This window comes from Amblyomma mixtum, chromosome 10, assembly GCF_055824585.1.
Source record: "Amblyomma mixtum isolate Tamu chromosome 10, ASM5582458v1, whole genome shotgun sequence".
Lineage (NCBI taxonomy): Eukaryota > Metazoa > Arthropoda > Arachnida > Ixodida > Ixodidae > Amblyomma > Amblyomma mixtum.
The window spans coordinates 48562408-48706586 of record NC_143021.1 but is presented as its reverse complement, the minus strand read 5'-3'; the positions used below and the strand labels follow the sequence as shown (position 1 = coordinate 48706586).

The 144179-nt window shown below is 49.3% G+C and overlaps 1 pseudogene; it reads right to left on the bottom strand.

The window, feature by feature from the left end:
- Positions 1 to 67162: 67162 nt before the first annotated feature.
- LOC149325727 (uncharacterized) lies at positions 67163 to 114220 on the bottom strand (annotated as a pseudogene).
- Between the last annotated feature and the right edge of the window lie 29959 nt (positions 114221 to 144179).

The following is a 144179-nucleotide window of genomic DNA, read 5'->3' as shown; positions in this document are numbered from 1 at the left end:
GGTACTCGCGACTTTTATGTCAGCAGTCGCGCGCCGCGGTTGCTTCGGTGGCCCACCACCGCCCCATTTCGAACCCAGATGTGTGCGCCTTGCATGTGATGCAGGGGCGACGGGGAAAGTGTCGTCACACGTCTCGTCAGTGTTCGGCGAGAACGGATGGGAGAGCTCTGAACGGCGCGATATACAGCGCATGCTTTGGAATATCTTCCCGGAACTGTTTTCCCACGAGCATTCTGGTGCAGGCCGCGAATATGCAGAGCGCGTGGCTCGTTTCGCCCTCGATCTCCCGCGGCTAGACGACGAGGAAGCGCAATCAACCATGCACCCAATCACAAGCAGCGAAGTGTGGGAAGTTGTGCGCAGGATGAACTCTGGCGCATCTCCGGGAACCGACAGCATCCCAGTAGAATTCTGCAGAGTGGTTTGGTCCCACATCCAACATGCTCTTGTAGCGACTTTGAAAGCTGTTTTCAAAGGAGAGTTTATCCCGCGCTCTTTTGGCCGCGGTCGTATAACGCTGCTCCCAAAATCCGGTGCGGACAGGCGCAGTCCTTCAGGCTGGCGACCTATTACGCTGATTAACGTAGGTTATAAGATCCTTGCAGCCCTGTTTGTCGCTCGAGTCAATGGCTTTCTTCCGAAGCTAATGAGCTCCCACCAATTTTGCTCCGTTCCGGGGCAAAGTATCTTCGCGCCGTTGAGCCTTATTCGTGACCTGATTGCTTACACCAACAACCGCGATGGTAGCGGTGTTATAGTCAGCGTGGACCAAGAGAAGGCGGTTGATCGCCTAGAACACGCCTATCTGTTCGAAGTGCCCACGTGTTATAACTTCCCCGCTGGCTTGATCACATTGTTAGGACAGCTATACGCGACGACCACGGCGGACTTCTTGCTTAACGGCGTTGCCACGCCGAGCTTTCCCGTCGCGCGGGGTGTAAGGCAGGGCTGCCCGTTCTGTTCGCCCTCGCGATAGACCCACTGCTGCGACGCGTGCAGTGCTCCGCTAAGATACGCGGACTGCCGCTGCCGGGCACCACGCACGTCAAAGTCGTTGCCTATGCAGATGACGTCACCGTGCTGCTATGCGATACAGACAGCCTCCTGGGTTTCTCGCGCGAGTAAGCTGAGTACGCCTTCCTCCCTGGCGGCAAGTTGAACTCTAATAAAAGTCAGGCGCTGTGTTTGGGACGCCCCGTTGACTCGTTGCCGGGGGGCCTTGCCCTCACCGAGCACGTCACCATTCTTGGCATGACTTTCAGGGCGGGCGGCGTTTCTCCGCGCACGTGGCAGCAGATTGTGAGCACCGTGCATCAGCAAGTGGCCGCGGTATCAGCGTCTCCCTTGCCGTCGGCGGAGAGGGCGTACTTTGTGAAGAATGTCCTGTGCTCTAAACTCTGGTTTGTGGCACGTGTGGCACTCTTCGTGAGCTTAATACATTGCTTTTCAGCTGGTTTTGGGAAGGCAGGACAAAGCTCGTCGCACGTACCCGCCTTCGCCTCGCCCGCGAGAACGGAGGCTGGAGTATGCCGTGTCCAGTTACCTTTTGCCGGGTGCTGTGCGTCAAATGAACAGCACAACTTGTGGACCAGTTGGACTATGTGGGGCGGCCTTTACTGCTCTACTGGCTCGGAAGTAGGCGGCGGGTCCTGGTACCACGCGGTCTCGGGAACAACGCCCCAACGACGCTAACTCCTCTTGCCTTCTACGCCGCCTCGGCACGCATGTATACGCAGTTCCAAGAGATGTTTCCAGATGGGGCTTGGCGCGACATGACTGCACCCAGGCTGTGTGAGGCCCTTTGTTTCTCCGAGTTACCGCTAGACATTCGCCAGACGTGCGCGCCCCACCCGGAGTGGGTGGACGTCCATTCTAGCAATCTACCGCACGTGGTGAGGGATTTCCGGTGGCGCGTCGAGTGGGGCGTCCTCCCCACCAAAGAGATGCCACACCCTCCTGGGGTGTGGTTCCAGACTCGCGCTGCGTAAACTGTGGCCAGGTTGAGTCACAAACGCATGTTCTTGAAGAGTGTGTTGTGGCTAGGACAATCCGTCGTTAGGCTTCGAGCGCTTTTTCCATCCCTGTGTCGCGCGAAGGGAAACCACGCGGGGAGTTCGAGCGACTCTTGATGCGCTCCATCGGCCTGATCCTTTGGCAGACGTATCCGTACTCTCGCGGCAACCCCGTCGGTTCATGTTCGCGATGCTAGCGCGTCTCTCGGCGCTTTTATGGGGCTACCCAGATAGCCAACTCTTTACCCTTGGTGAGCAAAGCTTCCTCCGCAGGTGGTCGACCCGCCACATCCAACTCAGATAGGGTACCCAGGCACTAGTGGTGGCATACCAATCTATGCGTTTGCCACACTTCAGGCGACTTTTCTCTCAGCTGCCCACCCACAGTGTGTGTTGGAAATTTAGGCCTGTACTGCTAATTTTGTTTTGCTTGCGAATTCGCAGGCCCACGTCTCTGATTATACATGTGCGCCCAAAGGACCACTGACTGCACAGTATTAAACATGCTGTGTGGCCGGAGCTCCCGCGGGAGTTTATTTCATTTCGTTTCCCTTCATTTCAGTTTGTATCAATGACGTTCATAGAAAGTGATTGCATATATTTGTAAATTCTAATTTCTAGACTTTTTCCTCTTGTGCCACACTGCCTCAGCACGACCCGTGTCCTCTGTCCCCTGGACTCATATATGAGCCTTTGTAAGCTGCGTATTTCGTTTTTTCAATAAATTTTCTTCAAAGCCTCGTGTGCAGTACTGTTCCATGCTCTCTATCTGATGGATGTGTAAGGCTAGAGTATATGTATGTATATATACACACACGTGTTTGTGTGTCAGTGCATATGTGTGGAGCACTACGTCACAGGGGTGACGGCTTCACGTTAACGAGAAATCGCAGCAATAAATATGAATATACCACCGAAAATTGCATTGGTAGTCGGTCCATCTGGCGCAATACAAATGTATTCCCAGGCTATTTTGCTTTTTTACTCCAGCCAAGATTCAGAATGGTGTGTTGATTCACCCCCGTAATTTCAACATGAATTCAACATGAACGCAATGCAGAAATTTCATTGAGAATGCTCAACTCTAGCACGGTGGCCACTTTTACAATGAGTTTCAACTGGGCCTCAATAATTCACCAGCACTAGCCCATCCTGGTCACAACAAAAATTCAACATGGCGTGTTGAGTGTGCTCATGAGAACTTCAACACTGTCTCAAGAAGCATTTTTGTAAGGGTCCCGCAAGCGCGTATTCAAACAACGTCCAGATTGGCCAATATACACTCTTCCACAACTGAGGGGTATCTCATAGACGATTCCAACATTGCAACCAACATATCGGAATTGGTGCTTCCTTAGGCATCCCTTATTTCTCTGCTCACCATTAACTCTAGGGCATAGGCTCTTCAGCTTGCAGGGCGCTGAAAGAACAACTGGAATGTCGTATTTGTTGACCACTTTTTTAAAGTTGTGGGCCACACGGTGAGAGTATGGCATCCCTTGAGGCCTTTTCATACTTGCCCTTTCGTTCCCTTTCTTATCTGCTGCATCCACCGCTGATTTCCTCTTAGATTTTTGCAACATTGTCTCAGTCACAGCAGTTAAAAGGGTTAAAGGAAAGCCCGCTGACATCAGCCTCGTAATCTGTGAATCGAAGCTTTCCTGAACAGCATGCCAACATGACTTATTAATAGCTTGTAGTAAGCACTTGGTTGCAACAGCCCTTTTTATCGTCTCGGACTGAGCAGAATCATATGGCAAAATTTCTTCTTGGACACTAGGCTTATAGCACCAGCAAACTAAGCCATCTCGAAGAGAGATCTGAGGGTCCAGGAACTGCAACTTGTTATCCTTCGGAACCACACGCGTAAAATTTAACCCTCTTCCAAAGTGTTTGAAGCTGTTTAAAACTTCCGCCACATTGTCGTGGTAGGTCGAGGAGTCACTTTTGCTTAAAATCACCAGGAAATTTTCGAGATATCTAAACACTTTGGTTACTCTGTTCCGGTAGAACAGGTCATCTAAAACTCTGTCAATGGAAGAGAGGAAAATCCGGCACAAGACAGGCGCCACACACGATCCGATACATATGCCACTTTTTTGCACATATGATCCGCCTTCAAAAGCAACAATCGTCGAGCTGAGATAAAAATCTAAAAGGGACAGAAAGCTTTCAACACATATGCAGGTGGCGTTTTGAAAAGTTACCACCCCATTCTGTTCAATACACTCTAGAACCGAAGTAAACAGTTCTTAGTGGGGGATAGAATAGAATAAATCTTCCACATCGATCGAAAACATGCTGCCAAAGGTACGTTTTTACATAAAACATATTACATCACGAGAGTTTCTAGTTTCAAACGGATTTTTAACATGCAGTGTATTCAGGTTCTTTAAGAGATACCTGCTAAACATTAATTGCCACGTGTCGCGTTCACTCACAATACTGCGAAAGGCACTTCTAATTTATGAGTTTTTGCAGTGAAAAAAATTTTCAGGCTGGTTTCACTGCAATCAGCTATACTTTTTGCAAGCTTGCACAGTTCCATTTTGATACAAAGGGAAACTGCAGCTGCCTTTACCTTGCTGGGTTTTTGTCTCGTGAGAACGAAGTTCTTGCTGACAGCTTGGGAGGCTTTTATGTTGTACATTCCTGAGGTAAGCACCACAAAACCACCCTCTTTATCACTCTACAGTAGGCGTAGGGAATTAGACTTGAAATAGTCCACCACATAGCGCATGGAATCTTTACGGGTGACTGCTTTCTTAGAAACCGTCCTTGAGAGGCTGTCCCCACCGTCGAGAAGGCATCTTTCCTGGTCTTCCAAAGGCGTTTTAGATGCCATACTTCTGTTCATAGCGAGAAGTTGTGGTCCGCTGGTTCTTGGCTCCAAACTGTACTTTGGTCCTTTCTCAACGAGTCGTCTTACTTCTTCCGAGATGTGAGCTCCAGGAAGCGTCTTCAGCACTCCCTTTTCCTCCGAATTCTTTTGGCGCCTTGGTACATGGTGTAAAGTGCACTGCCACCAGAATTGCGTCGTCTGGCAAGCAAGCTTTCTGAACGAAAGCAACTTCGCTTCTGCAATCCTCTGCGGAAAGTTGGAGAAACATGCGACGCGTAGCAGGTCATAGTACAGTTTCACCTGTCGCCACAGCTCAGATCGTAAGATCCGGCACAGCCGCTCTGCATGACGAACCGAAGGTAGTACGTTTCAGCACCACACAGCCAACTCAAAAGGAATTACCCCTTTCCTAATGCAGTACGCCAGACGTCTTGCACGGCACGTTGTCCAGGCAATGTGGGTGATCGAAAGAGATCCTTGTAGAGGAAATGAAGAAAAGGAGTAAGAAGGGCCCACTGTACGAGAAATGAAGTTCAGTAGCACGTTCTGCGGGGCGAGTTGGTTCATCTTGGTAAAGTAAAAGCTTTTATCGCAAAACGACTGAGAAAGGACGGGTACAGAACACAGACACAAGGGAGCGCTACTCTCAACTAAATTTATTGTCAGAGGAAACATTTTATACACTGGTTCCAGTACACAATCTGCTCACCTTTCCAAAGACTGCGCACATGCACACACGCCAAGTGTGCGCATGTGGGCCAAGTGTGAGCCATCACCTTAGGATGAGGAGACGCCGAACATTTTCTGGTAGGTAAACATCCCCCCGTATGCAGTGTATTCGAAGGTATCGCTCTTTTTTTTGGCAGCCACGTCCGCAGGATGAGGCATGTTTGCCAGACGAATTCTGCCGTGTTGTCGAGGACTCGAATGCATTCTTTCCAGGCCTGGTTCGACGACTTGCTTGAGCACGCCCGTAGGAATAGGGCGTCCAAGTAGAGAGAAGGTTGTCGCTGCCATTCCGACCTCAAAAGGTTCAGTACCCGGCTCCCATGGCGGAACGAGGGATCAAACCGGCCGCATGTAGCCAGGACGTCCGGGGTAGGATCGTGTGACGGATACAAAAGGATTGGGTACGGGACCGGCAAAACGCATTAGCGGCCTGACAGCAGATGAAACTTGGGTCAGAGGTGAAACAATTATTAGAGCCCGAAGAACATGTATCGGATCTTCAGTCAGTGGCGCATGCATGCACACTAACCACCGGCAAAGCTCTGGGTGTGCACCCAGTGTGCTATAGAAACACTCGCTGAAAAAAGCCGTTCGTTCACTGGTTAGAGCGAAACAAAACTGCGCGAAGACGACGGGACAAAAGAAAGGCACGAATACACACACACAAAGCGCAGTTTTGTCCTGTCGTCTTCGCGCTGTTTTGTTTCGCTCTAACCATGAACCGACTAGCCCAACATCACTGTTTGGCTGCGTCCACGTTTCACTTCGGCCAGTTGTGAAACGATAAATGGTGTCAAAAGTGGGATGATCCTCAAGCCTGCTGTTCGCGGGTTCTACTCGTACTGCTCACCCGCGGACGGACAACGCGAAGCAGCTTTGCAGCAGCATGGAAAGCATCAAGCCACTGATCCTGTCCGAAAACGCTGGAAGAAGTTGGAAGCTCTTCCACCAAAGGTCTTCTTGGACGCAACGTCACCTGAAAAACCAAGGACTCAAGCATCGAAAACGGCGCTCTTGGTCAGCGTAGCAGGCGATAGATAGAGATTTACAACTTTCCTAGAGATAGAGATTTACAACAAGGCAAACAGGAGAACAAGGTGGTTGTCACCAAGTTGCAAAAATACTTCACCGAGCAGGAAAACAAAGTGCACGAAAGGTATGCGTTTCGTACACGCGTGCAGCAGCCGGCAGAACCTTTCGAGCCATTTTTGCGAGAGGTGAAGAAACAGGCGAGGTTCTGCAATTTCGGGGCCCTAACTGACGACATTGGTCGGGACAAGGTGGTTTCCGGCACAAACTCGCCCAAGCTACGAGAGAAAATGCCTAGAGAAAAGAATTTATCGCTCGAAAGGGCTCTGGCCTTATGCAAAAGAGGTGAAACCGCGCTCGTAAAAATGATATTTTCACGTTGTAGTGACGGCAGTCAAGCGTTCAAGAAGACACCAAGACGACTTGGAAACGAAGCTCTTTATTTGGGCTGATTGCGCCCGCAAAAGAACTAACAGCACGGCAGCGGCGTCAGCAACAAATGTGCTCGTCAGTCGTCTAAGTACGAATATCCGCCGCTGGCTGCATCGCTCAATTTAAAGCCGTCAAGGACACTTAGAGATAACAGGTCCAAATCAACTACAGTAATCTGCAAAAACGTAGATGCAGTTCTTTATTCCTGTGATCAATCGAGATTAGTCTGGTCGCTTGTGGCTTCACGAACAAAAATTATAACGCCCCGTTCCTGCGGCCTTGAGCGCGAACTAACACTACAGTGATGCGTGGCATTACCCCCCCAAGAAGCATCGCCTCGATGCTTTGAAATAGAAATAAACACGGAGAATGCAAACATCGAGTCCTTTACCATTCATAATAAGGTTTCAGGCGTACGACATGTACTACTTCTTTGCGTGTGCGTCGTCACTGCGATGTTGTGCCGTCGGGGATGACTTCATTGTCTAGGTCATCGATGCGGCGGAGAACCCTGTACGGGCCAAAGTAGCGTTGCAGCAACTTTTCGCTCAATCCACAGCGGCGAATTGGCGTCCATGTCCAAATACGATCACCTGGCTTGTAATGCGTCTCTCGTCGGCGCCGATTGTAGCGTCGGGCGTCGTTATGCTGCTGGTCTTCAGTGCGAAGCCGCGCAAGTCTTCGGGCTTCCTCGGCGCGATAAAGGTAGGCGGCGACGTCGAGGTTGTCTTCGTGTGAAACGTGAGGCAGCATATCGCCGAGTGTTGTCGTGGGCTTCCTGCCGTACACAAGCTGGAATGGGGTAGACCTGGTTGTCTCTGGACGGCAGTGTTATAGGCGAAGATCACGTAGGGCAGAATGGTGTCCCACGTCTTGTGTTCGGCGTCGATGTAAATGGAGAGAATATCTGCGATGGTTTTGTTCAGACGCTCTGTGAGTGCGTTGGTTTGCGGATGATATACAGTTGTCCTGCTATGCCTTTCTGACGGTAGATTACCATTGCTTGCGTCAGGTCTGCTGTAAACACCGTTCCTCTGTATGTGATGAGCCCTTCGGGGGCGCCGTGTCACTGGATAATTTGTTCGACGAAAAATTTCGGGTCTTCTGTCGCGGTACCACCAGGCAGCGCTTTTGCTTCGGCCTAGCGAGTCATGTAGTCGGTGGCCACGATGATCCACTTGTTATCAGATGATGAAGTCGGTAAGAGGCCGAGGAGGTTCATTCCTATTTGCTGAAAGGACTTAACTGGAGGTGGTGTGGGGTTCAGGAGTCCGGCTGGTCTAATTGGAGGCGTTTTGCGTCGCTGACACTTATGGCATGTTTTCACGTAATGGGGAAAGCAGGCAGCTAACCGCGGCCAGTAGTACGAAGACTGCAATAATACGTGGCAATATGGCCGAAGACAAAGGAAGAGACCGAAGCCGACTCAGTAACTTCAAAAAAAGGGTACCAGCCAGCAACGTGCACCCGTTGCGGCCGGACACATCCGCGAAGGCCGCCGCGGTGGCTCATTGGTTATGGTGCTGGCTGCTGACCCGAAAGACGCGGGTTCGATCCCGGCCGCGGCGGCTGGAATTTCTTTGGAGGAGAAATTCTAGAGGCCCGTGTACTGTGCGATGTCAGTGCACGTTAAAGAACCCCAGGTGGTCGAAATTTCCGGAGCCCTCCACTACGGCGTCTCTCATAGCCTTAGTCGCTTTGGGACGTTAAACCCCATAAACCAACATCCGCGAAGGCGCTACCCGGCACACGGAAAAACTTGTCGTTCGTGCAACGGGCCAAACCATTTAGCCTCGTCTTGCAGAGGGAGACCTAATGCTGGTGAGGTACAGAAATACGGTAAGAACGATTTTGAAGTTTTAGATGTGGCGGTCGATAGCATTCCGATTCACCACGACAGGCTTGTGGAATCCACTCTTGGAGGAAAGAACGTCACATTCAAAGTTGACACCGGATCCCAAGAGAACCTCGTCCCGTTATCAGTCAATCGAAAGTTAAATGTCACTGCGCTTCGGTCAGTCGGAGCAGCCCTTCCCTAGTGCAGTGGTGGCATTATCATCATCATCATCATTTATTTGACCCTTAAAGGCCCCTGGGGGGTATTACATAAAGGGGGGGGGGGGTAGTACATTCAACATGACTCACATTGGTGGGGAAAAAGAATAAAAAAAGAACAAACAAGAAAACACATACACAACAAAACCATAAAGAGAAATAAAGTCACAAAAGGGAAATGAAACAATTTATAAAGCAAGATAACACATCAGACGTTCTTTAAACCTTACTGGATAGCATTCAATGACAACCGATTCTGGAAGCCGATTCCAGTCTTGAATAGCGGCTGGCAAAAAAGATTTGTTAAAGCCATTAGTTGATCCGTGTAAACGTTGGATGCTCATGGAGTTGAATAAACGGGATGACGTGCGCGCAGGAGGGACTAGAAGGGACTCGTGTAGGTTAGGAAAATTGTGATATAATTTGTGCAATAAACATAAGCGAGAAACTTTGCGTCTAAGGGCTAGTGGGCTGATAGCGATGGATGACTTGATAGCGGTAATGCTGTGGTGAAAATCGTAGTCTGAAGTAATGAAGCGTGCCGCACGATTCTGAATGGATTCAATGGTGTTAATTAAGTAAGCTTGGTGAGGAGACCAAATTGCTGATGCGTACTCAAGTTTAGTGCGAATGAAAGTCTCGTATGCTAGTTTACGGATTGACTGCGGAGACAGTGAAAGTGACCTTAAAAAACCCATTTTAAGGCGAAAGCCTTTAATGCCTCATCGTTGTAAGCAGCAGTTGCCGACAGAAAATGTCACGCTTTTCAATTGGTCGAAACGGCCATGACGTCACAGTGCGCGAATTTCAAACCGGCCAATTGTACTTTGCCTCGTAACCATGCAACCAATTGAAGGGATCGTATAGTGATGCTCCAAGTAAGTGAGACAGAGCTTAGTTAATCGCTTAATTACCGAATTAGTGTAATTAACTTCTCTACTCAGGCCATATAAATAAATAAAAAAGAGTAGGAAATTGGTCGAGCTCGGGAATCGAACCCCGGTCTTCGGCGTGCGAGACGAGCATGCTATCCATTCCGCCATGCCAGCTCGATGGTTTGGAATGAACAAAGGCGCGTGTAGTGAATACGGTGTCAACAAGGGGAAGCTTTGGGCCAGTCCTCTTCTCGATCTTCAGTCCTGTCAAGTTTGCGGTTATTCCTCCTCCCCAACATGAATACGGTGTCTTCGTTCACTCTCATCCTCCTCCCTTCCCTTCCGGAGAGGTTTAGGTGTCCACCGAGATATGAGAGACAGATACATTTCCTTTCCTCAAAAACCAATTTACCGATGAGCCAGGCGTAGAACCGAATGGGCAATGGCGTTCTATGGACTCCCTGGCAGCGTTCCAAGATGCTGTCGCGTTCCACTCTTAGAGGCGAAGCTTAACATCTTAACCACACATTAGTGACCACACTTTAGGTAAAACAAGTGCCCCCCTGAATTTTGACGGGTGTTCACCGAGATATGTGAGACAGTTACTGCGTAATTTCGTTTCCTCAAATACAATTTTCATTTCCTTCATTACGGGCCCTCTCTGTCTTCTTTCACTCCCACTTCCTCCCTTCCTCTACGGTGCGGTTCAGGTGTCCACCGAGATGACAGAGTATTACTGCGCCATTTCCTTTCCTCAATAAGCGTTGCGTTAAAAGGGCAAGGCATCGCGCCGAACGGGTGGTGGCGTTCCGTGGACTCCCTGGCAGCGCTACAACACGCTGTCGCGTTCCACTCCTAAAGGCGAAGCTTAAACGTCATTAATTAGCAGTTAATTAGTATTCAGGCACAAATCAGCAATTAACCATGAATTAGTGATTTGTCGTCACTTAGTAATCAGTACTCAATTACATGTGACGCCACCAGTGCCACAGAAGCAGCGAAAGTGGTTCGGAAAGCGCTTTCGCCTCTACGCACTTTAGACAGTCAAAGTGCCCCTGAACTTTTTTTGATGTATCAGCAACGAGTTGAGTAATGTGTTTTTCCCACGTCAGTTTGCTGCTGATTGTGACACCTACGTACTTATACGATTCAACCTGCGAAAGGATAGTTGATTGAAGAGAATAAGGATACGTAATATTGGAATGCTTGCGTAAAATTTGCATAAATTTGCATTTAGGGATGTTCAGCTCCATCAACCATTCGGAACACCAATTATCTATTTTTTGTAAGTCATTTTGTAGGATAATACTGCGGAACCTTCTCGATGCCCGTCGTCATTCGCATTCAAAAGGTGCCGAGTTATTCGGGGTAAAAAAAGAACCACGAGGCTATTCTTGGATTGGATGGCAGCGAGCCTTTTGGTCTAGTTTAGCGGAATATCGACGCTGTAGCCACAACCACTTCTGAGGAGCACTTCTCGCACTTGTTTCATGGAACTGGACGCCTCCGGCGGGAATACAAGATTGTGCTTCGCGAGGATGCTACGCCCATCGTCCAGCAGGCTCGAAGAGTGCCCCTGCCTCTCCAGAAGCCACTTCGTGCAGAGCTGGACCGAATGGAACGAGAGGGCATAATTCACAAAATCCCGACGGACTGGGTAAGTCCACACGTCATGATGCGTAAAAAGACGGCAAGCTAAGAGTATGCCTTGACCCGAGAAAAATCAATGAGAGTCAGAGCACTACCAGATGCCAAGGTGAGAGGATAGGTAGAGCTCACAGGCGCAAACTTTTTCTTGCGTTTCGACGGCAATGCCCGTTTCCATCAACTTCCCCTGGATGAGACTTATCCAAAATATGTACTTACTTTCTTTTTTTCTTTCTTTCTTTCTTTCTTTCTTTCTTTCTTTCTTTCTTTCTTTCTTTCTTTCTTTCTTTCTTTCTTTCTTTCTTTCTTTCTTTCTTTCTTTCTGTCTTTCTTTCTTTCTTTCTTTCTTTCTCTCTTTCTTTCTTTCTTTCTTTCTTTCTTTCTTTCTTACTTTCTCTCTTTCTTTTTTTCTTTCGTTCTTTCTTTCTTTCTTCCTTTCTTCCTTTCTTTCTTTCTTTCTTTCTTTTCATTTCATTTCATTTCATTTTAATACCTTAAAGACCCACTGGGGGTATTACATAAGGGGTGGGTACATACAGTCACATGAACAAGTGTTATGTTGAAAAATGGTTGGTAACAGCTTCGGCGAATGTGGATGGGCATGAGATGGTAGCGATGTCATTGGAGAGGTCGTTCCAGTCTACAGAAACACGGTGAAAAAAAGAAGCGGCACAGGTAACAGTACGGGCACGGGGGCGAAACACTTGGAAAGGATGACGAATGTGGTGGGATATGCCGGCTGGCGGGGCAATGTAGGGAGCGCAGCGCAGAGAACTATGAAAAAATTTATGGTATAGGCAGAGGCTAGAAATACGACGACGAAGTGAAAGGGGCGCTAAACTGGATTCCGCTTTTAAAGATGTTACACTGATATCGTACGAATAGGAGGAATGAATGAATCTGGCTGCTCTGTTTTGAAGTGACTCGAGTGCATTGATAAGGTAAACTTGATGAGGGTTCCAAACTGGCGATGCGTAATCTAACTTTGACCTGACAAGAGATTTATATGCTAGTAATTTTACCTGTTGTGGGGCGTGGCGAAGATGACGTCGTAAGAATCCGAGAGTTTTATTAGCCGAGGAAATGACGTTAGTAACGTGTGTAGCCCATGATAAGTTGTTACACAGCGTGACGCCTAGGTATTTGTATGATGAAACGGACTGCAGGTGAACGTTAGCGACTACATATGGGAAATCAAGCGGGTTACGGCGGCGGTGGAAGGACAAACGTTTACATTTATGAGGGTTCAGTTCCATTAGCCAACGGTCGCACCATTCCTGTATGCGGTTTAGGTCATCTTGAAGGTATGTTGGGTCGGAGGCGTTAGTAACTGTGCGATAAACAACGCAGTCGTCAGCAAACATGCGAATATTAGAGCACACATTGGTCGGTAAGTCATTAATATAAATTAGGAATAGAAGCGGGCCTAGTACAGAACCTTGAGGGACTCCTGATGTTACTGGTAGCGGATTGGAATTTTGAGTGTTAACAACGACAAACTGTGAGCGATTAGTCAGGAATTCTATCCATTTTACTATGTCGGGGGACAAGTTCAAACTGGAAAGTTTTAGGATTAAGCGTTTATGAGGTACCTTGTCGAATGCTTTTGCAAAATCCAGGAAAATGGCGTCGGTCTGTAGGTTAGAATCGAGATTAGCATGTAAATCATGAATGAATAGGGCTAGCTGCGTTTCACAAGAAAAACCTTTCCGAAAACCGTGTTGAGACGAATGGAAAAAATTGTTCGAGTCGAGGAAGTTTATGATATGAGTATAGATGACGTGTTCCATTAGTTTGCAGGGTACGCTAGTAAGGGAAATGGGTCGGTAATTTAACGGCGAATCTTTGTTACCTGATTTGTAGACTGGAACGACCTTTCCAGTTTTCCAATCGTCCGGTAGTTGTCCTGTTGAGAGTGACTGGGTAAAAAGTAAGCATAAGAACTCGGCACAAATATCACTAGTGTTCGTTAGGAGTTTCGAGTTAATATTGTCTACACCAGATGAAGATGAGATTTTCATGTTTCTAATTAAGGACGCAATACCCAGTGAGGAAAATGCGACAACCGGCATAGCATGCTCAAAGAGTAAATTAGATGTATGAAGTTGCGTTTCGGTTTCATTAGTAAAGACGGATGAGAACGCTGCGTTGAATAAAGTAGCGCACTCAGAGTCGGTCATAGCCGCGCCTGATTCGTCTTTGAGGGTAATCGCGTGTTCATGATGAGGGTTAACGGCTTGCCAGAACTTCCTGGGGTTATCGCTGAGCATATTAGGAAGGTCTTGATGAAAAAAGTTGTGCTTGGCGTCATGGATAGCAGTTTGATAGGATTTTTCCGCAGCGCGGTACTTCGCCCATGCGCTTTGCGTTCCATGGGCTCTTGCTGAGCGGAACAGGCGCTTCTTTTTATTTTCCAACCTTTTAAGACTTTTAGTAAACCATGGTTTGTGTGGATTAGCGTGGAAAGTTATTTGGGGAATGAATTCATTGACTAGGGCATCAAGTTTATTCTTAAATGCTAGCCAGTTCTCATGAATACTTCGTGAATGAAAACTTGAGGAAAAACTTACGAAAAACGCTGTCAGTTCGGCATTCATTATATCATAATTACCTTTGTTGTAAAGGCGGATTGTTTTATTGTATTTTGGGCGCCTAATTGCTTTAAGGTCGATGTTGACATGCATAGTTTTGTGATCACTAATCTCAGGGAGGTACGTAATGGGCTGAACGCTATCTGGGCAATTAGTCAGTAATAGGTCTAAAATGTTCGCACAGTTTTGTGTTACGCGCGTAGGTTTGGATATTACTTGAGTAAGGTTAAAATTGTAGCAGAAATCTAGAAATTCCCTTTCTTCGCCATTATTAGTTGTCGGTGCGGGCTGGTGCTGCCAATGAATATTAGGAAAATTAAAGTCGCCAAAGAGGAAGATGTGTGCGTTAGGGTGCTTCGTGATAAGTTTACTTACGGAATTATTAAGCTGACAGGAAAAATCACGAGAGTTATGTGGAGCCCTATAACAGACACCGACTAAAATCGTGTGTGGTACAGCGTGGCAGTGGAGCCATAAGATTTCCAGGTCGGACGAGTCGTCAATTATCGACATTGATAACTGCCGGCTCACCGCTATCAGTACTCCCCCTCCTCGTGAGTCCTGGCGGTCTTTCCGAAAGACTTGGAAGTCTGGCAAGTCAGTTAGTACTTCGCTGTCTGTGATGGCACCGTTCAACCAGGTTTCGGTTAGTATCAGTAGATTGCTGCTAGATGACAAGACAATATTGGAAATAAGTTCGCGCTTGGAAAGGAAACTACGTATGTTGGTGAACACAGCGCACAGGGGAACATTTTTGGGGCGGGTTTTTAGTTGTTTGCGAAGAGATGATTGCTAATCTGATTGTGGTGTAGCGATTGTTATTTCTTTCACAGTTTGCGAGATCTCATCAAAAACGTAGCGCCTGGGACCGATATGCAAGGTTTTGTAGCGTAGGGCAAATTTGTCGGAATTAGCTTTAGCAAAGGTGACTAGCTGTTTGCGGACGCTACGAACTCTGTGGGAGAAGTCTTCGCCGACACTGAATTTCGTTCTTTTAAATTTGCGGCCTTTCTTCCTTTCTTTCTTTCTTTCTCTCTTTCTATCTATCTTTCTTTCTTTCTTTCTTTCTCTCTTTCTTTCTTTCTTTCTTTCTTTCTTTCTTTCTTTCTTTCTTTCTTTCTTTCTTTCTTTCTTCCCTTCTTTCTCTCTTTCCTTCTTTCTTTCATTCTTTCTTTCTTTCTTTCTTCCTTTCTTTCTTTCCTTCTTTATTTCTTTCTTCCTTTCCTTCTTTCTTTCTATCTTTCTTTCTTTCTCTTCCTTTCTTTCTTTCTCTCTTTCTTTCTTTCTCTCCTTCTTTCTTTCTCTCTTTCTTTCTTCCTTTCTTTGCTTCTTTCTTTCTTTCCTTGCTTCTTTTTTTCTTTCTTTCTTTCCTTCTTTTTTCCATCTTTCTTTGCTTCTTTTTTCTTCCTTTCTTTGCTTCTTACTTTCTTTCTTTCCTTCTTTGTTTCTTTCCTTCTTTGTTTCTTTCCTTCTTACTTTCTTCCTTTCCTTCTTTGTTTCTTTCCTTCTTTCTTCCTTTTTTATTTGACGAAACAAACTCATCACTACCCACTCCGCCTACTGTAGCACTACAAACAATGCCACCCCTTGACATCACAGTGCAAGGCATAACTAACCATATTGAGAGAATAAAACTTTCATCAGCTGCTGGAGTGGACGAAATCAACTCCAAAATACTGAAAAACACAAAACACATTTCAGCCATATATCTTTCATTATTGTATTCGCAATCGCTTTCATCAGGAATGCTACCGGACGACTGGAAGGTTGGGAGGGTCATTCCGGTCCACAAATCAGGTCTAAAGGACTCTCCACTGAATTACCGCCCCATCTCCTTAACCAGCGTGCCTCGCAAAATCATGGAACATGTCATCTATTCCCATGTCATAAACTTCCTAGATTCTAACAACTTTTTTCATCCAGCTCAGCACGGGTTTCGTAAGGGACTCTCCTGCGAGGCCCAATTGGCAATCTTCACTTTCGATCTGCATGCTAACCTCGACCGTAACCTACAGGCCGATGCATTATTTTTAGATTTCGCGAATGCTTTTGACAAGGTACCACACCAACGCCTATTACTTAAACTATCATTTTTAAATTTGCACTCTAATATTGCCGCGTATCATTGTAGTGACCGCGCAAGGCCGCAAGAAAAGCGAGTTATCGTTTTTGTTCGTGACGCGAGAAGCGCCCGGACTAATCTCGATTGATCAGCGCCATGAAGAGCTGCATCTACGTGTTTCTAGATTAGTCTAGATGATCTCGGCCTGTTATCTCGATGTTTCCTAGCGGGCTTTAAATTCAACGATGCTACAAGCAGCGGGCATTCGTAGTTCGACGACCGACGAGCACGTTTGTTGCTGCCCGAGCTCGTCCAGACCCAGCGAAGTTTTTTTTCGGCGCTGGCTTCCTGAGAAGTTTCATCGACAAGTGCAGGCGGGCCCCGGATCCACTGCGACCCGGAGGTTCCGCAACCAGCCTCCCCCGCCCAGGCGCCGTGCCTTTGCCGGTGCTCGGGCAAACTGCGTGAAGTTCGTGCAAGCAGCAGCCCAGCCGGCCACCCGTGACGTCATGGGAGGCCCGGGACCTGCTGCCCCTCCCGTGTTCCGTGCGCCGCCCCCAAAGGCGCACTGTTTTTCATTTACAGTTACTTCCGACGCGACAGCTGACGACATCGTCGACGGCATCGAGTTGGTTGTCGGCCCGAAAGGGCTAGAGAGCCTCCAGCACCATGGAGGCATGAAGTTCTGCGTCGCCATGGCCTCGGCTGCGGCGGCGGAGAAGATGCTTGTGGAAGGCGCCTTCAACGTGAACGGCACTTCCGTCCCAGTAGCCTGCGTGGGTCCTGCCGTGGTCCACGTGACGGCTTTTCGTGTGCCGCTGTTCGTGGGAGACGCGGCGCTGGCAGCGGCACTGAGCTCCTACGGCAAGGTGCTTGACATCACCCATCCCGTCCTCAAGGGCCGTCGTCACGTCGGCAACGGGACGCGCGTGGTCCGGATCGAGATGAAGCAGGCGGTGCCGAACTTCTTGACCGTCCAGGGCCACCGCGTCATGTTTGACTACCGAGGCCTCCGGAAGGTGTGTTCCCGCTGCGGGCAGGACGGCCACATCGGCGCGGCGTGTCGAACGCCGCGGTGCGCTCGCTGCGAGGTGTTCGGCCACGACACGGCCGGATGCGGAGCGGCTTGCAGGCGCTGCGGTGGAAGCCACGCCACAGCGGACTGCCTGCGACCACGGTCCTATGCGGCGGCCGCCGCCTCGAGAAAGGAACCGAGCAAGGACAACGTGGTCGCAGAAACGCGGAGCACACCAACTGTCCGGACGCCTGTTGCCGACGCGGACCCTACGACCAGCAGCCCGAGGGAGCCCGAGCCCACCCCCGCGACGGAGGTGCCCGTGAAGGAGCAGCTCGAGGGGACGCCTTCAAACGAGGTGGAGCCGTTCCGTGCTGTTTTCTCGGAACCCTTGCCGCCGCTACCCCGCACAGGTTCCTTCAACACCGAGAGCAGCAGCGGCGATGAGTCGAGCGTGGCGTCGGGCGACCTGGTGGACGTACCGGACAAAGTCACGCCGCTTCGCCTGACAGGCAACTTGACGTGCGGCCAGGTGTCAGGAACGACGACTCCTGGAGGTGCGGACGACGCGCGCTTCCCGTCACCAGCCAGCCACACCCTCCCATCGGCGACCCTGGCGTCGGCATCGGCTTCAGCTGCGAGCGTCGCCAAGACAACGCAGCAACCGGTGAGCGAGGCCACAAGCGCCGACGGCCCCGAAAACATGGACTTTTCCCGACCAGACTTCAAACGTGCCCACCCCCAATCATCGGAATCCGAAGGGACTGTTAACGAACGTTCTAGCAAAAAAGTGCCGCGCGCGCCAAGCGCCGCCCATGGCAGCGCTCTTTAGGTTGTATGCTATGCCGTCGGTGCTCTTGGCAGTCATGGCGGTTGTGCATCTCCTCTCCCTGAATGTTCGGGGATTTCAATCCGTAGACAGACAGAGAGAGGTGATGCACTTTGCCAGGGCTAGGGGCGTCGACATCCTGTTTTTACAGGAATGCAACTTCCGTACTTCACTTGATGTGCTGAATTTCACCACCCGGTTTTCTGTTCTTGCTTATTTTTCGTTGACTGATTTTCATATGTGCGGTGTTGGTGTCGTTTTTGTAAACCCCTGCCTGCGCGCGGGTGCTCATTGCACTTTCGGGCTGGACGGCCGCACTCTTGCGGTCGACTTCACACTAAACCAGCGGCGGGTACGTGCGTTGGTTGTATATGCGCCAGCACGGCGGACTAGTAGTTCTGATTTTTTTGAGCGCCTCGACTCATTCCTCCTTGATCCCTACCCCACTTTCATCGTCGGTGACTTCAATTGTGTACTTAACATCGACCGTGACGTCCGCGGACAGGGTCACGGTCGCCGTTATTGCGGTGCCCCCGCGCTCCGCGATCTCGTGACTCAGTTCCGCTTGTCTGACGCGTGGGTGCAGCTGCACGGGGATGCCTTTGGAGCGACGTTTGAGAGAGCACAGTCAGCGAGTCGGATAGACAAATTCTATTTTCCACCAGAGCTCGCTTCTTTTGTCGTTAGCTGCGAAGTTCTCGCGTTCCCTGCAGGCACGCCGGTGATTTCCGATCACCACCCCTTGTCAGTCAGGCTCGACTTTGGTGAGGACACCCCACGTACTGTTACGTGGCGCATGGACACGAGCCTACTGGCGGACCCGGAAAGCGTGGCGTCGCTGCGTACGGCGTTGGCAGCATCGTGCAAGAGCTTCGTTGCGACTGATTCATGGGACACACTCAAGGCTCGTTGGCAGGCAACTCTGGTGGCGGCCGGTCAAGACCGCAGACGCCGGGTAACTCATGCACTGAATGACACCCTCAAGCGCATCCGTATAGTGCAAAGGGGAGCACCCTTAACCTTTGCCATGAGCGATTACCTGAGTCTACTTAAAGCACGTTACCACGTGTTGCTCTGCCAGTCATCACGGGCAGCTAGTCGTGCACACCAGCTCGGGCGGCCGATATCAGACCCGGCTGTGCTACGACACGTACGCGCAGGCACGGCAGAGGAATTCGCTCCCGCTACTGTGCCTTTCGTGACACTCCCAGACGGCACCCAAAGCAAAACCACGGCCGATATCTGCACGATCTTCGCAAGGCACTTTTCGAACCTGTTCTCTACGGACAGTTGGCTACATCTTCAAGATGGTTATGACGGGCTTCTACAAAGCTTTTTTGGAAACTTGCCACGAGTAGCTGAAGAGCTGCATGAAAACCTTTGCGCACCAGCCACAAGCCAAGAGCTGCACGCCATCCTGCAGAGTATGAATGCAGCCTCTGCCCCCGGTCCAGACGGCATTCCAACAAGTTTTTATTCAAACTTTTTTTACGAGATCCAAGGAGCGCTCCTGAAGATGGTCAACGGCTTCCTCGCGGATGGGTTACGTCCAAACTCTTTCCGCGAATGTCGCATCATACTCATTCCGAAAGCGGGCGGTGACCCCTCCGACCCGCAAGCATGGCGGCCCATAAGCCTCTTAAACGCAGATTACAAAATAGTCACATCTTTACTGAACACAAGAATGCGGACGATCCTACCTCACCTACCACTGGGCTCAAACCAGCAGCGTCCCTGACCGCTCTGTGTTTGATGCATTGGCACTCACTAGAGACCTGTTCACATTTGCCAGCAGGACGGGCTTCAGCGGGTGCTTTGTTTCACTAGACCAGGCGAAAGCATTCGATCGGGTGGAACACTCGTATCTGTTCGGAGTCCTTGAAGCCTTCGGATTCCCTCCGCAAATTGTCAGCAGGCTGCGCTTACTTTACGCAGATCTGAATGCTCGTCTCTCCGTAAACGGCCACCAGAGCGCTCCCTTCTCAGTCACCAGGGGCATAAGGCAAGGATGCCCTCTCTCCCCAACATTCTTCGTGTTGTGCCTGGATCCACTCATCCGGCGCATTAACGACAGCCCATCCATACGCGGCTTCCCTCTACCTGACCAGGGCCAAATCAAGGTATCGGCCTACGCCGATGACGTGTCGCTTTTCCTCAAGGACGAGGATAGCTACGCCGCTTTTTCGCGGCTGTTTCTCGAGTACAGCGAGATATCGGGGGCCCTATTGAACAGGTGAAAAAGCAAGGCACTAAGGTTTGGCACCTTCACACCGAACCTTGCGGGCGAGGTGGAGTGGGTGCAGGGAGTGAAAGTCCTGGGAGTAGTATTCCTCGCCAGCGGAGAAGTAGCCCGCGAAACCTGGACTAACCTCCGCACGAACGCTGAGAAACGCCTCTCGGTGGCGTCAACTTTCCGCCTTTCAATGGCAGAGCGCTGCTATATAGTTAAGTCCACAATCCTAGCCGCATGTTTTTTTGTCGCCCGCGTCGCAAACCCACCGCGCACGTTTGCGCGCAGGCTAACCTCAGCCTGTGGCTCTTTCGTTTGGGCGGGCAAAACCGAACTTGTGTCACGAATGTTCATGCGCCTTCCATCGTACATGGGTGGGTTTGGTATACCTTGTATCCGCACCATGTGCAATGTGCTCGCCTTGCGAGGAGTACGAGATCTTGTACGCAACCCAGACTATCCCGGGAGAACACTCCTCACATATTTTCTGGGTACAGCGCGTAACGTGTTTTTTTCACAACACGTGGTTGGCCCTACAGCCGAGCAGCCGCCGGCATTTTTCGTTAATGTGCGTCGCACACTGACGTCGTTGACTGCCAGCGTGCCCGATCTGGATGTTGATGAAACCCCACCCTCCAGAATGTGTGAAGCACTAACGGTCGCTGCGCTGACCCGCGAACAACTCCAGAAAACGAGACGGGCACGCTGGCGCCAACTGACCTCAGCTACCCTTCCTGCAGATGTCAGGGACTTCGGCTGGCTGCGAGGCTGGCGGGTCCTGCCCACAAGAGACCGCCTTGCGGCGTGGGGCGTGGCGCCCTCCGCCCGATGCCCGCAGTGCGGTCTGCTTGAAACTTTGCAGCACGCAATGTTTGAGTGTGTAGTTGCGCGCACCTTTTGGACATTAGTGTCACGCATGTTTTTAACCCGCCTGGAAGCGCGCACTAGTTCTCCCGAAGTGTTTCAAAATATGCTCTTGTGTGTCGGCATGTTCGTTTTGTGGCGGCAGCGTGGAGTGGCATCCTTAAATGGGCGTCCGCAAAGAACAATGTTCCCAATGTTGCAGCGCCTGCGCACGCGCCTCTTTGAACAAGCATGCATGGACGCTCTGTCAATGAGCGAGGCTGAGTTCTTGCGCAAATGGTCGACATACTTTATCGTCCTGCGCGGCGGTCGAGTATCGGCATTTTTACTGCATTACTGACGTGCTCAGTGCTGCGTCACTGCGCATGTGCTTGACTGATCAGAGAATTAAGTTCATCTGTTTTGTTTTGTGTTTTCTATGTTAAAACAGAAAAAATAAACTTCTCTTTCTACGCCGCCGCCGTAAGCAACCCGCCGTGGGTGGGTTTGGTATACCTTGTATACGCACCATGTGCAATGTGCTCGCCTTGCGAGGAGTACGAGATCTTGTACGCAACCCAGACTATCCCGGGAGAACACTCCTCACATATTTTCTGGGTACAGCGCGTAACGTGTTTTTTTCACAACACGTGGTTGGCCCTACAGCCGAGCAGCCGCCGGCATTTTTCGTTAATGTGCGTCGCACACTGACGTCGTTGACTGCCAGCGTTCCCGATCTGGATGTTGATGAAACCCCGCCCTCCAGAATGTGTGAAGCACTAACGGTCGCTGCGCTGACCCGCGAACAACTCCAGAAAACTAGACGGGCACGCTGGCGCCAACTGACCTCAGCTACGCTTCCTGCAGATGTCAGGGACTTCGGCTGGCTGCGAGGCTGGCGGGTCCTGCCCACAAGAGACCGCCTTGCGGCGTGGGGCGTGGCGCCCTCCGCCCGATGCCCGCAGTGCGGTCTGCTTGAAACTTTGCAGCACGCAATGTTTGAGTGTGTAGTTGCGCGCACCTTTTGGACATTAGTGTCACGCATGTTTTTAACCCGCCTGGAAGCGCGCACTAGTTCTCCCGAAGTGTTTCAAAATATGCTCTTGTGTGTCGGCATGTTTGTTTTGTGGCGGCAGCGTGGAGTGGCATCCTTAAATGGGCGTCCGCAAAGAACAATGTTCCCAATGTTGCAGCGCCTGCGCACGCGCCTCTTTGAACAAGCATGCATGGACGCTCTGTCAATGAGCGAGGCTGAGTTCTTCGCCAAATGGTCGACATACTTTATCGTCCTGCGCGGCGGTCGAGTATCGGCATTTTTACTGCATTACTGACGTGCTCAGTGCTGCGTCACTGCGCATGTGCTTGACTGATCAGAGAATTATGTTCATCTGTTTTGTTTTGTATTTTCTATGTTAAAACAGAAAAAAATAAACTTCTCTTTCTACGCCGCCGCCGAGTGATTCAGTTCTTTTGCGGGCGCAAGTCAGTCCAAAGAAAGAGCTTCGTTTCCAAGTCTTGTTGGTGTATTCCTGACCGCTGGACTGCTGTCACTACAACGTGACATCTGGTGGAGGTGCTGGGTACCCTTCTATGTACCGACATCCCCAGCAAGTCGCGACGCCAGCCCTCTGAGCCATTCACCGGAGGACCTGACTCCAGTACACCGCGCAAGCCGACGAGTGCTAGGCGACGCACCTGAGTTCCGGACTCGGCCGGACCCTACCCGAAAGCGAAAGCAAGTAGCATCTTCCACCATGAGCTTGCCCCAGACGACCACTCCAATCATTCTTCAGCAGCCCCAGGTGCCACCAACCTTCGACGCTTCGCCTGGCGCCGACCCCGAAGAATGGCTGGAGCAATTCGACCGTGTAACTGTCTTTAACAACTGGGACGATGCCACGAAATTTAGGTACGTCTTCTTCGCCCTGGAGGGACCAGCAAGAGTCTGGTTCGAGAACGAGGAAGCCAGCCTTGCCGACTGGGAAACCTGCAAGGAGCAGCTTCTGAAGACCTTCACAAACGTCGTGCGAAAGGAGAGAGCGCAGCAGCTGCTACAGTCTCGCATACAACACCCGAACGAGACCGTTGCAGTGTATACTGACAAGATGAAGCATCTCCTCCGGCGTGCCGACATGAACATGAAGGAAGAAGAGAAGGTGAAGTTGCTTATGCGAGGAGTGAAAGAGCAACTGTTTGCCGGCCTCGTCCGCAACCCACTGAAAACCATCGCGGAATTCTTAGAAGAGGCATCCACGATGGAAAAAACTCTTGATGCCCCAGCCCGCCAGCAACGCTTTTTGTCAGCAAGGTGCCTGAACACCGCTGACAACGATAACTTGCGGGAGGTTATGCGGCAAGTTGTACGAGAAGAGCTCCGACGATTGCTGCCAACGGGAACGCAGCCGAAGCTTTCATCGCTCACTGACGTCGTCTGAAACGAGGTTCAACAGGCCTTGGGTGTGACACCGACACCCTCTTCCCCTCTGCAGCCCCCGGCCATGACTTACGCCGCAGCTGTGCGCTGTCCTGCACCTCGACGACGGGACCCAAGCCCCTATCACCCTCAGCCAGCTGCGTTGGACCGCCGCCCTCTCGCCCCAACCCGCCCGTCATACGAGCGTCGCACACAGCCGAGGAAATCCGACGAGTGGAGAACTCCCGACCAGCGCCGCCCACTATGCTTCCACTGTGGAGAAGCCGGTCACGTCCTCCGGCACTGCCCATAGAAAAGACTGGGCATTCGAGGGTTCTCTTACGACGCTCCATGACCCCGACCCGGCCAGCGACCATCCGAAATCGAGGAGTTTTTGCGTCGTGAAGGATGCTCATCGCCGAGTCGCCTATAGCCAAGGCGACTTTCCCCTTCGCCATCTTCACCGCGCTTTGTATCTCCTAGCCGAGGTTACGCGATGCGTCGACGCTCCCCCAGCCCCCGAAGGTTAAAGTGAACAAAGCAGCCTCTGGAGGTGAGGTTGCTTCTGAGCGCAAGAACAAAGATCCTCCATCGACGAAAATGCAAGACCATGACTCAATTACGACGACAACACCGACGACGACGACGACGCGGCCAGACTTGAGCCTTATACCACCGCCCAGAGAAGTAACGTCGGAGTACGCCCACCGCAGTCTCACTGCCCGACGAAGCCTAGATCGTACACCGAAGACAACGTGCAATACAAAAACGCGAACAAGTGACCTTGAAGTTATGGTCGACCGTCACGCGGTTACTGCCCTGGTGGACACCGAAGCTGACTACTCTGTCATGAGTGGGCCACTGGCAATCCGACTCAGAAAAGTAACAACTTGGGATGGCCCGCTGGCCCGCTGGTCCGCTGATTACGCCGTCAGGACGCTGCACCGCGAGAGCTAGTGTAAGTGGGAGAACCTATGCTACAACCTTCCTGGCCCTACAGCAATAGTCGCGAGACGTGATTTTGGGAATGGACTTCCTGAATGAACATCGGGCGATCATCGACCTTCGATCTAAGTCCATCAAGCTTTCCACGGACAAAGCCATACCTGCTGCGGCGAGCGCAACTCATCACGTTGCCTTAAACGTCCTCGACGAAGCATTGAGCGTGCCACCCCGATCGAGTGTCCTTGCCGGCATAGGTACTAGAGACATCGAAACTGCCGAAGGCGTCATCGAGGGGAACACCCAGCTACTCCTGGATCGAGGACTGGGCGTCGCAAGCGGAGTCGCCCAAATCCGAAGTGGCCAAGCCCAGGTGTTGCTAACCAACTTCACCAAAGAATACCGGCATCTAAGCAAAGGTACGACGATCGCTTTCCTCGACGAGCTGGCAGACATCAGGGACATATTTTTCCTGCCCGACCAACCCGTAGAACCATCTGACCAAGGCCATCAACCAACGTTTGATATCAACCCAGCATTAGCACTGAGCAGACAAGACCAAATACGCAGTCTTCTTCTAAAGTACAGCGATTGCTTCTCATCAGCATTGAGTGTGCGACGAACCTGGCTTCCCAAGCACCGCATTGTCACAGACGAACACACCCGACCACTGCGACAGAGCCCCTACCGCGTATCACCGCTAGAACGCCAAGATATCCGCAAGCAAGTTGAGGAAATGCTTCGTGACGATGTCATCCAGCCGTCGAGGAGCCCCTGGGCAGCACCAGTCGTCCTAGTCAAAAAGAAAGACGGCACCCTTCGCTTTTGCGTCGATTACCGCCGCCTGAACAGCATTACGAAGAAGGATGTCTACCCCCTGCCTCGCATCGACGACACATGGGATCGACTATGCAAAGCTAAGTACTTCTCATCGATGGAGCTGAAGAGCGGCTACTGGCAAATTGAAGTCGACGAAAGAGATCGCGAGAAGTCTGCGTTCATTACAGCAGACGGACTCTTCGAGTTCAAGGTGGTGCCATTCGACCTCTGCTCTGCCCCAGCGACGTTCCAGCGAGTAATGGATACGGTGCTCGCAGGCTTGAAGGGGCAGATTTGTCTAGTCTACTTAGATGACGTTGTTGTCTTCTCCTCAATCTTTGAAGACCATCTCAGAAGTCTTCGGATAGTCCTGGAAACAATCAAGTCTTCAGGACTAACACTGAAACCAGAGAAGTGCCACTTCGCCTACCAGGAGCTGCTGTTCCTTGGTCACATCGTAAGCAAGGATGGAGTTCGCGAGACCCTCAGAAGACGGCTGTGATCGCAGAGTTTCCACAGCCTAATGACAAGAAAGTTATACGCAGGTTCCTTGGACTGTGCGCTTATTACCGACGATTCGTCAAGGACTTTTCGCGCATCGCTGAACCTTTGACCCAACTTACCAAGGCTGACGTACCCTTTAAATGGGAAACGCCGCAAGAGGAAGCTTTCAAAGAGCTGAAGCGCCGCTTACAGTCCCCTCCTGTGTTCGCGCACATTGATGAAAACGCCGAAACTGAAATTCATACCGATGCAAACAGTGTGGGCTTAAGAGCGGTTCTCGTTCAGAAGATTGGTAGAAAAGAGAGTTATCGCGTACGCTAGCCGTTCGCTGTCGAAAGCCGAGGCCAACTATTCGACCACCGAGAAAGAATGTCTCGCCATTATTTGGGCCACGTCGAAATTTCGCCCCTACTTGTACGGACGACCATTCAAGGTAGTGAGCGATCACCATGCTGTGTGCTGGCTAGCCAATTTGAAAGATCCCTCCGGCCGCCTCGCTCGTTGGAGCCTGCGCCTTCAAGAATTCGACATAACTGTAGTCTACAAATCTGGCCGCAAGCATTCCGATGCAGACTGCTTGTCGCGAGCCCCCGTCGACACAGCACCGGGAGAGGAAGACGGCGACGCTTCCTTAGGACCGGTAAGCGCCAAAAGTTTCGCGCAGCAGCAGTGCTGGGATCCTGAGTAGCAAAGCCTAGTTGATTATCTGAAAGGCAAGACCGCATCGCCTCCCCGAGGGTTCAAGCGCCAACTGTCGTCCTTCGTCTTTCCCAACAACGTCCTCCTGAAGAAGAACTTCGCTCCCAACGGGGCAGTGCATCTTCTTGTGGTGCCCAAAAATCTCAGGCAAGAAATTATCCAGGCATGCCATGATGAGCCAACTGCAGGGCATCTCCGGATTGCTCGCACGTTGCACCGCATCCAAGAGAAGTACTATTGGCCGCGGCTAGCTGCCGACGTTTCCCATTACGTGAAAACGTGCCGTGAGTGTCAGCGACGCAAAACGTCTCCGACTAGGCCAGCCGGACTCCTGAACCCCATATCACCGCCAACTAAGCCCTTTCAGCAAATAGGGATGGACCTCCTCGGCCCCTTTCCAAATTCATCATCAGGTAACAAGTGGATCATCGTGGCCACCGACTAGATGACCCGCTACGCCGAAGCAAAAGCGTTGCCTAGTGGTACCGCAACAGAAGTCGCTAAAATTTGTGTAAAACAAAGTCTCCTGCGGCACGGCAGTGCTCATCACAGACAGAGGAACGGCATTTACAGCGGAGCTGACGCAAGCCATTTTAAACTACAGCCAGAGAAGCCATAGGAGGACAACTGCCTATCATCCGCAAACCAACGGACTCACAGAACGTCTGAACAAAACCATCGCAGACATGCTCTCCATGTACATCGACGCCGAACACAAGACGTGGGACACCATTCTGCCCTACGTGATCTTCGCCTATAACACTGCCGTCCAGAGACAACCAGGTCTACCCCATTCCAGCTTGTATACGGCAGGAAGCCCACGACAACACTCGGCGATATGCTGCCTCACGTTTCGGACGAAGACAATCTCGACATTGCCGCCTACCTTCATCGCGCCGAGGAAGCCCGAAGACTTGCCCGGCTTCGCATTGAAGACCAGTAGCATAACGACGCCCGACGCTACAATCTGCGCCGTGGAGACACGCATTACAAGCCGGGTTATCGTGTTTGGATATGGACGCCAATTCGCCGTCGTGGATTGAGTGAAAAGTTGCTTCGACGCTACTTTGGCCCGTACAGGGTTCTCCGTCGCGAGAGAAAGAAAGGAATTTTAATGAGGGAAAGGTGGAGAGTTCGGCCGGTGGTAACATCGGCCGACCTCGGTCGCATCGGTGACCTCGACTATGAAGTCATCCCCGACGGCACGACAGCATCTCAGCGACGACGCACACGCCCGTAAGTCGTACATGGTGGTAACATCGGCCGACCTCGGTCGCATCGGTGACCTCGACTATGAAGTCATCCCCGACGGCACGACAGCATCTCAGCGACGACGCACACGCCCGGAAGTCGTACATGTCATACGCCTTAAACTGTATTATGAACGCTGAAGGACTCGAAGTTTGCATTTTCCGTGTTTATTTTCATTTTAAAGCATCGAGACGATGCTTTTTTGAGAGGTGGGTAATGCCGCGTATCGTTGTAGTGTCCGCGCAAGGCCGCAGGAAAAGGGTGTTATCGTTTTTGTTCGTGACGCGAGAAGCGCCCGTACTAATCTCGATTGTTCACAGCCATGAAGAGCTGCATCTACGGGTTTCTAGATTAGTCTAGATGATCTCGGCCTGTTATCTCGAAGTTTCGTAGCCGGCTTTAAATTCAACGACGCTACGAGCAGCGGGCATTCGTAGTTCGACGACCGCCGAGTACGCTTGTTGCTGCCCGAGCTCGTCCAGACCCAGCGAAGTATTTTCGGCGCTGGCTTGCTGAGAAGTTTTGACAAGTGCAGGCGGGCCTCGGATCCAGTGCGACCCCGAGGTTCCGCAAACAGCCTCCCAGCCCAGGCGCCGTGCCTTTGCCGGTGCTCGGGAAACTTCGAGACCATCAAGCAGCAGCCCAGTCGGCCACCCGTGACGTCATGGGAGGCCCGGGACCTGCTGCCCCCCCGGTGTTCCGTGCGCCGCCCCCAAAGGCGCACTGTTTCCAGTTCGAAGTTACTTCCGACGCGACGGCTGACGACATCGTCGACGGCATCGAGTTGGTTGTCGGCCCGAAAGGGCTAGAGAGCCTCCAACACCATGGAGGCATGAAGTTCTGCGTCGCCATGGCCTCGGCTGCGGCGGCAGAGAAGATGCTAGTGGAAGGCGCCTTCAACGTGAATGGCACTTCCGTCCCAGTAGCCTGCGTGGGTCCTGCCGTGGTCCACGTGACGGCTTTTCGTGTGCCGCTGTTCGTGGGAGACGCGGCGCTGGCGGCGGCACTGAGCTCATACGGCAAGGTGCTTGACATCACCCACCCCGTCCTCAAGGGCCGTCTTCACGTCGGCAACGGGACGCGCGTGGTCCGGATCGAGATGAAGCAGGCGGTGCCGAACTTCTTGACCGTCCAGGGCCACCGCGTCATGTTCGACTACCGAGGCGTCCGGAAGGTGTGTTCCCGCTGCGGGCAGGACGGCCACATCGGCGCGGCGTGTCGAACGCCGCGGTGCGCTCGCTGCGAGGTGTTCTCGCTGCGAGGTGTTCGGCCACGACACGGCCGGATGCGGAGCGGCTTGCAGGCGCTGCGGTGGAAGCCACGCCACAGCGGACTGCCTGCGGTCACGGTCCTATGCGGCGGCCGCCGCCTCGAGGAAGGAACCGAGTAAGGACAACGTGGCCGCAGAAACGCGGAGCCCTCCAACCGTCCGGACGCCTGTTGCCGACGCGGACCCTACGACCAGCAGCCCGAGGGAGCCCGAGCCCACCCCCGCGACGGAGGTGCCCGTGAAGGAGCAGCTCGAGGGGACGCCTTCAAACGAGGTGGAGCCGTTCGGTGCTGTTTTCGCGGAACCCTTACCGCCGCTAACCCGCACAGCTTCCTTCAACACCGAGAGCAGCAGCGGCGATGAGTCGAGCGTGGCGTCGGGCGACCTGGTGGACGTACCGGACAAAGTCACGCCGCTTCGCCTGACAGGCGACTTGACGTGCGGCCATGTGTCAGGACCGACGACTCCTGGAGGTGCGGACGACGAGCGCTTCCCGTCACCAGCCAGCCACACGCTCCCATCGGCGACCCTGGCGTCGGCATCCGCTTCAGCTGCGAGCGTCGCCAAGACCACGCAGCAACCGGTGAGCGAGGCCACAAGCGCCGACGACCCCGAAAACATGGACTTTTCCCGACCAGACTTCAAACGTGCCCACCCCCAATCATCGGAGTCTGAAGGGACAGTTAACGAACGTTGTAGTAAAAAAGTGCCGCGCGCGTCAAGCGCCGCCCATGGCAGCGCTCTTTAGGTTGTATGTTATGCCGTCGGTGCTCTTGGCAGTCATGGCGGTTGTGCATCTCCTCTCCCTGAATGTTCGGGGATTTCTATCCGTAGACAGACATAGAGAGGTGATGCACTTTGCCAGGGCTAGGGGCGTCGACATCCTGTTTTTACAGGAATGCAACTTCCGTACTTCACTTGATGTGCTGAATTTCACCACCCGGTTTTCTGTTTTTGCTTATTTTTCGTTGACTGATTTTCATATGTGCGGTGTTGGAGTCGTTTTTGTAAACCCCTGCCGGCGCGCGGGTGCTCATTGGACTTTCGGGCTGGACGGCCGCACTCTTGCGGTCGTCTTCACACTAAACCAGCGGCGGGTACGTGCGTTGGTTGTATATGCGCCAGCACGGCAGACTAGTAGTTCAGATTTTTCTGAGCGCCTCGACTCATTCCTCCTTGATCCCTACCCCACTTTCATCGTCGGTGACTTCAATTGTGTACTTAACATCGACCGTGACATCCGCGGACAGGGTCACGGTCGCCGTTATTGCAGTGCCCCCGCGCTCCGCGATCTCGTGACTCAGTTCCGCTCGTCTGACGCGTGGGTGCAGCTTCACGGGATGCCTTTGGAGCGACGTGGGAGAGAGCACAGCCAGCGAGTCGGATAGACAAATTCTATTTTCCACCAGCGCTCGCTTCTTTTGTCGTCAGCTGCGAAGTTCTCGCGTTCCCTGCAGGCACGCCGGTGATTTCCGATCACCACCCCTTGTCAGTCAGGCTCGACTTTGGTGAGGACACGCCACGTACTGTTACGTGGCGCATGGACACGAGCCTACTGGCGGACCCGGAAAGCATGGCGTCACTGCGTACGGCGTTGGCCGCATGGTGCAAGAGCTTCGTTGCGACTGATTCATGGGACACACTCAAGGCTCGTTGGCAGGCAACTCTGGTGGCAGCCGGTCAAGACCGCAGACGGCGGGTAACTCATGCACTGAATGACACCCTCAAGCGCATCCGTATAGTGCAAAGGGGAGCACCCTTAACCTTTGCCATGAGCGATTACCTGAGCCTACTTAAATCACGTTACCACGTGTTGCTCTGCCAGTCATCACGGGCAGCTAGTCGCGCACACCAGCTCGGGCGGCCTATATCAGACCCGGCTGTGCTACGACACGTACGCGCAGGCACGGCAGAGGAATTCGCTCTCGCTACTGTGCCTTTCGTGACACTCCCAGACGGCACCCAAAGCAAAACCGCGTCCGATATCTGCACGATCTTTGCAAGTCACTTCTCGAACCTGTTCTCTACGGACAGTTGGCTAAATCTTCAAGATGGTTATGACGGGCTTCTACAAAGCTTTTTTGGAAACTTGCCACGAGTAGCTGAAGAGCTGCACGAATACCTTTGCGCACCAGCCACAAGCCAAGAGCTGCACGCCATCCTGCAGAGTATGAATGCAGCCTCTGACCCCGGTCCAGACGGCATTCCAACAAGTTTTTTTTCAACGTTTTTTTACCAGATCCAAGGAGCACTGCTGAAAATGGTCAACGGCTTTCTCGCGGATGGGTTACGTCCGAACTCTTTCCGCGAATGTCGCATCATACTCATTCCGAAAGCGGGCGGTGACCCCTCCGACCCGCAAGCATGGCGGCCCATAAGCCTCCTAAACGCCGACTATAAAATCGTCGCATCTTTACTAAACAAAAGAATGCGGTCGATTCTGCCTCACCTAATTCACCGGGCTCAAACCAGCAGCGTGCCTGACCGCTCTGTGTTTTCTGCACTGACACTCACAAGAGACCTGTTCACATTTGCCAGCAGGGCGCGCTTCAGCGGGTGCTTTGTTTCGCTTGATCAGGCGAAAGCATTCGATCGAGTGGAACACTCGTATCTGTTCGGAGTCCTCGAAGCCTTCGGATTCCCACTGCAAATTGTCAGCAGGCTGCGCTTACTTTACGCAGACCTGAATGCTTGTCTCTCCGTAAACGGCCACCAGAGCGCTCCCTCCTCAGTCACGCGGGGCATAAGGCAAGGATGCCCTCTCTCCCCAACGTTCTTCGTGTTATGCCTGGATCCACTGATCCGGGGCATTAACAACAGCCCTTCCATACGCGGCTTCCCTCTGCCTGGCCAGGGTCAAATCAAGGTTTCAGCCTACGCCGACGACGTGTCGCTTTTCCTCAAGGACGAGGATAGCTACGCCGCTTTTTCGCGGCTGTTTCTCGAGTACAGCGAGATATCGGGGGCCCTATTGAACAGGGGAAAGCAAGGCACTAAGGTTTGGCACCTTCACACCGAACCTTGCGGGCGAGGTGGAGTGGGTGCAGGGAGTGAAAGTCCTGGGAGTAGTATTCCTCGCCAGCGGAGAAGTAGCCCGCGAAACCTGGACTAACCTCCGCACGAAGGCTGAGAAACGCCTCTCGGTGGCGTCAACTTTCCGCCTTTCAATGGCAGAGCGCTGCTATATTGTCACGGCTAGACAGTCGGGACGGCCAGGACACGCTTTGCTGTGAAGCACCAGGCAGCAGCGGACTCCCGAGGGCACCACACAGAAGAGACGACGAAGAAGAAGACACCGCCCGCCACCATGGCTAAGACTAGCCAGAATAGCGGTCAAGGCAGTTCGGCCGGAAGACGGTGCCACGAGAGTGCCCAAGATTGTGGCAATATAGTTAAGTCTACAATCCTAGCCGCATGTTTTTTTGTCGCCCGCGTCGCAAACCCACCGCGCACGTTTGGTCGCAGGCTAACCTCGGCCTGTGGCTCTTTCGTTTGGACGGGCAAAACCGAACTTGTGTCACGAATGTTCATGCGCCTTCCATCGTACATGGGTGGGTTTGGTATACCTTGTATCCGCACCATGTGCAATGTGCTCGCCTTGCGAGGAGTACGATATCTTGTACGCAACCCAGACTATCCCGGGAGAACACTCCTCACATACTTTCTGGGTACAGCGCGTAACGTGTTTTTTACACAACACGTGGTTGGCCCTACAGCCGAGCAGCCCCCGGCATTTTTCGTTAACGTGCGTCGCACACTGGCGTCGTTGACTGCCAGCGCGCCCGATCTGGATGTTGATGAAACCCCGCCCTCCAGGATGTGTGAAGCACTAACGGTCGCTGAGCTGACCCGCGAACAACTCCAGAAAACGAGACGGGCACGCTGGCGCCAACTGACCTCAGCTGCGCTTCCTGCAGATGTCAGGGACTTCGGTTGGCTGCGGGGCTGGCGGGTCCTGCCCACAAGAGACCGCCTTGCGGAGTGGGACGTGGCGCCCTCCGCCCGATGCCCGCAATGCGGTCTCTTAAAAACATTGCGGCACGCTATGTTCGACTGTGTAGTGGCGCGCACCTTTTGGGTACTAGTGTCACGAATGTTCGTAACCCGCCTCGAAGCGCGCTCTAGTTCACGCGAACTGTTTACAAATATGCTCTTGTGTGCCGGCATGTTCGTTTTGTGGCGGCAGCGTGGAGCGGCTTCCTTAAATGGGCGTCCGCAAAGAGCAATGTTTCCAATGTTGCAGCGCCTCCGCGCGCGCCTCTTTGAGCAAGCATGCGTGGACGTACTGACAATGAGTGAGGCTGAGTTCTTGCGCAAATGGTCGACATGCTTTATCGTCCTGAGCGGCGGTCGAGTGTCGGCATTCTTACTGCCTTACTGACGGGCTCAGTGCTGCGTCACTGCGCATGTGGTTGACTAATCAGAGCATTGAGTTCAGCAGTTTTGCTTTGTATTTTTTTGTTGACATTAGAAAAAAATAAACTTCTCTTTCTACGCCCGAGCTCGTCCAGAACCAGCGAAGTTTTTTCGGCGCTGGCTTCCTGATAAGTTTCAACGATAAGTGCAGGCGGGCTCCGGATCCACTGCGACCCGGAGGTACCGCAACCAGCCTCCCTGCCCAGGCACCGTGCCTTTGCAGGTGCTCGGGCAAACTGCGTGAAGGTTTGTGCAAGCAGCAGCCCAGCCGGCCACCCGTGACGTCATGGGAGGCGCGGGACCTGCTGCCCCTCCGGTGTTCCGTGCGAGAGAGAGAAAGAGAGACTCTTTAATGAAGAGCAGATAATTTAGGCGGCGTTTAAAGATCGCTGGCATGCTACTCTGCGTAGGGAGGGGAATTTGGGAGATATAGACAGGAGAGCAGAGTGGAAGAGGTAAAAAAAAAACGAAGATAAAATGCGGCCATGAAATGGGTACTAAGGATGCAATGGCGAGTATTGATGTAACCTATGGAGTGATGGAGTGCATAGTCCGTCAAATGGGCTAACGAAGTTCACTGCATGAAGAATGCATGAAGGTGACGTGCAAGTGAATTTAAAGCTTATCGAGATGTCCAATGTCTTTTAAATATGTGAATAGAAAAGTCATTGCAAGTCTCTGTTGCCTAAGGCAGGCTAAGGGACCTAAAACTTTGTCCATTGTAAGGGGCACTGAGCAGAGCTTCTGCATGCAATGTTCATAGTACGCACGCTCGTTAGCATATGCAGGGCACTCAAGCAAGATATGCTCAACAGTTTCTATCGCGGCACAGTTGTCACATTGCGGACTGTCCATTTGTCTAAAACGGTATCGTAAGCCGTTTGTATATGCAGCATTAAGACGAAGTCGATGATAAAGTGTTTCCAGATGTCGAGGAATTCTGGGCGAGAGTCTTGATCTAAGATGTGGGTCGATTGAGTGAAGAAATTGGTACTGATATTGCGGCAAACTCCAAAGCCGATACATTTCTTCGGAAGCAAAACTTTTTGCCACCTGGGACGCATCAGATTTCGTAAAAAAAGTTCTAATGTATCTCCGATGTTGATGGCCCTTACGGGCCGCTTCATCTGCTTTTTCATTAGCCTGAATGCCACAGTGAGCAGGTACCCACTGAAATGTTATGCAGTGGCCTGCGGCAATAGCTAAATGATGTAGATATCCGATGTCCAGGGAAACTGGCTGGTGATTCGTTTTCTTCAGCAGGTTGGCCAGGATCTGGAGAGATGCTTTCGAATCGGTGAAGATAAACCAACGGTCGGTGGTTCGGCGCAGGATGTAAGAAACAGCTTCCTTAATGCCGTGAAGCTCAGCTGTCGTAGAGGATGTCCTCCGCTGAAGCCGGTAAGAAAGGGCATGGCCTGTTGAGGGCACATAAAGGCCACATGAAGAGGTTTCTTTAGTAGTTGAACCATCGGTGAAGATATGGGTGTGCTGCCTATATTCCTCCGTTAAGTAGGCGAGAGTAGTTTGCAGAAGCGCTGCCTGTGGCATGCGGCTCTTTGCATTCACACCTGGAACAAACTTCTTCACCTTTAGAGGAGAAAGTGTCCATGGAGGAAAGGCCAGAGGTAGTAGTTTCTGTGGCTGATTAATAGTAGGGATGGGCAGGAGCTGCACTGCCTGGCCAAAGCTAGAGTTGCTGTGAGTTAGGTGGACACGGTGCAGGAAGTGCTTCTTCCCTTGAAGAACGTGGCGGAGATGGGTACGCATAGTTTCCTGGGCGGCAATCACCTCTAGTGGGAGACATCCTGCCTCCGCTACTGTTCCTGATGCAGAGGAACCCTTTGGGAGGCCAAGGCATATTCGCAGGCAGTTGTTCCGTGCGGCAACGAGAGACTTATTGCTTGATGTAGATAATCTTTGAAACACTGGTAGACAGTAGCGCAAGGTTCCTTCAACGTAGGATTTTTCAAGCAGAAGCATTGATCGGCAGTTGCTACCCCACCTTGTTCCCGCCATGAACCTAAACACTTGCGATGCTGCAGTGATCGCTGCCCCCAAAGGAGCATTGTTTTTCGTTCACAGTTACTTCCGACGCGACAGCTGACGACATCGTCGACAGCATTGAGTTGGTTGTCGGCCCGAAAGGGCTAGAGAGCCTCCAGCACCATGGAGGCATGAAGTTCTGCGTCGCCATGGCCTCGGCTGCGGCGGCGGAGAAGATGCTCGTGGAAGGCGCCTTCAACGTGAACGGCACTTCCGTCCCAGTAGCCTGCGTGGGTCCTGCCGTGGTCCACGTGACGGCTTTTCGTGTGCCGCTGTTCGTGGGAGACGCGGCGCTGGCAGCGGCACTGAGCTCCTACGGCAAGGTGCTTGACATCACCCATCCCGTCCTCAAGGGCCCTCGTCACGTCGGCAACGGGACGCGCGTGGTCTGGATCGAGATGAAGCAGGCGGTGCCGAACTTCTTGACCGTCCAGGGCCACCGCGTCATGTTTGACTACCGAGGCGTCCGGAAGGTGTGTTCCCGCTGCGGGCAGGACGGCCACATCGGCGCGGCGTGTCGAACGCCGCGGTGCGCTCGCTGCGAGGTGTTCGGCCACGACACGGCCGGATGCGGAGCGGCTTGCAGGCGCTGCGGTGGAAGCCACGCCACAGCGGACTGCCTGCGACCACGGTCCTATGCGGCGGCCGCCGCCTCGAGACAGGAACCGAGCAAGGACAACGTGGTCGCAGAAACGCGGAGCACACCAACCGTCCGGACGCCTGCTGCCGACGCGGACCCTACGACCAGCAGCCCGAGGGAGCCCGAGCCCACCCCCGCGATGGAGGTGCCCGTGAAGGAGCAGCTCGAGGGGACGCCTACAAACGAGGTGGAGCCGTTCGGTGCTGTTTTCGCGGAACCCTTGCCGCCGCTACCACGCACAGCTTCCTTCAACACCGAGAGCAGCAGCGGCGATGAGTCGAGCTTGGCGTCGGGCGACCTGGTGGACGTACCGGACAAAGTCACGCCGCTTCGCCTGACAGGCGACTTGACGTGCGGCCAGGTGTCAGGACCGACGACTCCTGGAGGTGCGGACGACGCGCGCTTCCCGTCACCAGCCAGCCACACGCTCCCATCGGCGACCCTGGCGGCGGCATCGGCTTTAGCTGCGAGCGTCGCCAAGACCACGCAGCAACCGGTGAGCGAGGCCACAAGCGCCGACGACCCCGAAAACGTGGACTTTTCCCGACCAGACTTCAAACGTGCCCACCCCAAATCATCGGAATCTGAAGGGACAGTTAACGAACGTTGTAGTAAAAAAGTGCCGCGCGGGTCAAGCGCCGCCCATGGCAGCGCTCTTTAGGTTGTATGTTATGCCGTCGGTGCTCTTAGCAGTCATGGCGGTTGTGCATCTCCTCTCCCTGAATGTTCGGGGATTTCAATCCGTATACAGACAGAGAGAGGTGATGCACTTTGCCAGGGCTAGGGGCGCCGACATCCTTTTTTTACAGGAATGCAACTTCCGTACTTCACTTGATGTGCTGAATTTCACCACCCGGTTTTCTGTTTTTGCTTTTTTTCGTTGAATGTTTCTCACATGTGCGGAGTTGGTGTCGTTTTTGTAAACCCCTTCCTGCGCGCGGGTGCTCATTGCACCTTCGGGCTCGACGGCCGCACTCTTGCTGTCGACCTCACACTAAACCAGCAGCGGGTACGTGCGTTGGTTGTATATGCGCCAGCACGGCAGACTAGTAGTTCAGATTTTTTTGAGCGCCTCGACTCCTTCTTCCTTGATCCTTACCCCACTTTCATCGTCGGTGACTTCAATTGTGTACTTAACATCGACCGTGACGTCCGCGGACCGGGTCATGGTCGCCGTTATTCCGGTGCCCCCGCGCTACGCGATCTCGTGACTCAGTTCCGCTTGTCTGACGCGTGGGTGCAGCTTCACGGGGATGCCTTTGGAGCGACGTGGGAGAGAGCGCACTCAGCCAGTCGGATAGACAAATTCTATTTTCCAACAGAGCTCGCTTCTTTTGTCGTTAGTTGCGAAGTTCTCGAGTTCCCTGCAGGCACGCCGGTGATTTCCGATCACCACCCCTTGTCAGTCAGGCTCGACTTTGGTGAGGACACCCCACGTACTGTTACGTGGCGCATGGTGTTGGGACTGGGGTATCCCACCGCTGCCACCACTGTTGGGACTGGGGCATCCCACCGCTGCCACCACTGTTGGGACTGGGTGTCCGAGCCAGGAAACGGTCGGGGCGACGGTGAGTAAAATGACTTTTATGTACACTATGTACAAGGGCTTTTACATGATACAAGGGCCAAGAGCACCACGGGCTAGCACAAAGAAGGGCGGCCCCGGCGGCGAGCGTAGCTCCGGCGTGAAGGCTCTTCTGCTGCCCGTCTGCTGCTCGGGTTCAGCGCGGCTCCGCTTTTAAAGCCGCTGGTAACGGTTACGGCAGCCAGCCGTTCAAATCCTCCAATGGTCGAGAGGCGACTACCGGCGACGCGTCGGAGGAGCCCACACCGACGGAGAGGAGGGGAGGAGGAAGGGTCCGTGTCGGCGCCGGCGTGGCTGGATGAGTCACACTGCACGTCGCGACATGTCCGAGAGAGTCTGGGCCTGCTGTGAGCGACGGCGGGCGCGCAGCGCTTGTTTCCAGAGAGGCTAGCCAGCGAAATGTGGGTTCCGGCACTACCGCACCACCGCCGCCAGACAATGCGCCACGAAGACGAGCTACTTCCGCGTGGCTCGGATGCGGGGCGCGCTCGTACGCCAGGCTCCTCCAAGGTCTCGTCCGGTGTTCAGCCGCAGGTAGATCCAGGCTCCTTTCCGTGAACAGGTCCCGCTCGTCAGGACTGCTCCGCAGCTTGGTCGCCCAGGTGACTGGATCAGCTTCGATGTTGTGAAGGTAAAGGATGCGCAATCAAAGGACGAACCACGAAGAAAGACACAGGGACACACACAAGCGCACTATCAACTGTTTATTTCTTCCTTGAAACGCTTACTTATACACCTGGCCACGCATGCTCAAACGCAATCTCTAACCACAATAGTCATGCCAACGGCTGTTAACGCAGACGCGAACGCAAAAAGTTGATTTCGGCAACATACAGAGCCACGGACGTGTCACTGATACAATCTACCGCGTTTTCCTTTATGTGGAAAGCTTCCAAAGCCAGCCGCGCTTGTTCATTTTTACTTTTTCCCAGTATCACGGTCTCGTCAAGTCGCGGTGCGCAATTGCGGCAAGAACTAAGATGGGACACAAGGTGTGCCCCTTTGTCTGTGTTGTTCCTGACTTTATTCGCATGTTCCCTGAGTCGCTCGTTTATGCACCGCCCTGTCTGCCCGATGTAGGTCTTACCACATGAAAGAGGGAAGGAGTATACCACCCCTGTGGCGCAAGGGATGTAGGTAGACCCGTGCCTGATTAGGCATCCACTCCTTCTATCACCGCACGTGCGGGCGCACAGCTTCGCCAGTTTATTCGGCGCAGAAAACGCCAGAGGGACACCGTGCCTGCCTGCAACTCTCTTGAGGTGATGAGACACCTTATGCAGATATGGCACCACCACAGGCCTGAACGCTTCGCGTTCACTCGTCCCTCTCATACTTGGCGTACCGGTCTTCATCTTTCGTATCAGGGCCTCGGCAACCGCCGTCAAGAGCGACATAGGGAAACCTGCTGCCGAAAGCCGGCGGACCTGATTGTCAGCAGGTTTCGGCAGCAGGTTTCCCTATGTCGCTCTTGACGGCGGTTGCCGAGGCCCTGATACGAAAGATGAAGACCGGTACGCCAAGTATGAGAGGGACGAGTGAACGCGAAGCGTTCAGGCCTGTGGTGGTGCCATATCTGCATAAGGTGTCTCATCACCTCAAGAGAGTTGCAGGCAGGCACGGTGTCCCTCTGGCGTTTTCTGCGCCGAATAAAATGGCGAAGCTGTGCGCCCGCACGTGCGGTGATAGAAGGAGTGGATGCCTAATCAGGCACGGGTCTACCTACATCCCTTGCGCCACAGGGGTGGTATACTCCTTCCCTCTTTCATGTGGTAAGACCTACATCGGGCAGACAGGGCGGTGCATAAACGAGCGACTCAGGGAACATGCGAATAAAGTCAGGAACAACACAGACAAAGGGGCACACCTTGTGTCCCATCTTAGTTCTTGCCGCAATTGCGCACCGCGACTTGACGAGACCGTGATACTGGGAAAAAGTAAAAATGAACAAGCGCGGCTGGCTTTGGAAGCTTTCCACATAAAGGAAAACGCGGTAGATTGTATCAGTGACACGTCCGTGGCTCTGTATGTTGCCGAAATCAACTTTTTGCGTTCGCGTCTGCGTTAACAGCCGTTGGCATGACTATTGTGGTTAGAGATTGCGTTTGAGCATGCGTGGCCAGGTGTATAAGTAAGCGTTTCAAGGAAGAAATAAACAGTTGTTAGTGCGCTTGTGTGTGTCCCTGTGTCTTTCTTCGTGGTTCGTCCTTTGATTGCGCATCCTTTACCTTCACAACATCATGTACCAACTAGGCCCTTCCCAAGTTTTGTTGGATCAGCTTCGCTCGGTCCTTCGGAAGAGCTTGCTTCTCAGCATCGGTCGTTGATCGTTCTGCATGTTGCCAAGAACCGACCGACAACAGGCAACACCCAACACGAGCAAGTGCCCTCCGTCACCCGTCAGAACACCAGACTTCAAGTCACAAAAACTGCGCTGGCTATATTTTGTGTCCCCCTTTTGTTCCCTCTTCTACAAGAGACACATGTGGGATACAAGAACTCCAAAGTAATTAACTCAGACAAAGTGTCAAACACATGAAACACTCGGAATGAAATGAATGCAAAATAAATTCGCTCTCTTGAGATCACTCGGCCAGGAAAACACTCAGCTGAGGCCACAAATGAGGATATCAATTTTTCCCCGATCTGCGAGCGAACTTAACAGCGGTTGGCGAAGAGACAAAATGCAGGTCACGAGGAGGCGAAGGCAGCCTTGCTTAGAACACACGTCTTAGTGCGTCTACGCCAGCGTTTAACTCAGTTAAACGACACCCGTTACCGCGGAAGCTAATGACTCTGCCTGTTTCGCTTTGGCTGCGCTTTTCTCTCTCTCTGCTACCGTGGTAGCTAATGTCTCTGCCTCTTTCGCGGTATACGCGCTTTTCTCTCTCTCTGTACTTGTCTGTCCAGTTTCTGCGGGAGGTACAGTACGAGAGCGATTCGCTTTCACTCACTTGCGACTTGTCCCTTTTTTTGCGCTTCGCGCGCCAGTCGCGACGTTCCGTAGCGAGTGCGCAACGCTTCCGGTGGGACCTTTCTTTCTTTCTCTCTGTTCGTGGGGGCAAGTCAGACCTTGCACGAGTCTTGACTTTCTCGCGCACCCGTTTGCCTTTCCGCTCGATGTGTGGTTCGCCTCTACCCAGCCTGTTGATTTTACGCGTACTGGAGAGCGCTATCCTGACACGCAGCTTCCCATCGCGATAACCGTACTTGGTCGGGCGCTTAGACGGTTTCTTGCAAATTTTCTTGCCCCTGTCACTGCGGCCTCGTACAATCTTTCGCTTTTTGAGCCGTCCTCGCGTTTTCTCTGCGCGCGCGTGCCGCTTTTTGTGGGAGCGCGGTTTCTCCCGTGACTGCAGCGGGAAGAAAGAGCCTGCATGAGAGCACGCGCCTTTGTGCGTCTCGCTCTCGCCGTGCTGGCGGCAAAATTCACACTTGTCCCGCTACTGAATTTTTCGCCTCACGGGCAGCGCTCTCTTGTATCTCGGTTTCCTCCCAAGATACTTTTTCCCGCGCGAATGTTCTTACGATTTCTTTTTGCAGTTTATTCGACTGCTCAGATCTATGTGCCCTGACACACTGATGCGCTTCGCTTTGCGCGATAGCGACGGCTCGAACACTTCGTTAGCTCTGATTCTGACTATAGTTTCAGGGCTAACAACGTGACTGACTTTACTAGAGTCATTTTGCCGGCGACGTTGGCGCTTCCGATGGTGGCAACCCGTCTCCACGGGCTTGCCCTTTCTCTCTTTTCGGCAGCGCCCGTCTTTCTTATGCCTGCCTTTCATCTCTCGGTGGCACCACTCTTTCTTTTGCCTGCCTTTCACTGTCTTTCGATGACAGCTCTCTCTCTTGAGTTTGCCTTTCCTCTCCTTTCGACGGCAGCACTGCTTCTCTTGTTTCGCTATCACCTTGTGGCGATAGCTCACATTACTGAACTGGCGGTGCCTTTCCTTTCGGTTGCAGCTTTCTTTCTTGTGCTTTCCTTTCATTTTACGATGGCAATACTGTTTCGCTAGCTGGTTCTTCGAAAGCACATGCTGCTTCCGTAGCCTAGGTTCCTGCTGTCTGACAATACCGCTCTGATTGTCAGCCGATTCACCTGCGCTACCTAGATCAAGCCTGTCTTTGGCGCCTTTACTAGCCTCCTCCAAACAGCGTTCTTTCTCGTCAGCCTCTACGAGTGCAGATTCGTCCTCATCTTTCTTGGATGGAACGACGTCTGCTGCTCCCATGTCGTCTGGGAGGTTCTGTACTCCACTGTCGTCCAGCACCTTAGCTTCTACAGGCGCGGACAAACCAGTGTTTTCTCCTGACTTTACTGCTGACACGCAGCTCTCGTCGTGCTCCTGACGCGTTTCAGCCAATTTCGGATGAGGGTCAGCTCTGCACTCAGTCGCGGTGTTCTCGCTACTGCAGCTGCTTTCTGGAATATCGCAAAACTCAGAGCAGTGCGAAAGCACGGGACTCGTTTTGCATTGCTCGCCAGAAACACTAACGCTCAACTCAGCGTCCGCAAACTCTACGTGCACCCGCTTACGTGGATCGTAAGCGTCGGGTTTCTGCATTTCTGCAGAACGCGCTGCACAACGCGGTGTGTCATCCTCGTTTACTTCGCTAGCGTCGGCGCAGGCGTTTTCATTCATGTCCAGACGGACGTCCTCTTTGCCCTCTTCGGCAACTTCTCCTGCTTTCGACACGCTAGGAGATCCGTTTTCCGGTAACTCCGCCACAATTTCAATGGGTGAGACCTCTGTAAGTGCATCGTCCGATGCTGTGACTACCTTATCTGATGGTATAGAGGTTTTCTCGGTTGGCGAATGCGGGGCAATTCCCACTGTTACAGCAGTTACATCTGCCAAGTACGGACTACGTTCCTCTGTGCTGCACTGGCAGGTCTGCACTACAGCTACGCACTCTACCTCTGTGTCACGATCCTCCGAACCTTCAGCATTTTCGAGCCACTCTAAAATGTCGGCTTTAAACTGGTAGGGAAAATCGTTAAACGATGGGGTGCTATTCTCTCGCAGGTACCTTTGGCGAAGGTCCAGCGGTGACACGGTATATTTCGCCAGTAAGAAGCTTTTCAGCCCATCGTAGTCTGCCAATCCGCCGTCCAACAGGCGCTTGACAACGTCATACGCTTCGCTGGAAAGCAGGGCTACCAACATCTGTGCCCAACCATTCCGCTCAACGCGCTTTCTCTCGCAGACGCGCTCGAATTCCGCCAAATATTTCGCCATATCTTCGGCGATCACGAAGGGTTGCGGCCTGTCTCTCAGCTGCCGACTATTAGTCTCATTCAGAACGGATAATGTTTCATATCTCTCGAAACTCATCTCATGCGCTTCAAGCTCGAGGCCCCTTAGTTTCCTGACGTGAGCACGCCGTTTTATCTCAAGCTGCTTCTGTTTTTCTGCCTCTTCGCGCTCACGGCGTTCTGTGATCTCTTCCCAGGCCTCATAAGCTTCCTCAGCCGTTACATTCTCCTTCCGCATGACCTCAAGAATCGCATGCTTTTGTTTTGCGGGGCCCAAATCAATGCTCAACTCTTCACAAATTTCGATGAGTTCCTTCACTTTGAAGTTCTCCATCGCGCACAATAGCCTCTTGTAGTTTGCCCTTTCCTTAGAATTCCCTTGCGGTTCACTACTATAGCGCTACTAGCATGCATGACACGCGCAAGTAATTCTTTCCAAAACGCCTCGTTTACTCCCTCTGCACCAGCTTTCGTTTCAAAGCGCTACAACTTGGCTCGAAACAGCAAAGCTCTCTACAGTGCTACACACACAGCCCTACTCTAGACTACAATCACGTGTGCTAGAGCAGTCTGGCGAATTGAGGGGAAAACATCAGGCACTCAACGCGCCGAGGTAGCTGACGCCGGTCGATCCCGCAGCTGCCATCCACTGTTGAGACTGGGGCATCCCACCGCTGCCACCACTGTTGGGACTGGGGCATCCCACCGCTGCCACCACTGTTGGGACTGGGTGTCCGAGCCAGGAAACGGTCGGGGCGACGGTGAGTAAAATGACTTTTATGGACTTTTACATGATACAAGGGCCAAGAGCACCACGGGCTAGCACAAAGAAGGGCGGCCCCGGCGGCGAGCGTAGCTCCGGCGTGAAGGCTCTTCTGCTGCCCGTCTGCTGCTCGGGTTCAGCGCGGCTCCGCTTTTAAAGCCGCTGGTAACGGTTACGGCAGCCAGCCGTTCAAATCCTCCAATGGTCGAGAGGCGACTACCGGCGACGCGTCGGAGGAGCCCACACCGACGGAGAGGCGGGGAGGAGGAAGGGTCCGTGTCGGCGCCGGCGTGGCTGGATGAGTCACACTGCACGTCGCGACATGTCCGAGAGAGTCTGGGCCTGCTGTGAGCGACGGCGGGCGCGCAGCGCTTGTTTCCAGAGAGGCTAGCCAGCGAAATGTGGGTTCCGGCACTACAATGGACACGAGCCTACTGGCGGACACGGAAAGCGTGGCGTCGCTGCGTACGGCGTTGGCCGCATCGTGCAAGAGCTTCGTCGCGACTGATTCATGGGACACACTCAAGGCTCGTTGGCAGGCAACTCTGGTGGCAGCCGGTCAAGACCGCAGACGCCGGGAAAATCATGCACTGAATGACACCCTCAAGCGCATCCGTATAGTGCAAAGGGGAGCACCCTTAACCTTTGCCATGAGCGATTACCTGAGCCTACTCAAAGCACGTTACCACGTGTTGCTCTGCCAGTCATCACGGGCAGCTAGTCGCGCACACCAGCTCGGGCGGCCTATATCAGACCCGGCTGTGATACGACACGTACGCGCAGGCACGGCAGAGGAATTCGCTCCCGCTGCTGTGCCTTTCGTGACACTCCCAGACGGCACTCAAAGCAAAACCGCGTCCGATATCTGCACGATCTTCGCAAGTCACTTCTCGAACCTGTTCTCTACGGACAGTTGGCTAAATCTTCAAGACGGTTATGACGGGCTTCTACAAAGCTTTTTTGGAAACTTGCCACGAGTAGCTGAAGAGCTGCATGAAAACCTTTGCGCACCAGCCACAAGCCAAGAGCTGCACGCCATCCTGCAGAGTATGAATGCAGCCTCTGCCCCCGGTCCAGACGGCATTCCAACATGTGTTATTCAACGTTTTTTTACCAGATCCAAGGAGCACTGCTGAAAATGGTCAACGGCTTTCTCGCGGATGGGTTACGTCCGAACTCTTTCCGCGAATGTCGCATCATACTCATTCCGAAAGCGGGCGGTGACCCCTCCGACCCGCAAGCATGGCGGCCCATAAGCCTCTTAAACACACACTACAAAATAGTCGCATCTTTACTAAACAGAAGAATGCGGACGATCCTGCCTCACCTAATCCACCGTGCTCAAACCAGCAGCGTGCCTGACCGCTCTGTGTTTTCTGCATTGGCACTCACAAGAGACCTGTTCACATTTGCCAGCAGGATGGGCTTCACCGGGTGTTTTGTTTCACTCGATCAGGCGAAAGCATTCGATCGGGGTGAACACTCGTATCTGTTCGGAGTCCTTGAAGCCTTCGGATTCCCTCCGCAAATTGTCAGCAGGCTGCGCTTACTTTACGCAGATCTGAATGCTCGTCTCTCCGTAAACGGCCACCAGAGCGCTCCCTTCTCAGTCACCAGGGGCATAAGGCAAGGATGCCCTCTCTCCCCAACATTCTTCGTGTTATGCCTGGATCCACTCATCCGGCGCATTAACGACAGTCCATCCATACGCGGCTTCCCTCTGCCTGGCCAGGGCCAAATCAAAGTTTCGGCCTACGCCGACGACGTGTCGCTTTTCCTCAAGGACGAGGATAGCTACGCCGCTTTTTCGCGGCTGTTTCTCGAGTACAGCGAGATATCAGGGGCCCTATTGAACAGGGGAAAAAGCAAGGCACTAAGGTTTGGCACCTTCACACCGAACCTTGCGGGCGAGGTGGAGTGGGTGCAGGGAGTGAAAGTCCTGGGTGTAGTATTCCTCGCCAGCGGAGAAGTAGCCCGCGAAACCTGGACTAACCTCCGCACGAACGCTGAGAAACGCCTCTCGGTGGCGTCAACGTTCCGCCTTTCAATGGCAGAGCGCTGCTATTTAGTTAAGTCCACATTCCTAGCCGCATGTTTTTTTGTCGCCCGCGTCGCAAACCCACCGCGCACGTTTGCTCGCAGGCTAACCTCGGCCTGTGGCTCTTTCGTTTGGGCGGGCAAAACCGAACTTGTGTCACGAATGTTCATGCGCCTTCCATCGTACATGGGTGGGTTTGGTATACCTTGTATCCGCACCATGTGCAATGTGCTCGCCTTGCGAGGAGTACGAGATCTTGTACACAACCCAGACTGTCCCGGGAGAACTCTCCTCACATACTTTCTGGGTACAGCGCGTAACGTGTTTTTTACACAACGCGTGGTTGGCCCTGCAGCCGAGCGGCCGCCGGCATTTTTCGTTAACGTGCGTCGCACACTGGCGTCGTTGTCTGCCAGCGTGCCCGATCTGGATGTTGATGAAACCCCGCCCTCTAGGATGTGTGAAGCACTAACGGTAGCTGAGCTGACACGCGAACAACTCCAGAAAACGAGACGGGCACGCTGGCGCCAACTGACCTCAGCTGCGCTTCCTGCAGATGTCAGGGACATCGGCTGGCTGCGAGGCTGGCGGGTCCTGCCCACAAGAGACCGCCTTGCGGCGTGGGGCGTGGCGCCCTCCGCCCGATGCCCGCAGTGCGGTCTCTTAGAAACATTGCGGCACGCAATGTTCGACTGTGTAGTGGCGCGCACCTTTTGGGTACTAGTGTCACGAATGTTTGTAACCCGCCTCGAAGCGCGCACTAGTTCACGCGAACTGTTTACAAATATGCTCTTGTGTGTTGGCATGTTCGTTTTGTGGCGGCAGCGTGGAGTGGCATCCTTAAATGGGCGTCCGCAAAGAACAATGTTCCCAATGTTGCAGCGCCTCCGCACGCGCCTCTTTGAACAAGCATGCGTGGACGCTCTGTCAATGAGCAAGGCTGAGTTCTTGCGCAAATGGTCGACATACTTTATCGTCCTGCAGGGCGGTCGAGTATCGGCTTTCTTACTGCATTACTGACGTGCTCAGTGCTGCGTCACTGCGCATGTGCTTGACTCATCAGAGCATTAAGTTCATCCGTTTTGTTTTGTATTTTCTATGTCAACACAGAACAAAATAAACTTCTCTTTCTACACCGCCGCCGAGCGATTCAGTTCTTTTGCGGGCGCAAGTCAGTCCAAATAAAGAGCTTCGTTTCCAAGTCTTGTTGATGTATTCCTGACCGCTGGACTGCCGTCACTACAATGTGACAATATTCTAGACTGGATTAAAGAGTTCCTAGATAGCCGTTCTCAGTTTGTTTCTATTAACAATCACAACTCAAGCGCTCTCCCAATAACATCAGGCGTTCCGCAGGGAGCTGTGCTCGGCCCGCTTTTATTCTTAATATATATTATCGATCTGCCGCCACAAGTATCGTGTAAAATTCGCATATTCGCCGACGACTGTGTAATTTATCGTACCGTTGCTAACATTTCTGATCAAGTGGCTCTTCAAAATGACCTCAACCGCGTCCATGAATGGTGTGACCTCTGGCTAATGACACTAAACGCTAAAAAATGCAAACTCGTCTCATTTGACCGTCAACGCAACCCCCTTATTTTCTCCTATACAGCTGCCAACTCATCTATAGAAAGCGTCCAATCGTTCAAGTACCTCGGTGTAACACTCTGGTGCGATCTCTCTTGGCGAACACACATTACCACAATCATATTGCCACGTATCATTGCAGTGTTTGTTCGTTCACGCTCTAGGCAGCAGGAAAGGGTCGTTATCACTTTTGTTCGTGGCGCGAGAAGCGACCAGACTAATCTAGATTGTTCGCAGCCATGAAAGGCTGCATCTAGGTTTTTCCAGATTACCGTAGATGATCTTGACCTGTTATCTGGAAATTTCCTTGCCGGCTTTAAATTGAGCGATGCCGCGAGCGGCGGACATTCGTAGTTCGACGACCGCCGAGCACGCCTGTTGCTGCCCGAGCTCGTCCAGAACCAGCGAAGTTTTTTCGGCGCTGGCTTGCTGAGAAGTTTTGACAAGTGCAGGCGGGCCTCGGATCCACTGCGACCCCGAGGATCCGCAACCAGCCTCCCAGCCCAGGCGCCGTGCCTTTGCCGGTGCTCGGGCAACTTCCTGGCCTTCAAGCAGCAGCCCAGCCGGCCGCCCGTGACGTCATGGGAGGCCCGGGACCTGCTGCCCCTCCGGTGTTCCGTGCGCCGCCCCCAAAGGCGCACTGTTTTTCGTTCACAGTTACATCCGACGCGACAGCTGACGACATCGTCGACGGCATCGAGTTGGTTGTCGGCCCGAAAGGGCTAGAGAGCCTCCAGCACCATGGAGGCATGAAGTTCTGCGTCGCCATGGCCTCGGCTGCGGCGGCGGAGAAGATGCTCGTGGAAGGCGCCTTCAACGTGAACGGCACTTCCGTCCCAGTAGCCTGCGTGGGTCCTGCCGTGGTCCACGTGACGGCTTTTCGTGTGCCGCTGTTCGTGGGAGACGCGGCGCTGGCAGCGGCACTGAGCTCTTTCGGCAAGGTGCTGGACATCACCCACCCCGTCCTCAAGGGCCGTCGTCACGTCGGCAACGGGATGCGCGTGGTCCGGATCGAGATGAAGCAGGCGGTGCCGAACTTCTTGACCGTCCAGGGCCACCGCGTCATGTTTGACTACCGAGGCGTCCGGAAGGTGCGTTCCCGCTGCGGGCAGGACGGCCACATCGGCGCGGCGTGTCGAACGCCGCGGTGCGCTCGCTGCGAGGTGTTCGGCCACGACACGGCCGGATGCGGAGCGGCTTGCAGGCGCTGCGGTAGAAGCCACGCCACAGCGGACTGCCTGCGGCCACGGTCCTATGCGGCGGCCGCCGCCTCGAGGAAGGAACCGAGTAAGGACCACGTGGCCGCAGAAACGCGGAGCCCACCAACCGTCCGGACGCCTGTTGCCGACGAGCACCCAACGACCAGCCGCCCGAGGGAGCCCGAACCCGCCCCCGCGACGGAGGTGCCCGTGAAGGAGCAGCTCGAGGGGACGCCTTCAAACGAGGTGGAGCCGTTCGGTGCTGTTTTCGCGGAACCCTTGCCGCCGCTACCCCGCACAGCTTCCTTCAACACCGAGAGCAGCAGCGGCGATGAGTCGAGCGTGGCGTCGGGCGACCTGGTGGACGTACCGGACAAAGTCACGCCGCTTCGCCTGACAGGCGACTTGACGTGCGGCCAGGTGTCAGGAACGACTACTCCTGGAGGTGCGGACGACGCGCGCTTCCCGTCACCAGCCAGCCACACCCTCCCATCGGCGACCCTGGCGTCGGCATCGGCTTCAGCTGCGAGCGTCGCCAAGACCACGCAGCAACCGGTGAGCGAGGCCAGAAGCGCCGACGGGCCCGAAAACACGGACTTTTCCCGACCGGACTTCAAACGTGCCCACCCCCAATCATCGGAATCCGAAGGGACTGTTAACGAACGTTCTAGCAAAAAAGTGCCGCGCGCGCCAAGCGCCGCCCATGGCAGCGCTCTTTAGGTTGTATGCTATGCCGTCGGTGCTCTTGGCAGTCATGGCGGTTGTGCATCTCCTCTCCCTGAATGTTCGGGGATTTCAATCCGTAGACAGACAGAGAGAGGTGATGCACTTTGCCAGGGCTAGGGGCGTCGACATCCTGTTTTTACAGGAATGCAACTTCCGTACTTCACTTGATGTGCTGAATTTCACCACCCGGTTTTCTGTTTTTGCTTATTTTTCGTTGACTGATTTTCACATGTGCGGTGTTGGTGTCGTTTTTGTAAACCCCTGCCTGCGCGCGGGTGCTCATTGCACTTTCGGGCTGGACGGCCGCACTCTTGCGGTCGACTTCACACTAAACCAGCGGCGGGTACGTGCGTTGGTTGTATATGCGCCAGCACGGCGGACTAATAGTTCTGATTTTTTTGAGCGCCTCGACTCATTCCTCCTTGATCCCTACCCCACTTTCATCGTCGGTGACTTCAATTGTGTACTTAACATCGACCGTGACGTCCGCGGACAGGGTCACGGTCGCCGTTATTGCGGTGCCCCCGCGCTCCGCGATCTCGTGACTCAGTTCCGCTTGTCTGATGCGTGGGTGCAGCTTCACGGGGGTGCCTTTGGAGCGACGTTTGAGAGAGCACAGTCAGCGAGTCGGATAGACAAATTCTATTTTCCACCAGAGCTCGCTTCTTTTGTCGTTAGCTGCGAAGTTCTCGCGTTCCCTGCAGGCGCGCCGGTGATTTCCGATCACCACCCCTTGTCAGTCAGGCTCGACTTTGGTGAGGACACCCCACGTACTGTTACGTGGCGCATGGACACGAGCCTACTGGCGGACCCGGAAAGCGTGGCGTCGCTGCGTACGGCGTTGGCAGCATCGTGCAGGAGCTTCGTTGCGACTGATTCATGGGACACACTCAAGGCTCGTTGGCAAGCAACCCTGGTGGCGGCCGGTCAAGACCGCAGACGCCGGGTAACTCATGCACTGAATGACACCCTCAAGCGCATCCTTATAGTGCAAAGGGGAGCACCCTTAACCTTTGCCATGAGCGATTACCTGAGTCTACTTAAAGCACGTTACCACGTGTTGCTCTGCCAGTCATCACGGGCAGCTAGTCGTGCACACCAGCTCGGGCGGCCGATATCAGACCCGGCTGTGCTACGACACGTACGCGCAGGCACGGCAGAGGAATTCGCTCCCGCTACTGTGCCTTTCGTGACACTCCCAGACGGCACCCAAAGCAAAACCACGGCCGATATCTGCACGATCTTCGCAAGCCACTTTTCGAACCTGTTCTCTACGGACAGTTGGCTACATCTTCAAGATGGTTATGACGGGCTTCTACAAAGTTTTTTTGGAAACTTGCCACGAGTAGCTGAAGAGTTGCATGAAAACCTTTGCGCACCAGCCACAAGCCAAGAGCTGCACGCCATCCTGCAGAGTATGAATGCAACCTCTGCCCCCGGTCCAGACGGCATTCCAACAAGTTTTTATTCAAACTTTTTTTACGAGATCCAAGGAGCGCTCCTGAAGATGGTCAACGGCTTCCTCGCGGATGGGTTACGTCCAAACTCTTTCCGCGAATGTCGCATCATACTCATTCCGAAAGCGGGCGGTGACCCCTCCGACCCGCAAGCATGGCGGCCCATAAGCCTGTTAAACGCAGATTACAAAATAGTCACATCTTTACTGAACACAAGAATGCGGACGATCCTACCTCACCTAATCCACCGGGCTCAAACCAGCAGCGTGCCTGACCGCTCTGTGTTTGATGCATTGGCACTCACTAGAGACCTGTTCACATTTGCCAGCAGGACGGGCTTCAGCGGGTGCTTTGTTTCACTAGACCAGGCGAAAGCATTCGATCGGGTGGAACACTCGTATCTGTTCGGAGTCCTTGAAGCCTTCGGATTCCCTCCGCAAATTGTCAGCAGGCTGCGCTTACTTTACGCAGACCTGAATGCTCGTCTCTCCGTAAACGGCCACCAGAGCGCTCCCTTCTCAGTCACCAGGGGCATAAGGCATGGATGCCCTCTCTCCCCAACATTCTTCGTGTTGTGCCTGGATCCACTCATCCGGCGCATTAACGACAGCCCATCCATACGCGGCTTCCCTCTGCCTGGCCAGGGCCAAATCAAGGTATCGGCCTACGCCGATGACGTGTCGCTTTTCCTCAAGGACGAGGATAGCTACGCCGCTTTTTCGCGGCTGTTTCTCGAGTACAGCGAGATATCTGGGGCCCTATTGAACAGGGGAAAAAGCAAGGCACTAAGGTTTGGCACCTTCACACCGAACCTTGCGGGCGAGGTGGAGTGGGTGCAGGGAGTGAAAGTCCTGGGAGTAGTATTCCTCGCCAGCGGAGAAGTAGCCCGCGAAACCTGGACTAACCTCCGCACGAACGCTGAGAAACGCCTCTCGGTGGCGTCAACTTTCCGCCTTTCAATGGCAGAGCGCTGCTATATAGTCCACAATCCTAGCCGCATGTTTTTTTGTCGCCCGCGTCGCAAACCCACCGCGCACGTTTGCGCGCAGGCTAACCTCGGCCTGTGGCTCTTTCGTTTGGGCGGGCAAAACCGAACTTGTGTCACGAATGTTCATGCGCCTTCCATCGTACATGGGTGGGTTTGGTATACCTTGTGTCCGCACCATGTGCAATGTGCTCGCCTTGCGAGGAGTACGAGATCTTGTACGCAACCCAGACTATCCCGGGAGAACACTCCTCACATATTTTCTGGGTACAGCGCGTAACGTGTTTTTTTCACAACACGTGGTTGGCCCTACAGCCGAGCAGCCGCCGGCATTTTTCGTTAATGTGCGTCGCACACTGACGTCGTTGACTGCCAGCGTGCCCGATCTGGATGTTGATGAAACCCCACCCTCCAGAATGTGTGAAGCACTAACGGTCGCTGCGCTGACCCGCGAACAACTCCAGAAAACGAGACGGGCACGCTGGCGCCAACTGACCTCAGCTACGCTTCCTGCAGATGTCAGGGACTTCGGCTGGCTGCGAGGCTGGCGGGTCCTGCCCACAAGAGACCGGCTTTGTTGCGTGGGGCGTGGCGCCCTCCGCCCGATGCCCGCAGTGCGGTCTGCTTGAAACTTTGCAGCACGCAATGTTTGAGTGTGTAGTTGCGCGCACTTTTTGGACATTAGTGTCACGCATGTTTTTAACCCGCCTGGAAGCGCGCACTAGTTCTCCCGAAGTGTTTCAAAATATGCTCTTGTGTGTCGGCATGTTCGTTTTGTGGCGGCAGCGTGGAGTGGCATCCTTAAATGGGCGTCCGCAAAGAACAATGTTCCCAATGTTGCAGCGCCTGCGCACGCGCCTCTTTGAACAAGCATGCATGGACGCTCTGTCAATGAGCGAGGCTGAGTTCTTGCGCAAATGGTCGACATACTTTATCGTCCTGCGCGGCGGTCGAGTATCGGCATTTTTACTGCATTACTGACATGCTCAGTGCTGCGTCACTGCGCATGTGCTTGAATGATCAGAGAATTAAGTTCATCTGTTTTGTTGTATTTTCTATGCTATGACAGATAAAATAAACTTCTCTTTCTACGCCGCCGCCGAGTGATTCAGTGCCTTTGCGGGCGCAAGTCAGCCCAAATAAAGAGCTTTGTTTGCAAGCCTTGTTGCTGTATTCCTGACCGCTGGACTGCCGTCACTACAACGTGACATCTGGTGGAGGTGCTGGGTAGCCTTCCATGTACCGGACACCCCCTACCTGTCGTGACGCCAGCCCTCTCAGTCATCTACCGCAGGACCTGAGTCCAGTCCACCGCGCAAGCCGACGCCTGCAAGGGGACGAACCAGAGTTCGGGATTCTGCCGGACCCTACCCGGAAGCGGAAGCCAGCAGCGACGTCTACCATGAGCTTGCCCCAGACAATGACTCCAATCATTCTTCAGCAGCCCCGGGTGCCACCAACCTTCGACGCTTCGCCTGGCGCAAACCCCGAAGAATGGCTGGAGCAGTTCGACCGTCTGGCTAGCTTCAACAACTGGGACGATGCCACGAAACTTATGTACGTCTTCTTCGCCTTGGAAGGACGAGCAAAAGTCTGGTTTGGGAATGAGGAAGCTAACCTCACGAACTGGGAAACCTTCAAGGAGCAGCTTCTAAAGACCTTCACGAACGTCGTGCGAAAGGAGAGAGCCCAGCAGCTGCTACAGTCTCGCATATAACACCCAAACGAGACCGTTGCTGTGTACACTGAGGAAATGAAGCGTCTCTTCCGGCGTGCCGACGCGAGCATGAAGGAAGAAGAGAAGGTGAAGTTGCTTATGCGAGGAGTTAAAGAGCAAGTATTTGCCGGCCTCGTTCGCAACCCACCGAAAACCGTCGCGGAATTTGTAGAAGAGGCATCCACAATGGAGAAAACTCTTGACGCCCGAGCCCGCCAGTATGACCGCCAGCAGCGCTTTTTGTCAGCAAGTTGCATGGACACCGCTAACAACGATAACCTGCGGGAGGTTATACGTGAAGTTGTGCGAGAGGAGCTCCGACGATTGCTGCCGACGGGAACGCAGCCGTAACTTTCATCGCTCACTGACGTCATCCGGGACGAGGTTCAACAGGCCTTGGGTGTGACGCCGACACCCACGCAGCCTCTGCAGCCCCCAGCCATGACTTACGCCGCAGCTGTGCGCCGTCCTGCCCCTCGACGACGGGACCCAAGCCCCTATCGCCCTCAGCCAGCTGCGTTGGAGCGCCGCCCACCCGCCCCAACCCGCCCGTCCTACTAGCGACGCGCGCAGCCGAGGAAATGCGACGAGTGGAGAACTCCCGACCAGCGCCGTCCACTATGCTTCCACTGTGGCGAAGCCGGTCACGTCCTCCGGCACTGCCCATACAGAAGACTGGGCATCCGAGGGTTCTCTTACGAGGCTCCACGACCCCGACCCGGCCAGCGACCAGCCGAAATCGAGGAGTTTTTGCGTCGGGAAGAATACTAATCGCCGAGCCGCCTATCACGTTCCCCGTCGCCATCGTCCCCGCGCTTTGTATCTCCTAGCCGAGGTTACGCCATGCGTGGACGCTCCCCCATCCCCCGATGAGTCCAGTCTCAGTCCAATCCAGTCCAATCCAATCTAATCTAATATAATCTAATGCAATCAAGGTCAAATGAAGGTCAATGGTGGTCACCGCCGCGGCACGGCAAAGGCGTGAAAGTGCAAGTATTATCGCTTTCGTAATAAGAGAAAAACCGAAGGTCATGGCTTCCCACCCCACCGGTAGCATGTCGTTTTTGTCTTCTGCATTTCAGACAAGTATCTTTTGGGGATAAAATAACTGCACTATTAATTTTACTTTCGTAAACACCATAGAATAAAAAAATGAGAGGTCCTCTATGTCCCCTCGTTTTCGGTAACTGTTGGCTTCTTTCAAGTATGTCATAACGAGCCTCTCTTTTCCCTTCCCTTGTGGGCTCACTTGCTTAACGAAAGCCTCGTTCTGGCAGCCTAAATAAAGCAGCCTCTGGAGGTGAGGTTGCTTCTAAGCGCAATGATAAAGATCCTCCATCGACGAGTACTCAAGACCATGCCTCAACTACGACGACAACACCGATGACGACACCGACGACGACAACACCGACGACGACAACACCGACGACGACAGCTCCGACGACGACAGCTCCGACGACGACGACACCGACGACGACGACGCGGCCAGACTTGAAGCTTTTACCGTTGCCCAGTGATGTAACGTCGCAGTACGCCCACCGCAGCCTCACTACTCGACGAAGCCGAGATCGTACACCGAAGACAACGTGCAATGCGAAAACGCGAACAAGTGACCTTGAAGTTATGATCGACGATCACGCGGTTACTGCCTTGGTGGACACCGGAGCTGACTACTCCGTCATGAGTGGGCCACTCGCTGTCCGACTCAGGAAGGTAACAACAACTTGGGATGGCCCGCTGATCCGCACCGCAGGTGGTAACCTGATTACGCCGTCAGGACGCTGCACCGCGAGAGTTACTGTAAATGGAAGAACCTACGCGACAACCTTCCTGATCCTACAGCAATGCTCGCGAGACGTGATTTTAGGAATGGACTTCCTGAATGAACATCGGGCGATCATCGACCTTCGATCCAAGTCGATCAAGCTTTCCACGGACAAAGCCATATCTGCAGCGACGACAGCGACTCATCGCGTTGCCTTAAACGTCCTTGACGAAGTACTGAGCGTGCCGCCCCGATCAAGTGTCTTCGCCTGCATATGTACTGGAGACGTCGAAACTGCCGAAGGCGTCGTCGAGGGGAACACCGAGTTACTCCTTGATCGAGGACTGGGCGTCGCAAGGGGAGTCGCCGAAATCCGAAATGGCCAAGCCCAGGTGCTGCTAACCAACTTCACCGAAGAATACCGGCATCTAAACAAAGGTACGACGATCGGTTTCCTCGACGAGCTGGCAGACATCAGAGACATATGTGCCCTACCCGACCAACCCCTAGAACCATCTAACCAATGCCATCAACCAACGTTTGATATCAACCCGGCATTACCACGGAGCAGACAAGAAGGAATACGCAGTCTTCTTCAAAAGTACAGCGATTGCTTCTCATCAGCATCGAATGTGCGACGAACCCAGCTTGCCAAGCACCGCATTGTCACAGACGAACACGCCCGACCACTGCGTCAGAGCCCCTACCGCGTATCGCCGCTAGAACGCCAAGCTATTCGCAAGCAAGTTGAGGAAATGCTACGTGACGACGTCATCCAGCCATCAAGGAGCCCCTGGGCAGCACCAGTTGTCCTAGTGAAAAAGAAAGACGGCACCCTTCGCTTCTGCATCGATTACCGCCGCCTGAACAGCATTACGAAGAAGGATGTCTACCCCCTCCCCCGCATCGACGACACACTGGATCGGCTATGCAACGCTAAGTACTTCTCGTCGATGGACCTGAAGAGCGGCTACTGGCAAATTGAAGTCGACGAAAGAGATCGCGAGAAGACTGCGTTCATCACGCCAGACGGACTCTTCGAGTTCAAGGTGATGCCATTCGGCTTCTGCTCTGCACCAGCGACGTTCCAGCGAGTAATGGATACGGTGCTCGCAGGCTTGAAGTGGCAGATTTGCCTCGTCTACTTAGATGACGTTGTTGTGTTCTCCTCAAACTTTGAAGACCACCTCAGAAGGCTTCGGATAGTGCTGGAAACAATCAAGTCTTCAGGCCTGACACTGAAACCAGAGAAGTGCCTCTTCGCCTACGAGGAGCTGCTGTTCCTTGGTCACGTCGTAAGCAAGGATGGAGTTCGCCCAGACCCCCAGAAGACGGCTGCGATCGCAGAGTTTCCACAGCCTAATGACAAGAAAGCTATACGCAGATTCCTTGGATTGTGCGCTTATTACCGGCGATTCGTCAAGAACTTTTCGAGCATCGCTGAACCTTTAACCCAACTTACCAAGGCTGACGTGCCTTTTAAATGGGAAATGCCGCAAGAGGAAGCTTTCAACGAGCTGAAGCGCCGCTTACAGTCCCCTCCTGTGCTCGGGCACTTGGATGAAAACGCCGAAACCGAAGTTCATACCGATGCAAGCAGTGTGGGCTTAGGAGCGGTCCTCGTTCAGAAAAATGGCAGAGAGGAGAAAGTTATCGCGTACGTTAGCCGTTCACTGTCGAGAGCCGAAGCCAACTATTCGACGACAGAGAAAGAATGTCTCGCCATTATTTGGGCCACGTCGAAATTTCGCCCCTACCTATACGGACGACAATTCAAGGTTGTGAGCGATCACCATGCTCTCTGCTGGCTAGCCAATTTGAAAGATCCCTCCGGCCGCCTTGCTCGATGGAGCCTGCGTCTTCAAGAATCCGACATAACTGTAGTCTACAAATCTGGCCGCGAACATTCCGATGCAGACTGCCTATCGCGAGCCCCCGTAGACGCAGCACCGGAAGAAGAAGACGACGATGCTTTCCTAGGACCGGTAAGCGCCAGCCATTTCGCGCAGCAGCAGCGCTCGGATCCTGAGTTGCAAAGCCTAGTTGATTATTTGAAAGGCAAGACCGCATCGCCTCCCCGGGAGTTCAAGCGCCAACTGTCGTCCTTCGTCCTTCACAATAATGTCCTCCTGAAGAAGAACTTCGCGCCCAACAGGACAGTACATCTTCTTGTCGTGCCCAAGAATCTTAGGCAAGAAATTATGCAGGCATGTCATGATGAGCCGACTGCAGGGCATCTCGGGATTGCTCGCACGTTGCACCGCATCCAGGAGAAGTACTATTGGCCGCGGCTAGCTACCGACGTTTCCCATTACGTGAAAACGTGCCGTGAGTATCAGCGAAGCAAAACGCCTCCGACTAGACCAGCCGGACTCCTCAACCTCATACTACCTGCAACTAAGCCCTTTCAGCAAATAGGAATGGACCTCCTCGGCCCCTTTCCGACTTCATCATCAGGTAACAAGTGGATCATCGTGGCCACCGACTACATGACCCGATACGCCGAAGCAAAAGCGTTGCCTAATGGTACCGCAACAGAAGTCGCAAAATTTTTTGTCGAGCAAATTCTCCTGCGACACGGCGCCCCCGAAGTGCTCATCACAGACAGAGGGACGGCATTTACAGCGGAGCTGACGCAAGCCATTTTAAACTACAGCCAGACAAGCCATCGGAGGACAACTGCCTATCATCCACAAACCAACGGACTCACAGAGCGTCTGAACAAGATCATCGCAGACATGCTCTCCATGTACATCGACGCCGAACACAAGACGTGGGACTCCATTCTGCCCTACGTGATCTTCGCGTACAATACTGCCGTCCAGGAGACAACCAGGTTTACCCCATTCCAGCGGGTATACGGCAGGAAGCCCACGACAACACTCGACGCAATGCTCCCGCACGTTTCTGACGAAGACAACCTCGACGTCGCCGCCTACCTTCATCGCGCCGAGGAAGCCCGAAGACTTGCGCGGCTTCGCATTCAAGACCAGCAGCACACCGACGCCCGACGCTACAATCTGCGCCGACGAGACACGCATTACAAGCCAGGTGATCGTGTTTGGATATGGACGCCAGTTCGCCGCCGTGGATTGAGTGAAAAGTTGCTGCGACGCTACTTTGGCCCGTACAAGGTTCTCCGTCGCATCGGTGACCTCGACTACGAAGTCATCCCCGACGGCACGACAGCATCACAGCGACGCCGCACACGCCCGGAAGTCGTACATGTCGTACGCCTGAAGCCATATTATGAACGCTAAAGGACTGGAAGTTTTCATTGTCCGTGTTTATTCTCAATTTAAAGCATCGAGACGATGCTTCTTTGGAAGGGGGGTAATGCCACGTATCATTGCAGTGTGTGTTCGTTCACGCTCTAGGCAGCAGGAAAGGGTCGTTATCACTTTTGTTCGTGGCGCGAGAAGCGACCAGACTAATCTAGATTGTTCACAGCCATGAAAGGCTGCATCTAGGTTTTTCGAGATTACCGTAGATGATCTTGACCTGTTATCTGGAAGTTTCCTTGCCGGCTTTAAATTGAGCGATGCCGCGAGCGGCGGACATTCGTAGTTCGACGACTGACGAGCACGTTTGTTGCTTACGCCGCCGCCGAGTGATTCAGTGCCTTTGCGGGCGCAAGTCAGCCCAAATAAAGAGCTTTGTTTGCAAGCCTTGTTGCTGTATTCCTGACCGCTGGACTGCCGTCACTACAACGTGACAATATCATCTGCTAACAGATCTCTAGGATTCGTAGAACGTCATCTTCGTCATGCACCGCAACACGTGAAACTTCTAGCTTACAAAACCCTTATCAGACCTAAACTCGAGTACGCCAGTCCCATCTGGAATGCACACCAAATATACCTAACAAATGCACTCGAATCAGTTCAAAACCGCGCAATTCGCTTCGTTCATTCTGCATATTCATATACGATCAGAGTTTCATCTCTAAAGAGCAATTCCGGTCTCGAAAGCCTTGAAACTCGCCGTCACGTCGCCTGGATGTGTTTGGTACACAAAGTTTTCCATAGCACTCTGAATCAAACACCTTACATTTCTCATCCGACCCGCATATCTCACCGCACTGCACACCCGTTTCAGATCGGCCGGCCTCTATCGCGCACTGCAATGTTTTCAGGTTCCTTTTTTTCCCGCACCATTGTTGACTGGAATGCCCTCACCGCCGATGTTGCTGCCATCACGTGCCCATCTTCAATTTTATCTGCTGTAACCGCCTGTGTCATACTGCAATGACATGTATTTAGTATTGTTGAATATACTAACCCACCCCTTATGTAATACCCCCTGAAGGGGGTCTTTAAGGTGAATAAAGTGAAGTGAAGTGAAGTGAAGAGACAATTTGCTAGAAATTGGCTCAGGACGCAATAGCAAAAGGCCCGGATGGGGCCTGACTAGGCTATGCCCCCCTGACAGCACAGGCAGCACATATGATTTTATATCATAAGCAGACCGAACTATAATACATCAATACAGAATACAGAAAGATACACACCATCTTACGTTACACTCTAATCTCTCCGTAGAAAGAAAAGGAGAATAACCTATTTATTTATTTACAACAGTGCCAGTTCCATCAGAGAAAACGAAAAAAAACCAGTCACAGAAGACGACGGACAAGAAGAGTGTACACACCACAACGACTGGACTAACAACTGAAGTTTATTGGAAAATACATGGTCCGAGCAAGGCCAGCGGAGCATGCGCAACAGCATCATCACTAATCACTGAGCATAAGAGACAAAGACAAGAGATCTCATCTATCGTGGACGCCCTAAAAAAGCAAATTCTATTTCAAGTAAGCGCACCGAAGTTCTGCTTATACAATCAGAGCCTAACAAACCGATATGATATGCTTCCAAGATTTCCCGCTCCTGTTTCCCCTTGCCTCTACCAAGAATGGTGACATTGCTGAACAAAGGATTCATTCATTGCACACATTCATTGCAATGGCGAGGCAAGTTTGCACCGCCATCGGACCCCAGGGAGGAGTTATGCTCACGAAGCCGGTCATTAATACACCGGCCAGTTTGGCCGATGTAAACTCTCTCGCATGTGAGGGGGAACTTGTACACCACCTGTGCGACACATGTCGTGAACCGATTCTCATGCTGCGTTGTGCAAACGTGGTTCCTTTCCCTGCCTTGAGAAATGCGCGAACACAGTCCCGACTGCTTGCAAGGAGCAGAGAACACCATACTCACTCCCTGCTTGGCCGCCACTTTTTTCATGTTGTGGCTCACTTTATGCACGTGCTGCATGACCTCGAACTTCTTTCGTTCAGTTGGCCCAACGTCAGTCCTCTTCGTGCGTCCTTTCTTGAGGTTCTGAAGCAGCGATTCAGCCACTGCCTTCAAAAGGGGTTTAGGGAACCCCGCGGCTTCCAAACCTTTGCACTGATTGTCAAGGCTGGTTTTGATGGCGTGGTGACAGCTTTTTCCCAGTGCATTGCGGAAACAGTTCATCGAAATCCCTCTCTTTACAATCTTAGAGTGCGCAGAACCGAAAGGTAACAAAGCTTTCTTGCTTCTAGGCGAAAACATCCAGCATAAATGGCCATCGTCAAGGAATATTAGTTGCAGTTCTAGGAACCTGATAGAATGATTGCTAGGGAGTTCATGAGTAAAATTAAGAGTGCGTGAAGAAGCTTTAAAAGCAGTCAAAACATCGTCTACTGCTGCGGGCAGAGCCTCATTAGGTGAAAGCTCTAAAAATACTAAAAAATCGTCCACGTACCTAAAAACTTTGCACACACGCTTCTCATGAAGTAGGTTTTGAAGTGTTGTGTCAAATTTTGATAAATATAGCTGGGAAAGCACTGGGGCAACGCTAGAACCAATACTTATTCCATTTTTCTGAAGGAACAAGGAACCTTTGAATTCAACAACAGTAGATGACAGGTAAAAAGATAACTCCAAAAAAGAATCAACCGGCATGCCACATGCGTTCTGAAAGTTCGCAGGACTGCAATAATCAATGAGATCACGCACGGCTGCAAAGAGTTCATCGTGGGGAATGCCGTAGAAGAGGTCCTCAATGGCAACCGAAAAAGCCGTGGTGGCACCGGGGATGCCGAGATTAAGTGCGTCAACAACCGCAGCCGAGCTGGCCACGCTATAAGGGTCCTGTACAGGAAGGGCCGTCAAATGCTGCTGAAGAAACTGGCTCACTACCTTCTGCCATGAACCAGTCTCCGTAACGATGGCTCTCAGAGGGCAACCCACCTTATGTGTTTTAGCTGAAAAGAACACTTGCAGGCGGTCTCTTGCTTTTCATGACACCATTCGAAAGTTTCTCCAAGTTGTTTTCTTTCAGGAGCTTCATGGCGGCGGTCTTTATCCTTGAGGGCTTCCGAATAGTAGGCACGAAGGTCTTCGACACAGCAGCCAATGCCTTCTCTCCAAAAGACTTCGTCGGGAGGACCACGAAGCCACCTTCCTTGTCCGCTTGGAGGAGGGTCAGGTCATTTTCGATGAAGTGGTCGACAACTCGGTTTAGCGCTCGTTTGCTCTGCACCAACTGCTTGCCATCAACCTTCAAAAGAACGTTCACCCTTTCAGACAAACAGCGCTGTTTCTCATCCTTGTGTGCTTTATCAGCCAGCCGATATACGGTGGCTAGCAGCTCATGGCTCCTTAAGCTTGGTGCGAGGCTGTACTTAGGGCCATTTTTCAGCAGGTCATCAACACCCTTGGGCACTGTCGCACCTTCCAAGTATACAACTGAGACTCTGTTTTCCTTTGCCCGTTCTTTTTTTGGCAGATGCACCCTCAGCTGATTCCAGAGGCAAGCAGTAGGTGCAGAGCAAACGAGCGCTAAACCGAGTTGTCGACCACTTCATCGAAAATGACCTGACCCTCCTCCAAGCGGGCAAGGACGGTGGCTTCGTGGTCCTCCCGACGAAGTCTTTTGGAGAGAAGGCATTGGCTGCTGTGTCGAAGAACTTTATGCCTACTATTCGGAAGCCCTCAAGGATAAAGACCGCCGCCATGAAGCTCCTGAAAGAAAACAACTTGGAGAAACTTTCGAATGGTGTCATGAAAAGCAAGAGAGACCGCCTGCAAGTGTTCTTTTCAGCTAAAACACATAAGGTGGGTTGCCCTCTGAGAGCCATCGTTACGGAGACTGGTTCATGGCAGAAGGTAGTGAGCCAATTTCTTCAGCAGCAGTTGACGGCCCTTCCTGTACAGGACCCTTTTAGCGTGGCCAGCTCGGCTGCGGTTGTTGACGCACTTAATCTCGGCATCCCCGGCGCCACCACGGCTTTTTCGGTTGACATTGAGGACCTCTTTTAGAGCATTCCCCACGATGAACTCTTTGCAGCCGTGCGTGATCTTATTGATTATTGCAGTCCTGTGAACTTTCAGAACGCATGTGGCATGCAGGTTGATTCTTTTTTGGAGTTGTTATCTTTTTTGTTGTTGTTATCGTTGCCCCAGTGCTTTCCCAGATATTTTTAGCACAATTTGACAGAACACTTCAAAACTTACTTCATGACAAGCGTGTGTGCAAAGTTTTTAGGTACGTGGACGATTTTTCAGTATTTTTAGAGCTTTCACCTAATAACACTCTGCCCGCAGCAGTAGACGATGTTTTCATTGCTTTTAAAGCTTCTTCACGCACTCTTAATTTTACTCATGAACTCCCTAGCAATCATTCTATCAGGTTCCTAGAACTGCAACTAACATTCCTTGACGATGGCCATTTATGCTGGATGTTTTCGCCTAGAAGCAAGAAAGCTTTGTTACCTTTCGGTTCTGCGCACTCTAAGATTGTAAAGAGAGGGATTGCGATGAACTGTTTCCGCAATGCACTGGGAAAAGCTGTCACCACGCCATCAAAACCAGCCTTGACAATCAGTGCGAAGGTTTGGAAGCCACGGGGTTCCCTAAACCCCTTTTGAAGGCAGTGGCTGAATCGCTGCTTCAGAACCTCAAGAAAGGACGCACGAAGAGGACTGACGTTGGGCCAACTGAACGAAAGAAGTTCGAGGTCATGCCGTACGTGCATAAAGTGAGCCACAACATGAAAAAAGTGGCGGCCAAGCAGGGAGTGAGTATGGTGTTCCCTGCTCCTTGCAAGCTGTCGGGACTGTGTTCGCGCATTTTTCGAGGCAGGGAAAGGAACCACGTTTGCACAACGCAGCATGAGAATCGGTTCACGACATGTGCCGCACAGGTGGTGTACAAGTTCCCCCTCACATGCGAGAGAGTTTACATCGGCCGAACTGGCCGGTGTATTAATGACCGGCTTCGTGAGCATCACTCCTCCCTGGGGTCCGATGGCGGCGCAAACTTGCCTCGCCATTGCAATGAATGTGGCTGTTATCCTTTGTTCAGCAATGTCACCATTCTTGGTAGAGGCAAGGGGAAACAGGAGCGGGAAATCTTGGAAGCATATCATATCGGTTTGTTAGGCTCTGATTGTATAAGCAGAACTTCGGTGCGCTTACTTGAAATAGAATTTGCTTTTTTAGGGCGTCCACGATAGATGAGATTTCTTGTCTTTGTCTCTTATGCTCAGTGATTAGTGATGATGCTGTTGCGCATGCTCTGCTGGCCTTGCTCGGACCATGTATTTTCCAATAAACTTCAGTTGTTAGTCCAGTCGTTGTGGTGTCTACACTCTTCTTGTCCGTCGTCTTGTGTGACTGGTTTTTTTTCCGCTTACAATGTACCAACTGGCCCACATTTCAACCCTTCTCCATCAGGGACCATGGCAGGTGGGCAAACAAAAATGACAAAGACGATACTAAATTTCCGCAGTGCACTCCGCAATTAAAAAAAAAGGGAATACAAATCAAACACAGGTGAACAGAAAGCAACAAGCAAAATAAAAGAAAAAGTAAACATTTGCAAGGAAAAAGAAAAATACATGTCTAAGAGTCGGGTGGAGCATTGCCATAAGGAATTCAATTAGAGCACATGGGAACACAGCAGCGGAAAAAATAAGAGAGACTTTCTTTACACTTAATTAACAATCTAATGAAGTGATGAGAGGCGGTTGAGTATGTCAGGGAAACTGCATTATTAATTAATTGATAAGGATTCTATCCGTGACGTGAACTGAGATATTGTGGTTGCAGTTCTGATTAAGGGATCAAGGCGATTCCATTCTCTGATCACGAGGGTAAAGTACGAATACATGAATGTCTCGTTATGGCATGAGTATTCTGTTATCGCGCGTGCGTGTTTATTTGTGAGAAAGATATGTATTTTGATACGTCTATCTTGTAGTAGTCGTGCATCAGGTGAAATAAAAATTTTAGTCGTGCTTGTTGCGCTCTTGATGATAACGTCGCTAAACCCGAAATAGCTGCGAGGTTAGTTGGTGAATCTGTGCGTTTATATTTGTTGTGTATAAACCGCAATGCTTTACGCTGTACTTTTTCTAGTTTTGTTACATTAGTCACTGAATTGGGGAACCAAACTGTGTTAGCGTATTCTAAAACTGGCCGAACGAAAGTAGTATATGCGAGAAGCTTTGTCGATGTGGGTGCAAGGCGCAGACATCTTCGAAGAAAAACTTTTTCGTAATGCTTTCGAGGTTATGCTAGCAATGTGCGCGTCCCATCTGAGGTCAGAAGTTAGTGTCATGCCTAAGTACTAATGCTGGCGAACTTTCGTCAGTATTCTGCCATTAACAAAGTACGGAAAATCATAACGTTGCCTTTTTCTTGTTAGCGTCATGCAAACAGATTTAGTCGTGTTTATCGTCATTTGCCATATTTTGAATCATTCGGTTATTTTGTTAAATGAATCGCTGAGTGAAATGTGGTCTTCGTAGCTGTTGATTGTTTTACAGATAATGCAGTCATCGGCGAAGAGTTTGATGTTAAAATCGATATTGTTGGTTATGTCGTTGATGAAAATTAAAAATAACAGTGGCCTAAACATGGATCCTTGAGGTACACCTGATATGACGGGTACTGTCGCAGATTCCATGTTCTGAAACAGTACGAATTGCGTCCGGTTTGATAAGTAATCTGAAATACAATAAAAAATTTCCCCATCCCCGATGGCACCCCGTAACTTTGCTATTAATTTGTTGTGGAAGACGCGATCGAATGCTTTAGAAAAGTCCAATAATATGTCAGTCTGGCTACAGTTATTGATGGCGAATGCAAGGTCATGCACAACCACTTTAAGCTGTGTGGCGGTTGATAGCCCATGACGGAATCCATGTTGGTTAGATGATAACAGATTGTGAGTATCAGGAATGTTTGTTAGGTGTTTAAGGATGATATGCTCGAGCATCTTGCAAGCCGTGCTGGTGAGAGATATTGGTCTATAATTCGATGGTAATGTGGTGTCTCCTGTTTTGTGTATTGGTATAATCTTTGACTTCTTCCAGTCGTCGGGTAAAGTTGATGACGAGAGAGATTTACGAAATATCAGACCCAAGTATCTGCTGCACCATTCTGCGTATCGTTTCAAGAAATGGTTGGGGGTATTGTCTGGCCGGGGTGATTTTTTAGGGTCAAGCGTGAGTAATAGATTAAGAATGCTTGCATCTGATATGATTGAAGGGTCAATGCGTGTTGTTTGAATGCCGTAAAAGTCCGGGAGATTACCGTCATCTTTTGTGAAACTTGAGTGAAAAAACGTGTTTTACGCATTAGCATTGTTAGCTCTATCCTCAGGAGACAAGTCGGATAACGGGTTTTTAGTTGAGCTGAAATCGTTCCAAAATCTATGCGGGTTGTTTGTCAGGAAGTTAGGCAGCGTTACATCAAAATAGTGCTTCTGCGCCTGTTTGCCTATCTCTCTGAACATCGCGATTGCGCACGCTAGTTTTGTAGTTTTAGAAGGACATGAACCATGATTTTTTATAGAAATACGCAACCTTTTCACATGACGTTTAGCGTGGATGACATCCCTTGTTACCCATGAACTGTTTCTTTGTGGACGCTTATTTTTTAGTGGAACATGATTAGTTATGCAGTGTGAAACCATAGTCTTAAAATTAAGCCAAACCCTGTTAATATTGATTGAGGGGTCGGAGACCATTTCACTGAATGCTTCAAATTCATGTGCGAGGTAGGTTAATATGCTGGCATCATCAGCCTTATCGATGTTCAGTGTTGTATTTACATCAGATCGTTTTTTTATTGAGCAGTCTAGAGGTAACAAAAATAATGGTATGTTGTGATCAGAGATGCCTTCGATGATTTCTGTCTGCGCTTGGTGTACTGGAAAGCGATCACTGATTAGTATAAGCTCGAGGATATTGTTTGCTGATCCTTGCTTGCGCGTTGGTTCTAGGATAATTTGGTGGAGATTAAAGGAGAGCATTAAGTCAAAAAGAGCTTCTGAAGATGATGATGTGTGTTGCATAGTTATCCAGTCCACGTCCGGAAGGTGAAAGTCACCCATGAGAATGATTCTAGTGCTGCAAGCATATTGTTGAAGGAAGTCATGAATGACAGAAATGCACTCATCTCCTGAAGAGGGGCTCCTATACAGACAGCCTACAAAGACAGTAGTATTGTCGCAGAGAAGTCTGCAGAATACGCTTTCAGAGCCTGAAACATCTGGGAGCGTAACAGACGGCAGGGTTTCCTTTTGCAATGTAGGGGCCGAGGGGCACGTCAAGCCAAAATTTCTGGCTTTTTTCCCTCGGCCCTCACCATGTGTTCATGGGAAATAAATTGAAATTGAAATTGAAATTGAAAGAGAGCCACACCACCGCCACGGGAGTCTCGGTCTTTCCGAATGACTGAGTAGTTGGGTGGTGCGATTTCATGACTCGAAATTTCTGGTGAAAGCCAAGTCTCCGTGACGGCGGCAATATCAGGTTCCCGATCAATTAATAGGTTTTCTAAAGATTCTACTTTGTTTACTATGCTCCTTGCGTTTACATTTATGATGGTCACCTCTTTAATCGCGCTCTTCCCCGTGTCGTTGGTGGGCTCCTTTTTTCGACTGTCTCCTCCTGCACTTCGTTTTTTTTCAACGGAACTTTGTCGTTCGTTTCGTCATCCCAAACAAAGGCACAGCTGTTTATAAATAATTTGTCGAAGGCAAGGGAGACTTTGTCCCTTTTTTGTCGATTTTCTTTTGCACTGTTCCACAGTTTTTTTCTGATTTCTCGAATTCTCGGAGAGAAATCTTCCCCAATGGCATGTCATTAAGTTTAAAACCTTTCGTGTCTTTAAGTTCAAAACCTTGCTTCAGTATTGTCGACTTGTTACGGGCATCCAGTTGTTTAAAAATTACCGGTCTATTCTTATTAGCCTGCGGTCTGCCTAGCCGGTGAATACGTTCAAAGGCAACTGGATCGAGCTTTAGGGTATCTTGAATGATACTTTTGTTGACAGCCTGCTCCAGAGTTTCGGTTGATTCTTCTTCATCTTCTGGTAGTCCATAAACAATTTAGTTGGATCTCCTGCTTCTGTTCTCAAGATCATCTATTTTTTTTTCCAGGGTTCTATTACGTGATTCATGCGAGAAATCTCAGCTTGACAAGACTGCACTTTAGTTTCTAGAAGTGTTATGGCATCTAACTTGTTTTCCATGTCCGTCAGCCGTTTTTCCTTTATTTCTTTAATATCTTCCGCAATATCCTTCAGTTGTTTAGCGATTTCTGCCATTTCAGGGCCAGGATTTGTTTCTACGTCCCCTGACAACAGGAGGAGTTTCCACAGGAATACAGCAACATCAAACACCTGCGGGCACGCCAGCACTACCAAGAAACGGTCGCTAATAATCTGAACTGTAATAATACAAAAAAAATTTCTTACGTACTGCATCAAGTTTATCAGTAAAGAAAAATGTTCCACCAAACAAAAATTGATAATGTGAAATGCAGTACAGTGTACATAAGTAATGGAATATGAATATGGTAGTACACCATAATACAGACTAATAGCACCAAGAGTTGGCTCAGGAGTTTAACCCATGCACCTCCTGCTCAGATAAAAATATTGCTTTTTCAATTAAACAGGAGACACAACAGAACTTATTAAGTATAATATGTCAGGGTATTTGTAGAAGAGTTGTGGTATTTGCGACGATAACCTCTGCAAGCCATAGTTTGTACGTGATCTGGCCCTAACTATTTCGCTCTGTCTTAGTTCATACGGGGACTGTTTAGCTTGATAGTTTTCTTGAAATTTCGGTGTATTTGCACGGTATTGGCGTAGCGCTTCCAGAGATAGTTTTTGTTTAATCAGTTGTTTTACCTGAAGAATGCTATATCTGGTAAAATATGGGGCAGTGCTTTCCGTGTAGGGCACATTTCCAATGGCCCGCATAGCTCGTTTTTGTAATGATAATAGGTATTTCATATTTGTCTCGGTTGTCGTTGACCACACCAGAGAACAATAAAGGAGACGCGAGTGGACAAGTGCATAGTATATTTTACGTTTAACCCCAGTCGGGAGAAATGATCTTATTTTATTCAGTAAGCCAACTGCTCTAGCTATATCTGCTCTTAAGGCGTCGACATGAGGTGACCATGACAGGTTTTCATGGAACACGATTCCTAGGAATCGGATCGTTGATGTGCGCTGAATGGATACTCCCTGAAGTTCTATTGGTAAGGGTGGAAAATTTGTTGGTCCTTTCGACCTGAACAATAAATATTTTGTTTTTGTCGTATTCAGTTGTATCCTATTTTAGTTTAACCGTGTATTTCTAAGCGAACTATTAGCTTCCGCGCATATTTCATGTATGTTATTTCCTGAGAAAAAGACGTTTATATCATCTGCTACAAAACCATTTTTCGTGCCCTTGAATATTAACAATACCATTAATGTATATAGTAGAAATAATACAGGTCCAATGATACAGTTTCCATCTCCCATTCGACTTTATTTATTATCGTGAATTGTGACCTGGAAGTTAAATAGCTCTTTATTAGAGCAAATGATACACCTAGGGTGCCGTAATAGGGGAGTTTACGCAAAAGAAGTTCATGCTGTATGCAATCAAACGCCTTTCGGAAGTTTAAAAAGACCTAGTGTGAACAGTTTCGTTCCTATGTTATTAAGAATTTCTTCTTTAATTCCAAGAAGGGCTTTTTCCACCGACCTATTTTTGCAGAACCCATACTGCTCCTTCGTTATTATGTTGTGTGTACTTAGAAAACTGGTTATCCTAGTTATCATGCTAGGTTATCATGCTAGGTTATCAACTGGTTATCATGCTAGGCTCGGTAAGAAACCACCACCGACAGTAACTTCATGCTCTCGACCCAGATGCAAGACATGCAAACATTTACAAAGGGACACTACGGTTAAAAGTACGGCAAGCGATTTCAGTTTCGATATAAAGACCAGTTTTGACTGCACATCGTCCAATATTATCTACATGCTCCAGTGCTCCTACTGCCAGAAACAATATATCGGAGAAACCGGACAAACAATGAGTGCCAGATTAAACGGGCACCGCGCTGACACAACACGGAATGAACAGAAGGCAGTGTCGACCCATTTTAATCAACGCCATCACAAATTCGACGAACTCAAATTGTTCATTCTTCAGTCAGGCTTCAAATCGACTAGGGACAGAAAATACAGAGAAGCATTCCTAATCCACAAATTTAAAACACTGCAACCAACAGGGATCAACATGTCCAGAGGAAACCTGGAATCTCTCAGGTACATTCCAGGGTCAGCATAATTTTAAATTAACAGATGTCTTGCACGTGGTCAGACTATTTCCTAGAACCTCACATAAGTATATTGTCGCTCCTTGCACCCTTCCCAAGTCATATCTTCCACCCCATTTCCGGCCTTGTCACCCTCTTCCTTTGTTCACCCTTTTTTTTTTTTCTCCTAATCCCCTGCTACCAGTTCTCGGAAACCATGACACTCCTGTTACCCCCTCTGCCCCCACTTTTTGGCTTTCTCTGAACACGAGCCATTTCCCCCCCCCCCTGCCTAGTCCTTCCTTGGAAATGCCCCCCTTCCTTTCTCCTTCCAGTGCCAGCCCCCCCCCCTTTTTTTTTTTCCCCCTTGTTATCATTTCCCTGTACCACGCTGACTAATCCTTTTATCTGAGTTTTGCAGGTTCACCCAGCGCCTCCCCCCCCCCCCCCCCCGTCGCAGCTCGTTCAAAGCCTTTTGTTCATTGCATACCCCCCGGATATAGGTTGTTGCACTATTGCAGCCTAGCGAATGATGATTCACCTCCCTCCCCTTCCTGACACGCATCCCCTCCCACACCACTTTCCTTCCCCACCCCCGGGGCCTTCCTCCTCGGAGCGAAGGCCCTATATAATCCCTGCCGATGATGAACGCTTTGCCCAGACGAAGACAAGTCCCCTTGTCGAAACGTTGGCTCTAGCAAACTGAGGTTTTCCCCTCCCTTGTTCATTTTGTGATCACCAAGGACCATCTACCGCACCCTCTCTCTACCATGGACTTCAGTCAACGGAAGATGACGGAACAAGGTAAGCCTCTCCCCCTTCTTTCATTGGCACATGTAGCGTTGATAGGTGATAGTCAATACAAGCACATCCACAATCACTTTCCTCCCGGAGAACATGCACCATACATTAGGTTTCAGAGCGGCGCCAAAACCAATGACATAAGGAAACTGATAGCCGCTGCACCACAGAACATCACGCACTTCGTCATTCACTGCGGGACTAATGACCTGAAACACAGCAGTGCGGAACAGACCATTGAGGCCATGAATACACTGGTACACGAGGTCCATGCCAACAGACCAAACACGAAACTGCACTTGACAACCGTGCTTCCTAGGGTAGTCAACTTGCACCACAGACACATGCCACAATTCCGCCAACTCGCAGCTCACGCACAGGACTCGTTTAAGCTCAACAATTTTTTGCTGGACATGGAACATTACCAAAAAGACGTTGAAATCATCCACCACGCTCAGATCCATCATGACCCCGAGGCACTCCTGGCCAGAGATGGACTTCACCCTAATTTTTTTGGCGTCCAAGTAATGGCAGACAACATAAAGTACCGGCTGAGAAACACATTTAGGCGGACGCTACAGCCCACTCATGCTCCCTCTCCCACTCTGGCCAACACTCAACAACAGACCACCCACAAAAGCGACAACACCCCTGAACGAACACAGCCTGCCCCCGCTAGGACCCAGGACACCTCCACACAGTTCACTCCAGAGACTCGCGACGCTGGCACACAGACGGTAACCGTGGATCCCACACCAGCGGAACAGCACGTAGGAATCACACCGAAAGTAGCCACTAAACAACAAAGCGACCACTTCACACAGACACCTAAGCGATTAGTGACGCACACTAGCACCCAGATTGTCACCGACGCGGACCTCGACACCGATACCACCCCCAAACAGAAGTCCCCTAAACACACAACACCCGTCAAGAGGTCCACTCGGCACAAGCGCAGATGACTCACATCTGGCAGCACCAATCGCCCCGAACCCAAAAGACGAAATTTCCTGGTCGCCAGAAAAATAGCCACTAAACAAACTAACTACCGATTCCACCTACACACTTACAAATCCTACTCGCAGCGCAGGACAATACCCAAAGGACTTCGAGTTAATGTTAGGTGCTCCCTCGGTGCGCTCAGGCCTGAACTCCTCGCTCGATGGGAAAAGGTTTCAAATGACGCATCCCTTTCATTCATAGCTATTTTAAAAGAACATTGTCAAGAGCAGTTAAATTCCCTCGATGATCAACTTAGTAAGATAGAACTAAATTCGGGCGAAAGCCAGGCACTAGCAGATTTTGTAGCCAGAAAGGAACGCAAGCTGCACGATAAACAGCAGCATAAACAAATTAGAGATAAATTTCCGCTAGATACGAATACATCTGGACAGTTTAACAACCGCCCTCCAATTTCGATACAGACAAAAGATGCGTATTTTCCGCCGCAGGACACTGACAGCAACATTGTCGATATTTCCAAATCCCTAAGTGATAGCGACAAACGGATTCTGAAGCATGGCCTTACATTTTGTCCAACTAACAATAATTTTAACGAGTATGAACTTCACAGAGACCTCACAGAATTTGCGCGAAGATTGCGAATTAAGGAATTCTTTGCCGAAAAAGCAAACACCCCAATTACTAACCTAGCTCTTTCCTTTAACACGTGGTCAACACGTGCTCACCCTACTGCAGTAACCAGCCTTAATCCCATCCCTCTCAAAGCCGAAAGCACGTGGACGCCGGAAGCGCAGCAGAGTCCCGAATTAGACTTGTACATTAAATCTGTCTCGAAAGAAATTATAGACCAAACAAAGCAAGCTCGAAAACGCAGAAACGTTACCCCAACGGAACAGGCTACTCTGAACCACTTAGCTTCTAGAACCGATATAGTAATTAAACCTGCAGACAAAGGAGGTAGCATAGTTATCCTGCCAGCCGAAAAATACAAAAAAGAAGCTTTTCGGCAACTTAACAACCCTTGTCATTATAGGAAATTAGATTCAGATCCCACTTCAGAGTTCTGCAAATTGATTCTGAACAAACTGGCAAACTTACTATCAAGAGAACTAATCACGCAGTCCGATTACCACTTCTTAAATCCGCTAAACAAACAGGCAGGACGCTTTTACCTACTTCCCAAAATCCATAAGGTTTCCGCAGAAGACTTGTTTACCGCAGATATCCCCGGCAGACCTATCGTTTCAAACAATAACACGCCCACAGAGAACTTATCAATTTTCCTGAACAACTATCTTGCAGATATTCCCACCCACCTCCCTTCCTTTGTCGAGGATACACCGCACTTTCTCCGCATAATAGAGTCTGTGAATGACGCTTCCATTATCCCAGCAGATAGCATACTTGTCACACTTGACGTCGCCGCTTTGTACACAAATATTCCCATTAATGAAGGTATCGACGCACTCTTAAAAATTCTAACTCAAAGTCCTCACCCGCACGAAACTGAAGTGTACCTCACGCTACTTGAATTGGTACTAACACTCAACTACTTTGAATTCAATTCTTCTTACTACCTTCAAGTATTTGGAACTAGCATGGGCACTCCCTTCGCACCCACCTACGCGAACATTTTTATGGGGCTACTAGAATCTAAACTTCTAAATTCATTTCTAAAAAAACCACTCATATACCTGCGGTACATAGACGATATTTTCATGATATGGGAGCATGGGGCTGAGACCCTGAAGGCATTCGTCACACATTTCAATTCATTCCACCCCAGCATTAAATTCACCTTCAACTCCTCGAAAACGCAAGTCAATTTCCTTGACACCACTGTCCATTTAGAAAATAGCAAGCTCAAAACCACACTTTACAGGAAGCCTACTGACCGACAACAATACTTAGATTTCACTAGCCATCATCCAAGACACTGCAAACAAGGTATATTCGTAGGACAGGCAACGAGACTAAGAAGAATATGTAGCGACGACGATGACTACCTGAAACACCTCCACTCGCTAAAAAACACACTAATCACCAGAAACCATCCACAGACAACCCTTAATAATGCGCTCCAACGAGCAACCACTTTGAAACGAGATGTAGTTCTTAAAAAACGAACAAAAGCTAACAGTCAACGACCTCCTGCACTTATAACGAAATACTCAAACGCGCTTCCAAACATAAACAATATCCTGCGGAAATACCACCCCATTTTAACTGGTAACGACCGTCTCAAGAAAATATTTCCCGACGCACCAAGGGTAACATACAGACGCAACACAAACCTGAGGGACATCCTGGTGCATGCTAGGCTCGGTAAGAAACCACCACCGACAGTAACTTCATGCTCTCGACCCAGATGCAAGACATGCAAACATTTACAAAGGGACACTACGGTTAAAAGTACGGCAAGCGATTTCAGTTTCGATATAAAGACCAGTTTTGACTGCACATCGTCCAATATTATCTACATGCTCCAGTGCTCCTACTGCCAGAAACAATATATCGGAGAAACCGGACAAACAATGAGTGCCAGATTAAACGGGCACCGCGCTGACACAACACGGAATGAACAGAAGGCAGTGTCGACCCATTTTAATCAACGCCATCACAAATTCGACGAACTCAAATTGTTCATTCTTCAGTCAGGCTTCAAATCGACTAGGGACAGAAAATACAGAGAAGCATTCCTAATCCACAAATTTAAAACACTGCAACCAACAGGGATCAACATGTCCAGAGGAAACCTGGAATCTCTCAGGTACATTCCAGGGTCAGCATAATTTTAAATTAACAGATGTCTTGCACGTGGTCAGACTATTTCCTAGAACCTCACATAAGTATATTGTCGCTCCTTGCACCCTTCCCAAGTCATATCTTCCACCCCATTTCCGGCCTTGTCACCCTCTTCCTTTGTTCACCCTTTTTTTTTTTTTTTCTCCTAATCCCCTGCTACCAGTTCTCGGAAACCATGACACTCCTGTTACCCCCCTCTGCCCCCACTTTTTGGCTTTCTCTGAACACGAGCCATTTCCCCCCCCCCCTGCCTAGTCCTTCCTTGGAAATGCCCCCCTTCCTTTCTCCTTCCAGTGCCAGCCCCCCCCCCCCCCCTTTTTTTTTTTTCCCCCTTGTTATCATTTCCCTGTACCACGCTGACTAATCCTTTTATCTGAGTTTTGCAGGTTCACCCAGCGCCTCCCCCCCCCCCCCCGTCGCAGCTCGTTCAAAGCCTTTTGTTCATTGCATACCCCCCGGATATAGGTTGTTGCACTATTGCAGCCTAGCGAATGATGATTCACCTCCCTCCCCTTCCTGACACGCATCCCCTCCCACACCACTTTCCTTCCCCACCCCCGGGGCCTTCCTCCTCGGAGCGAAGGCCCTATATAATCCCTGCCGATGATGAACGCTTTGCCCAGACGAAGACAAGTCCCCTTGTCGAAACGTTGGCTCTAGCAAACTGAGGTTTTCCCCTCCCTTGTTCATTTTGTGATCACCAAGGACCATCTACCGCACCCTCTCTCTACCATGGTTATCCTATTGTTAATCATGTGTTCTGCTATCTTAGAGAAGACAGAGAGGATTGATTTAGGACTGTAGTTATTTAAATCATCAAAACATCCTCCTTTATGAATGGCTGTGACTCTTGCTAACTTCATTTTGCTTGGAAATTCGCCTGTTGTCATGATAAGGTTGCAGATGTGGGCTAATGGGACTGCTACAATACCACTCACTGCTTTTAATGGTTTTGGCTTTATGTCGTCGGGGCCAGAAGCTGAATTATCTCTCATGGACATAATTACTCCCTGCAGTTCATATTGGTCTGTTGGGGCCAAGAAAACAGTCGAGGAGCAGTTATTAGCAATATAATGTTCACAGGGTATGGCAAGAGGGACATCAGAAGAGGAACCTACTGTGAGAAAATGTTTGTTGAACAAGTGTGAGATCTCTTTTTCAGAGGCACCAAGCTTATGAAAATTAATCTTCTTGGTGTTCGGTTTATTATTTACTGATTCTCTAAATGTCTCCCACATAAGTCTGGAATTGCGGGCAGTACTAAGGAATTTGTTTATATAGTATTCAGATCTAGCTTTTTTCATGTCCTTATTCAGTTTATTGTGTGATTTTTTTATAATCACGGAGGTCATTTGCATCTCTTGTGTTTAAAAATCTTTGGAAGAGGTTGTCACGAGATGTCATCCTCTCGTACAGTTCCATGGTTATCCGTGGTTTCCGAAATTTCCTGCGCTTTTTTTTAAGCTTGAGGGGAAAACACTGCTCGTAAAGGGACATAAATGATGATATGAACGCATCACAAGACTTATTCGATTCAGTTTCAACTAATACGTCATTCCAATCAAAATTTGACACAAGGTGTGCAAGCTTTTTTACGTTCCGCTCAGAGTATATTCTTTGCAAGAGCTCTTCATTTGATCGAGTAGGTGGATTCCCAGGTAGAAAACAAAATATTGGGAAATGGTCACTTATATCTGATTTTAAGGCATGCACTTTGTCATCCTCAATATCAAAACTCGTGATACAGAGGTGAAGTGTCGTTTCCGTAGTCAGTGTTACTCTTGTTGGTTCACTGATTACATTGCAGCACAAATATGCGTCTAAAATTTATTTGAAATTTTTGTACATTGGGTTGTCAGCGTTGTTACATTGATGTTGAAATCACCAACCGTGACAGTTTGAAGATTTAGTTGAGAGCCTTTTTCTAGCAACCTTTCTGCAAAGGATAGAAAATTTTTGAAATAAGCACATGGTGGTCTGTATACAACAGAAAACAATATATCTGAGCACTCTATGGCTATACATTCATGACTCTGATCTATACATTCATGACATTCATGACCTTAAATTCAGGAACTATTTTATACTGCAAATCAGAGCGGAAATATATACACACACCACCGCCCCATTTTTCTGAACGAGATGCTAAGACAGAGTCGTATCCATCAATTGGCAGGTATTCCTCCTCGGATGAGAGCCATGTTTCGATAAAACAAATGAAATCAAAAGAATGATTCTTGGCAGACGGGATTATTTGAATTTCATCAAACTTGTTACGTAAACTTCTCGCATTTAGGTGAAACCCCGACAGTTTACAGTTCTTATTTAACTGCGGAACAACTTGAGAAAAATCAGAAACTGAAAGCAGCATTTCAATTTAGAATAGCCAAGGATTGCTTGCACTGCATCCACACCCTTTGGGCGTAACTGTTTTTTACGGCTCCCTTTCGGCATTGCCTCCGCCAGTGAAATGCTTCAGAAAGCACTAAACTCGGTATTTGACGTACTTCCTGGGGTTCACGTCTATGTTGACGATGTGTTGATTTGGGGCTAACCCTAGAAGAACAAGAAAAGCGCCTACGAAGTGCACTAAAAGCAGCTGAATCCGCAGGGCTTACCTTTAACGCTGCAAAGTGCAAGTTTAGTGAACAAAAGATCGCATTCCTGGGTGAAATAATTTCCAGCAAAGGCGTCACGCCGGATCCAGGATTAATTTCCAGCATTCAGGAGATGCCAAGGCCAAGAGGCAAGCAAGCAGTACAGAGACTGCTAGGGGCCACTAACTACAGGGTCTGTTCTGAAAGTAGTAGGACTGGTTTTTTCCTGGGCGAACGGGCGGAGGAGAGGCGGTCTGCGCGTGCAGGATCGTTGAAGGGGGATATTGGGAATGCTGGGGAAAATCGGCAGTCGGCTCTCGGCCGTTGAAGAGAGGAGGTTGCTTGTACTGTGAACCCCTGTCGAAACGTCTCGTCACGCAGAATCGTCGAGCGTTTACTGGATCAGCGATACGGGATCAAAGTTTGAGTTAATCTTGGTAAAACGGGCAAAGAGACTCACAACATGATTAAGGAGGCCTACGGTGACGCTTCCATGGGTAGATCAGGTGTTTATTGAGTGGCACAAGCTTTTCCGAGAAGGTAAGGAAAGAGTGGAGGAAGACGACCGCTCCAGACGCCCTTCGACCAGCAAGACCATCAAAAATGTGTAGAGAGTGAAACATTTACTGAACAGAATCAGAATGATTGCTGATGACTTGAGCATTCCTCAAACCCAAGTTTTTGAGATCGTGACAGAAAACTTATCCATGGGGAAAGCGTGCGCGAAGTTGGTGCCGGGAGTGTTGTCAGAGGAAGAAAAGGCCAACCGGTAGGATCTTCTTCATCATCTGAATGAGGACCCCGATTTTTTGTCCAGCACAAGGCGGCAACGCTGCCTCAGCCCCCCTACAGCCTCGACTTGGCCCTGCCAGACTTTTTCCTGTTCCCTAGAACAAAATCGACGCTCGAGGGGAAACATCACGGATCGGTAGAGGCGGTTCAATAGGCCATGACGAGGGAGCTAAACAGCATTCCGGTCCAGGCGTTCCTGGAGGCGTACGAAAACTGTAAAACTCATTGGCAGCAGCGTGTAGGTGCGGAAGGGTGCTACCTTGAAAAATTGTAACCGTTTGTACTATTCTCTTGAATAAATTTTGTTTAAAAAAATGAGTCCTACTACTTTCAGAACAGACCATATATTTTAGCAAATATTAGCCGAGTTTGGCCCAGCGCACTTCATTGATAAGGTCTCTTCTCAAGCAAGACGTGTGGTTCTAGTGGACTGCCAACCATGAAACAGAACGACGGGGAATTTGTGAGACAGTGAGCGCAGCTCCACTGTTAGCAATTTATGACACAAACCTGGACGTAAAAGTTACACCAGATGCCTCGCAATATGGTGTTGGGTCGGCTCTGCTGCAGAGGCGTGATGATGAATGGAAGCCAGCAGCATACGCATCAAAATCGTTAACTCAGACTGAACAGCGCTATTCTCAAATTGAAAAAGAAGTTCTAGCGCTTGGTTTTGGCTGTGAACGATTTCATCACTTCGTTTACGGACGCCCTGTGAGTGTAGAGAGCGATCACCGGCCCCTTATCGACATAGCAAAGAAGACGATAGCTGATATGCCACCACGACGGCAGCGTTTCTTTCTGAGGCTTTTAAAGTATGATTACACAATCGTATTTCGTCCAGGCTAGCAGAGGGACCTGGCAGACATGCTATCAAGATCATCCGTTCCTGGAGACGGCACCGCCGTGGATACCACCGACGTCGAGGTCCATGCCGTCAGCGTGGTGTCAACGCTCGTCAGCAACACAACAGCCCAACGCCTTGCACTTGAGAACGCATGCGACCCGTATCTCAAACTGGCATTTCAAAACATCGAAACATTTCAAGCCTAGAGACACAACTCGCGACAGCCGCCTCTGAGCTTTCGGTCGTGAATGGGATACTTCTTAAGGCAACAAATGTTGTAATTCCGGCGCGAATGCGAGCGTAAATCTTGCAAAGAATTCGCATAGGACACCTAGGAATGGGAAAGGGCAAAGGAAGAGCGAGGAAGTTAGCCTTGTGGCCAAGCATGAACTCTTACACTGAAACCCTAATACAACGGTGTGCTGTTTGTAGAAGGCATGCTTACAACCAGCCAGCTGAGCCACTCATGCTTCGATCTACAACTTGACAGGCTTAGGTGCTCGTTGGTGCTGACATTTTTCAGTACGGTGGCAGCCATTACTTCTTTGCTTACGATTCTATGTCTAACTTTCCAGAAGTGGAAAAGCTTCGTGACCTGTCAATGCACACTGTGAATGAGGATCATGAATAAATCGAGCGAAGCAAATGAAAACTTCTGGCTGGGTTTTTTAAGCTACAGAGTGAGTCCCTTGGAAGACGGTCGGTCTCCTGGCGAAGTGTACAAGGATGGCGTCTGCGCACCTTTGTGCCTTATTTCACACCTCAGACGTCGGTTCCTGTGACGAAACATAAGCAAACAATTCGAAGCCGCCGTTCTTTGCCCCCCCCCCCCTCTGCAACGCAATGACGTTGTACTAGTCAAAGGGACGTCATGGATAGACAGAGCCAAGGTCTTAGCCCCAGCTGCGCCACAGTCCTTCTACGTCCGCACAGAGAAACGGAAAATACTACGCCGCAATCACCAGCACTTGCTGGCCAAAAAAGAATCGTTCATTCCAGACCTGTCGGCAAGCGAGTCGGACGGTGAACAAGATAACCAACATATCCGACCATCTGATGACGCACAGACACCAAAGATTGCATCCCCGCTGGCGAGTGCGAGAACCGCGAGTCGTCAAAGTTTTTCCTAATGCTACCCATGAGATCCCAGGGACAAGCCAGGCCGCCAGGACATCTTGCATATGACGCCAAGCAAATTAGCTCAAGACGCTGAAACATTTATTTTCCGCGAGAATGGAGAATGTGTCGTATCTGCAGTCGGTGACACACGCATGCACACTATCCACCGGCCAAGCTATGGGGAGCACGCCGCTATCTGATGCGCGAGAACCCACTCGCCCTCTTGCGCAGCGAGTGTACTATAAAAACACTCGCTGAATAAAGCCGTTCGTTCACTGCGCTCTGAGAGCGTCCACGTTTCACTTCGGCTAGTCATGAAACGATGCACTGCCATTCTGACCTTAGAATCTTCAGTACACGGATCCCATGGCGGAACGAGGGAACAAACACGCCCGATATAGCCAGGACGTCCGGGGCAGGGTCTTGTGACGGATACAATAGGTGAGGGTACGGGACCAGCAAAACGCATTGGCGGCCTGAGAGCTGATGAAACTTGTTTCACAGGTGAAACAATTAATAGAGCCTGTAGAACAAGAGATGAAGCTCAGAAGATCAAGGTTTCAGGCTAGTTGGTAATGCATTTAAAAGAAAGGAACAGCGCGAAGAAACGCGTACACACGAAGGAACGACACACACATGCGCGCTGAGTGACAACTGAATTTCCCCGCTGTTTTGGGTACTTTGTCGTTCTTTTTTTGGTTAATGTTCCCCACCTTTTCGCTGCCCTGTACACTCTTTTTATAGCTGGTTTAATGCCATCTGATTGCCGGTTACCGCTGCAGCAGCCTTGTTACCCACCCTCTCATGTTTTCCATTTAAACGTCTTCCCACCAGCATAAAATTTCATTTGTGAGTCAGCGCTCGTGTGACCGTGTTTCTTCGCGCTGGTTCTTCCATTCAAACGCATTACCAACTTGCCCGGAACCTTGCTCTCCTGTAACAATACGTAGGTTACAAAGGAATGCGTATCACAATTTGGCAAACTCATTATAGTGCACAACAAGCAGTTCGCATTGAATCCAGCCTCACGTACCGGTACTTTGATTGTTATACTCCTACGCACCAGCCTTCTTCATATCCTGTCAAATGCTGCTGTATCAGTAAAAGTAGACACGACACAAAAGGAGTATTTAATACTGGACAACTAGAAGGTGGCATTCACCAAGCGCTGCCCGAGTGGACGGTGTGAGCGCGGAATTAGTAAATGACTTGAAGCGCGAACTTTTTTTACATGCACGCAGGAAATTTCGAACGTTCCAGCACTTTTCCTTCTTGTCGCCGCAGCCTTAATAATCACCAAGTGCGGCTCCTCGGTTCTGCGCATGCAACGCCTGCCTGCGGTGTCACTTGCGAATTATCTGCAAATCACTGCGTTGATGCTTTGCTCATAGCTCCCTTTTATAGTGGGATCGTAGATCTCCAAGTTTATTGCAGTTATTTTTTCCGGGCATAGTCAGCAGCGCTGCAACTTTGCGCAGTTCAATCTAAGGTCTGGTAGAAATAAGTACGACGACCTCGAATGTATCTTCAGCGAACTGTATCCGCATTCTGACATTGCCATGTTAACGAAACCTGGCTTGTCACTGATGCGGATGTATTCAGACCATGTGCGTACAGTCGTGAGTTAAAAAGATTAGCACAATGACGTCACCGGAGCAGCGAATACCGCAGCGCATGGCTGGCGCGGCGCCATGCTTTGTGAACACGGCTGGCACATTTGTTATCGGCGTGCTCGTAAGCACCGCCACAAGCGTTGCTGTCTGCGTCTGTGGTGGCAGGTCACTGGTGCCAATCTTTGTTACTCGCGACTCTACGAGTCATACTATTAAAATCGAGAAACAAAACTATGTGGCGGTGTGTCAGTACTTGTATTTAACTGCTTGGAATGGGAGTAACTCCCAGAATTTTGCTTCATGACACCACATAACGAAATACTCCCTCTTCGCTTTAAATCATACCTGTTCAGTATTCACTGAAATTTTTTAAGTCATTTCATTTTAAGTCATTAAGTCATTTTAAGTCATTTCAATAATATTATGCCACCCTGCATGTACTGAGCCGACTGGACTAGAATATGCAGGTTGCGTCATCCTGCAGGCGTAATAAATAAAATTGCCTTTATTAGTTAAACCAGCACGTTTTCAAAGTAACATTGTCGGCGGTGGTGCGCGCTACATTACCATAAGACCATTAACTCATTAACTATAATCGATTAGTAATTTTCTAGCTGTTTTATTTGGCTGCGTAATATTTATATATGTTTGCAGCCTTCACTATGTAATTAAAATCAGTTAAATAGCCTCTCAGTTACTACGTCGTAACTGTGTTCTGCTGCACAACACCGATCACAGGACTATTTATTTGACAGGCTCATACAGGAGTGGGAACAAAATAAAACACACTTGGAGCAATACTACACAATGAAACAATACATCTAAATGTAAATAAAATACAAAGATTAGAACAGTACAGACTAACAGAAAAGGGCACACGTTATTCACATCTATTTAACAAAATGGACTATAAGCGGCATTCAATGGAAAAGGTACACTGCTTTTTGGCCCCAATAAACGTTTTTTTTTTAGAAAGACGGATCGTGTTCCTGAAAGAAACTTTCGATCTTCGCGACAAATGCATCAGCAGATACCGTGGTCACAAAGTCGCGTGGCAGTTTATTCCGTAATTCGATGACTGATAAAAAGAAGGAATACTTGGATGTGTTGCAGTGGGAAATGAAAGGCCTGATACTCTTGCCCGTGGTTTGTTCTGGCTGAGCGCTGGTACGGCTGTTTTAGGTTCTCGTGTTTGTTGATATGAATGCAGTCATGTTAAAGGAGGAAAAGAAACTTTAAGGCAATAACGCGTCGCCGGATCGCCAAAGTTTTAATCTGAGCTCTGTTGCGTAGTGCGGTTATGCTGACGTTACGTGAATACTGTGAATATACAAACCAAAGTGGTTTATTCTGAATTCTTTCGAATTGATTGACAAGATACGTTCGATGCGGGTTCCAGATAATAGTGCCGTATTCAGGGATTGGTCGTGCAAGTGCCTATTAACTTGCAAGCCTAGCCTTCGCAGGCGCCCGTGCAAGTTTCCTACGAAGGTATCCCAACTGCCTATATGCCTTTGTACAGGAGTGACAGAAGCCAACAGCCACAGAAACCAAGGGGCACAGGGGATTTTTTTAATTAATATATTTATTTTGTGGTGTTGATCCATTTAGAATAATTCTGAATATGTTATCGCTTAAAGTTAATTGATAGAAAAGCAGAAGAAAAAACAACCACATGCCGCCGGTGGGATCCGAACCCACGACCTCCGAATTACGCGTCCGGTGCTCTACCTCTGAGCTATGGCGACGGCTGTCAAACCTTCTGCTTTCGCGGGTATTTACATAAAAGTACGCGTTACATAAAAGTGGCTCTTTAAAAGCTATTGAAAATTACAGGCCTATTTCAATTCTACCTGCGCTTGCGCAGATTCTTGAAAAGCACCTATTCCGAGTTATGTACAGTTTTGTTTTCACGAAAAATATCTTATCAGAGGCACAGTTTGGTTTTATTGAAGGTAAAGGAACTGTTCTGTTATTAGAAACTTTTACTGATATCATTTACTCATGCTTTGATAATAACAAATTCGCATGTGGTCTGTTTTTGGACGCTAGCAAAGCTTTTGATTGTGTTCGGCATGACCTACTGCTAGAAAAACTTGATGTCATGGGCTTTAGGGGTCCTTTTAAAGATTTGCTGAAAGAATATTTTTCTAATCGGGCTCAAGTTGTTGAAATAAGCGGGCATCGAAGTTCTGAATCATTTTTGTCGGCAGGTGTTCCACAGGGCTCTGTTTTATCGCCTTTGCTTTTCAATTTATTTGTAAATGATTTATCGAATGCTGTCGCAAAATGTTACATCTTTCAATACGCCGATGACACGTTATTGTTGTCAACAAATACTTCGTTGCCTCTGGCCATGGATGCTCTTAGAACAGATGTGGTGCATGTTATGAACTGGTTCTTAAATAATTATATTGCAATTAATCAACAGAAAACTAAACTCATTTGTTTTCGTAATACTCATAAAAAGCCTTCTTTTGTTGAACCATTGTTTTTACATTCTTCGCATTGTCTTAATTGTTCTTGCATTCCAATTAATTTTTCAAATAGTGTCAAGTACCTTGGTATACTTTTTGACAGTGATATGTCTTGGAACAGTCATCTTACCCTAGTATGCAACAAGCTTCATGGTTTATCATGTGTACTATACAATGTTCGTTATTTATTACCTTTTCAGACTCGCAAGCTTATTGCACATGCTCTCATTTATGGGATTCTCAGATATGGAGTCACTGTTTATTATCATTGCTCAAAGACTTGGCGAATGAAATTAAATGCGATACTAAAGAACATCCTTCGATCTGTGGCATACAACACAAATGCTTCACCTGATTGCAATTTGTTTTCGCTTTTACAGCTGCCCTCTTTTGATGCCCTCTTCCATCATGTAGTCATTCGTGCTCACTTTTGGGAGAGTACATTTTTGGTGCCTTTCATTCCTGCTCGTCCTTTTCGACATCATCCCCGTTTTATGGTACCTCGCTGCTACACTCACTATGGCCACTTCACTCGTAATTATTACATACCAAAAATGTTTAATTCTCTGCCTGATTCAATCTTTTCAGTTTCTTCGTTGTCTCTATTAAAGAACTTCTTAAAAACACATATGTCGGTAACCTAAACTGTTTCTTTGTTCTTGTTTTGCCTTAGGTATTGCGGTTTATCATTGTTTGCTTGCTTTGTAACACCTATTGTTTAATATATCTGTCTTTCATCGATTGCCGAGTACTGCCCTACAAGCCTTTATGGCTTGGGCAGACTTGTCTTAAAGATTGTATTCTGTTCTCTGAAAATAAAGGTGTTTATTATTATTATTATTATTATTATTATTATTATTATTATTAAGTTTACAAGTAACCTAACCTTGAGAGTGTTCATCAGCTCCACCCACGTTCATAAGCGGCGGACGTAGCACGTCCTGAGTTACCGCTGATGTGACGTAGAACGTCATCGAACGGCGAGGGTGGAAGCTGTGTGAGAACCCTCTTATGCTTCAATGGCGTCAAGGCTGCCAGAACAGAGACCCTCGCTAAGCAATTAAGCAAACAAGGGAAGGGGAATGAGGGACTCGTTATAAATATGACAGAAGCCAACAGCCACAGAAACCAAGGGGCACAGGGGATTTTTTTTAATTAATATATTTATTTTGTGGTGTTGATCAATTTAGAATATTTCTGAATATGTTATCGCTTAAAGCTAATTGATAGAAAAGCAGAAGAAAAATCCCCTGTGCTCCTTGGTTTCTGTGGCTGTTGGCTTCTGTCATATTTATAACGAGCCCCTCATTCCCCTTCCCTTGTACAGGAGTGTTTGATATGAGCGTCCCATTTCATTTTGTTTGTGAAGGTTACCCCCAAATATATAACTGCGTTGACTTCTGTTACATGTAATCCCATTAGGTGGTACGAAAATTTTAAAAGCACCCTTTTTCGTGTTATGCAGATGTATGAGGTTTTTTCCGCGTTAATTTCCATACAGCATTTCTGACACCATCTGGCAATATTTGCTAAGGAAGAATTGAGTCGTATCTGGTCATTACTTGTGCGCACTGTGGTGTCGATAACGCAGTCATCCGCAAAAAGCCTTACCAATACGCCAGGTTCGACTTGGGAGTGAATGTCATTAATGAATATGATAAAAAGGACTGGGCCCAGCACAGACCCTCGTGGAACACCGAAGTAGACATCCAATACTTCATTCAGATTAAGTATCACTTATTTTAACATACTGACTGCGGTTTCAGAGGTAAGCGGTTATCCAATTTACTATGTTAATGTGAATCCGGATATTTTTCAGCCTGTCGATTTATTCGGGATGGGGCACTCTGGGATGGGGCACTCTGCTCTAGCAAAGTCTCTGAATATCGCGTCAACTTGAAGTCTCGAGTTAATTACTGCGGCAAAGTCATGCGTTATTTCCAGAAGTTGAGTTACGGTAGAAGGCCGTTTACGAAACCCATGTCGTTTGGGGTAAAGTAGGTTGTTATCTTCTAAGTCAGTTGTAATTGCCTTGGTGATGATATGCTCCATTATTTTAAAACAGCAACTCGTGAGTGAAATCGGCCTGTAAGTGTTTACCAGTAACTTGTTACCTCCTTTGTTGATCGGAAGTACCTTTGCACAGAGCCAATATGTCGGCAGGGTGCTGTTTGAATCAAATAGGCAAATGTTACATGCGCTAGAAAGCGATCTTTGAACACAAAAAGCTTGTCCTAGGCGAAATACCCTTTTTCTTTTCGTTGAACTTCACAAGGACGAGAAATTGCATGTGTAAGAAAGGAAAAAGAGAGCAGACTATTGAACTAGAATGCTCATCTAATGTCGATCTTACTTTAACACAAGAACTATATGTTGGTATGCTACATACTGACCCGAAAAACGCGGGTTCGATAGCAGCCGGGGCGTTTGTATTTCAATGGAGGCAAAATGCGTGTTGTCCGATGTCACTGCGCTTTAAACCACAGGTGGTCTTAATTATCCGGAGCACCCCACTACTGAGTGCTTGATAGGCTCAATCGCTTAGGGACGTTAAAACCCTATAAATTAGTTATCTTAAAATAACGGCTTGCTGGGTTAGTTGGCAACTGCACTCTTTGTGATAACTGCTGTTGGATCGAAACTGTAGAACATCATCATCAATAACGGCTGAAAAAAGACCTTTCATTCACTTGTTAAAAACTTGAACTGGGCGAACGTATATAAGGAACCCGATCCATCTGTATCCTACGATATTTTTATGTCCGAATTAAAAATTTGCTACAATGCTGCTTTCCCACTCACAACAATTGTTCGGCACAAGAAAGCAAGAAAAGAATGGATTACGAATGACCTTTTTAAGCGCATAAAACGCAAGGGTAAGCTGTTCGAACAGTTTCTGCGGACGCGTGATATTGCAAAGCTGCAAGAATTCAAGCGGTTCAGGAACAAACTTTGCTCTGACTTAAAAATTGCCAAGTGTAGATTTTATCAACATAAGTTCGAAAAGTGTGGAGATAACCCCCGAATAACATGGAAACAATTCAATGAACTAAACACTACGCACGTTTCTGGTATACCATTTGAATTAGTTATAAATGGTGCCACTTATTCGGAGCAAAACTTAGTTAACCTTATCAATGATAATCTAGCTAACGCAGGTGCTGAAAACTTTTCATCTCTTTCATTGCCTCGCAGCAGTCTGGAGAGATATATAGGGCAGACGCTGCTTGAAAGTGCATTTTTAACGCCCACTTCTGAGGATGCGATAAACCTTATCATAAACTCGTTCGATAACCGATCGGCAGCTGGCCACGACGACATTAAAGCTGCACCTATAAAAGAAACTGCCCACTTAATCTCAAAACCACTCGCTTACATCTGCAACAGCATACTCGCTTCGGGAATCTTTCCTGCGAAAATGAAGATAGCTCGTGTCGTCGTCATTCACAAGGGAGGAACATACAGTGACCTGAACAACTATAGGCCGATTTCAGTTTTGCCTCTTTTTTCGAAAGTGATTGAACGTGTCATACACAAACGCCTCGACAACTTTCTTGCTGCAAAAAACATCATATCAACAAAGCAGTACGGGTTCAAGAAAGGAAGATCAACTGAAATGGCCCTCGTACATATAAAAAATAAAATAATTAAAAATATTGAGGATAAACGCTACACCGTTGGAATATTTCTAGATTTTCGCAAGGCCTTCGATTCCATCAAACATCATACTTGGCTAAGAAAACTGGAAATATGTGGAATTAGGGGCATAGCACTTCAACTCATGCGCAGTTACCTTGAGTCGCGTTTTCAGTTCGTATGCCTACATGGGTATAAATCAAACCCAAAGACTGTAAAATATGGTGTACGCAAGGATCTATATTAGGCCCTTTGCTCTTCTTGATCTATATAAACGATATAGTTAACATTCCTCAAACTGATGATATATTATTATATGCAGACGATACGAATGTATTCTTCTCTGGAACAAATCTTCATGAACTTGAAAACACTGCTAACACGTGGCTATCAAATCTTAGTGTATGGCTAAACTTAAATAGTCTTGAACTCAAGGAGAAAAAAACTAAATTTATGCTTTTTTGTGCAAAAAACAAGCCAGTAGATTAAGATTTTAACCTTCGCTACGGCTCTTGCTACCTTGAACGTGTCAGCTCCCATTCCTTTCTAGGAGTTAAATTCCATCACAACCTAGGCTGGAGCGACCACATAGACCAGACCCGTGTCAAGATATCGAGAGCTGTTGGTATGCTTTCCTGGCTTCGAGATCTTATACCTTTCTCGCTGAAAAGACAGTTGTATTTCTCTCTTATCCATTCTCGCATCAGTTATTGTCTTCTTATCTGGGGTACTTGTAACAAAACTGGCTTAGAAAAAATATCAGCCCTGCAGTCGCGTGCCGCTCGGTTACTTTTACCTGCAGGAGACGACACAAATAGTTGCTCGGCAAATACACAGTCTCGAATGATCCCTGTGAAAACCATGTATGAACTCAATATATGTGTGTCTATTTAAACAAAATAAAAAAAAATTACATTAATTTTTTTAACACGTACCTAAATAGATCTACTGGTTACAGCTTGCGTCAGACTTCTGTTGTGGTAAATAGGCCTCGTACTAACCACGGAACACAATCAATTGAGCTCCAAATCATGTTGATGTGTAATTCTCATCCGTTTGTAATAGATGCTGGTAAAAATAGTTCCACGCCCAGGGGTTTTAAACGCATCTGTTCGTCTTTCTTTTTGTTTAACGTTGTGTCCTAGACGACGAAATGCTTACTTCTGGTTCCGTTTGAAGTAATGTTATGTCGGTTCGAACAACCCTAATGTATTGCATTTCTGTACCATTTTGTATATGATTTAGTCCGTATTATTATTTTATTATCTGTATATATTAACAAGAACTGTTTATGATGCGTCTGTTGTGTAAGTGATGGCAAATACAGCCTTTTTTTGTTGTATAATGCAATACCGCTCCTGCTGCTGTACCCAGACGAGGACAAGACCCAGTCAGGAGGTTTAGCACCTCCTTTTGCCTTGCCTCGTGGGCAATACCTGTTTGTTGTCCGAAGGAGAAATAAACAAAAAAATATCCTGCTTGAGTGCCCTGCGTATGCTGACGAGCGCGTATACCACGAACATTGCATGGAGGAGCTCTCTAACAATAAAAAAAGTGTTCTAGGTCCCTTAGCCTGCCGTAGGCAAACGAGACGTGCTACTTTTTTGCATATTTAAATGACAGTGGATATCTTGACAAGGACTACTTTTACCTTGCATGCTACTCTCCTGCATTCTTCAAGCTGTGGACTTCGGTATCCCTTTTGTTGGACTATCCACTTCATCATTTGATATGTTTGGTCATTTCTCGCCGACGCACTTTGGTACGCATTTAATGTTATCTTCTGCCCGTTTTATTTCTTTAATTTCACCTTTTCTACCCCACTTCGCTTCCTCCTTCATCTCCTATCCATCTATTCACCACGCAGAGTAGCATGCCAGCGATTTTTAAACGCCAGCCAAATTCTCTGTTATTTAATTGAAGGGTCTCTCTCTTGGTAGCATTATACCCAAACCAAAGCAGTCGGCAATGTCACTGGTTGGTCTGATTATAACTTAGTCCCTACGAGTAACTGCGCTGACATCTTTTACAAAGTGTTTTTCCGAAGCGCTTCAATGCGACCATATATACACTTCAAGAAATAAAGCACTACAAAACACATGTATAGATAAGGCGCTACAGAAGTAGGTATACCCAAGTAGCCCAGCAACAAACGGGACCATAGTTCCCCTCTTCCCTCTTTGTGTTTTGAAAAGTGCTTCTAAATTGCTCATGTAACCCATTGGATTTGACTGCGATAGATTATTGAGTATAATCGACCGGTTAAAACGATGCTCTTCTTGCGGCCCCGATAATGTGACTACCAAAGTCCTCAAAAAATTTGAAAGTTATTCTGTGATAATGTTATCTGAATTATTTGAAAAGTCACTTCAGCTTCGGATATTGCCTGACCATTGCAGGATAGGCAGCGCAGTTTCACTTCATAAATCAGGCGATAATCACGCGGCAAACAACTATAGACCACTATCTAACTTGTGCATCATGCAGAGACTCCAGAACAGGGAGGGAAAGGGGGCGGTCGCCCCCCCCCCCTCCCCCGTTTCCCCTGAGCAGAAACTGTGATGGGGGCAGGGTCCCCCCCGCGTCAGTCTCCAACTGTTTGCGCTGAGATCAGATTTGTGACAAACGCTTCAGTTCCAGGATGTTATTAATGTAACGCAGTGTGGCTGAGTTCACTTAATATTTTATTTCGGAATACTGTCAATCCCATCTTGGGATTTTTTACAGGAGAGGGCAAAACATACAAATTCAGGTCCAGTGCTAATTTTTTTTAAGAGTAGAAAACAAAGGCAAAACATGCAATACAAATGGCAATAATAAATAAAGCAATCATGTCATCAAACTGATGATGTCATTTGATTACAATAAATACACTGAGAAGAGTACTGTAATGCAAGAATACGAGCAAGGTTATGATGAGAGGAATGAAAGTACAGAACTCTCAGCGAGGGTAATAAATTTGTCTATGGTGCGCTGGGCTGTGACTGATGGTTGCAATTGATTTCAATCTCGAACAACTTGTGGAAAAAAAGAATATTGGAAAGTATTACTGCGACAGAAATATTCTTCAAGGGTGAGTGCATGTTTGTGACGTGTTCCTCGTGTAGTGTTTATACGAACAAAGTCTGTGGGAGACATCTTTAATGCATTATTAAGAAGTAGATACAAAAGCTTTAAACGGTGCAATTTGGCACGGCTGGTCAGCGTGTGAAGCCCTGCCGTGGCTGAAAGATCCGTGGCTGAATGCATGCGGCCATAGCAGTTGAAGATAAAGCGCACGGCTTTCCTTTGCACCATCTCGAGCGTCCGTGAAAGTTGAAAACGGATTATCGGACCATAAGTTAATTTACTTCTCCTTCATGTTACCATCTAAACAAGCTAAACCACCTAAATCAGTCGTTCTTAGAAAAGATTTCCTTCGGGCAGATGACACCTCGATTTTAGACCACCTGGACTTGGTTCTTAATGCAGTTGAAGATGATGTCGAAGCCTTGTGGGCTAAATTTTGTGGTGCAGTTAGGTTTTGTATCGATAGGTATGTCCCATCGAAACAAGTTCGCAAGCGTAGCCGTAACCCTTGGATAACCAGGGAAATTATTCACATTAAGCGTAAAATTAGGAGGCTAAGGAAGCAAAACAAGGAGTCAACGCCCCTTTTTGCCAACCTAAAACATAGCATGTTACGTCAAATAAACGATTCAAGAAGAAGTTACTTCTCCGATGGTCTAAACAAGTTCATTAGTAACGATGTCCAAAAGTTTTGGCGCTATTTGAAAAAGAGCAATCTTGACATCCAGAAAACAAATATTGGGGAAACTTCAACTGCTGACGCTTGGGAGATAGCGGAACACTTTAACAAGTATTTCCAGAGCATTTTTTCAAAGCCTGAACAATATGAACTTCAGTATTCAATCTGTACAGAATCGCAAAGTATTACAGTAAATCGTGAAGGAGTCGTAGCCATGCTTCTAGAACTTGAAGATAGCAAATCAGCAGGACCGGATGAAACACCAAATGCTTTTCTAAAGCGTTACGCAGAACAGATATCGGCATTTCTGACTAACCTTTTTCAGTTATCTCTAGATTCAGGTGAAATACCAGCACTATGGCGCACGGCACGTGTTGTCCCAGTTTACAAAAAAGGTGAACCGTTATCTGTCGCGAATTATCGACCAATCTCGATCACATGTACGTGCTGTAAAATGCTGGAACACATTGTAGCATCATATATTCGGCAACACTTAGAAGGGAACAAGGTATTATCTGAATTCCAACATGGTTTTCGAAAAGGGCTCTCAACTGTCACACAACTGCTATCGACTGTGCATGAACTGGGATGTGTGTTAGACGGGAACGGTCAACTCGATGTATTGTTCCTAGACTTCTCTAGAGCTTTTGACCTGGTTTCACATGCAAAACTGTTGTTTAAACTGGAATGTATCGGTATTCCTCAAAATATTGTCCACTGGATCAAGGCCTACCTTAGTGATAGGAAACAATACGTCACCATTAGGAACTGTTCTTCTCGGATGTTAGATGTTACTTCTGGTGTGCCTCAGGGAAGTGTCTTGGGCCCGCTCCTTTTTTTAGTTTTTATCAATGACCTGTTAGATGTTATTCCTGCGCAAGTTTCTGCCCGATTATTTGCCGACAACTGCGTTGTGTTTAAAGAAATTACGTGCACAAAGGATCAAGAAATTTTACAGGATACTCTAGAAGCTATTTCCCACTGGTGTACAAATTGGGGTATGCAGTTAAACACTGATAAAACGGTACTTTTAAGAGTAACAAGGAAAATACACCCGTGTTCCTTTACATATAAGCTTAACAACAATAATATCTTAGAGGTGGGCTCATATAAATACTTAGGGGTTACGTTTACAGATAAATTAACTTGGTCAAAACACATATCAGAAACTTCTGCTGCTGCACTTCGCAAACTGTGGTTTCTTAAGCGAAAACTTAGGAATGCTCCTGCCAGTACTGTCTTGCCTATAACAACTGCGTAAGAGCTAAACTTGAGTACGCGGCGGTTGTATGGGACCCCCATAATAAAAAAGATATCATACAACTCGAGCGTGTGCAAAGAAAAGCTGTGCGATTTATATTTGGAAAATATAGAAGACACGATTCCCCATCTACGCTTATGAAGCAACACAACATTCACACCCTAGAATCCCGAAGGAAGGTTAGTCGCCTCATCTTGCTTCATCACTGCCTGCAAGGAAAAATAAAAATGAAGTTGCCTAATTGCGTCAAAGCTCATTTTACAAGAAGAACCAGGCATACGCAGGAACACTCACTGGCACCAATTTTCGCCCGCACAAACACATTTAAAAATAGTTACTTCCCTAGAACTGTATCCGAATGGAATGCATTACCTTCTCATAGTTTTCTGTAGAGCAATTTTGTAGCAGAGTTGGAACGTCATCTCTTTATTTCATGAGTTTTGTTTGTTTTGTGTTGCGATGCGATGCCTGTCTATATGTTCAATTCTGATTGATTGTCTGACTTATTATTTTTTTCTCTATGCATATGCTTGTCATTTTTTGTATTGAAAAGTGTTTGAATGTGCCCCTCCTGCTAGGACCATGCATGGTCCGCAGTATTTCAAATAAAAAATAAAAAAAACGTTGTTTTTAGTGTGGGGGAACCAAGGTATGTTGGCGTATTCTAAGACCGGACGGATAAAAGTGACGTAAGCAAGAAGTTTTGTATCGGATGTAGAATGATAAAGGGCCCTTTTAAGGAAAAATAACTTGTTCAATGCTTTGCTGGCTATGGTTTGAACATGCGTAGTCCAGTTTAAGTCAGAAGTGATGAATACACCCAAGTATGGATATTCGGTCACACTACGGATATTTATGTTATTTTAAGAATACACATAATCTAATTTACACTTTTTCTTTGTAATAGACATAGAGACCGTTTTTTCAAAATCAATTACCATCTGCCATTTATTACACCACTCTGCAATTTTTCCTAGAGCATTTTTAATTTTTTCCTGGTCATTAGAGTCATTTATTTCTTGGTACAGCACGCAGTCATCCGCGAATAGTCGCATTTTTACTTCGGTTTCATTGGATATGTCGATAATAAAAAGTAGAAACAACAGCGGGGCTAAAACTGTACCCTGAGGTACTCCTCAAAGAACAGGTACTAACTTGGAGGCATGATGGTCGTATTGTACAAATTGGTAACGGTGAGAGAGGTAATTATAAATCCATCGTACGAGTGGTCCATCACCAAATATAGTTCTAAGTTTAAAGTGGAGTTTAGCATGACAGACTCGGTCAAAAGCCTTCGACAGAGCCAGGAAAAGGGCATCGATTTGTGACTGATTATTGAGGCACTGCGCAAAATCATGCATAATTTCTACTAGTTGCGTAGTCGTTGACAAGCCACTACGAAATCCATGTTGGTTTCTGTGGAGTGTGTTATTGACTTCAACAAAATTTGTCAGAAATTTCAAAATAATGTGTTCCAGTAATTTAAAGCATGTACATGTCAGTGATATGGGTCGATAATTAGCAGCAGATGAAATATTGCCAGATTTATGTACCGGAATTACTTTTGTTACTTTCCACTCTGAAGGAAGGCTACACTCGTCGATTGATTTTTGATATATCAGGCAGAGGTATTTACTTACAGGCTCGGCATATCGCTTGAGAAATTTGTTCGGGATTCCATCTGGTCCATCACATTTCTTATCATCCATGTTTAACAACATCATAAGCACTCCAGCCTCGGATATTGAAGGAGTGCCTGACAGCGTGGTCTTACATTCGAATGCGGGGGTAAGGTCAGAGGAGTTGTTATCATGTGTGAACACTGACTGAAAGTGAGTGTTAAAGGTGTCAGCGTCAAGTCCTTCGGTGGATTTTGCCTTGCTGCTTGTGCGTTGGGAACTTAGATATCTCCAGAATTTGCTGGGTGCTGTTTTAATCAACCCATTAAGTGTGGTTTTACAATAAGTCAGTTTAGCAGACTTTATTTTGCTTTTTAATAAGTTAGTTAGAGAGTGAAGGCGAGTAAGGTAGTTTGGATTCGGGCGTATTTTGTTTGGTTTTTTCAGTCGTTTGATTTTACGCTTGAAGTGGATAGCATCGCGTGTCATCCATGGATTCTTTTTCTTTGTGCATTTAGTTACAGTGGGAATGAAATTATCAATGCAATGCCTGACGTGAACCTTAAAACATTCCCAGGCCTGATCAATGGTTGGCGAACCATCCATACACAGTTCAAGGAAATTGGCGTATTCATGGACGAGATATGCCATAATGGCTGCGTCATTTGCCTTTCCAGCCAGTAAAAAGCCAGTAAAAAGTCCTGGTTACAGCGGTCAGTCTATGAGAAGTCACTGAATGGCTGACAGCTTTTCACGAGCATGAATGACTGCTAGATTTTATTAATGCGCTCAATAAATTCTCGCTTATGGAGGTGCCAACTAATGGTTCGTAACCATCCGACCTTCCCACCTGGTCATCATTTAAGACGAGCTTCGCCGACGTTTTCGGCCCCCGCGCCGTGCGGAAACTCCACGCCGAGCAACGTCTCCGTGCTCACGCGCAGCTACCGGCCGAAACATTCACGAGCTATATTGAAGATATCGTCGATTTAAGCAAGCGCGTCAACCTTTCGATGTCCGAGACAGAAAAAGTTGCCCACATTCTTAAAGGGATAACCGATGACGCTTTTTAAAATGTTCCTGGCGAAGAACCCCACCTCCATCAGTGCCGTCATCGAGCTGTGCCGAAGCTTTGAAGTGTTGCGCAAGCAACGCGCTTCTACGCGGCAGTCTGGTGCGCCTACCGAGAGTCTGCTGGCTTCGCCCTTGGTCCCTCGTCTTCGGAGCAATCCCTGTTCGTGGAGCGCGCCAAAGATTTCATACGCGAGGAAGTCGCCCGCCAGCTTTCTCTTTTCCATCACGTTGAAGGGCCCGTCTGCCCTACCGCCGACCTAGCGCCCTCCTTTGCGCCGACTATCCGCCGTGTTGTGCAGGAGCAGGTCGCTGCAGTCCTGGCATTCAGCACCCCGCTTCATCCTGTACCGCTCACCCATGAGCCGTCACCCGGACGCCGCGCTCGGTTGCCCCTCCCACTTACCGCAGTCTGTTATGCCCCGCCCCCGTCCATGCCAAGCCACCACCGCCAGCAGCCTCGTTCTCTCGCACACGACGGCACCCCACGAGCCCTTGGCCCACCGCCGACAATCGGCCCATCTGCTACGCTTGTGGGCTTCCAGGCCACGTCTCTGCCGTCAGCACGTGCGTCGTTCTGAAGATGATGTGCGCCCGTACGGATGCGATCACGAGCCGCCCTCCCCTAATGGCTCGTCTATGCCTCGCCCCGAGTATTCGACTCGCCGCTCGCCTACCCCTCGCCGCCGTTCAATTTCCCCAATGCTTCGGCGCCGAGATACCCTCCCAGTGGAAAAAAATAACCGCAGTTCCGGAGGCAAGAACTGCGTCTTTTGCGAACTCGTTAAGTCCTCCGTTTCCTCCCGCTAACGTGATTCAGGCGTTTGTCGAAGGTGTCCCTGTTCTCGCACTCGCTGACACGGGCGCTGCTGTGCTTGCGATTAGTGACTCTCTTGGCCGCAAAATTCGCAAGGTGACGACGCCCCTGTCTCACTTTTCGCTCCGTACGGTCAGCTCGCAGCGCATCCACCCCATCGCAGCCTGCACGGTAAGCGTTTCTATCAACGACGCAGCATATCTCATCGAGTTTGTTGGGCTGAGTGCGTGCTCTCACGATGTCATCCTAGGATGCGACTTCCTCTCAACCGACCATGCAGTGATATATGGTGCCCGTGCTTAACTTGGGCTGTCTTCCATGCGTAACGTTTCCTTGTGCGACCTGCCTGCGCTCTCCGCTAAACTCTCGTAGCTGCCGACACCGCCATACCACCCTTCTCTTCTGCCCTCGTCCCGTTCCTACCATGTAAAAACATGCGTTACCAGAGAAAACATGCATTCTCTATTCAACACGCCCTATCGAAACTTGCAAAAAGAAATTTACCAACATAAGGACAGCAAGAAAGATTGCATTGCAAAAAAAACAAAACAAAAAAACTGAAGGCACTGTAACCGTTACAAAAACAGGTTCGCTATGTCCCTATGCGTCATTGTAATAATATCTATGTGCTGGAAGTCAATATCGTTCAAAAGAGACGGTAATGAACATTTTGTCCTTTCAACACCAAAGCCAGTCCGTGAAAAAGCAACAAACCATGGTTCGCTTCCTGAATCGCACTTCTTAGTTTGTGTTTGCTTGCAGGGATCCTGGTGCATGAATTGCTCTATGCGTTGTTTTCTATTTTGGTGCCTGAATGTATTTATACGCGCAGCGTGCCAAATAAATGTCAGTTGCTAGTTCAGCGCTGTGTTGTCCTTTTCCTCCTTTCCTCTGCTCTCTTTTTTTTTGGCCTTCGGCCTTGCGCTGTTTCAATCATATCAAACCATGGTGGTTGGTACCTAAAAGAGTAGGCTTTTGTCACTGTTTTCAGGTTTGCTATGTTTAAAACAATTTGTGATCTACTTTGTGCTGCTTTTTTTATAGCCACACAGCAGTTTGTATGCGTATATATTTTCCGCTGTTATGATCCTGCGCTTTCGGAAAAGAGGTAGTGTACGCTCAAACCTAGGCGTATTCTCTATAGCACGGACAGCTTTCTCTTGTAGTAGTAGAAGCTTGTTAATGTTTGTTATAGAGGTATTTGCCTATACTAAGCAGCAGTAGTAAATTTGAGAGTTAAAAAGCGCATTGCAAATAAGTCTCTTGATATTAGCAGGAACCATTCGGCGATTTTCTTTCTTTCATTTCATCTTCTCCCAACAGAGAAAAAAGGAGCAAGTGCTAAAGGCTCATAGCCTGACAGAGGCTCCTGCCACAATTCGGCATTTCAGTGCATACTTAATAAAAAGAAAAGATAGACAGGGAAACAGCTCTGAATTACATAAACACATTTGAACAGATAAATATTTGAACATATAAAAGTGCACATATAAATATGAAATTAGACAACACTTAGTAGAATTTAAGGGAAAAAAAACGCTAAATGCACATCTCGGCACTGTACAAAACTCATGCTCTTGCACAGAAACAAACATATAGATTACAGACACATAGCACACCGCACTCTGATAATATATGTACACCTTGATTACACCGAAAATTAATGAATGCAAACAATGTCTTATTAAAGGAAAGAAACGGTTTTTTAAACAAATATTGCCACGTATCATTGTAGTGTTTGTTCTTTCACGCTCAAGGCTGCTGGAAAGGGCTGTTATCATTTTTGTTCTTTACGCGAGAAGCGACCAGTCTAATCTCGATTGTTCACAGCCATGAACAGCTGCGTCTATGTGTTTCTAGATTACTCTAGATGATCTCGACCTTTTATCTCGAAGTTTCCTTGCCGGCTTTAAATTGAACGATGCCGCGAGCAGCGGACATTCGTAGTTCGACGACTGACGAGCACGTTTGTTGCTTACACCACCGCCGAGTGATTCAGTTCTTTTGTGGGCGCAAGTCAGCCCAAATAAAGAGCTTCGTTTCCAAGACTGGTTGGTGTCTTCCTGACCACTGGACTGCCGTCACTACAACGTGACATCTGGTGGAGGTGCGGGGTAGCCTTCCAGGTACCGGAAAACCCCTGCAAGTCGTGACGCCAGCCCTTTGAGTTATTCGCCGGAAGACCTGACTCCAGTCTACGACGCAGCCTCTGGAGCCTCCAGCCATTACTTACGCTGCAGAAGTGCGCCGTCCTGTACCTCGACGACGGGACCCAAGCCCCTATCGCCCTCAGCCAGCTGCGTTGGACCGCCGCCCACTCGCCCCAACCCGCCCATCCTACGAGCGACGCGCGCAGCCGAGGAAATGCGACGAGTGGAGAACTCCCGACCAGCGCCGCCCACTATGCTTCCACTGTGGCGAAGCCGGTCACGTCCTCCGGCACTGCCCATACAGGAGACTGGGCATCCGAGGGTTCTTTTACGACGCTCCACGACCCCGACCCGGCCAGCGACCAGCCGAAATCGAGGAGTTTTTGCGTCGAGAAGGATACTCATCGCCGAGCCACCTATCGCGTTCTCCGTCGCCATCGTCACCGCGCTAAGTACCTCCTAGCCGAGGCTACGCAGTGCGTGGACGTTTCCCCAGCCCCCGAAGGTTAAACTGAATAAAGCAGCCTGTGGAGGTGAGGTTGCTTCTGAGCGCAAGAATTAAGATCCTCCATCGATGAAATCAGAAGACCATGCCCCCTACGACGACGACGACCCCTACGACGACGACGACCCCTACGACGACGACGATCCCTACGACGACGACGATCCCTACGACGACGACGATCCCTACGACAACACCGACGACAACACCGACGACAACACCGACGACGACGACGACGACGACACGGCCAGACTTGAAGCTTTTACCGCTGCCCTTACACCTTATTAGGAACGCTAAAGGACTCTAAGTGCTCGAAGCATTTCTCCGTGTCTAATTTCATTTTAAAGCATCGAGACGCTGCTTCTTTGGAAGGGGGGTAATGCCACGTATCATTGTAGTGTTTGTTCTTTCACGCTCAAGGCTGCTGGAAAGGGCTGTTATCATTTTTGTTCTTTACGCGAGAAGCGACCAGTCTAATCTCGATTGTTCACAGCCATGAACAGCTGCGTCTATGTGTTTCTAGATTACTCTAGATGATCTCGACCTTTTATCTCGAAGTTTCCTTGCCGGCTTTAAATTGAACGATGCCGCGAGCAGCGGACATTCGTAGTTCGACGACTGACGAGCACGTTTGTTGCTTACACCACCGCCGAGTGATTCAGTTCTTTTGTGGGCGCAAGTCAGCCCAAATAAAGAGCTTCGTTTCCAAGACTGGTTGGTGTCTTCCTGACCACTGGACTGCCGTCACTACAACGTGACAATATGATTTGACATATTTCTTAAACTCAGGTTTTTGGAATTTAATTTCTTTTCCTATGAAATTCAGCAAATAAGGAACTTGGAAATTTAAGATCTGTCTGCCATAATTGGTCCTAGTGAGCGGTATTCTTCTTGTGTGTTTACGTAAGGTGTAATTTGATTCTTGGAGGTTTGCTTCAGAGAGGTACAATTTATTGTTTTTTATGTATTGTAATAACTTGAAACAATATATTTACGCAGCTGGAAGCATTTCATGTTTAATAAATAGTTGTCTGTTGGAAGATCAGACGGTTTTCCTTGATAATTTTCAGATATTCGCAACGCCTTTTTTGGAGGATCGTTAGTTTGTTATAGTTATGAGCTGTACTAAGTACCCCATACTAGACTAAAATGTGATAAGGAATACAATGTTTGCTTCAACCACAAAGGAATGAGCTTACCAATTTTATACATACAGGCCACGGTTTTTCCTAACTCTGCAGCTAATTTATTCACATGCGTGTTTCAGGACATATCATTTTGAAACCATACGCCCAAGTATTTTTGAGCTGTCACCTCATGCAGTCGCGTGTTGCGAAATAATATTACAATATTTCCAAAAGACGGTTTATTTATAGATTTAAATATCACATATTTGGTTTTACTTACATTTAACTGTAACTTATTTGTGTCCAACCAGTAAGAAAGGTTGTCTACTTAATCATTTATTTATTTTTTTATTTATCATCATACCCACAGCGCCATTGGCTGGCATTACAGTGGGGGGGTAGAAGAAAAAGTACACAAATGCCACCGCGTGCAGGTGGTTACAAAAAAAAAAGATAACAATGAGATAGAAAGAACACGGAATTATACACAAAAAAATGTCACAGCATGGAAGAAAATGAATCATTTGATAATATGGACACTACTTCCTCAGGCAGCTTGTTCCATTCCGAAACCGTTTTGGGGAAAAAAGACATTTTAAAAAGGTCAGTCCGGCACCTGTATTCTTTAACTTTAAGTGAATGATCTCTACGTAAAGACACGTAATCAGGGTTGGCTATATATTTGGTTCTGTCTATTCCAGTTCTAGAATGAAATATATTATGAAATAATTTTAAACGCAGTACTTTCCTACGTTTTTGAAGTGAGTCCCAACCCAAAGATTTTTTCGCGCTCGTTACACTAAAATATCGCCCATAGTTATTGAAAACAAAACGAACAGCCAAATTCTGAACTCTTTCTAGCTTTTGAACGTCAAGCAAGGTTTTCGGATCCCAGACTGTGCAAGCATACTCAAGTATGCTTCTAACGTTTGTATTATACAGCAGTTCTTTAGTCTTTAAAGGGAAAAGTTTAGCGTTACGTCGCAGGAAACCTAAAACACGACAGGCTTTGGCAGTAACGAAATGCACGTGACGATGCCAAGACATTGAACTTGTTAAATATACACCAAGATATTTAAATTCCAACACTGAAAGCAGTCTGCTATTATTTATGTTATAAGTGAAAATATGGGGAACCTTCTTTTTAGTGAAACACATATGTACAGATTTTTGTAAGTTAATATGCATTCCCCAGTTCTCACACCACTGGGCCACTTTACACAAATCCTGTTGTAATGCATCGCAGTCACTTTGATCGTTAATAATTCTATACAATACACAATCGTCCGCAAAAAGACGCATGTATGAAGAAATACCTGAAAAGATGTCATTCATGTAAATTATGAACAGTAATGGGCCCAAGACGGATCCCTGAGGCACCCCTGATGTTACAGCCACCTCATGCGATTGTTTCCCGTTGACAACAACACATTGACGCCTAACGCTCAAATATTCCTTTATCCACCTAATAACGTTCTCATTTATGTTGTACCAGTATAATTTTTGTATTAATAAGGCATGTGATACAACGTCAAAGGCCTTCCTAAAATCTAGAAAAATACAGTCAACAGAATATCCCTTATCTAAAGCACTTGACAGGTCATGTACAAATTCGGTAAGCTGGGTGACACACGAGTAACCACTGCGAAAGCCATGTTGATTAGTATTTAATAATGAATGTATACTAAGATGATTCATAATACTAGTATAAAACACATGCTCTAAAACTTTGCATAATACACTGGTCAAGGACACTGGTCGATAATTTGAAACAACATTCCTAGGTCCCGATTTATGTATAGGTACAACATTAGCAAGCTTCCATTCATCAGGCAAGGAGCCTTCCTGTAATGACTTTGTGAAAAGAATTTGAAGGTACCTTGACAACGCAAAAGCACAAGAAGAGAGCAGGATCGTGGGTAAGCCGTCCGGACCGGTGGCACTGTTATCTTTTAAGCGTTCTAAGAGCGACACAATTCCTCGCTGATCAAATTCAATGTTCTCCATGGGTTCCGTACTGTTTTTTCTAAGTGAGGCATTGGCGCATTTGAAAAGGATAGGTTTGTGTCATTTGCATACATGACTATTCGAGGTGAAGAAGGTATTAATGGACGATCACTTACGTACAGATTAAATAATAAAGGCCCCAGTATCGATCCTTGAGGAATACCATTTAGAACTACTGATAGTGGCGAGGACAGTTTATTAAGACACATATTGATACCGTTTGGTCAAGTAGCTCTCTAAGAGTATGTGCGTATTCCCTCGTATTTCATACCTTTGCAGTTTACATAAAAGAATGTCATGATTAACGGAGTCGAATGCTTTACAATGATCTTGAAATAAGCCAACCGTGTATAAACGATTTTCGATGTTCTTTATTATTTCTTGCTTGACGTTGAGTAGTGCGAGTTCACATGATTTGTTCTTCTGGAAACCGTACTAAGCATCGCTCATTATAGTTTATTTATGTATGAAGCTTATTAATCTTAAATTTATGATAGTTTCGAACACTTTTGAAAAAATTGGAAGGACAGGTATGGGCCTGAAGTTATTTACTGAGCTATCATTCCCACGTTTATGAATAGGACTTACTCTAGCTATCTTAAGGCTTTCAGGAAATATTCCCGGCTCAAGCATACAATTATTAATGTGAGTTAAAACTGGTTAAATAATGTCAGCTACATGTTTTGTGGGGACAGCTTTTATATCACCAAAGCCAGAGGCAGAAACATTTAGTTTACCAGTTATTTTGCTGACTTCATGAGGGGAGGTAGGGGACAATATAAGCGAGTTTACCACGCTTTCACTTGGCGGGGCAGTAGAAAGAGTATGCTGATGATGACTGCAAACGTAATTTCCACAACTGATAAAATGTTGATTCAGCGCTACTATTGAATCTTTAGCATTCAGACTATGGTCATTTAGTGTAACATTCAATATGTGTTCCTGCCCATTTTTACCAGTTAAGTTTCTCACTTGATGCCAGATTTTTCTCGGATCATTAAAAATACGCGTAAACAGTTCCTCATAGTATTTAAGTTTGGCCGTTTTTATTTCTGTATTAACCTTATTGCGAAATTTCTTGTAGCGAACAAGTTCACTCTCATCGCGACTCTTTATAAATGAAAGGAACATTTTATTCCTCTCTTATATTTTCCTTTACAGTGTGACATTTATCCATGGTTTCCTTACTTATTTATCCTGGCTAGCCTTTGTTTGCATAGGGAAAGCTCTTTCGTAGCACGTAATAAAATAAATAAATTTTTTTTGTAAGCATCATTTGGGTTTGACTCATTTATTACCGATACCCAATTGACATTTTCAATAAGGATGCGAAAATGTTCCAGTGAACGTGAATTTATGCGGCGGTAATAACAAAAACCTCTTCTACCTATGCTATTATGTTGCGGTATGAAGAAAAAAACTGGTAAATGGTCACTAATGTCTACAGACATACCGCCGGCTGACGAGTTTGGGGGATGTAGATTTGTGATACACAAGTCTATCAAAGTGGAACTATGCTGGGTGTTACGTGTGGGTATAGTGATTGCGTTTTAACATGCGTAAGAGTTTATTAAGAGGTTAAGCTGTCTTGAACACGTGTCATCGATCAACATATCTATATTAATGTCACCTTGAACTGCAAACGCCTTGCCGGATTTATGCAGATACGTCAACAGGTCCTCAAGGAAAGAAAAGAACTGGATTCTGCTCCCACATGGCGGTCTGTACAACACTGCGGCTAAGGCCCCGTTTAAGCGAAGTAAGAGGCATTACACATTCTGATATATCAGGGAAAATTCAGGGATGACTTCGTGTTTTGTAGTCTTTCTTACATATGTATGCTGCCACGCCCCCACCACGGCTGATGGCTCTGTATCTTAGGTGGCATACATAATCTTTAACCTGAATGGGACTATCGCGTTCGGTTAGCCATTTATCCGAGAACAATATGTCAAAGCGAGATCTAGTGTGTACAATTAAATCATGTATGCTGTCTTGTTTGTTTCCCATGCTACTAGTGTTTATATGTATATTATAGAAAGGAACCTATTAAAGTCTAAGTAAGTCTGACAAAGTGTTCTGTAATCATAATAACAACACTGAAAGTTGTTTACAGAGTCTATTTTCCTTAGTCATCCATGCCGCTCGTGTTCAAGTCATCTAACCTGTCATTTGATCTAGGTCTGCAGTACAGGCAATGTGGACAATAGTCGACGTGTCATCTTGTCGAGCTAGCACTTTTCCTCGGGCTGTCCACACATACTTCCATCCTATGTCCTTTTTATTTTTCTTAGCAGCCCCTAACAGTTGTTTTGCCTTCCTTGTCAGATGTTCGTTGACATAGATATCTTCTGTTTCTTCAAACACAAGTGCTTTTGCGTCAATTTTTGTTTTCCATGCTTTGACGAGAAAGGCGTTGCACAAAGCAGACAATGAGGTTTGTCTCGTTATGTCTAGAAGTAGGGACTTTGTGGCAGACATCAATATCCCTTTCATCGATTTCTTCTTTCAGAAGTTCAACAATTTTCCTTACTGTTTTCACTAGTTCCGCATCAAAAGGAATACCTTTGATTTCCAAAATATCGGACTGATGATAGCGCTGAAGTTCCTCAATTTTTTCTGTCAGTAGACCATGTTCAGCTTTAAGAGCCCTGTTGTCTTTTAAGACTTGCTGGATTTCTTGTCTTAGGTTCTTAATGTCTGCAGTGTCTTGTTTCAATGTCTTGATTTCATTTAATGCTTCTTTTATCTTTTCAAGTTCCTCAAACAGCTCAGTGCGAAGATCTTCAAGAGCCTTTTTAGCCTTGGCTAATACACTACACGCGACATGCACAGCGTTCACAAGCATTAAATTTCACTTCATTTCGGTAGTAGTGCACAAAGATAAGTAAACAGAAATACGATATTGATTTCCCTTACCTGCAAAAGCAGATAAGTTTAGATGCGTTCTCGAGGTGCACTGCTGCCGAAATGCGGATAGCACTCGCCGTCCAGCCGTTTATGTAGCCCACAGAATCTCTGGAAACGCCCCCAAGTGGTCGCGTTGGTATCAGCAGTATCGGCAGTTCAACGAATTGCAGAACCGAACTGACGACGTCGTATTTAAGAAGCGTAGCTTGTTGGGCCAGCTGGTGCATGGTAAGCGGAAAACCAGCGGAAAGGACGCTTTCACAAGGAGAAGTACACAGGACAACGCTGTAAACACAAATGAAAATTCTTTACTTGATGAATCGTCAACATCATGACAGGGCGCACATGCGCGAGAGCAACCACAAACGTTAACAAAAATAACAAACACGAAATAGATTAAGCGATCGAAGAAAGCGCGTGGCAACCTATGTTCCATTCATGAAACTATACTCTTTTGCCGTGAACCTAACAGAGCTGTCGCTGTCTCATTCAGTTCCTAACTGCTTGATTTTGAAGGCTTCTAAGATTTCTCGTTTTATCTGCGTTTTGCCGCGGCCAATGATTCTTACATTATGGAACAAAGGGGTGCAGTCTTTGCAGTGGTTGCAATGTCGTGGCAGATTTGCTGTGTTGCCTGGCTGCAGCGAAGTGCAGCCAGGCAACTTTTGACTTGCTACCTTTCTTCCACGGTGGTAGAACATGAAAACTGCAGGTGCATACAGAAGCAGGGCGTTCCAATTGGCTCGTGTGTAGCTCCTATTTTGTGCCACATATTTTTATCTCATTTTGGCAATGTGTTGCATGACACGCTTATTGACGATCGAGTAATGAAAGTGTTTAGGTTGTGGGGTTACTGGCACGGTTTGGACCCTGAACTCAGGGCCAACGCCACTCCGCTAGCTCGACCACACCTGTGGCCGCGAAGAACACACCTCCGAGGAATAAGCCCGCAGGCAAAACCTTTAATTGGGATCTCCCAATGTATTTCCTCGGTCGCGCGCAGGCAGCAGCGGCAGGCAACAGGCACAGGTCACAGGCACGGGAGACAGGCACAGAGCAGTTCAGGTCACCTGGGCCGCCGCTGGTGTCGCGTCCGCTCTCTCTCAAGGCTCGCTGTCAACTCTCCATCAGACTCTCCCGTGCGCGCGGCCCGCACGGCCGCCGAAACCGAGAGAGGGGTGGGTAAGGAGGGCTGCCCACGTGACGACGCGTAGTCGCGGGCACCTCCCCTCCGTTCCCCCCGCCGCCGCGCCTCCAGAGGAAGAGCCGCGGCAGGCCACGAGAGAGAGAAGGGTGCATCCGGCGGGCGAAGGGCAACATGGATCCCCACACCCTCCCTCTCTCAATAGTGACCTCCACCCGCTGAAGCGAACTCGGCGGATCAGCAGGTCCATGTCGCCTTTCCGGAGACTGGGCCCCGGGATGGTAGCTCTGCGCCTGGGGCGCGGGCCAGACCAGGATGGCGCCCGCGAAAGCCGGCCTGCTCCGCATTCAGGCCGCCCATCGTCAGCTCGCCCCGCGCTGTTCCGGAACCGCCGCCGAGGCCCCGTGCGATGGTGTGGGGGCGAAGTTCGGCGGCTCGACCCCAGCCGCGCGCCGCTCTCCGTGCCGTCGCTGAAGCCAGGGCCGTAAATCAGGGCAGCCGGAGGGGGCTCAGCTCCTCCGAGCGGGCGTCTTGCAGTGTTCCGGGCACAGGAACTACACCGGCTTGTGTATCCACACAGGCAGGGTGGGCACGAGACCTCTCGCACCAGGCTTTGCCGTGGTCGGCATGGGTCACATTCGGCGATCTCGCCCAGTTCGGATATTGTGACGTCGGGGGCAAGGATCTCCTTGCATGAGGTCCACCGTGCGCGATCTCGCGCGTCTGGCGTTCCTTCGCCGTTTGCTCGATCTCGAGCTGTTTTGGCAACCGACGCCGCCGTGTGCGTGATCTCACGCTTTCGGCATTCTCCCGTTGCCCCAGCGAGCTCGCTGGCTTCGGGTATTATAGCGATGCCTGTAGAGATCTCTCTGGGCTTCGCTCGCCTCTGCACAATCCTGCGCGGGTGGCGTTTCTGCTTCCACAGCAACCTCCCTCTGGAAGTACTGTTTCAGCTCTCCCACGTGAATGGGTCCGCTGATTCGGCCCGATCTCGGGTCTTTCAGCCGGTAGTTGAGCCGCGAAAGCTTCTCAGCGATCAGGAAGGGTCCCACCCATTTGGGCGCTAGACTGGCCGCGAAACCTGCGGTTGCATCGCTGAGTGCGTGATTGCGCTTGAGAACGAGGTCTCCCATCTGAAAGTCCACGTCTCTGTGTGCGCGATCATAAGTGGCCTTTTGACTTGCCCTGGCCTTCGCGCGGCTGCGGTTCGCCTCCTTAATGGCATTTGCGAAACGCTCGCGCAATCGCCTTGCGTAGTCGTCAACATCTGCCGTGACTTCGCGGACACTCTCCGACCCTTCCATCCGAATTGTGTCCATAGGCGTGTTCAGCTCCCTGCCAAACATGAGAAAAGACGGCGTGAAGCCGGTCGAGCGATTTGTGCTCGTGCGCAGAGCGAAGGAGATAGCGTCCAAGTGCTCATCCCAATCATTGTGCGATCTCGCATATGCGCCCAGGAGCGGCTTGATATCTCGATTTCGGCGCTCGCTCACATTGGACTGGGGATGGTAGCACGTGGTTTTCTGCTGCCGGACACCCATTGCTGCACACGTATCACGGAAAACTTTCGATGTGAAATACGTGGCATTGTCAGTGATCAGCCGCTTTGGGAAGCCGTAGCGGCAAAACACTTCACACAGCTTTGCCAGGATCTCCCGGGCAGTCGCTTTTCGCAGCGACCCCATCAAATCGCACGCCAGGATCTCCCAGGGCTTGGTGCTTAGGATGGGTTGGAGTAAGCCAGGTGGCTTTCCACCTCTAGGCTCTCTCTCTTGGCAGACGTGGCATGTTCGTACATATCTACATACGTCAGCCTTCATTCCCGGCCAGGTAGCAAACCGACAAAGCTTCTGCCATGTCTTTGGAGCGCTCCCGTGACCGTCTGCGTCGTGATAGTGCCGCATAGCGGCGCGCCGCAGTTTGCGCGGAATAACGGCTTTGAAACTCTCATCCGAGGCTTCTTTGCCTGGCACGTATTTTAGCAAAGCTCCATCACGGTCCAGCAGGAAGTTCTCCAACTCACTCGCCGCAATACCAGCGACACTAGAGTTAGCGCCAACCACACTACCAGTGGCTTCACAGCGCAATTTGGCCTGACTCGTCGGAGTGTCTGTCTCTTCACTAAGACTATTGATCAACTCCTGACAGAATGAGTCTTCCTGCTGAGCCTTGACAAGCTCTTCTCTGCTCAACGCCACCTCGAGAGGGATCCCCGCTCCAACGAGGTGCATGTGCTCTCGGGGCTTCGAAAACGGGGCACTCCCCGCAACGAGCTCCTTCCGCAGAGGGGGAGACAGTTGCCACTCTGCCTCCTCCTCGTCCTGGCTGGCCGGTTGGGTGTCAGTGACCGGCGCCCGTGACAGCGCATCGGCGACTACATTTGCAGTGCCTTTGCGGTAACGCACTTCGAACTCGAAGCGTTGCAGTGTCAGGGCCCATCGCGCAAGCCTCCCGCTGGGCTCACGCAGGCGTTTCAGCCAGGTTAAGGCCATATGGTCGGTCTCGACCGTGAACTTTGTTCCCTCTACGTACATCTCGAACCTTCGAAGTGCGTAGATGATGGCCAGGCATTCCTTTTCTGTCGCTGAGTAATTGCGTTCTGCCGGCGTCAGGGCGCGGCTCGCAAATGCCACAGGTAGGAGTTCATGCCCCTCCATCTGAAGGAGTACTGCTCCCACCCCGATATCACAGTCATCTGTCTGGATAACAAATGGGCGGTTCAGGTCGGGCAGCTTCAAAGCCGCCGTCTCAGCGATAGCGTGCGAGAGCTGATGAAAGCTCTTTTCCTGCTCGTCTCCCCATATCCACGGAGAAGACTTTCTTAGCAATCTTGCCAAGGGCGCTTGCAGTCCCACACAGTTAGGAATGAAATGGCGATAGTATCCCACCATGCCAAGATAACGGCGAACACCGCTCACATCTTTAGGCTCAGGAAACTCCAGGATCCCCCGAAGCTTCTCTGGATCAGGAGACACCTGTCCCCGTTTTACTCGATATCCAAGCAAGCTCACCTGAGCCTGGCAGATTTGCACCTTTGCGGGATTGAGCGTGATGCCAGCCGCCCTGAGATTTCCCAGGACATCTCTCAGGTGATCGAGGTGCTCCTCGAAAGTTTGAGAGTAGACGATCACATCGTCCAGGTATGCGAGAGCGTGATGCCATCTGGCGTCTCCGAGTACACGGTCCATCAGCATTTGGAATGTGCTCGGAGCTCCGGACAAACCGAAAGGCATTCTCGTGAAGTGAAACAGACCTCTGTGACACGTGAAGGCCGTTTTGCACTCATCGCCCGGTCGCATTTCGACCTGCAGGTACCCCTTGCTTGCGTCAAGAATCGAGAAGAACTTAGCGCCGCCGAGATTTGAGACGACCTCGTCTATTCTCGGGAAGGGGTACGCATCTTTCTTTGTGACCGCATTCAGCCGCCGATAGTCAACGCACAAGCGCCACGTGCGATCTTTCTTCGGCACAAGAACCACTGGGAACCCCCAGGGACTGGAAGAGCGGCATATGAGACCAGCATCGAGCAACTCCTGGAGCGCCTCGTCGATAGCTTGCCGTCTGGCAGCACTGACGGGCCTTGGGTTACATTTCCAGGGCAGCGCGTCACTCGTATCTATGCGGTGCTGCACCAAACTACTGCATCCCGGCTGGTCCGTGAATATCTTGTCAAAGTCATCCAACAACGACAAGAGGCGGTCACGTTCGAGCTGTGTCAGCGCACCGGCATCTGCCAGTAAGTTGTGCATTTTCGCCCCCGATCTCGGAGGAAAACCGTGCTGACAGGCCGCCGCTGCCGATCTCGGCATTGGGCGGGGAAACCCGCTGTCTCTTAGCTCGCCGACATCTGTCGGTACAGCCTGCTTTCCCTTCTCCGACCTCGGAGAGGGCGCATTGGAGCGGGCCGCTGCTGCCGATCCCGGCATTTGGCGGTGCGGGCTTTGCTCGTGGGAGGTATTTCGCTCCTCCGCGGGCGTGTCGGCCGTGCGTTCTGACAACGATCTCGTTGCAGTCGGCGGGTCGACAAAGGGCCTCAGTGGGGCGCGCGGGTTCTCCCGATATCCGCCACAGGCGATGTCTACAACCAGTCCAGTTTTCGCCAAGAACTCTCGGCCTAGAATAACTGGCACTGTGGCCTAGAATAACTGGCACTGTGAGACCAGGCAGGTGAACGAAACGCATTCTGCGCACACGCTGATCCCAGCGCACTGCGAGGCGAACGTCACCACAGGACCGCACCTCTCCGCTAGCTAGCTGGAGTGGCGTCCTTCGCTGTCGCAACCGAACGGATCTCCACCGGAGCTGGGAAACGACCTCGTCTCCTATTAGCGAGATGCTTGCCCCCGTGTCCAGCAACGCCTTAAAGGTACTCCCCGCAACTGAGAGGTCCATGAAAGGCGCAGGCGTGTTAGTTGGTTCTCCAACTTTGAACGCGGACATGACGGGGATGGGCTCCCGAGCGTTGGTAGCCTCCGCCGGTGCTGCTACCGGCGGCCTGCCTCGTTTCCCGATCTCGAGGGGCAGTTTCTGGCTATGTGACCACTCTGGCCACAATTAAAGCAGCGCACAGATCTCCATGCTTCCCGCTGCGACGCTCGGGGGGTCTCAGTGGCACCTCGGCCATCCAGCCGTACACGGATCTCCGTGGGTGCTTTCTGAGCAGGTGTGGGCTTTTGTCGCGGTACCCCGCAGATCTCCGGGGGTTGTGTATCAGCACTCCGCAGCCCGTACCTGTAGGGATCCAGAGCACGATCCGATATTGCGAACGGCATCCGCTCGTTCGTGAACGCACCTGCCATGGGAGTGATCTCACCCCTTAACGCTGCAGCGCCGCTCCAGGCACACCTTGGCTCGAGGCACTCCTCAGCCGGCGGTGGGGGCCGGTATTTACGGGCCGCTGAAATTTGAGCCTGGACTCGGCGCGCTTCAACGGCAAGCTCGTTCAAATCGCTGCATCTGCAGCTCCTCAAGTAGAGGGAAAATGTCGGATGGCTTTGCCGGATGACACGTTCCACTCGCTCCGAACTCTGAGCTCCTGGGTCTGCATATTCATACAGCTCTTGCATCGCTCGTACGAACTCGACAAGCGATTCATCCGGGGCCTGTGTCCGCAGTTCAAGCTCTCGTCGCATACGCAGCTTGTAATCGTATGGAAGGAACTCCTCCCTGAACAAGCGTCGGAAATCAGCCATGTTGCCTGCTGTGTGGACAACCAACTGGTACCACCGGGCGGCTTGATCAACGAGTGCGACGGGGAGAACTCGTCTCAGAATCTCGCTCTCGCTCAGGTCACTCGCTAGCTCGTACCGGCGCAGGGCCAGCAGAAAGTCATTCGCACTTTGCTTGTCGCTGTAGCCACTGTAATTCGGTATCGGCACTCCAATCCGACGGCCGGGCGAGCGCGCTAATTGCAACATCTGCTGCAAAGCGTTTGCGAGGACGTTTGCGATGTTCTCTCCTTCCGCCGGACACACTGCGCGCTCTTCAGCCGCCTGGCTGGGTGCGCGTCCCACATTTGCGGGCGTAGTTAGAGCGGGGCCAACTGGCCAGCTTTTGTCTGAGGCGGGAAAAGGGTTGCCTTCGCCAATTGGCGGTGGCTTGTAGTGGTGCTCGGGACCTCCCGGAGCAAGGTGCGCTGCGTCACCCTCTGCCATCTGGCGGGGAGCGCTGCCCGCATCTGCGGGCATCGACGCAGTTAGACCACCTGGACTGAATGCGTGCGCAGGAGTTGAAAGGAGCGAGTAGCCGACGCCACGATCTCCTGGGTGGAAACTCGCTTTGCGAACCGCATCTGCGGACGCGCCTGAAACGTAGCGGAGCGTTTGGAAGCCACTGACACCGGACTTTGGCTTTCCTTGCTGGCCGGGATCTCCCGGCGCGTAACCAGTTGCGCGACCCGCATCTGCGGGAGCGCCTGGGGACACGTTCAGCAGAACGGAACTCCTGTAGCTACAGCCATCTGGCTGCTCCAGCTCGGAGTATTCACCAGGAACTCCTGGCGCAATATTTCGGACGCCAGCCGCGCCTGCGGCTTCATGCATAGCGCCCGACCGACCTTGCGCTACCGCATCCGCGGTCGGTTTAGATGTGGCCACGGAAACGATGCTCGAGATCTCCCGTGCTTCGCCGCATACATCAGCCAACATCATTAGGTCCGGCAGCCCGTAGCGCGGGCTGGTCATGCTGTTCTTCGTGAGCTAGCACCCCACCTGGAACTCCAGAGGGGCCCCACGTTGGTGCGCCAAAATGTGGGGTTACTGGCACGGTTTGGACCCTGAACTTAGGGCCAACGCCACTCCGCTAGCTCGACCACACCTGTGGCCGCGAAGAACACACCTCCGAGGAATAAGCCCGCAGGCAAAACCTTTAATTGGGATCTCCCAATGTATTTCCTCGGTCGCGCGCAGGCAGCAGCGGCAGGCAACAGGCACAGGTCACAGGCACGGGAGACAGGCACAGAGCAGTTCAGGTCACCTGGGCCGCCGCTGGTGTCGCGTCCGCTCTCTCTCAAGGCTCGCTGTCAACTCTCCATCAGACTCTCCCGTGCGCGCGGCCCGCGCGGCCGCCGAAACCGAGAGAGGGGTGGGTAAGGAGGGCTGCCCACGTGACGACGCGTAGTCGCGGGCACCTCCCCTCCGCTCCCCCCGCCGCCGCGCCTCCAGAGGAAGAGCCGCGGCAGGCCACGAGAGAGAGAAGGGTGCATCCGGCGGGCGAGGGGCAACATGGATCCCCACAAGGTATGTGGACGATTTCTTAATTTTCTTGAAATTAACTTCCCGTGACAATGTTGAGGCGGCCTCAAATGACATTTTGACCTTTTTTACCGATACCTGTCCTGACTTGAGTTTTACTCATGAGGTGCCCCTTGATGACTCAATTAGGTTTTTAGATTTGACTCTCGCTTTCTCTGAAGAGACCCATGCTTGCTGGAGCTACTTTCCACGTACCAAGAAAAGCCTGCTGCCCTACTCCTCCTCATATTCAAAACTTGTGAAGAGAGTTAGTTTAGTTTATTGGGCGTTTAACGTCCCAAAGCAACTGAGGCTATGAGGGACGCCGTAGTGAAGGGCTCCGGAAACTTGGACCACCTGGGGTTCTTTAACGTGCACTGACATCGCACAGCACACGGGCCTCTAGAATTTCGCCTTCACGAAATTCAGCCGCCGCGGCCGGGATCGAACCCGCGTCTTTCGGGTCTGCAGCCGAGCGCCGTAACCACTGAGCCACCGCGGCCGGCCTTGTGAACAGAGGCATTGCCAACCTTTGCCTCGGTAATGCTCTGCGCAGGTCTTGTACACACAATATGCAAAAGAGTTTCTTAGGGCAGCTTGACCGCTTGAGGACAGCGGGCTACCCTGACGACGTCCTCGTTTCTATTGCTGAGACCTCGACCAGCAAGTTAAATTCACAGTACAAAAGAGATGAAACGCCTAGTGAAGAATTAAGACCCGCTGTAATGCCATACCTGCATAAAGTGTCACATAACGTTAAGAAGGTAGCCATGAAATACGGTGTTAACGTTTTCTTGTGAAACAGCGCAACGGCACAAGGCCAGAGGACAAGAAAGGACGAAACACAGCGCTGCTGTTTCGTCCTTTCTTTTCATCTGGCCTTGTGCCGTTGCGCTGTTTCACAAGAAATCATGTCAGACCAACGCGCCCATCAGTTTTTATTGGTGTTAACGTTGTCTTTTCTGCGCCCACCATACTATCGTCGGTTTGTTCACGTATCTCTAACATTATGACAAAAAAGAAATGCAATGTCAAGCACCAGAGCATGTTCACTAAATGCACAGCCGATGTTGTTTACTCGCTCCCACTGTCCTGTGGCAAGGCCTACATAGGTCAAACTGGTCAATGCGTCAACGACCGTATGAGGCAGCCCCGCACTTCGCTGAAGCCAGGCAACACAGCAAATCTGCCACGACATTGCAACCACTGCAAAGACTGCACCCCTTTGTTCCATAATGTAAGAACCATTGGCCGCGGCAAAACGCAGATAGAACGAGAAATCTTAGAAGCCTTCAAAATCAAGCAGTTAGGAACTGAATGCGTCAGCGACAGCTCTGTTAGGTTCACGGCAAAAGAGTACAGTTTCATGAATGGGACATAGGTTGCCACACGCTTTCTTTGATCGCTTATCAATTTCGTGTTTGTTGTTTTTGTTAACGTTTGTGGTTGCTCTCGCGCATGTGCGCCCTGTCCTAATGTTGGCGATTCATGAAGTAGAGAATTTTCAGTTGTGTTTCCAGCGTTATGTGAACGCGTCCTTTTCGCTGGTTTTCTCCTTACTGACGACGTCGTCTTGCGGCTGGCCCAGGATTCCAGACATGGCTGCAAAAGCAGATATGGTTTAACAAAACGTTCAGTTGGGCGAGTTGGTAGATATTCATGATGTGAACAGCGCGAACTACAAGGGACAAGAAAAGAAAGAAGAAAAGAATGCCAGTGGTGTCGCTGTTGACAGTTTTCTTGAACTGCTTTCCTTTTATCTGGCATCGACCTTCGTGAAGTGGGACGATCGGTGCTTCGTTCAACGGTCGGGGGTGTGTATAGGTTCCAGAGTTGCCCCAATCCTCAGCGAAATATTCCTTGGGATGGTGGACAGGGCCCTCGAAGAAGATATCAAGCTTCTAGCAACCAAAGTATTCCGGTATGTGGACGACTACCTGGTGTTCACTAGAGAAGGGAGTGACATGAGAACCTCGGTAGACGTGTTGAAACTTCTTAAGGAAAAGGGACAAGGCTTGAAATTTACCTTTGAGTTGCCAGATAGTCGACATATACAGTTTCTAGACATCAATATGTTCTTTAGGGAAGATCACGTGTGTTGGAAATATGCACCACGATCTCAGAAGCCCCTTCTGAGCCACGAGTCTGGTCATTCGAGGCTTGTTAAAGATGGCATAGCAATGTCATGCCTTGGGTAATCGTTGAAGAAGTCCTGCCAACACTTGGTAGAGGAAAGCTTCTACGCACAGGTTTCTAGGCTCAAAGAGGCTGGCTTTCCGGTAGAGAGCCTCGCGCGTCTGGCGGAGAGGCTCTTGGTGAAGATCAAAGGGGGTTGCCAAAAAGCCCAGGAAAGTTCAGACCACAAAAAGGTTGTTCCCAATTCATATCTGCATGGGGTCTCCCATCGTCTAAAGAAAGTCGCAGGCAGGTTTGGCATACAAGTGGTTTTTACTGCTGGAAATAAGGTTGGCAAGATTTGTGCCGCGGTCAGGAGAAGGATGGAAGAGTCGAGGCCCATTGCAGGAGCATGCGCTGTCAGACACGCCAACAGATACGTGCCGTGCAACCTGGGCGTAGTGTACAGAATACCCGTATCATGTGGGAAAATTTATTATGGGCAGACTGGAAGGTGCCTCAACGTCCGCCTGAGAGAACACGAGAGGTCGCTGGGGACGTCTGCCGCTTCTTCTAATCTCGCTCTGCACTGCCGTGACTGCAGTAAGGAAAGTGACAGCGTGTGTACTCCTGACTTGGGGCGTGCTGACGTTGTCTTCAGGCGCAGGGATCAGAAGTGCCGGGAAATAGTAGAGGCGTATCTGATCGCCACATCGCGCATTCCATGCGTTGCAAAACCTTCGGTGGCGTTACACCAGGTAGAACTGGAATATCTTGATAGTACTGCGGCAGTGCAATGAGGCTAATGCACACGTGTGGTTTGGTTTGTTGTTTCGGTTTTGCTGCTTTTGTTGTTTTGTTGTTTCAGGCTTTGTGCGCCTGCGCGTGCTGGGTTGAAGCCTTTATAACCACGAGTTTCCTAATAAAATTTTCAGTTGATAGTCAGCGCTTGTTTGTTTGCGTGTTTCTTCCCCTGTCTTAGTTTTTCGCGCTGTACATAATGTTGAAAAGAAGGGACACAGGACGAGCGCTGACTCGCAACTAAAAGGTTTATTCACTGAAACCTTCTTATATGAAGAAACAATCAAAGGGAAGAAACAACATAAAAAAACTAAAAACCATGAAGCGCAACATTCGTCAGGTGCTCCCGAGAAAATTCACCTCCCTATCGCAAAGGAAAACAGATGGTTTGCTGACGCAATTCAGTTGATCCCCTGCGATGTGAAAAGCCTCGACAACTTCTCGTGTCGTCTGATCACTGTGGGTGTATAGTACACGTGTTTGATTGAATAATGCGGTGCATTTTTTCTTTTTCTTTTTCATGACTTTACATTCTAGACAATGTTTGACCAAATGTGAAAGGTCATCACCAATTTTTAAGTTGTTCCTGTGCTCTTGGCGCTTGTTAAGGCAACGCCCGGTCTGACCAATGTAACGCGCTCCACAGGAAAGGGGTACACTGTATACAACACATGTTTTACAGGCCACAAACTTATCCCTGTGCGCAACGCCACATCCTTCTTTTTTTTTTCTTCTTGGCCTCTTTCTTTCTTTCTTTCAATGGCAGGGCATATCTGTTTGAGCTTGACGGGGGCTGAAAGGAACACGCCAACTTTGTACCTACTTGCTACGTTCTTTAGTCCGTGGGAGACGCGGTGTACATATGGCAAAACGGCAAATTTCTTCTTTTCAGGCTGGACGTCTGTCGTAAGCGGAGTGGCCTGACGCTTTAATGACTGAATTAACCGAGAACACGCCCCTGCTATCATCTGGTCTTGATATCCAGCAAACTTAACCCTAGACAACTGGGTCTGGAAGCTATCTTGAATGGTGTGATGACAGGATTTGGTCAAAGCACTTCGCAAGCAGGAACTGATTATGCTATTTTTTTACCAATTTGGAATGACCGGAGTGAGAATTAAGAAGTGTCTTTGACAACCTCGGGTTATACTTCCAGCAAACATGGTTCTGCTCGAAATGCAGCCACAGGTCTAAAAACTGCAGTTCGTCGTTAACTGGTGCCTCAAAAGTGAACTGTAACCCCCCCCCCCCCCCCCCACTCCCTGAACACTTTTAGAATGTCAACCATTCGAGCCGGAAAACGCCCACGTTCTACAAAAATAAGATAGTCATCGACATATCTGACGGTCTTGAGATGTAGGCCAGACAGGTTCTTTTCCAGATCCCTGTCAACGTACAACAGAAAAATGTCACTTAACACCGGGGTGACGCTGAACCAGATGCACACTCCTGATTTCTGCGCAAATAGCTTGCCTTGCCACCCTATGAAAGTGGAATGCAAATAAAACCAGGCAGTCATGTGGAAGGCTATAATACAGGTCTGTGACATCGATACTGAAGGCTGCACAGGCACTCGGGTTGTTCTCCTTTAAAAAGGACACGAGGGCGTCGGAGTTGGGGATCTTGAGAGGGTCGAATGCATGCAAGGACGAAAGATGCCGTTGCAGAAATTTTGACACGAGGTGTTGCCATGTGCTCCTTTCCGATACAATCGCTCTGAAGGGTACGTCAACTTTATGTGTCTTCGCGGTGAAAAAGATGTCCAGGTGCAATTTCTTTTCTGAAAGGCTTTTCTGAAAGCCAATTCCAAGAAAAATCCCTGGCCGTGGTCATGAAGAACTTCGAGGTGTCTCCACTGAAAGAGGCCAAGGTCAAGGAGCAAGGCGTCTCCCTTCTAAGCACTCTCGGCCTCGAACGCTTGGCCAAGCAGGTTGGGCAGTGCAAGAAATTGCACCTGGACATCTTTTTCACCGCGAAGACACATAAAGTTGACGTACCCTTCAGAGCGATTGTATCGTAAAGGAGCACATGGCAACACCACGTGTCAAATTTTCTGCAACGGCATCTTTCGTCCTTGGATGCATTCGACCCTCTCAAGATCCCCAACTCCGACGCCCTCGTGTACTTTTTAAAGGAGAACAACCCGAGTGCCTGTGCAGCCTTTAGTATCGATGTCACAGACCTGTATTATAGCCTTCCACATGACTGCCTGTTAAAGCGTGTGAAAAGGTACATTACAGATGATAATGACGAAGTGGCGTTCGTAACACAATGCGGGATGTCTGTGGAAAACTTCCTAGAACTGGTACGGTTTTATTTGCATTCCACTTTCATAGGGTGGCAAGGCAAGCTATTTGCGCAGAAATCAGGAGTGTGCATCGGGTCCAGCGTCGCCCCGGTCTTAAGTGACATTTTTCTGTTGTACGTTGACAGGGATCTGGAAAAGAACCTGTCTGGCCTACATCTCAAGACCGTCCGATATGTCGATGACTATCTTATTTTTGTAGAACGTGGGCGTTTTCCGGCTCGAATGGTTGACATTCTAAAAGTGTTCAGGGAGTGTGTGGGGGGGGGGGGGGGGGTTACAGTTCACTTTTGAGGCACCAGTTAACGACGAACTGCAGTTTTTAGACCTGAGGCTGCATTTCGAGCAGAACCATGTTTGCTGGAAGTATAACCCGAGGTCGTCAAAGACACTTCTTAATTCTCACTCCAGTCATTCCAAATTGGTAAAAAAAAATAGCATAATTAGTTCCTGCTTGCGAAGTGCTTTGACCAAATCCTGTCATTACACCATTCAAGATAGCTTCCAGACCCAGTTGTCTAGGGTTAAGTTTGCTGGATATCAAGACCAGATGATAGCAGGGGCGTGTTCTCGGTTAATTCAGTCATTAAAGCGTCAGGCCACTCCGCTTACGACAGACATCCAGCCTGAAAAGAAGAAATTTGCCGTTTTGCCATATGTACACCGCGTCTCCCACGGACTAAAGAACGTAGCAAGTAGGTACAAAGTTGGCGTGATGTCCTGTTGTGTGTGTTGTCTTCGTTTTTTAGCGCCAGTACGCCTTTTGCGTAAACATGTCATGCTACAACCAACTAGCTCAAATCAAAGTATTGCTGGCGTGTTCCTTTCCGCCCCCGTCAAGCTCAAACAGATATGCCCTGCCATTGAAAGAAAGAAAGAGGCCAAGAAGAAAAAAAAAGATGGATGTGGCGTTGCGCACAGGGATAAGTTTGTGGCCTGTAAAACATGTGTTGTATACAGTGTACCCCTTTCCTGTGGAGCGCGTTACATTGGTCAGACCGGGCGTTGCCTTAACAAGCGCCTACAAGAGCACAGGAACAACTTAAACATTGGTGATGACCTTTCACATTTGGTCAAACATTGTCTAGAGTGTAAAGTCATGAAAAAGAAAAAGAAAAAATGCACCGCATTATTCAATCAAACACGTGTACTATACACTCACAGTGATCAGACGACACGAGAAGTTGTCGAGGCTTTTCACATCGCAGGGGATCAACTGAATTGCGTCAGCAAACCATCTGTTTTCCTTTGCGATAGGGAGATGAATTTTCTCGGGAGCACCTGACGAATGTTGCGTTTCATGGTTTTTAGTTTTTTTATGTTGTTTCTTCCTTTTGATTGTTTCTTCATATAAGAAGGTTTCAGTGAATAAACCTTTTAGTTGCGAGTCAGCGCTCGTCCTGTGTCCCTTCTTTTCTTGTCCCTTGTAGTTCGCGCTGTTCACATCATGAAAAGCAGATACGTTCAGTTGTGTTGCGTTCTCGAGGTGCACTGCTGCCGAAATGCGCTGCCGAAACTTCGGTTCAGGATACCGACAATCTTGCTCAGTTTTGATGAAATTCTCTTAATAGGCTCGTTCCACGAAAAATGCTCGGAGAAAACTACTCCTAGACTTTTTATATGTTTCACTGTTCTTATGGAATAGGGACCTAAGTGAAGGCTATCAGGAGGTGTGATTGATGTTGCTGGTGTACGGAATAAGACGCACAATGTTTTACTCTCATTCAAGATTAATACATTGTTTTGGCACCATTCCTGGTGTCCACAGCAGAAGATATCCGCTGTTTCTTTAATCTGAGTTAGGTCCTTGCCAGAAACGAGAACCGTGCAGTCGTCTGCGTAAAGTATGTACTTACGGTTGCCCTCTATTCTTACGACATAATTAATATGAAAAAGAAACTGGATAGTACAAAAAAAAAAGCTGCCTTGTGGAACTCCGGATTTTATTGGCTTTACACTCGATTTTAGTTGGTTTATCTCGACATACTGGTGTCTTCCCTGAAGGTAAGATATAGTTAGACGCTGCGAGATTCAGCGGAACCCATAGCGCTCCAATTTGTCAAGAAGTTTGGTTTGGTTTGTGGGGTTTAACGTCCCAAAGCAACTAAGGCTGTGAGAGGCGCCGTAGTGAAAGCTCAGGAAATTTCGACCATCTGGGGTTCTTTTACGTGCACTGACATCGGACAGTACACGGGCCTCTAGAATTTCTTATTTGTCAAGAAGTATACGATGATTCACAGAATCGAACCCTGTTCTGAAATCTATATAGATTCCTAGTGTCGCCAATTTTCTTTCAAAAATTTCCAACACTGTTTCCTTATAAACTAAGAGGGCGTCTTCTGTCTAGCGAAACTTCCTAAATCCGAACTGACGCTCAGTTATCAAATTTCATTTTCCAGCAAAATCCAGAATGCGTGAATTAATTACCTTTCTCTCCGCCATGCCCCCGATCATGTAAAGTTACTAGCATACAAAACACTTGTCAAATCAAAATTAGAATATGCCTCACCTATTTGGAGCCCGCATCATGCTTACCTTATCAACGCACTTCAAGCAGTACAAAACAGAGTAGCCAGATTCATTCATTCTTCATATACCTACGACATCAGTGTGTCAGGGTTGAGAGGTAAATCAGGGTTATCACTCCTCTCAGTTCGTCGTCGCATCGCCAGCCTTTGCTTATTCTACAAATTTTACCATGTGGGAATCTGGCTTTCCGCCGTCGCCTTTGCGCGGCTAGCCGGCCTCCCGCGTTGTTTCTCCTCTTTCCCTTGCTCCCGCCTCAGGCGGTGGAGAGGCGGCTGGGTGACTAATCACTGTCATTTAGCCACAGCTCCGCCCCGGCTCCCCAAGGGCCTTTGCCATTGGCGCCTTTTGGCGGGAATTCGGGACCCCGCTTTGGGCGGCCGCGCGCCGCGCGACCGTCCGAGCGGGGCCCAGAGAGAGAGATCCCTCCGAGACAGCGTAAGGTGCGTACGTTACTGTTTGTCCGTGCCGGCTTTGCCGCTCGGACCAGTGCTTACTCGAGCTCGCCCGCACGTGTCCTCTGACCTGCAGCGGCTCGAGCCTGTCCAGCGGGGTCCAGCGACCTCAGACAGGCGTACCTTGCGTTGAATGCCCACTCTCTCTCGCAACCGGCCCAACGGTCGACACGAGAGAGAGATCACAGCACTGCCGCGGGGACATTCTCCTGCAGCGGCGTGCTAGCGGTGCGCATTACTCGAGTCGCTTCGTGCGCGCAGCGGAGCCTTGCTCCTCGCGCGCCCCCGGGACGGGGTGACTATTGAGTGTGTGTGTGTACTGCTGAAGGACGACGTGAATAAACGTCTCCTTGGTGAACTTGGAGGCCTATTTCTTTGCGGCGAATCGCTCTCCTCCCAGCGGAGCTTGAGTGCGCCGCATCGGTGTCCCAGTGGTGTGTGGTGACGGCTGATCGGGGCCCTTGGCTCGCGCGAAGCTCGAACCCGCGGTGGGTGGTGGCCTGTGTCCATTTAGAAACCCATAACTGGCGCCCAACGTGCTAAGTCATTGGCGCTTACGCCTTTGATGGCACATTAGCCGAGCAGGTCGCCTTGACGATCACGCTTGCGCACCGTGTCTACCACCCCCAGCGGGGCACTCGGCAGCTACATGTCGGCTCCCTACGGAGTTGTAGCGTCGTTTGATCCGCTGGCTGCTGTTCCTTCGAATAGCTAGACACCGTGGTTTGCCGCGTCCCCCATTGGGGTTTACGGTGACACAACCCAAAATGTTGACCACGTGGCTCCCATTGGAGTTGTATCGGAAGCACCCTGCGGTGCATCCGCTGGTCACATGCCTCAGCTGTGCACGCTTTCCGCCCAGTGCGAAAGCAGTTCGTGTCACGCTGCCGCAACCGGCAGTTTCGAACAGCAGCAGCCGTGCCCCGCGAGCAGTCAATTCTGCTCTGGGAACGGCGAGGCGCTGGCCCGGTTCCCTGGGGAAACCGCGCCGCTCATCGAACTAGGAGCCTTGCCTCCCTCGTTCGTGCAGCCCACCCAAGCCTCCACTGAGGCAGGGGTGCAGTGCGCTTAGTTGGCTGATGCGGCTCCGCGAGCCTGCGGGTCGGCTGGCGCGCTGGGCTCTCCTGATACAGCATTACGACTTTTCCGTGCAGTGTCGAAAGGGGAGCACAAACGTGGTAGCTGACGCGCTATCCCGTGCCCCACTCGCCAGCGGCGCCTTGACGCCTGTAGGCGGAGGGGGCGAAACAGCGGACGAGCCGCCGGGCGGCAAGGAGGGGGAACCCGCAAACGGGTTAACCCATTCCGCTAACCAGGCGAGCAGCGCTTCGCAAAGCGGACGAGAGGCAAAGCTCTGCGTGAGCGCCTCGGAGGTGCCGACGCGAACGGAAATTTTGGCTGCAAACCTGAGTGGGGACGAGACCATGCTCCCCTCTGGGATGACTGGAATCGTTTTCAGCCGTAAGAGCTACTGAAAGCCTAGCAAAATGACCCCTTTTGTCGCGAGGTGAGCGACGGTCTCAGGGAGACGGAGCGCCGTGACGCTACTTGTATTGTAGCGGGCGCAGGGGGGCAGAAGCCAGCGTGTGTCGCGGCGAACCCCGGGGAGTCATATTTGCTGGACCATGACGGGCTCGTGCTGAAGTACATAGCCACCGATGACGAGTCCATCGACCCGTTCTAGGTGGTTATCCCCAAAAGTCTAAGAGGCGCACTTTTGCGATTCTCTCATGACGAACCACTGGCCGGTCATCTGAGTGGCTCCAAAGTTTTCGCGAAACTGAGTCATTCGGTGACGTGGCCCGGCATGAAGCGTGACATTATCCGCTATTGCCGTTCCTGCCATGTCTGTCAAGCGGTGAAGTCACGGGTGGCAAGCCGCCTGGAATGATGAAACCGATTGACAGTGTGCGTCCGTGGCAGATGGCCACCTGCGATTTGATGGGGCCTTTCCCCAGGAGCAAGCAGGGGTTCATAGACCTGAAGGCCTACGCGTCACGGTCTGACGAGCTTGCGCCGGTACCCAATGGTATCAAAGGCAAGCGCAAAGGCACAACTGGTGCTGCGGAACGCAAGCGTACGGAGCACCGGTACAATCTGAGGCGACGGTCACCGGTGTGATTAATGCCGGACGGCGGACTTTTCCGCAACCTAAGGCACGCAGCCTCAGCTAGCTGGCGAGCTTTCTCGCCAGGCCCTACCTAGGCGAAGCACGGTGTGTTATTTTTTTTGTTGTTGTTTTTGCAGCATGCTCAGTTCCAGCCTTGTGTGTTTATCAGTTTATTTATTTGTTCGCTTACGTCAGTTTCTAGCCACTTTCGTTTCCTGCTTGTACGTCTGTTTTCGTTCTAACGTACCGAGATGTACATAGGCAACATGCGTTTGTGTTAGCGTTCAGTTTTTTTTTACCCGACTTGTACATAGGCAAACTTCAGCCCGCTCGTGCTTGCTCTTATCTTCTAGAAGAAAACGATGGGTGTCGTTTGTACAGCGCGCCTTTTCTCATTTCCGGCCCGACTGTGGGTGGTTGGCTCGTTAAGGAGCCATGTGTCGCGGTGCGAGTTTTGTGCGGCCCGCATGGAGGGGAAGTTGGCGGGGCGTTTGGGGCGATGGGGGGGCGGAAAGTGCATCCTTTGACCCTCGCCGCGGTGCCTCTGGACGCTTCTGATGAGGGGATCGTTGTCGCCGACCGGTGTCCGCGCACGTGCTGGTGTACGTGTGTTTGTGTTTGTGGCTGTGTGTGCGCGGAACCATGAGCCGAGGCGACGCCTGTGAGTTGTGCCGCTGTGCTTCTGCGTGAGCGCGACGATGAGAAGGAACCCTCGCTGTGGCCAAGGTTACACATCAGGACGCCGCCGAACGTCCTCGCCCGTTTCAGCCGGCGTGAAGGGGGGGCACTAACTGTCTTGTGCCCGAACGTGATGTCGTGTCCAAGGGCGCGAGGTCAGTGCCCTGCCGCGGCCCCGTCGTCATCAACGCACCCTACATCAACGGAAAGAAGACCGCATCAGTCGTCGGCCCTCCCAACCCGTCCAACTTGAAGTCTGCGAGCGGTGAGTCGCCGACAGGCCCATTGGGCCGCGCCACCGAACTTTGGGACTGTCACCCACCTGTCACATAGTTGTACAGTTATCACATCTTCTTGTGTACCGTGTATATAATCTGCAAGCTGTTTTGATTTACTGAAGCGTATGCCAGTGTTTGCCTTGTTTTCCCTTTGTTTTCTTACGTTGTTCTGGCTGGAACTGAAGGGTAGCTAGTTTTTTTTTGTGTGTATTCATTTCTTTATTTTGGAACTGAAGTGTAGCTTATTTTTTTTGTGTCTTGATTTCTTTATTTTGGCCGCGTGCTTTGCCGATGGGTAGGAGGGCATTTAAGGAGAGGGGGATGTGGGAATCTGGCTTTCCGCCGTCGCCTTTGCGCGGCTAGCCGGCCTCCCGCGTTGTTTCTCCTCTTTCCCTTGCTCCCGCCTCAGGCGGTGGAGAGGCGGCTGGGTGACTAATCACTGTCATTTAGCCACAGCTCCGCCCCGGTTCCCCAAGGGCCTTTGCCATTGGCGCCTTTTGGCGGGAATTCGGGACCCCGCTTTGGGCGGCCGCGCGCCGCGCGACCGTCCGAGCGGGGCCCAGAGAGAGAGATCCCTCCGAGACAGCGTAAGGTGCGTACGTTACTGTTTGTCCGTGCCGGCTTTGCCGCTCGGACCAGTGCTTACTCGAGCTCGCCCGCACGTGTCCTCTGACCTGCAGCGGCTCGAGCCTGTCCAGCGGGGTCCAGCGACCTCAGACAGGCGTACCTTGCGTTGAATGCCCACTCTCTCTCGCAACCGGCCCAACGGTCGACACGAGAGAGAGATCACAGCACTGCCGCGGGGACATTCTCCTGCAGCGGCGTGCTAGCGGTGCGCATTACTCGAGTCGCTTCGTGCGCGCAGCGGAGCCTTGCTCCTCGCGCGCCCCCGGGACGGGGTGACTATTGAGTGTGTGTGTGTACTGCTGAAGGACGACGTGAATAAACGTCTTCTTGGTGAACTTGGAGGCCTATTTCTTTGCGGCGAATCGCTCTCCTCCCAGCGGAGCTTGAGTGCGCCGCATCGGTGTCCCAGTGGTGTGTGGTGACGGCTGATCGGGGCCCTTGGCTCGCGCGAAGCTCGAACCCGCGGTGGGTGGTGGCCTGTGTCCACTTAGAAACCCACAACCACAGTTCACTTTCCTGCGCGCCCTACGTCGTCCCGCCAACCCGCATATCTCATCGCACTTGTCATCCTTTCCAAGTTTCTCGACCACGTGCCCGCACGGTTACTTTTGCAGCCTCATTTTCCCCCCGTACCACTGTGGACTGGAACGACCTTCCCAGCGACATTGAAGCCATCATGTGCTCCGCGACCTTCGCTGAAAATCTTCATGCTCATTTGTCATCGTGTTAACACTTGCCGTCAACGAATATTGTTCCCCCCCCCCCCTTATGTAATGCCCTTCGCCGGGCCTTTAAGGGAAATAAATGAAATGAAATGAAATAAACCTTTCGAGAGTACTGGTAGTATCGAAAGTGGGCGGTAATTAGATATTTCATTTTTATCTCCTCCCGTGTGCATTATTATTACTCTACCAACTTGCATCTGTAGTGTAAATTCACCGGTTAAGAGAGAAACGTAAATATGTGTTAAAACGGGCGCTATTTCATCTATCACATGCTTGATAGGATTAATTTATAAATTATCTACATCGTGAGCTCTACTGTTCTTAATGCCTTGAAAAAGCGTTGTTACCTCCGATACAGAAGTGGGGCGGAAAAATAATGTATTTTGAACATCCTGAATACTTCTGGCGGTTTCAGAGCAGTATCTGCTACTGCCGACCTCTATAAAGAAATCATTGAAATTATTAGCCAGATCGATTCCGCTTATTTCTGTATCATCAATAATGAGAGTGTCCATCCTTGCATTCTGTTTATTTTTATTTATGATGTAATTAAGCTTTTTGCACACTACATCGCTCCTTCTGAGGCAATCGCTGTGAAAAATGCGCAGATAATAGTCGTAATTCGCTTTCCTTAAACTCTTACCGTGCCTGTCCTTAAACTCTCACCGTGATCACCGTGCCAGTCCCGAGGTTGCTCTCCTGGACATTTGTGCGACGACGCCCGATCCGCTTCCCGTCGACGTCTTTCATCGCGCCATCCTTCCGCCCGCTCAACGTGACCAGCTACTGACACTTCTCTAACTCTTCGGCACGTCTTTTGACCTTTCACAACCTTCTTTGGGCCGTGAGTTTGCCATCATTATCATCATCATCATCAGCCTGACTACGCCAACTGCAGGGCAAAGGCCTCTCCCATGTCTCTCCAATTAACCCTATCCTTCGCCAGCCGCGGCCACCATATTCCCGCAAATTTCTTAATCTCATCCGCTCAGCTAATTTTCTGCCGCCCCCTGCTACGTTTGCATTCTCTTGGAATCCACTCCGTTACCCTTAAGGAGCAGCGGTTATTTTTCCTTCGCATTACATGCCCTGCCCAAGCCCACTTCTTACTCTTGATTTCAACTAGGATATCATTAACGCGCATTTGTTCTCTCACCCACTCCGCCCGCTTTCGATAGTTACACCTATCATTTTTCTTTCCATAGCTCGCTGCGTTGTACTTAACTTAAGCTGAACCCTCTTTGTTAGCCTCCACGTTTCTGCCCCATAGGTGAGTACCGGTAAGATACGCCTGTTGTATACTTTTCTCTTGAGGAATATTGGTAAACTGCCATTTATGATCCGAGATAACCTGCCATATGCGCTCCACCCCATTCTTATTCTTCTAGTTATTTCACTCTCATGATCTGGATCAGCGGTCACTACCTGCCCTAAATAGACGTATTCTTGAACAAATAAATAGCAGCGCAAGGAGACAAGGACTAGACGAGAGAACAAGGAGGGCGCTGAACTTCCAACTTTTATTTCCAACGAATCGTTCGAACATATATGCACTCTGAACAATCCGGCGTCATCGTCAGTGCATGCGCAGATATGTCAGCTCTTTATCAGAAAGAGTGATAGAAGCGGAGCTAACACATGCTTCTCCCCGATTATAAATCAACTCTGATTCAATGATCTCGCGCGTTACACATTGATTATTCTTTTTTCTAATGACGGTGCTAGCAAGGTCTGGGGAACATTCTTCACACGTGAGACAGTGGGCGGCCAGAAGTCCTTCAAAATCTTTTCCTTTATGGGCATTATCTACATTTTTGGCATGTTCCCTCAACCTGTCATTCACGCATCTCCCAGTTTGGCCGACATAAGATTTGCCACAGATTAAAGGAATTTCGTATACCACGCCTTCTGCGCATTCAACAAAGGGCCGCCGATGCCTCTTCCCACAATTCTTTTGCTTCGCTGTCTCGGGATCTGTCATCTTGCACAGCTTTGACAGCTTGTGAGGAGCAGAGAAGACGACTTGCACGTCGTACCGCTGCGCTACCTTTTCAGATTGTGTGACAGCTTGTGAATGTAAGGTATCACAACTACCTTATGCCTACGCTGCGCGTGGGCGTCACATTTACTCACGTCAGTGCGTAACTTGTTGAGTAGGCCTTCAGCAACCGAAATGAGAAGGTGCTGCGGATACCCGGCACTGCTCAGCCTATCGGCTTGATGGTTGAACGCTTCTGCGGCGAGATGCGGGCAACTTTTGCTAAGGGCGTTTTTAAAGCAGGAGGTGGCGATGGCTCGCTTAACGACCATTGAGTGTGCAGAGTTGAAGGGCAGAAGCGATTTATTGGCGCGCGGATCATAGCCCCAGCAGACACCATCATCTTTAAAGTGAAGCCTAATATCTAAAAACCTAATTTGGCCGTTCACTGGGAGTTCGTGGGTTAGGTCAAGAGGCCTCATCACCGTTCCAAAGGTGCCCAATATCTCTCTAGTAGCACGTTCAATTGCCTGCGCGTCACAATCAACAACAACTAAATAATCATCAACAAACCTAAAGACCCTGCGGACGTTTGGTCTTTGAAGGATGAGATTAAAAGGCGGTCTTACTGAGCAAGTACAAGGTCACTAAGGGCTGGGGCAATGCAGGACCCGATGCATACGCCCTGCTTTTGCAGGTGCGGTGTCCCTTCAAACTGGATGTAGGTTGACTGTAAATAAAAGGTTAAAAGGTGTAAAAAACCTCGGACTGGAACACCAGCAGCGTTCTGGAAGGCAATGCAGCCAAATCTGTCAATGGAGTGCTCAACGCATTCAAGGATTAGCTTGTGAGGTAAAGAATAAAAAAGGTCTTTAATGTCAACTGAGAAGACTTGGCAGCCCTTGTCATGATTATGGGAGAAGAATTCTAAAACCTGGTTAGAGTTCTTGACCAGAAACGGATCGTCCACGGGTAAAAGCTTAAGTTGTCGTTGCAAAAAACCTGCGACACAATGCTGCCAAGCTCCAGCTTCAGAGACAATGGTCCTTAGTGGCATTTCTAACTTATGAGTTTTCGCGCTAAAGAATACATTTAAGAAGTTTTTCTTGCTGTTATCGATCGCCTTTACAAGCTGTAAAAGGTTTAACCGTTCGCAGAGTTTCTTTGCGCGGGTCTTGACTTTAATCAAGGACACCTTAGGATAGTTGTTGAAGACTGACGAAATAGCATCCCTGGATTTTGTTTTAAAAACTGTGCTAAGCATAACAGTGAATCCACCCTCCTTATCGGCCAGAAGGAGACGAAGCGAGTGATCACGTAAAAAGGCGGCCACTCCTCTGACAGGCAGAGAGGGAACCTACCTCACAAGCTACTCCTTGAATGCGTTGAGCACTCCATTGACAGATATGTCTGCATTGCCTTCCAGAACGCTGCTGGAGTTCCAGTCCGAGGTTTTTTAGAGCTTTTAACCTTTTATTTAGTCAACCTACATCCAGTTTGAAGGGACACCGCACCTGCAAAAGCAGGGCGTATGCATCTGGTCCTGCATTGCCCCAGCCCTTAGTGACCTTGTACTTGCTCAGTAAGACCGCCTTTTAATCTCATCCTTCAAAGACCAAAACGTCCGCAGGGTCTTTAGGTTTGTTGATGATTATTTAGTTGTTGTTGATTGTGACGCGCAGGCAATTGAACGTGCTACTAGAGAGATATTGGGCACCTTTGGAACGGTGATGAGGCCTCTTGACCTAACCCACGAACTCCCAGTGAACGGCCAAATTAGGTTTTAGATATTAGGCTTCACTTTAAAAATGATGGTGTCTGCTGGGGCTATGACCCACGCGCCAATAAACCGCTTCTACTCTTCAACTCTGCACACTCAAAGCTCGTTAAGCGAGCCATCGCCACCTCCTGCTTTAAAAACGCCCTTAGCAAAAGTTGCCCGCATCTCGCCGCAGAAGCGTTCAACCATCAAGCCGATAGGCTTGATGGTTGCTGAAGGCCTACTCAACAAGTTACGCACTGACGTGAGTAAGTGTGACGCCCACGCGCAGCGTAGGCATAAGGTAATTGTGATACCTTACATTCACAAGCTGTCACACAATCTGAAAAAGGTAGCGCAGCGGTACGACGTGCAAGTCGTCTTCTCTGCTCCTCACAAGCTGTCAAAGCTGTGCAAGATGGCAGATCCTGAGACAGCGAAGCAAAAGAACTGTGGGAAGAAGCATCGGCGGCCCTTTGTTGAATGCGCAGAAGGCGTGGTATACGAAATTCCTTTAATCTGTGGCAAAACTTATGTCGGCCAAACTGGGAGATGCGTGAATGACAGGTTGAGGGAACATGCCAAAAATGTAGATAATGCCCATAAAGGAAAAGATTTTGAAGGACTTCTGGCCGCCCACTGTCTCACGTGTGAAGAATGTTCCCCAGACCTTGCTAGCACCGTCATTAGAAAAACGAATAATCAACGTGTAACGCGCGAAATCATTGAATCAGAGTTGATTTATAATCGGGGAGAGGCATGTGTTAGCTCCGCTTCTATCACTCTTTCTGATAAAGAGCTGACATATCTGCGCATGCACTGACGATGACGCCGGATTGTTCAGAGTGCATATATGTTCGAACGATTCGTTGGAAATAAAAGTTGGAAGTTCAGCGCCGTCCTTGTTCTCTCGTCTAGTCCTTGTCTCCTTGCGCTGCTGTTTATTTGTTCAGGACATGTACCAACACGCCCAATTTTCCGCGTTAATCAAGACGTATTCTCTTACTACTTCCAGCACCTGGCTACCAACTCGAACTGCTGTTCCCTTGCTAGGCTGTTAAACATTACTTTCGTTTTCTGCATGTTAATTTTTAGCTCCACCGTTCTGCTCTGCCTGTCTAATTCATTGACCATGCTTTGCAGTTCATGTCCTGAGTGACTTAGCAAGGCAATGTCATCAGCGAATCGCAAATTACTTAGGCATTCTCTATTAACTCTCATCCCCAACTGTTCCCATTTCAGGCCCCGGAATACCATCTATAAACTCCTGAAAAATACCTCCTGTAGTTTGCCGTCCCTCACGAAATTGACACAGGTACGCACGCCCCCTTGCGCCAGCGACCGTACCGCGTCTTGCCCACAGAGCGCCGAGTCATCCGTGACAATGTCGACGATATGCTACAGCGCGGCATCATACGGCCCTCTCACAGCCCTTGGGCCTCTCCTGTTGTCCTCGTGACGAAAAAAGATGGCCAGATTACACGCAAAGATGTTTATCCTCTACCCCGAATCGACGACGCACTGGATTGCTTGCAAGGAGCGGAGTAATTTTCGTCCTTAGAGTTATGCTCTGGCTACTGGCAAGTCCCGATGGCTGCCGCTGACCGGCCGAAAACCACCTTCGCCACCCCAGACGGCCTGTATGAATTTAATGTCATGCCATTCTCCCTATGCATTGCCCCAGCAATATTCGAGAGAATGATGGATAATATTTTCAGCGGGATCAAATGGGAAACGTGTCTGTGCTATCTGGATTACATTGTCGTTTTTCCTGTGTCCCTGATATGCTCTCCGAACAACTGCGGGATCCTTGGATCAACTCGCTTCCTGTATAATCCTGTATAACTTCCGGTATAACTTCTTGTATAGCTTCCTGTATAACTTCCTGTATAATCCCTTGCCACCTCATTCGTCCCGGACCCTTTGTCGCCAAGCCCACCGTTTTGCCGTTCGTGATGGCCTCTTATACCGGCGTAACTACATCTCCGACGGGCGGAAGTGGCTGTTGGTGATTCCTCGCCACCTCCGTGCTGCGATCAGCGCCTCTTTCCACGCAGATTCACAATGCGGCCATGCCGGTGTATTGAAAACGTATGCTCGCCTGCGTCTGCGATATTACTGGTGCGGTGTGTACCGCTTAATAAGTCAGTACATGCGGTCATGTACAGCCTGCCAACGTCGCAAGAACCCTCCCCGCCACGAACCGGCTCCGAAGTAGCCGTTACGCTGCCCTGCTCGCCCCGTTGACCGCGTTGGCATTGATCTTTACAGTCCGCTTCCAACCAGTTTGGCTAACAACCGCTGGGTCATCGTGGCCGTTGACCACCTAACCCGCTACGTAGAAACGTCGCCTCTCCAATCTGCCACCGCACAAGATGTTGCTTCTTTCATCCTACACCGTCTTGTTCTCCCTCACGGCGCCCCGAAAGAACTGCTCAGTGACTGTGGCCGGGTTCTCTATCGGAAGTCGTCGCGGCGCTCTTAAAGAAATGCCAAATCGTCATTCGCTGTACCAGTGCATATCAGCCCCAAACCAACGGCCTGACTGAGCGCTTCAACCGCACACTCAGTGACGTGCTCGCCGTCTACGTTGATATCGCCCACTCCAACTGCGACAAAGTACTTCCTTTCGTAACCTACGCGTGTAATACGGCTACGCAGACAACGACGGGATTCTCCCCTTTCTTCCTCTTATATGGTCGAGAGCCTACATCCACCATGGACACCATCCTTATTTATCGGCCTGAGCCTTCCGAGACCTCATCCCTTTCCGAAGCTCACATGTATGCTGAAGAATGTCGGCAACTTGCACGCTCTTTCCCCACGCAGCTCCAGGGGCACCAGAAGCCCCACCGGGACTCCTTCGACCCTCCGCGTCATATCCCTCCGGCGCACTGGTTTGGCGCTGGGTGTCTTCGTCCACTCCAGGCCTCGCCACGAGACTGCTTTCCCGCTATCAGGGCCCTCACCGCGTTCTACAACAAACTTCTCCCGTGAATTGGATAGCCTTGACCCCTCCCCGGATCATCGTCGCCGGAGGCTTGAAACTACACGTCGAGCGTCTCAAGCCCTACTATGGCCCGACCATTCTTTCGTCCCCGTAAGTCACCGGGATGGCTGCTTTTCGGCGGGGAGGTAACTGTGATGGGAACGACCGGCAGCCGCGGTGAGACGAAGAGGTCGTCGAAGTGCGGTGCTGGTTCCTGGGTGACTCCTGGGAGCGTGGCTTTCGTGACGCGTCTTCGATCAACAGCCTCCGACCTGCGTTTCGAAGAAGTACCCTTACAATAAATGCGAAAATTAATAAACAAAAAGAAATTAATCGTTATAATTAATATGATTTATTTGAAATACATTATAGTTAAATATATTTAATGTATTAAGAACCTATTGCACGAAGTATAGTTTCTTGATTTTTGCAGCTTTTTGACGCGAAATAATTAGTCTGCAGATGTCGCAGCATAACGTTTGTGTTACGTTCACAAGATCACGTGATATTTGCTGCTCATGTTTTTATGCGGCAGCATTTCTGAGCTGTGTTGGTGGGGTCGTGTAATGAAAACGGGTCGGCATTGGTTGTGGCGTTCTCAGAAGAGGTATGATCAAAGGAATGATTGAAATAGATAGTGGATGATATGGCGATCATGTGCAAAAATTTTGTGCTGGAAGCATGCTGAAATCATTAGAGCAAAAAACCGTTGAAGTAGCATGAACGTCGATATAGTGAGAGGACGGGAAAACAACTCTGGATGGCAAAATATTGAAAAAATACTCAAAGTGAAAATAAATTTCGAAACGAACTGAGATCTGTTTGATGAGTGATAATTATTCGAAGCAAAAGTTTGATCGACACGGAATAATTAGCTAATTATTTAGAAAAAATTGCTTCGGACGGTCGAATAGGCTGGTGGGAAAGCAGCACTGGCGTCCAGTTCGAAAAACCAAAATGCATGATTGAGGTGAAAATGGCTGTAATCGGAGTGAATGTAACTAATTAAGATGATTAGTTAAGAAAAAAATGGGAAACAAAGAGATAACAATCGATACCCGTGGTCAATGAGGGTAATATATGGCAAAATATATTATCGGGCCGATACACTTTGCTAACTTCAACAGGACACGCTAGAATGTTCCGCCCGGTCATCATGCTGGCACTAAAGCCGACAACGCAGAAGCACGTGGACTTTATCCCCCTGCTGGAACACGATTTCGGTGCGACATCCGGGACACCTGCGTCATCCGGGACTTCGTGGGAGGCCTTTAAAAGAAAGAGCCAGCACAGCGGACGACTCAAGGTGGATGTAGAATGGTGACGAAGGCTGGGCCCAAAAACGGTTTAGCGCGACTGCAGCACAGCCACTTTGGACGGCCGAAACACTTATGTAATGAAATTCAAAAGCACAGATAAAAATGCTATAAAACAGCAAAAAGAAATGAATATTTTAATGGCACGCTTTATAAGATAGGTAAACTATTTCAGCAAAACATTACGCCGAAATTTGTAATTTTTTGCAACGCACTTGCTGCGCCCTCTGTTGATGAGTGTGCGGTGCATTTGCAGAGCGACTTTTCAGGCCTTGTTTCGGTACCCGGCCAAAGTGGCTGCAGGAGCTTACGAAGCGATTTCTTATCTCCAGCTGCCTGCTATGGCGCGCCTTAATTAAGCTCGCCAGTCTCGAAATGGCCGCTTTACGAAGGTTTTGAGGTCCTTGCCCCTCGCTTCTCTGTCACCGTTTGGCAAGATCTGCACCCCGCTGCACCGCTGCAGCGTTTCCTTCGGTGTGCGGCCAGTGCGAAACCTTTTCCCCAGGCTTCGCGCTCATCGTTTCAAGCGCTTAGCTCTGCATTTCAAGATGAGGCTGCGGCATGTGAAGAAACCTTGCTCCGTGGCACATTGTGACAGCGTGGGTTGTACCGTGGGTGCTTCTCTCTGGACTTTCGCAGGTGAGCTCTTGCCGTTGTCGTCTGCTCCAGATATGCTTTTGTCGGGCTTTCCGCGCCTATCGTAGCTGTAACCGTTTCATACGCATTTGGCTTCATGTTATTGGGATATTTAAGTAAATTGCAGGGCACGCACTTGCAGTCATAAGATGTGCAATCGACACAAATCATTTTTTATTTATAGCTAGTTTCGTGCAGCCGACTGTAACCAACGTGATGCGGTGGGGGCACGCCACCGCATCGGAACTCGTCATGCAATCGCCCTTTCTTCACCTACTGCAGGCTATCCTGATATGGCTTCCCGCCACTTCAAGTATCAGCGCCGAAAGCTCAGGCTTTTTCGCGACGCATGACGCCACCGTGTCCTCCTGGCTGCCTGCCGACAACGACTTCTTCGACAACGACCACCCTGACCTGCATCCGCTGCTTCCAGCGGTGGACCAGCCTGTCATCTGGCAACCGGGCACGAACACAGGAACCCGCCACCTACATAAGCCGCTGTATCGCTGGGGCCATTTGGGGCACGCCACCGCATCGGAACTCGTCATGCAATCGCCCTTTCTTCACCTACTGCAGGCTATCCTGATATGACTTCCCGCCACTTCAAGTATCAGCGCCGAAAGCTCAGGCTTTTTCGCGACGCATGACGCCACCGTGTCCTCCTGGCTGCCTGCCGACAACGACTTCTTCGACAACGACCACCCTGACCTGCATCCGCTGCTTCCAGCGGTGGACCAGCCTGTCATCTGGCAACCGGGCACGAACACAGGACCCCGGCACCTACATAAGCCGCTGTATCGCTGGGGCCATTTGGGGCACGCCACCGCATCGGAACTCGTCATGCAATCGCCCTTTCTTCACCTACTGCAGGTTAGTTATCTACCCTGTGCCGCTTCCTGCCGCTCTAGTGACCCGTTCTTGCTAGCGGTGTCGTGCCCCATTGACGCCATTGACTGTTGCAAAAGATTGCTGTATATTGCTTGCCCCTTCTGCCTCAACGTCCACCTGACTTGTCTCCTGCTCATATTATCTGGAGACGTCGAATTGAACCCAGGCCCGACCGAAAGCAAAGCTCCGCCGTCTCTAGAATCAATTTTCGAAGCTATATCACGTATTGAATCCTCTCAGAGCACTGTAATTGCAGAGCTTGCCTTGATCCGTTCTGCTCAAACAAACATTGAAGACTCGGTCCGCCGTCTTTCAGCGCGGGTCGAAACACTGGAAAAAACAGTCGAATCTAATCCGGAAAATGTAGCTGCACCTATAAATAACACCGACGTGGCCAGACTTTCTTCACACGTAAAAGCATTAACAAACAAGTGCGACGACGCTGAAAACCGCTTGCGCCGCCCGAATTTATTGTTTCTCGGTCTTCAGGATGAGCCCAGCGAAAGTTGGGCACAGTCTGAAGCACATATTATTTCCTTCTGCTCCGAACACCTAGACATTACTATAGATAGCCAAGACATCGAACGCGCGCATCGACTGGGCCGTTTCCAAACAGACAAAAACCGCCCAATAATTGTTAAACTGGCACATTTTAAAGATAAATCAAGAATTCTTGTTGCAGGGCATAAACTTAAAGATACCTCATTCTCAGTTCGTGAGGACTATTCCGCGAAAGTTCGACAAGCGAGGAAAAAACTTTTTTCTTACGGCCAACAAAGCAACGCCTCATTTAAGATCCGCTTCGACAAGTTACTTATCGGCAAAAGACAGTTCACTTTCAACGCTGAAACGGATTCCATTGTAGAACTTAAACCATAGCGATTAGCCAAGGCACCATGTGTCCCGTTCTTACCGCAGGTTCAACGATCCAAACGCTTGCGTCCTACCGCAACTTATCAGAAAGCTTCTGTCCTGATGACCAACATACGCAGTTACCTGCAAAAAAAAGAAATAGTTGAAACCGTCCTTGAAGATCATAACACTGACATTGCAGTATTTACCGAATCTTGGCTAACACCTGATATTCAAGACGCAGAACTGTTGCAAGACAACCGGTCTTTTCATTTCTACAGGCGAGATAGAATAGGTCGCAGGGGAGGGGGCATTCTTGCTCTTGTCAAATCTAACATTCCATCCGCTCTAATCGAGATTAATTGCCGCAGCGAAATAATATGTCTTAAAATCTGTCTTCCGTCTCGTACCAACCTAGTAATTGCATGCTATCGAGCACCTGACACAGATCAATCTTTCATTACGGACCTTCACTGTGTGCTTCAAGACCTGCATTCTCGACTTCCCCACGCCAATTTTATACTCTGTGGCGATTTCAACTACCCGGATATCGACTGGAAAGCTTTGACAGCATCGTCTCGCCAATCTAAAGACTTCCTTGAACTCGTCCTTACATTCAACCTCTTCCAAGCAGTTCATGAGCCAACACGGGGCTCAAACATCCTTGACCTCATTCTTGTCTCCAGTCCAGAATTAATCCAATCACTTTCGCAATCTAGTGGACTCAGTGATCACAGTCTCTTGTTTTTCGACCTAACCATTGAACTTTCCGCCCACCAACCTTCCGTCAAATACATCCGCGATTATCGTAATGCCGACTTAGCCAGTGTGAACTCCGACCTAGAACAATTTTTCGCTGCTTTCCTCCTATCCATGTCTACGAGATCCGTTAATGAAAACTGGTGCCTTTTTAAGCACAAACTCTTGTCGCTCATTGACGCTTACGTACCACTCATATGCATCCGCGGCGACGCCACTAAGCCTTGGTTTTCGAATGCTTTGCGCAAATTATCGCGGAAGAAAAAACGCCTCTTCCGTAATGCCAAAAATTCTACATCATCTGTGAAATGGAACAAATACTTCGCCAGTCTTCGCGAATACACCCAGTTATTACGGTCGTCTAAAAGAAAATTTTACAATCATGATCTCCTAGACATAATGCGCTCTAACCCAAAGAAATTCTGGAATCTGATAACGCCCAACAAAAACAGCTCATACAACATTTCTTTGAAAAGACAAGATGGCACACACGTTCCGCTTTCAGAACGCTCTGATACTATGAATTCCTACTTCACCTCAGTCTTCACCCACGAACCACCGGACAACATGATTACTTTACCGCAACTTAATCTTGATTCAATGCCACCTGTTACCATCACATCTGAGGGAATTTCTAAGCTCATTGAAAATCTCAAGCCGTCTACTTCCCCAGGACCCGACAACATACCTGCCAAAATCCTCAAAGGAACCAAAGAACTGTCTAGCCAAATCCTACAGCTCATTTTCGACCAATCTCTAAAGACCGGCCAAATTCCGGACGATTGGAAAACAAGCAAAGTTGTGCCCGTTTTTAAGACCGGTGACCGCTCTGACCCCTCGAATTATCGTCCTATTTCATTAACATGCATCTCGTGTAAACTCTTTGCGCATATACTGTACTCCAATATTGCAGATCACCTCGATAAAAACTCTTTTTTCTTTCCAAAACAGCACGGTTTCAGGGCAGGCTTCTCATGTGAAACTCAACTCTTCGAATTCACAACTGATCTTCATCTAAGTCTAGATTCTTTATTTCAAACAGACGCCATTTACCTAGATTTCTCTAAAGCATTTGATCGCGTTCCTCACCAACGCCTCATCTGTAAACTCGCATGCCTGTCACTCGACCCTCTAGTCTTTTCCTGGATTCGCTGATTCTTGACTAATCGCTCGCAGTTCACCGTCATCGCTAATCACGCATCTGCAACTACCGTAGTTATCTCCGGTGTACCCCAGGGTTCCGTCCTTGCTCCACTTCTCTTCCTAATCTTCATCAACGACCTGCCATCTGGAATCTCGTCATCTGTTCGTCTTTTTGCGGATGATTGCGTCATTTATCGCCGAATATCTGATAACACTGACCAGGAATTATTACAGGACGACCTAAATAAAATACAGAAATGGTGCTCCGACTGGCTCATGCAGCTTAATATTTCGAAATGTAAATGCATGCACATATCACGCAAACGTTCCATTACTAATTTCCAGTACTCCCTGAACTCTGTGGCGCTGTCAGTAACGAATTCTTACAGGTACCTTGGCGTCGAAATAACGAACAAATTAACATGGTCAGACCACATTATCAAACTTTGCGCAAGCACTTCCAGAGCACTTGGCTTTATCCGAAGATCACTATCAATGTCCCCCCCACCAATCAGACAACAAGCATACGAAACATTCATTCGCGCTAAAATGGAATATGCCTCAGCAATATGGAACCCTCACCAGGCCTACTTAATACAACTGCTCGAAGCTATCCAGAATCGGGCAGCGCGCTTCATAACGTCGCAGTATTCGTCTCGACACAGCGTTACCAACCTAAAATCGTCTCTCGGCCTTGAACCATTAGCATTCCGCAGAAAAGTATCAATTCTTTGTCTTTTCCACAAACTATACTTTAAATTCCCTGCACTACGCCAAACTTTGTTATCTGCTCCCTTACGCTCATCTCGCCGATTATTCAACTCCCTCAGCATTCAGCGGTTGCATAGTTCATCCAACGCTTTCAACAAATCTTTCCTTCCCATCACCATAGAGGAATGGAACAATCTTCCTGAAACCGTTGTCATCGAAACTAATCCCACCAGATTTAGGCAGCTAATAACAGACCACTTGATCCAACTATAGCTACTTCCCTCGCGATGCTCTGAGTGCAATTTGAACTGCTTGTGTTATTGCGACACCACCCCCCCCCCAAGTGTTTTCCCACTTATTTCATTTCCGTACTTTTTAATGTGTAATTTATATACTACTGCTTTGCCATATATATTCTGTTCTATTTGAATCACCTGACGCTACTTTCACGTCAAATTTGTTATTCTTGTTATTTTTTGTTCTTTTGTTATGCTTTTCTATGCTTACATGCTTTTGTATGACTGTTTCACATCACTGTCTTCCCCCCCCCCCTTATGTAATGTCCCAGACGGGATCTTTAAGGGTTCAATAAATGATGATGATGATGATGAAATTGATACCGGGCTCTAATGAGGAACGACGTGCCCTCTACTTGCCGCATGGCCAATTTAAAACCAACTGCGCTGCCTAACAGCTCTGATCATGACATTTATAGGTTTGCAGCACCGTGAAGCCAATTTGAGGATCCCCTCGCAACTGACAGTATTGAAACTCAACCATTTGTATGTGCGCCGCATTGACTGTGCCTTAACTGATATCGGTCAGAAGTAGTTATTGCCGTTCTACGTATACATGACCGTCAATGTAGTTTTAAACTCATTTCGCTGCACCGCTCTCGTCACTCTTTGAGCATAGAAAAGCAGCTAGCCGCGTGGTATCAGGCGAGCGTAACCGAATTCTGAGGCGCGGAGGCTTGGTTCGAGCATTTTCTGCCATAGTTATTACGTACTGCATTTACGTGAAATGAATCTTGACGTATTGACATTTGCAATATATGGTATTCATTTGGGTGCAGTTGTGTAACTTTGACGCTGCATCATGTCCAGGTGCAAAACGTGGGTGCAGTTCCGCCGCAACCTCAGCCTGGAGAAGACGCCGTGCCAGCTGCGAGACCTGAGGGTTTCTTCCAAGCACTTCGAACTATTTGTGTATCTGCGACCATGATGGCTGCGTCTCGATGTTGTGCCTACTCGAGGAAAGAGTGGCTGTATTGAATGTGCTTGCACTTCACTTTAAACTGCACTTCATGTATATTTTAGTTTGACTAGAATTGCTTCAAATTACTTCGGTTAGCGACAAGAAGGAGGTCTCGAGGTTGTGGGCAGGCCCTATGTATGGTGTAATGCTCTAGCGTTGAGCAGATTTGTTGATGCTAAAACTTGTTTTAAATGTTGTCATGAGATCATAGCTGCTATGTTCTCTAAGTTGAAGAAATGAAATGTGAAGAGTAATCCCTGTGTGCTGCATGGCACATGGCGCAGTGTTTGTGCGCCTACTTATGTCATGTCATGTTTGCCTCAATGGAAGCTGTCGTAGCATTGTTTTCTAGAGGAAAAACACAGCGCACTCCTAAGACACGGACAAAGAAAGGCAAGACGATACAGCGCTGACTTCAACTGATTATTTTATTGTGGAGCAACATATATATACGTTCGAAAAGTGGGCGGGAAGACATGACTAACAGCTGCTGTGTTTGCACGGGACCGAAAGATAACAAACCGCAATTGAAAACAACATGAGGGCAAGGGTGACCCTTGGAGGCAACAAAAAATGAAAACTAGACAAGATAAAAAGACAAGTGGAGGGGCGATTAAACGGATCACGCTTAAAAGGATGACGCATAAAAGGATGACGCAAGCAGGCAGTACAAGAGACAAAAAAACACGAGGAGATGAAAACAAGTGAACGAAATGCACTAAAAGGCCAAAAAGACCATTAACAAAATTTTTAAAACCGATAAAAGAGCCAAAAGGGACGTTAAAAGCAGAAGACAGAAGAGAGACATTGTTTTCTATACTTGTCAAATTCCTACCTGGCAACGTTCGTGGAACTTCAGGGCTTTTTCCTGTCCGCACTGTGACCATAGAGATGAATAGCCAGCTTAAAAAAAATACTGCTTGAGCTGCCTGTGATGCGCATTTTTTGTTGGTGTGCTTTATCACTGTATTTGTTTGGTTGCTGTAATAAACCATGAATATGAAAACCATACTTGCCGTACACTGTATTGCAAACTGTGCACTTTAGCCTGTGCTTTGTGCATCATACCTTGATATACACAAAAGTACTAGCACCAGCATTTCCACCAAGGTTTCCACTACGAATCATGCATGATTAGCCAGCGTCTGAAAGTGTTGCGGCCTTTCTATGCTGCCTTCTTCGCCAGTCACTTTCATTGGGTTCTCAATTGTGCATTAACAAGGCCATAACTAACAGAACTCGAGCACATTTGACTGGCAAAGGTTGGTGCGCACTGAAAGGCAAGCTTCAAGTGATACCGGCTCGAAAATGCGGGTTCTATAAAAAGACCACTTTATAATTCGCGCCCAAAGCATACGTATGCGTGACGTCATTCAACGTCACTCATACGTAGGTTGCCCCCCAAAATAGGGGCGCTGGGGTGCCCCCATGAGCCGCCATTTTTTGGACCAATGGCGTCTATGGAGCCTTCGCTACCATGGTACGAGGGGGTACCCAAAAGAAACCGGACTAAATTTTTTGGTCGGAAAAGCTTCTGTGGTACCGCGTTTTTCCACTAGGAGCGCAAAGAACATTCCAGAGTCAATAAACCGAGCGCCGTCGTTGAAGGAGGTCAGACTAGTTTAGGCAGAGATTTAGAGTGACGACTGTTTTGTGTGAATGTCGTTTTTGCAACGGCCAATTTTCGCGAACAGCGTGCGCCGGTGAAATTCACAATTTTTCTCGGAAAAAGTTGAATGGAAACTCTTGAAATATTAAGAAAGACGTACAAGGACGGTGCTATGGGGACAACTCAAGTGTTCCCGAATCGAATCCTGAATCAAAGCAACAATCATGCCAATGGAAAACTTCAAATTCACCTCGCCTCAAGAAAGCTCGTTAGGTGAAACCAAATATTAAAACAATGCTGATTTGTTTTTTCGACGTGAGTGGAGTCGTCCATTGAGAATTTGTTCCGCAGGGTAAGACAGTTAGCCTGGCTTTCTACTTGGATGTTTTGAAAAGATTGCGCAACAGTGGGCGGTGGAAGCGGCCAGATTTGTGGCGGTCGGGTGACTGGTTTTTCCATCATGGCAATGCCCCTGCTCACACAGCCCTGTCTCTGCGACAATTTTGGACCAAAAATGGCATGACCCCTGTTCCTCAACCCTCATATCTCCCGACCTTGCGCCGTGCTACTTTCTTTGTTTCCTAGAATGAAAAAATAGCTGAATGGAAAGCGTTTCGCTGATGTTGCTGAGGTGAAGAAAAAAACGACGGAGGCACTGTCAAGCATCACAAAATATGAATTTAAAAAATGTTTTGAAAAATGGAATGAAAGATTCGACAAGCGTATCATTGCAAGTGAGGAATATATTGAAGGAGATTGAATGTCTGTGTTTAAAATGTGAACAAATAAGTTCAAACAAAAAGTCCGGTTTCTTTTGGGTATCCCCTCGTATATCTACCTTGGACGACTCAGTGGGCTCGGCGGCACCGATCGGCGCACAATGCTAAATTGTGTGCTCTTCGTTCTTCAGGTTAGTGACAAATGGTCCAATGTCAAATCTGTAAAGAGCAATTGCGTTGGTCTTGTTGTGCTGCCGAGCCGCAGTGCTTGTTGTGCTTTTGCTGTGAAATGCTCTGAGTAGCCACATTGTTGCTGAAGCTCAGCGATGACGTAGAAGAGAAGCCCGGTCCGGATAAATTGGATGAGATACACGTCATGGTGTCAGAGATTAGGGCGTCACAAATTACTTTACATGATGGTTTGCAACGTGTGGAACGTAGGCTGACCGAAATGGAAGCATCACTCGCCACATTGAGGGAAGACCATGAAAGCGTAAAAGAATGGGTGAAAGCAGTCAGCGACATGGAAAAAAAAATTACGCAAGTAAAGAGGAAAATCGACGATCTAGATAATCGTAGTCGAAGGAATAACTTGGTCATCTTCGGTTTAAAGGAAGGCACTAAAGAAGATCGAGCAGCACTGGAACAAGCATTCTGGGCATCGAGGTCCGTTCTGTAGAGCGAATTCACCGAATTGGTTCTAAAAATGCCCGTCGTGAACGACCTGTTATCCTGCGATTTTACGATTTTGCCGAAAAGATGGAAGTATCGCGCAATCGCTTGAAGTTGAAAGACAGTGCTATATTGATATCAGAGGATTTCTCGGCAAGTGTCCGAGAAACGCGTCGAAAATTGTGGGAATGATCTAAATTCGAGCGCTCGAAAGGCGATAAGGTAGCCCTAGTGTTAAAGAAGCTCAAGGTTAATGATGTTCTGTATGTGTGGGACGACACAGAAAACAAGCAAATTATAGTGAATCGAAAACAAAACACTGTCAACGGCAATACAAGTGAGCTGGACTGAGACAAGAATACTACAGCACAACTTACAATTTTAAGCTTTAACGCCAGAAGCATTGTCAATAAAACTGACAAATTAGAAGAACTTTTGCTGTTGTTTTCCCTCGATGTGGTCATAATCACAGAAACATGGTTGCATTCCAGTATAGACGGTCATGAAATAATCCCTCCCTCCTACTCGCTACTTCGTTCAGGTCGTGATGGCCGGGAAGGCGGAGTGGCTATTGCCATTAAGCAAAGTCTGACATTCCAGCAAGTCCCCGGAATAGCTAATCATAAAAGTACTTGGTGCAATTTAAGACTTAACGAATCTTCGATATTAATAGGTGCCATATACAGACGTCCTGGGGAGACTGAAGATTATATTATGAAAATATATGACTTCTTACATAGCAAAGTCAACGACCGGGCTAAACTGTTGATAAGTGGGGAATTCAACCTTTCGGGAATTGATTGGGATACAATGACGATTGGAAATAAAGAATTGCATAGCTGTGAGCGGCTCCTAGATATAATGTTCCGTCTCTCATTGACACAAATTGTTAAAAAACTACTCGAGTGCAAGGAAACTCCCACGCAATTCTTGATCTTGCCTTCCCGTCAGAATAATTAAATCCAGTAACAACAATAGAAGAAGGTATCTCTGATCACAAGATGCTTGTTTTAACATGCTGTAACTTCAGCGCGGATAATAAACGCAGTATAAGTTCTTCGATGAAGGCATTGAAAGACTATACAGCAGGGCTGAAGGTGAGAGTGTAATGCACTTCCTTGACATAGCGTTAGTTGATTTTTCAACCGGAGAATCCCGAGGACCAGTGTCCGTAAACAGCCTGTGGGTAAAACTAAAGAATGCGATTGCGCACTGCGAATCCAACTTCATTCCCACAAGACATAAAAGAATTAAACGCAAAGCTCCGTGGATAACACGTTCAATAATTCACCTGAAAAGAAAATTGCGTAGAAAGAGAAAAAGAATAGGCAATAGATTAGAGGTGGTTGCGCTGTAAAGTCAGCTGAGGTTGGAGATCAGGGCAGAAAAGAGGTTATTTTTTACCGACACATTAGCAAATTTCTTGAAAACACAACGACAGAAATTCTGGCGATATTTGGCGGAACCAAGAGACCACACCCGAAAATTAGAAATTGCTGGCATAGTCGTCGAGGACGAACACGAAATAGCCTATTCCTTGAACACGCATTTCCAATCAGTTTTCACGCGAACAAATGCGGTAAGCATAGCTGAGACAACTTTTGATTCTTTGACGCCCGAGATAATAATAACTGAGGAAGGCGTGCTAAAC